At 31.4% G+C, this 137,210-nt stretch overlaps 4 protein-coding genes across 22 annotated transcripts; 2 read left to right on the top strand and 2 right to left on the bottom strand.

Annotated features, from left to right (window-relative positions):
* Positions 1 to 10,976: 10,976 nt before the first annotated feature.
* On the bottom strand, positions 10,977 to 16,112 carry LOC134723333 (uncharacterized). The gene is made up of 10 exons (XM_063586953.1): positions 15,978 to 16,112; positions 15,630 to 15,754; positions 15,031 to 15,202; positions 14,501 to 14,606; positions 14,005 to 14,241; positions 13,651 to 13,751; positions 13,116 to 13,218; positions 12,705 to 12,831; positions 12,208 to 12,312; positions 10,977 to 11,334 (listed from the first exon to the last, which is right to left on the bottom strand). The coding sequence occupies exons 1-10, from the start codon at positions 16,031 to 16,033 to the stop codon at positions 11,210 to 11,212; spliced, it is 1,257 nt and encodes a 418-aa protein (XP_063443023.1). The 5' UTR covers positions 16,034 to 16,112; the 3' UTR covers positions 10,977 to 11,209.
* Positions 16,113 to 30,800: 14,688 nt separating this feature from the next.
* Positions 30,801 to 32,475, bottom strand: LOC134721141 (shootin-1-like). Its single transcript, XM_063583937.1, has one exon. It carries the CDS (start codon positions 32,394 to 32,396, stop codon positions 30,945 to 30,947), a length of 1,452 nt encoding a protein of 483 aa, XP_063440007.1. The 5' UTR covers positions 32,397 to 32,475; the 3' UTR covers positions 30,801 to 30,944.
* Positions 32,476 to 42,327: 9,852 nt separating this feature from the next.
* LOC134721140 (early endosome antigen 1-like) lies at positions 42,328 to 122,032 on the top strand. 17 transcript variants are annotated; one of them, XM_063583929.1, is made up of 56 exons: positions 42,328 to 42,839; positions 46,870 to 47,019; positions 57,127 to 57,210; positions 57,728 to 57,772; positions 60,106 to 60,237; positions 60,831 to 60,904; positions 61,280 to 61,412; positions 62,403 to 62,516; positions 63,323 to 63,469; positions 64,035 to 64,118; positions 66,578 to 66,661; positions 67,105 to 67,263; positions 68,310 to 68,372; positions 71,660 to 71,743; positions 73,455 to 73,538; positions 74,564 to 74,638; positions 75,193 to 75,213; positions 76,818 to 76,964; positions 77,352 to 77,435; positions 77,911 to 78,069; positions 78,414 to 78,560; positions 79,036 to 79,194; positions 80,369 to 80,452; positions 81,614 to 81,676; positions 82,260 to 82,427; positions 84,048 to 84,131; positions 84,912 to 85,091; positions 86,495 to 86,578; positions 87,328 to 87,495; positions 88,185 to 88,268; positions 89,040 to 89,144; positions 89,970 to 90,032; positions 92,105 to 92,347; positions 93,149 to 93,610; positions 96,274 to 96,357; positions 97,286 to 97,453; positions 97,758 to 98,000; positions 103,319 to 103,402; positions 104,872 to 104,955; positions 108,606 to 108,941; positions 109,351 to 109,518; positions 110,061 to 110,228; positions 110,745 to 110,828; positions 111,175 to 111,342; positions 112,003 to 112,086; positions 112,746 to 112,913; positions 113,265 to 113,437; positions 114,131 to 114,205; positions 114,418 to 114,511; positions 114,989 to 115,059; positions 115,583 to 115,685; positions 116,216 to 116,398; positions 117,556 to 117,585; positions 118,607 to 118,696; positions 119,095 to 119,118; positions 120,178 to 122,032. In XM_063583929.1, the coding sequence occupies exons 1-55, from the start codon at positions 42,708 to 42,710 to the stop codon at positions 119,116 to 119,118; spliced, it is 6,831 nt and encodes a 2,276-aa protein (XP_063439999.1). In that variant the 5' UTR covers positions 42,328 to 42,707; the 3' UTR covers positions 120,178 to 122,032. The 17 variants fall into 17 exon arrangements, with proteins under 17 accessions (XP_063439999.1, XP_063439990.1, XP_063440001.1 ...); XM_063583920.1 differs by lacking the exon at positions 119,095 to 119,118 and having other exon boundaries at positions 61,283 to 61,412; XM_063583931.1 differs by lacking the exon at positions 117,556 to 117,585 and having other exon boundaries at positions 42,329 to 42,839.
* Positions 122,033 to 126,388: 4,356 nt separating this feature from the next.
* On the top strand, positions 126,389 to 132,725 carry LOC134721139 (tetratricopeptide repeat protein 22-like). Of its 3 annotated transcripts, none has more exons than XM_063583915.1 (2): positions 126,389 to 126,441; positions 128,278 to 132,725. In XM_063583915.1, exon 2 carries the CDS (start codon positions 128,294 to 128,296, stop codon positions 130,712 to 130,714), a length of 2,421 nt encoding a protein of 806 aa, XP_063439985.1. In that variant the 5' UTR covers positions 126,389 to 126,441; positions 128,278 to 128,293; the 3' UTR covers positions 130,715 to 132,725. The 3 variants fall into 3 exon arrangements, with proteins under 3 accessions (XP_063439985.1, XP_063439987.1, XP_063439988.1); XM_063583917.1 differs by lacking the exon at positions 126,389 to 126,441 and adding an exon at positions 126,448 to 126,588; XM_063583918.1 differs by lacking the exon at positions 126,389 to 126,441 and adding an exon at positions 126,878 to 126,921.
* The last annotated feature ends 4,485 nt before the right edge of the window (positions 132,726 to 137,210 follow it).

The following is a 137,210-nucleotide window of genomic DNA, read 5'->3' as shown; positions in this document are numbered from 1 at the left end:
TATAGCCTCCTTAGTTAAATTATTAACTTGGTCAGGTCGTAAATCCAAAGAAGCAAAACATAAACACGAAAAATAAACCAAAACCAATAAACAAACAAAAAAGTCAATACTTCTTATGGTAAATTACAACTGACATCAGTCGCTAATGCAGTTTGTCAAAATATTGACATGATTGATACAGGAAACTTTTGACTACAAGTATATGTATGATGCTCATGTATATACATTCAGAGAAAGAATCATAAATATAATGTTCTTATCTTTTTTATGAAAATTTGTCTGCGGTAACATATTTTTTACAACCTTCCCTTTAACATTATAATTACAATCAGTTTGGACACACAATATATATATATATATATAGGTACGCTTAAATAAGTGACAACTCTACGACAGATCCATTCATAGGGGTGCATTGCCCTAAAAACGTGTGCATAACTGTGCTTTGCTAATTTCAGATTGAATGTTGTCATAGAGTTCCACTTGTTTGATTAAACATCTTATAATTTGACTTGTTTTGTTAACGTCCAGTGGGAAATATTCCATATAATAGGTAAGTTCTGCTAAAGAGAGGCGAAAGATACTAAAGGGAAATTCAAACTCTCTAGTTGAAATCAAACATAAAACGCCATGGCAAAAAAAGCGAAAACATACAAAAGACAAACAACAGTATGCATGCAAAATACAAAAAGAAAACAAAATGCTGAGCAACGCAAACCTCACCGAATGCGAGATTCTCAGGTATACTCTAAAAGGATGAAATAGATCCTGCTCCGGAAAGGTAAATCAGATCCTGTTTCACACCCGGCGCCCGTCGTGTGTCAACTCAAATGATGGGTTACACTGTGAATTCAAAATGGTGGCTAATTGAATAGTGGAAAGAACCCCGTATTCTTACTGTTCTTTTATACAAAAAAGGAAGATGTGGTATGATTGACATACAATGAGACAACTTTTTACTGAAAAACACATGTAAAAGTTATAATTGAACTCTTTTTTTTAATTCTTTTGCCTTTTTAAACATTAGAGTTGTCTCCCTTTTTATCATTAGTTTTTGAATGTTCATTGTAACCAATTCGTATATTCAGCTGTATGTGAAGAAAATTCGGTACCAATGGTGGATCCAGGGGGGGGGGGGGGGTCCGGAGGTTGGAACCCCTCCATATTTTTGGTCGATCAATGCATTTGAATGGGCACATATAGACCGTTGGTTTTCCCGTTTGAATGGTTTTACACTAGTAATTTTGGGGCCCTTTATAGCTTGTTGTTCGGTGTGAGCCAAGGCTCCGTGTTGAAGGCCGTACCTATAATGGTTTACTTTTTAAATTGTTATTTGGATGGAGAGTTGTCTCATTGGCACTCACACCACATTTTCCTATATCTACATATATTTGGACCCCCCCCCCCCCCCTCTTTTGTCCTGGGACCCCCCTTTTTAAAATGGCTGGATCCGCCACTGTCAGTACTCATTAAACACGGTCATCGACAAAGATAATTACATATGAATATAAGATGGAATAATCTCGTATTACAAAACATATATTTTTGGCATCTTTTTGTCTTGTATGCACGATAGAACTAAAGTCGATGTTGTAGTGACTCATTTTTCAATTTCAGTTTTAATGCTGATGAATATTTTGCATAACTATTTTGAGTTGAACATGCATCATCCCCAATAAAAAATGTTATTTCAGAAACATTTGATGCTTCAACTTCGTACTTTATTTGGTCTTTTTAACTTTTTTGGATTCGAGCGTCACTGATGAGTCTTTTGTAGACGAAACGCGCGTATGGCGTATATACTAAATTTCGTCCTGGTATCTATGATGAGTTTATTGACATGTTTCATCCAAATTAAGTACTGCGTGTTCTATGAATATTATAATAAACTATTTTCTTTAAATACTTTTAAAAATAAGATTCCAAGTGTGAAGAAAATTGGACAACCATTCCTAAACTGATTTCATTATAGAAGATGCACAACTACAATGTTATATATATGCTAAATATAGTTTTCAATTGGCTAACTTGTAAAATGTTTTCCTGTTGAACTAGCTGTCGTACTCTTAGATCTGTGGTTAGTGTCTTATTTTGTTGTCGTGAGGAAGTATAATTACACTGCCACTCTATTTTTGTCAGATGTTTTGCTTCTTTGTATCGATCTGATCACTGTCACAGTTAAGAGGTGGGGTTTTGCTACCATAAACTAGCATCAAATTCTGTGTGTGCCTGTCCCAAGTCAGAAGCCTGTTATTTAGTGGTTGTTGTTGCTGTATGTGCCTGTGTCCCAAGTCAGAAGCCTGTTATTTAGACTGTGGTTGTTGTTGCTGTATATCAAAGTCTTTCGTTCATTGTTTTGTACATTTATCATCAGTTTTCTCGTTTGGATTGTTTTGAATTTGTCATTTCGGAGCATTTAATAGCCGACTTTGCGGTAATATTGATAGATAATCTTTATTCCCTCCATATATATGATGATTTTAAAATTTATGTTAGGTAAGAAGAACAGCATTAAATACATAACACACACATATTTACATATTCTAAACAACATCTAAGTATAAATCTTTTCTTACCTTTATATATAAAAAAAGAAGCATATAGTTTTCTCGTTTGAATTGTTTTACATTATCTTATCGGGGCCTTTATAGCTGACTATGCGGTATGTGCTTTGCTCATTGCTGAAGGCCGTACGGTGACCTATAGTTGTTAATGTTTGTGTCATTTTGGTCTTTTGTAGATAGTTGTCTCATTGCAATCATACCACATCTTCGTTTTGTATGCCCCACCTACGATAGTAGAGGGGCATTATGTCTTCTGGTCAGTACCTCCGTTCGTCCGTCCGTCCGTCTGTCTGTCCCGCTAAGTTAGGTTAAAGTTTTTGGTCAAGGTAGTTTTTGATGAAGTTGAAGTCCAATCGACTATAAACTTAGAACACATGTTCCCTATGATATGATCTTTCTAATTTTAATGCCAAATTAGAGTTTTTACCCCAATTTCACGGTCCATTGAACATGGAAAATGATAGTGCAAGTGGGGCATTCGTGTACTGAGGACACATTCTTGTTTATATATATAAACAGTATAAGACAAACAAATCATTTAAAGAATATTGACAGCATTTAAGATTTTACTGCTGGTTAAAAAAAGACATGAGTAACAATATTTCTATTCCCATACATGCCACTCGTCAATTGGGACGGGGGAGTGGTATTGTCAGAAGTCTAAAACACGCATGCACAGACTCTGGCAATCATCCAAAAATTTAAAATCACAAAAATACTTAACTCCGAGGAAAATTCAAAACGAAAAGTCCCTGATCAAATGACAAAATACAATGACAAACGAATGGACAACAACTGACTTGGTACAGGCATTTTCAAATGTAGAAAATGGTGGATGAAACCTGGTTTTATAGCACTAAACCTCTCACTTGTATGACAGTCGCATCAAATTCCAATATATTTACAACGATGCGTGAACAGACATAATAGGTAAACTAGTCCAAATATGGGTACAGCAGTCATCACTGTGTCACAATATCAAAACAAACAAAAATTTAACATGAAAGAACAAAAAGCATCTATCAAATTTAAAAAAGAGTTAAAAAATCAAAAGTTTTGTTAGAAATACCATGATAATCACAGGCTATTTGTTGTCCTCATCTAACCTTGAACTGTAGCTAACACCCTTGGATTTCCAGTACCACTCTTGATTTTCAAAGCATAAGCGTCAATTTTTCGATTATAAGAGATAGGTTTGGAAGAGAATTCTTAACGAGTACAAATTGAAAGAATTCAATTTCATGATTCCTAATTCTTTCGTCATAAAATTAATAAACATGTACGTATACAATTTTTTAACAAAAAAACTCATTTTAGAATATTATTACAAAATGTATATCATTTATAAATAGTTCATTTGTGCAGATTTCTGTACAATAAAGATTTACGTGTTTAATTATTCTCTGAATTAGAACGTTTTTGTAATTATTATATTATAGATGTGTTACGCGAATTTCGAAAAATAAGAAAAAATGTTATTTTATAATCAAAAGCGAAACTGGAAATTGCATGATGATTGACATATTGCTATTAAAGAAATGACATCAGCAAAAACATGTCTTGGTATGATGATAGATAGACGAATTATAACTTTTGTTAAAGAAGTTCACTGACCGGAAGGTTGTGACACTTTTTTGAGAAATTATCAGTAAAATACAATTGTACTATTATCAAGTACTTTAAATAAACTGAACAACAGCGCATAACTTAGCGAAATGAATAATTGAAAACTCAGAATTAGTAGATTAAAAAAATGGGGGGGGGGGGGGAATGTATACAAAGTTGTCGGTCGTGAGGTTAAATGTAACAGAATGTTACAAAATAGACCATTACTTCATTTGCTGATGTAAAATAAGAAAAGAAGTTGTAAGTCATTAAAGGAAAACTTTAAGCATAAAGAAAGAAAGGAGAAAGACAATAATTATTCGACAAAAGCTTTTATTTCAGTAATGCAGAAATCGCCCACCTGCACTCGTGTTTTACAAGCTTTAACGCGTGACACATGTCATGCAGTGCATGCTGACGGACAGTCAGGTAAATACGGAATTTTTCGGAAGAGTCTGATTAACACATTGTTGTGTGTTTGTTTTTTTTCTACACTGGCTAGAGGTATAGGGGAGGGTTGAGATCTCAAAAAACGTGTTTAACCCCCGCCGCATTTTTGCGCCTGTCCCAGTCAGGAACCTCTGGCCTTTGTTAGTCTTGTATGATTTTTAATTCTTGTTTCTTGCGTATATTTCGGAGTTTAGTATGACGCCCATTATCACTTAACTAGTATACATTTTTATCTAGTGTCCAGCTGAAGCACGCCTCCGGGTGCGGGAGTTTCTCGCCGCATTGAAGACCCATTGGTGGCCTTCGGTTGTTGTCTGCTCTTTGGTCGGGTTGTTGTCTATTTAACACATTCCCCATTTCAATTTTCAATTTTACATCCATGCATGGTCACCTATATTCAATAAGTTTCGACCAAGTTATGACTGCCATTTTAGTTTCTTTTTCTTTTTGTCAAATTCTCAAAATGTTGTCTCTGTTCGTAGTTTCCTTTTACAATATTTTAAAGATTTAACGGAAGATGTGCCAATGAGACTTCTCGCAATCAAAGTCACAATTTGTAAAAGTAAACCATAATAAATCACAGTACAGGTTTCTAACTTAGGACAGGTGCAAACAAATGCAGCGGGTTTAATCATTTCAACAGACACCAACCTTCACCCTTTATTTTACTTGGAAAATGTAGATAAGGAGAAGAAGAAATACATAAATTGATAATATTCTATCCAAAAATGGTAAGTGACACAACATGTGTTCAAACTACTTACACTACATTTAGATACTTCCTGCAGCAAATAATTGACACAATTACAAGAAGATATCGAGAATAGATCAAAATAGACCTTAGGACATTACGAAAAATTGCAAAGGCAAAAGTTCTCTTTAGAAAAAAATATAATTGATCAATTTTGTATTGAACAACTTGGATAATTAGTGGCGAGGGCAGCATACCGAATATGCAGGCATAGGTCAACCGGGGATAGCTGTTTTACTTGTACAACTATACGCGATAGTCCTATTTTTTGTCCTTTTTTATACGAATTATAAAAATTACTTCAAAAGGTGAAAAAGCAAAACGTTTCAAAATTTCAAATAAATGATACATAGGGAAACTTACCAGAATGATTTGAGCTGAGTGAATTTATTTGATTTAAAAAAAAAGTTTCAAAGCGGTTAAAAAAGTAACAATCTTCACAACCATGTATTGCTTTCAATCTCATTGATGTTTTTTACTCTATACCATTCTGAAACAAATTCTAAAATATATCTTATTGTCCAATTGTGATCTTTCTTTTTGTATATGGACTAGGATTTTTAGTAAGAAATTTTTCATTTAATTTATCACGTTCACATATCCCAGGGAGATATCAATGTCAAAGTGTACATGCACTAGAGCATCCTTATTTGTCAAACCACATAAGGTTACGTAGTGTCTTGTATTGGAGAAGAAATATAAAAATGACACCGTTTCTTATATTTTCACAACATGTTGTTAATATTATGCAGTACAAAAACATAAAAAAGAAGTTTGAGTCTCATATATTTAATGCTTAATTATTCTATTTTTTGTTAGTATAAAACCTGTTACCTAGTCTATATCATCTTCCTTTAGAGTCGCCATCTTTGGAAACGTTGCTTTCATAGCGTAACTTATATACACAGACAGCCATACGGTGTTTTACAACCATATCCTTTAATTTCTAATAAATTATCAAATTTAGAAATATAATATATAGGGAGAAAGCTTTTTTTTTAATCCTTCTAGAAAATAAAAATAATACGGTATCACAATACTCGTTTCCTGGTTCAAGGGGTACAATCAAAATCACGTGATGAATATACACACACCGGAAGTAACAGTCGAGTAGACCGCTTGAAAGGTAAGTAGTCGTATTAACTTGTTTATTTCAATAAAATTTAATAAATAACGTAGTGCACCGAATGTCGGATACTATGTAGTTTTGAAATACACAAGTATCCTTGTTGGAAAGCGTGCAGTTAATGCTAACACTTCGACACAGTTCCAAAATTTCACCAGATAACTGTGTCGAAGTGTTTGCAATAACTGCACGCTTTCTAGCAAAAACAATTGTATATTTTAAAACTACATACTATCCGACATTCGGTGTGCCAACTTATTAATCAAAATTTAATTGATATAAACAAGAAAATGCAACTACTAACCTTTCAAGCGGCGAGTGCGACGGTAACTTCCGGTGTGTGTATATCCATCACGTGATTTTGATTGTACCCCTTGTGGTTACTTACTGAATAAATTGATCAATTCACATTTCGTTCTCTGCAAAAAAGATATATGAATTATCTCCCCTCCTACATAAAAGCATTTAGATTTAAGAATCAACACAATTTCGTATTTAAACTAAACTTGAAAATAGTTTTGAGTAGATAAAGACAGTCATGCGAATCTTGTTACATATAAATGTTCTGAATAAAAATTTCAAATCAAACACTGTTTTCATGCAACAAAACTTGCCTATTTCAAAATAAACTCTGGAACTAATATTTTCGGTCATTGACGGCCAAGACGGTAGAGTACTCACAAACCACATCAAAAGCACCGCAATATATCTTTATTTTAGCTATTAACATTGTTTCAATGATATACCCTCGACCTGTGTTTGAATTTACATTTTATTGGATGCTTAAGTCCAACACACGGAGTGACTGAGATTGATTTTTTTTTATCTAACAAGATTTCAACCAGGAACCAAAGATGTATAAACATATTTGAGGATTTAGAATCAAAACGTATTATATCCGTTTCTGTCACATAGTGACTAATAAGAGATTTTTGGAACAACTTTCACCCCGTTTCATTTCAAATCTTTTTATCTTGGGTATAGTATTGCAAGCATGATTTAATGCAGTGTTATTCGGTATACTTTATTTTCAGTGTATTTGTGGTCTTCTAATGGACCAAAACAAAAACAAAAAGAACTAGATTTGCTATTGCTAGCAATAGCTGAGGATGGCACCCCGTACTGCACATTGTCACAGTAGCATTAATACTTATGAGTGTACAAAAGTCAAATGACATATCTATTATACATGACAGAATCAGCATTTCTTAACACTTACGATTTTCGTGGAGTTGTTATATTTTTCAAGAAAATGCAGCTTAAATGAATTTTCCCATAGGATCAATGTTAAACTTTTGTCCAGTTTCCATGGCAACGGTAGAGATTTTGCAGAAGCTAAGTACTGTTGGTACCTCAGGGCACCACTGGCAAAATTCACACAAAGTTTCATAAGGCTGGCTCTTATAACAAAAGATTTAAAATTTTGAAATTTTTTCACATTTTTGCAGTTTCCATGGTAACGGCAGCCATTTTTTACCAGTCTTATGTCTCTTGCACATCTTAACATGGCAGGCACATCTTAACATGGCAGTTCATATTATGTTCCGTCGACATGGGTCTGGCCGATTCCGAGAAATAGCATGGACAAAATGTGTGGAAGAATAAAAATAATAATAAAAAGAAAAAAAAGAAACGTAGAATAACAATATGTCACCCCAACTCCGTTGAGGGTGCCATAATTCAGAGAAATGGGATTTTAAGACATACAGAATAGAGAAAAAGTACATTTACGGATCCATTGGGAAAAGGGGAGTGCAGGGATTGGAACCCCTCTTTTGACGATCTGAATGGATGCTTTTGAATGGGTACATATGGTTGGAAATAGAAAGTTAAACAATACAGAAATGAAGACTCCTCCATCAAGATCCAGATAGAATGGAGTTACGTTATCATCCTTCGAGGGTCTTCATCATACATTTTTATGTTTAGTTTTTTCACCCCCGCCCCACAACCCCGCACATTTATCGACATACGACATAACTTGGGAAATAGAAAGGAGACGATAAGTGTTTCAGATAAGATTAACTATGAACTGCTGCTCACTTATTTTATACCCTATTCTGTGGAGATTTCTTTTACGTGCAGTCATTTGAGAAACATACACGAATTTATGATTTGATTTGGAAGTTTGGCTGTTACGACTTACACTTGTAACACAACGTTAATGTATTTCTTATATAACATTAAGATACATCCTGACGCAAAATGTTGATACAATAACAAGAATATACCAAAATAGACATCAGTTTCAGATAAGGGTGAAGATTTGGTACTGATTTACACGTTTAAATCCGCTGCAATTGATTGCACATGTCCTAAATCAGGAATCTGATGTTCAGTAGTTGTCGTTTGTTGATATGGTTTATATGAGTGTTTTCGTTTCTTGTTTTTTATACAGACTAGTACGGGCCGTTGGTTTTCCCCTTTGAAAGGATTTACATTAGTATTCCTTTTTTGGGCCCTTTATTGCTTGCTGTTCTATGTAAGTCAAGACTCCGTGTGGAAGACTGTACTTTGACCTATAATGCTTTACTTTTTTAAATTGTTATACTTGGATGGAAAATTGTATCATTGGCACTCATACCAAATCTTCTTATATCAAAAAGAACAATTGCAATAATTGCAGAGAAATTAATTCTTTTAGAAAAAAAATATTACAAGTTATTGGTCTCAATTTTGTATTGACGGTGCAACTAGAGAATTAGTTGTAAGGGCAGCACACCGAAAATGCAGGAACAGATCAATTGTAGCAGATCAATTGAAGATAGCGATTATTCTTGTACAACTACGTACCAGTTTTATTTTTTCCTTCTTTTATGAAATGAATAACAACGCAATTTAACATATGAAGGTGAAAATCCACATGTTTTAAAGCGGTTAAAAGATAACGCTCTACTCAACCATGTATTGTTTATTTTTCAATGATTCGTTTGGCTTGATGTTATTTTGATAGCTTATTGACCAATAGAGATCTTTTATTTATTTTAAAAGTGCACATATACCGGATTGACACCACTATAAGGTGCGAAAGTACTTATACATCCTTATTTGTCAAACCACATAAGGTAGTAAATACATTATATTGGAGAATAAAGATAGCAATGACACTATTTCTTATATTTTGAAAAAATGTTGTTTATGTTGTGGTATACAAAAACATGAAAAAGTATACTTATGAGTATCAGATTGTTGGCGCAATGTTAATATTTAGTAAGGAGCACGACTGTGTTACCAGAAAGAAAACTAAATAATCGAATTAAGAAATGAAATTTATATACGAAACAAATTATTTACAAATGTCTCTAAGTTCCATACTATAATTCAAGAAAAAGAAACATATACGATGCATAAAATCCTAAATTAAGCATCTTTACTAAACTTATAGAAACAGCTAGATGTAAACAAATGGTATGTCATAAAAATCCGAGACATATCTTCAAAGAAGCAAAAAGTCGTCAAGAACATACTTGTTTGAAAATAACCACAAACCACGAAGTGTCACTCAAATAGATATATATATCTGGCCTTGAAGGCCTTAAACCTTGCTCAGTGCTCTAAGCACAAAAATCATGCTCGAAACATGAAATCCATCAATATGAATGGTTGATTTTCGAGTCTGAGTACAAAAGTCATGCTTGAAAGTTTTATGACCGTAGGCAGTGGATATTCATCCGGCTAGCCGGACAAATAGTAAAAAGGTCTATTCATCCGGCAAGCTGGGCAAATAGCATTTTAACGGGTCTTCTCTATTTGTCCGGCCGAAAATTATTCTCCCTTTTGTTGTTCTGCCTATGAATTTCCTGTAAGATAAATAGTCGGGCCAATGGTTATTGCTTTCATTAGACATATATGATTCCAAAAGATCCTGAATTTATTGTTTCTGTGAAGTTTGGTAAGAGTAAGGTCCTCAAATGATTATGCAAGATTCTTTATTTTAATAGGAAATAAGAGAAAGGGGTAAGCGCGTGTAACCTGTCCCCAAAAGTAGGATGATGTTTTCGATAGATTTTTAGCTTCAGCCTGGTTCCGATATATTAGCATTTATCAAGTGAAAAGATTAGCGAAATATATCAAAGGGACATTCAAACTCGAAAGTAGAAAATAAACTGACAACGCCATGGCTTAAAAGATAGACCAACATACAGACAATATTACACAAAACACAACTTACAAAACTAACGACTGAGCAACACGAACCCGACGGGGATAATCTCAGGTGCCCCGGAAGGGTAAACATATCATGCTTCACATGTGTTGTGCTGCTCATGTGAATACAAACCCAATACACAACATAAATTAGTTTATCACTTTATAGAAAAAAGAAAATTCGGTTCAAATAGAAATACCATGTATTTAGGAATAATGAATAAAACCAATTCATGAAAAATAATTATTTAATGAATAACTTCTTTAAACTCAAATATATTTAACAATGACATACCGCACAGACACTTTCAGACGGTCATGTTCTCCTATCACATACCCACGCAAACACAAACTCTTTCATACGGCTCACTCACACAAACGTACACAAGCAGGTTCTTTCACATACACAGCAACGCAAACTCCCTTCTCTTGCTTCGACACGCATTCTCTCAATCACACAGACCGAAACACATATACTCTCACAACTCAATATTGAAACACAATTAAAAAAAAATTGTAGCTGTAATAACATAAACAGAAAATAATCAATTTCCACTGTGTTTTGGTTTAGTCCATGTTTTCTGTAGATTTGCAGAAGAACCCCCATCTCTTTTGACTCCATGGGGTTGCCTTATACCATCCAAAGGCAACTTCTGACACATCTGTAGCGACCTTCAACTTTACGATCATTCCTGAAAATGAAAAAAAAAACATGGTGACGAGGTTACTTTTTTTACAATCACAAAACTGAGAAAAAATATTATATTGTATAAAACAAAATGCCAAACTCTATACTCTGGACTTTGTTTTACAGGCCAGCTGAAGGACGCCTCTGGATGCAGGAGTTTCTCGCTGCATTGAAGACATGTTGGTGACCTTCTGCTGTTGTCTGTTCCAGGCATGGTCGGGTTGTTGTCTCTTTGACACATTCCCCATTTCCATTTTCAATTTTATTTCCGATTCTTTATAATCAATTTCGTATATAGTTCAATTATGTATAAAACCCTACATATATTATATTGTCATTATTCTTTTGTTTGATTTGTATCGTTGTGTTGCTGTTTCGTTGGCGTAACCCACGCATCAGTTTAAATTTTAATCAAACATATTTGTCAAAAATGTATGAAATAATTTGTCCTCGTCCTCTGACACATCATACTGACACTGCACGTCTTTAGGAACCGTTGACAATAACTTTGACCTCTTGTCTTCAATTAAGGGTCCAAGGAAGGGTGGTGGAACCATACTTTCTAATAATAATGGTTTGAAAGGGGCCAGTAACTTGGTCCCCTCTTTGTCTTGGGACTGGGGTGGGAACTCTCCTTTAATAAATGGCTGGATCCGCCCCTACTATTCAGTATTGGGACCGGTATTAATCACAGCTCCTTTTATTCATATTTCATTTTTTTATTTGACAAAACATGAGACTGGAAAGAAATTAAACTGGCATATTACATTTTATATAAATGTATAATTATAAGACTGTTTTTTCTGATGTCTTTTTTAAAACGTTGAAATAGCATGTAATGTCAATAAACATTAAAGTACTAGTATGATCACTTTACCTTCTTTAATTTTGACAAAGCACTCGTTTGTTTTATCTGCCAAATCCTTTGTCTTCACATAAGTGTTGCTTAGAAAATTGAACTGGTATTCTTGACAACTGATGTCTGCAAAATGAAATGTTAGGAACGTTGTTATTTATTGAAACTATCTAATTGTAAAAACGAAGATAGTGTATTGTATTTGTAAATGACAAGTTGGGGTAATGAAAACCTCTGATTTCTCAAGAATACTGTAGTTATGATGTATTTTGATTGACAGATTTACTCTTGTTCTATGTTGTGTTTTGTCTTCTAATGTTTGTCTATTTGTCTGTTTGTCTTTTTCTATTTTACCAAAGGTATTGTCGATTTATTAGTTTGAATGTCCTTTTTGGTATATTTTGCCTCACTTTTATGTGAATGGCCGTCGCAATATGAAACTGACCAAGTATTTTTGCAAAAAGTTTTGCGTTATTCAATCAAAATAAAAACTTTACAAATTAAAACAACTGACTTACTATTGTTATTGCGTTGTTCTTTTGTCAGCTCAGATGGTTGTTCTTTCGATATCTGCATGTCTGATTTGAAATTAACATATTGTGTATCTGGGAGCTTGACTTTAAATCCGTTTGCAGTTTGAAATTCCTACATAAAAATCCTAAGGTTAATCACATTGTCAACAAGACTAACAAATAATATGTATTGGAAGATATCAATTTTTAAGGGACAGTTCAATATGTTACTTATTCTATGGACAAAATAAGACAACCACTGATTAAATAAGATCATTTTCTAGTTTGTAATCTTTGAAAAGAAAACTCATATTTGTGAAATTGAAAATTGTTTATAGATCTAAACAGGGTCGAAATAATAAGACAAATATGAATGCCCAACACTACAATGGAAACCCATAGTGTTTTAATAGTTACCTGTGGTGAACTGAACTGGTATTTGGAGCTTAGTTTCTTTATAATTGATTCTGCAGCCAATCTGCAGTCAAAGTCATCAATGTGTGGAAGTACTTCATAGAGCCTATAAGACAAAAGAAAAGTCAATAAGTAAACTGTTACTGGGTAATAAATAAATCATTAAAAACTTAGATAAATCGATAAAGCCTAGATAAATCAATCAAATGTAAATCAATAAAACTTAAGATAAATCAATTATTTAAAGTACTAAGATAAATCGATTAAAATCAATAATTATAAAATGTTTACCATGGAAGTATTCCATTGTTTAACATATGCTTACTTGTTTATTATAATTAGTTTTCAAATGTAAAAATTCAAAATACGAGTCGAAAACAGACAAGTCACCATAAAAGGAGACCGAACTTCTACAATTGGCACATAAAGTCTCCTTTTTACGTAACTATATTGTAGGATTGCTGTCTCATTGATACTCACCGTTTTGTTTTCATTTACACTCCATGCATTTGCTTTACCTTAAACGAACTATACTTACTTGTTGGTATGTGCTGCAAAGATATACTTCATAGACAACAATCCACTGTGAATACGATCTGTCAGGTTAAATCGTATATCCTCCAATAGGTCACTTTCAAGCTAGATAAAACATAAAGTAAAAAAATCGTATCAAGACCAAATAATTATAATCCACCTTAGACATAAAAAGGATCACAAACTATGATAATAAACATAAATTATAATTGACTCTGCAAGTTAAAGAACCATATTTGTACACACAAAAAAGCACCACTTTTTATATTACACCTCCCTAACATTGCACCAAGTTGCAACTTAACAAAATACTTTGCAATTGAACTTTAAACATTGACTTTTTTTCTGTTAAACTTACCAATTTCAAAGCATTTCTAGTATTTTTTTCTTTTGTCAGTAAAGTTTGATATCTCCTGTTTGATTCATCTGCTTTCTGTATTTTATAATTCAGTGTCGTCTGCAATTGTGTAATGCTGTTATCTCTAGCTTTCATGTTTTTACTTGATAATTTGTCCGCTAAGTGATTTCTTGACAATTTAGCCGTCTTCAGGCATAACTCATACTTCTGAACTTTACTATCAGCAATCCAACACACCTTTAAATGTATATATAACGATTTAACACATTATCACAAAACAAATTCCCTTTTTTCCAACTCCTAAACTGGTGTGCAAGCACTTACGATAAGGGATTAATAATATTTTTCTCATAAAAACATCGCGTAAAAGACTAAAAGTCAACTGGTTATATGTCCAAGTATTATAATTTCGAAATAAATTACTTGAAACTGATTTAATTGAACTAATAACTTGCAGAAAGGATTGTAACATGTGTGGTGTGTGTAGTAAAATTACCTCTTGTTGTCTTTGAAGATCCTTGTACAAATAAGTGTGAGCTCTTAATAGTTTATTCATTTCATTGACCTGTTTTTGGTATTCTTCCACTTTTATCTGATCAAATCTGAAAATATGCATTAAATTATGAAATTTTACTTTTGTAGTAAAGCACATGGAGTTAAACAATTATGTTCATTCGTAAAGCTTTTTACGTTTGTGTGAAATTTGAATATGTTTGTTTTTCAAGAAAGGATATCTTGGTCCTTTTCTTGTTTAAAAAAATGGTTTCTTAACACTCTGAACTCATCAAGAGACCGTCTCGACTCTATGGAAGACCTCGCTGTGACCCTTTAGATGATTTACAACAATGAACGCATAGTTCCTATTCTTCTTTTTTTCATTTGATTGTAGTGATTTATTTAAGTGTTACGAATTGATAAAATATATTTCTACTAAAAATGAGAAAACACAATATCCCTTTTGTGTAATGGAACCTTTGTTTGAGAAAAAATTAACAACGTGTGTACTATCTAATGGAATTAACTTACGTTGGTATTGGTAGAATGCTGTCAGGTGACGAAACCAGTTTGACGAACTTGCTTTGGATGCTGGAAGCAAAAGATTTCTTCTTACTAATATTGCTAGCTGTCTCGTGTGCTCCAACAACACCCAAAATCATTTCAGACAGTAAATAAAACAATTTGTTTATTTCTGGAAATTCTGGAAAATAAAATTATCCCCATCTCTCAAGTGAATGAACAAGAAAATTATAAATAACATGCATGTTGTACTGTATTTCATTCAGAATTTATTGATATCAAATTTATAGAAAAAGCGAATGGTTAAAGTTCGAATTACAAATAAAAAAAACCAATGGACATACCTAGTGTATAATCTAAATCAATTTTAAATCTTTAATCAGTCAATGAAGGCTAATTTAACCCGAAAGACACTGCTAATCGAGAGAACGATTCGGTTATATTTATATTTATAGCACTGCTTTTATATTGCACTGTGCCATATTTGAAAGCGATTTACTGCATGCCTATGGAGGAATTATCCAAAATTATGTGATCATGTCTTGGTGTCGAAAAACATTCTGCTTTTATCTTTATATTTTACACATCTAAAAATAACATAATCTTACCCATACTCTGTCTGTATGCCATCATCTTGTGCATGACATCTTGAATTTGTTCTCTTGGGAAATTTGCAGTTTCCGAATTGAAGTTTACTTCAAGAGATTCGCTTATTGTAGCGAAAACATCAATTCTGGAGAAGAAAAAAAAATATCGTGCTTGATGCCAAGTATTTTTTTTTTATAAGTTGTGTTTGTGTTCAAACCATTAGGTATAGTTACAATTAGATTCAGTAAATAATAATAATCAAATATATATATTATGGAAAAAATAAAGCAATCCGGTAAAATAAACGAACGGAAGATTCTTAATGAAACTATATAAAATCGCCGGACATTTTCAATATAAAAACTTACGTTCTGTGCGAAACAGATGTAATACTGTAAATATCCGGAAAATATAAACAATCCATTTTCTCTTCTTTGATTTCTTTTAAAAAGACTGCTATTCAAATTCTATAGCTGGGCTTTCCTTCGTAGTGAGGGAAAGATAGCCCGTATAGCGGCGAGAGTGAACGTCATAATCTCGACGTCTTCTAGTTGGACGTTAGAATTAATGTAAAACGTCACAGTTAGAGTTATTTTTAGTTGGTTGCTGGACAAAAATGTAAAACACGGCGAATTTTGTTCGGCAGAATAATTATCTAGTATTTTGGATTTTTTTTAAGAAAACGTTAACTGCATCTAAATAAACTTCAATAGACAAAATCCTTTATGTGAAACAAACCTATAAATGTACAGAATCCAAGTCATTGCGTCGATGTTTTTCTAAATTTTATTTACGATTTCACGAAAACCTTCTTAGAAACTGATCGAAAAGTGACCAGTTGAAGCTACATTTACGACAATAAAATGTTCCGTTTTAATGACATATAATGGGTTCACCGTTTCTCTTTGTTTTGACATAATGTGTATATGGGTTCACAGGTTTTTTTTTATATTTCTTGACAGAATGTTTATATGGGTTCACCGTTTCTACATTTCCTCTGTAATCTCGACTTGATGAATGAAAAAATTGTCAAAAAGGCAAAATAAAAGAAGCGTTAAATGAAAAGGTTTGTCTTCGCTAAGCCAAGAAAGTTGAATAGGATAAAGAAAAATTATAGGGGGGTGTCAATATACGGTTTCTTATAAATCAGGCTATATTGAGGGTTTTCGAAACTTTGATACCCCAAACAGGCAATTTATGTCATAAATTTAAGAACTAATTCATACATTTTTTTTAACTCGAAATTATTAGTCATTATATGTTCTACAAGGATCACCAGTACTTCGCATTTCTTTAGATACTATCATTGCCAAACTACATTCAGTTCTATATAGTTTTATATTAAAACCCAATCGAAGAAACTATTTTGTTTCAAATATATACTTCTCTCCGGTAGGTTGTTTTTTGACTACTAGTATGTTCAATTTGGTGATGTCATATCTTACAGAGTCAGTCTGAATCATTTTGCAAATAATTCCAACCAAAGATGTGTTTACTGTTTACTATATCCACTCGCCTTCACTCTTCAAATATGTTCATACATTTTTTTGACTATATCCACTCTTCTTCATCTTCAAATATATCATACATTGCGTTGACTATGTCCACTCTTCTTCGTCTTGAATATGTACATACGTTTTAGCCAACCTCACTCCTGATATCATAGAAACATGAGAAATATTACCATTGGATTAAAAGCATAAAAAATTAGCAATGTAAATCACAAGTTTAAAAAATGAATTGAAATCCTACATCTAAACTTGTTTATTCTAATAAAAATCGGGCAGATTAGAATCATTTGCGATCATTTTGGCGACACATATGACATAATACCAGATGTGGATAGTTAAAAATTCAAAAGATCTTTAAGAGTACATAAAATCTAACACCCTTTCATCTTGTAATAGTATTACAACATTTGACTTTTCTACATTTTGCACAAGTGTTCAACAGTCCAAACTTAAAGAGAAATTAAAAGAGTTGGTATTGTTTTGTTTAATAAAAAAAGAATGGCCAACGTAGATACAAATGCAAAGGATCACTCTAATGCAAACAAAACAATCTCTGAAACTGACATTGTCAAGATGCTTGATTTCTTGATTGACAATATATTTGTTACTTTCGGAGGACGTGTTTTTCAACAGACTGTCGGCATTCCAATTGGAACAAATTGTGCCCCTCTTCTTGCCGACTTGTTTTTTTTATTCTTACGAGGCTGAATTCATACAGGAAATTCATAGGAAGAAAGATAAGAAGTTAGCAATATTAGTATCCTTTAACTCTACTTTCCGCTATAAAGATGATGTTATTTCACTGAATACTAGTAATTCAAAATTTGGCGACTATGTTGAACGCATGTATCCCATCGAACTAGAGATAATAGATACAACAGATACAGTTAAGTCGGCCTCATATCTGGACTTACAACTTTAAATTGACAATGAGGGTAGACTAAAAACAAAACTTTACGACAAAAGAGATGATTTCAGCTTTCCAATTGTGAACTTTCCATTTCTAAGTAGCAACATTCCAGCAGCACCTGCGTACAAGGTATATATCTCCCGATTGATACGATATTCCCGTGCTTGTATTTGCTATCATGATTTTCTTGATAAAGGGTTGCTGCTCACAAGGAAGCTATTAAACCAAGAGTTCCAAATGGTGAAGTTGAAATCGCCCCTTCGTAAATTTTACAGACGCCATCACGAGTTGGATGACCATTATGGAATAACCGTTTCATAAATAATATCAGGCATATTCCTTACGTCGTAACTACAATCCCTTTCCCTTTCATGAATGTGACCTACCGAATTGGACTATTTACCGTATTTGTTATCACATTAGCAAAATGACGGGTGTCACATGTGGAGCAGGATCTGCTTACCCTTCTGAAGCGCCTGATATCACCCCTTGTTTTTGGTGGGTTTGTGTTTCTTATTCTTTAGTTTTCTATGTTGTGTCATGTGTACTATTATTTGTTTGTTTGTCTTTTTCATTTTTAGCCATGGTGTTGCCAGTTTAATTTCGATTTATGAGTTTGACTTTACCTTTGGTATCTTTCGTCCTTTTTTTTCATCTACCACAAAAGCACTATTTTTCATCTAGTTGAGGCTATTGGCATTGATGTTTTTAGTAAACCCACATCTATGATAGACTATGTAGACATTTTATTAAAAATTCGACTTCTTATCCCTATGTATATAAGTTCCGGACCCTATGAGTATTTAGACCATAAGCGTTTGGTTATGCCCGTATGGGTATACATTCATATGGTCTGACCATACGCGTATTAATATGTAAGAAACAGTAGAACCTCCTCCATCAGATTGATATCCAATTCAGTTTGAAAATTAAGTCAATAACAAACGGATTTATTGAGATTGAACCTCTTATCTTGATAAAATTTCATCATGAGGTTAGTTTGCAAATTCGAATATTATTTAAAAATATTTGAGGATGAAAAATGTAAACGCGTTATATTGATTTCTGTTATACGACACGTGAAGGAACAACTTTCACCAGATTTCATTGTTATAACATAAATAGTATTTTGATCTTGCGGACAGTATTTAAAGTATGATTTCATACGGTGTTATGTCTTACAGTTTTTGTTATGTGTATTTTGTTTTATGGCGGCAAAAATAATATAGAAAAAAATATGGGGGATTACAAGAGTAATGAATAATTTTCAAAAATAGAAGAATAAAGGAAATTGGATAATTAGTTAAAAATACAGAATTGAAGCAAAACACCTTCCAGACCCCTGTATATTGTTTTTTGTGGAATTAAGATTTGATATCCTATGTCTCCCACTTATAGGTATACTATAAAGGGATTCGAAGTAGGTAGAACGGATAGTGATTTGGAAAGATGCAAACATTATATGATATTTGCAACATACAACATAAGGCCCCCCTCGAATAGTTTGCCAATTATCTTTTAATATTGAAAGAATGCAGTTCTCTCGTGCAGTTTCAGAATTAACGTCCTGTTTCATCCTAACATACGCCATTTTCTGCAAAAGGAAATGTCAAGTCAGGGTTTGACATTTGTTTTCGATTCGTTTGAGGTCCTTAAGCTTTTGATATATTCCAATTTATAAAAGATATTCCGTTTTGAAATTTCCTTGGATTTCGGTATTTTTGCTAATTTACTTTTAGGCATCCAGCACTGCATATTTGACGTCTTCGAAGTTTTTATCATGGATTTTCCTTCACGTAATGTTGTCCTTTTACCGGTACTTTTAACATTGCCATACATAAGTTAGAACTTTGGTTAGCAATAACACCAGGTTCAACCCACCATTTTTTTTCTTAAAATGTCCTCTACCAAATCAGGAATATTGCAGTTGTTATCAAATATTTCGTTTCAATGTGTATTTGAGTTATATTGTTGCACTTGGGTGTTTCTGTTGTTCCTTTGTTTTCCACTTATATTTGATGTGTTTTCCTCGGTTTATGTTTATATTCGGGTTTGTGTTTTTGCAATCAATTTATGAGTTTTGAACATCGGTATACTACTGTTGTCTTCATTTATCTATATCTCTGTTGGTGGACTGATCGTGATTAATTGTTTTTACATTTCGATCATTTTTCTGCTGATTAATATTTATAGTAATCAGGTAGTATATATAAAAAAAACGTTTACTTTCCCTTTTGTTCATATATTTCTCCACATGTATTTGATCACTCTTAGACTTTTGATTCGTAACCCATGGTTCTTGGTGAGACACGCAAAACAAACACAACATAATGTGTGTGTGTGTTTTTCTTTTATTTTGACAAAGACAGGTATTCGCTACTCAACGTTCAGACATTGGCTTTGATGTTTAACATATCCAGTTTTAATTGTTTTAATAAAACTAAGGTTTCAACTGCAACCGCGTCAAAGTTTACCTTACATTATTTGGCTATTTCATTTTATGCCAGTTGGTTATATGGCTGCGCATGTATTCAGACTAAATTTTGTCCCCAACTGCCTGGTTGACGTTTAAGATTTGGTCCTACCACTGGAAATACTCGGGAGTCGCCTGGTAAATATTCAGAGTCCCTATAATTTGACTGTCCCTTTGGTATCTTTCGTCCCTCTTTTACAAGGTATTTATATACTTTTTTATATTTATGGTTAATAAATATTGTAAATTATAAATTACAAAGGTATAAGGACACAATCAGTCTTTTAAAATGAACTTTTAATCTTCATGGTTTAGTCTATTCTTATATATAAGGTCCCTTTTGCAATTGTTCATGCATACATAAATTGCTTTAAAAAAACTTTACACAGTTAAAGGGCAACTACTCGAACATTTCTGGAATACAGTTGATCCTTATAATAAAAATTTAAACTATAGACAACTGAGTTTTATTGTGTGTATTTATATTGTCACAAAGAAGATGGGAACTACAGGACAGTCAAAGCTTGTAATGCACAAAAATCACTTGTAGTTAGATCTAGTAGCAGACGTCATAAAAAATATTCTATAGAAGCATCAGCGAAGCATTGAACAAGTTGTTACCATAACATTACGGTAAACATGTTTATGGTAGCAAGATATAAGGTTCTAACGTGATACAAAAATTTCCAGGACATTGTCAGAATTGATTTTCAGAAACATACGAAGGTATATATGAAGAACAAATATGTTGATGTTTGCCATTTTGCAAATTACATTTGAACGGCGTACATAAAATCCGCAGGCGAATTCAAATTTGAAGAAATAGTAGAAACCTATTTGAAAGTTAAGTGACGATGATAGCAGATGGGGTAACTATGATAAAATAGTAAATATATAATACATATGTAACTTTCATTTTCATAAAGTAATAAAAATAAAACCTATATAAAGGCAAATGTAGTATACTGGTGTTCCAAAGTCATTAATTGATTTAGAGAATCCGGGTAACAAACTAAAACCAAGGGAAACACATCAACTACATATGTTGCCTTTGTTTAGGTTTTAATTTTTTAATCAATGGTACAGGACATTTTACAATATTGATAACGGTTGATTCTTTGAAGTTTTAATAAGATTACACTAAAACCAGTATAGGCTTTCTATTTTTTACCAAGAAAGTACGCAAATTTGTTAGAGGCAATAACGATCAGTTCCAATTTGCAATTAAAAGTCAAGATGTTTTCATGTTTGCATCTGTATTCCTGATCAGCAATTTAGTGTTATTGAGGCGAAATACACTAAAGCGGAAGTCACAGTTGATATAGAACTGACAAATAAGAAAAAAAGGACAATCAGACCAATAATAATGTACAAACACAACATAAATTACTAAAGACTGAACAACACAATCCATACCAATACCAGTGGTGACCCAAGGTGCTCCGGAAGGGTAAGCAGATCCGGCCCCACATGTGACAATCGTCGTGTTTCTTATGTAGGTACAGATACAGGGCTGAGTATTCTGAAGGTAACATGCGGGAAGAGAGGACAATTGGAGCATAAACTCATCAAAGATACCATGACTAAAATTTTACATTACGCCAGACACGCGTTTTGTCTACAAAATACTCAACAGTGACGCTTGAATAAAAAAAAATACCAGTCATCTTGGAATCATATTCTGTAACAGTTACGATAACGTAATCTGTGACTATACCAAGTCAGGAAAATGACAGTTATCTAATAGTTCCGTTTCTATGTATGCTGCATTATCGTTTGGGTTTTTGTTGCACTTCAATGTTTCTGTTGTTTCATTGTTTTCCTTTAATAGGTTTTTAATGTGTTTCCCTCGGTTTTAGATTGTTTTCTCTAAATCGATTTATGATCTTTGATCAGCAGTACACTGCTGTTGCCTTTATCTAACCAAACCACGATAACGTCTGAAAATCGGTTTCGAAAGAATAGCTTCATCTTTCATGAAGTCTTCTTCGGATTGCCATTTTTAGTTTGTTGTTATCAAACTGTATTACTGCATCAGCAATTTGTATATACATATCCTTACTGTCATTTTTCCTCTCCTCCCGTTTTTTGTTGTTGAAAACTTTAATCGACTTCATACGAACTCAATTAACAAGCGCAATGCGTTGCAGTACTTAATTTGCTACATATCTCTGATAGTGATTACTATCAGAAGTCCATAACTAGACGTCTAGTTACTATATATTCTTTAAAAAAAACTGATTCGATAATCTAGGTTTCATTTTAGTTTTTATTCTCATATATCAGCATTCTTACCAAATTATTTCTGACTTTCTTTCGGACACTGGAACTGCATTTCAGTCACATTGTCAGTGACTGAGACATAATAGTTTGGATTTTTTTTCAAGCGCCTTCTAGAGCAGTAGCCCTTATACATTCAAGCATTGAATTTTCAAGCCCGTGCGAATTCAGGAATGGAATTGTCTTCAAATTACAGTTCTTTGTATAAAAAAAACTAAATTTACTTATTAATATTATCATTTTTGTAGTTAACAATATGTTTTCCCCTTTGTTATCGAAAAATGTAAATGGTAACCGGTATATGTGTTGATTATCCCGCTTTTATCGGACAAAATATTCGTAATTGACTAGAATTTGGAATATGAAAGTTGTGCAAATAATGGATATGCATCTACAATTTTACTTATATCAGGAGTGCTCAAATACAAAGGTACAAAATGTGTGTATTAATGTACGAGAAGATTTACAAATATATGAAAATATTACAAAGTTGTCTCTGTGTTTGTTAGTTCCACATAAAATTGGCGAAATATATATATATATATATATATACGAGTCTAAATTGAAAACTACGTTCAAACCTATATATATATATATATATATATAAACAACTCGTCTAAACATCAACCCAACAATGTTAGATCTGTAAATTTGCGAAAGGTTCTTCCCTCGCCGGGATTCGAACACATGCTACTGTGATATCGTGACACCAAATCGCCTGCACTGCAGCCGTCCCGCTAGACCACACGACCACCTGGGCTCGGGGAGTGTTATGTTTATATGCTATTATAGACACTTGTGTTATTCATTTTTCAGTGCAAATTGTTCCAATGTTTTCCTATAATTTTAATAAAGTTTTCATCATTTGGTATAAATATTTTGTAATAAGAATAAGTGGGTATTTTTCTTGTCCTGGTATTTCTAAAAAAAATTATGAATAATTTGGAACCATATCGAAGGACTAACGAGTTCTGTCCCCTACTTGCTTTAAGCTTGTAATAGATTCAGATTAAGTATGCTAATAAGATATGTGAGCATAAAAAGTGCGCACAAATCTGAGTGTGTCATTTTAAATTCTAAGTGTGTAATTTCAAATTCTCAGTGTGTGTTTTCAGTTTATTTATTCTCAGTGTGTCTTTTTGAGATCTCAGTGTGTTATTTTCAATTCTCAGTGTGTAATTTTCAATTCTCAGTGTGTGTTTTTCATTTTTGTAATCTCAGTGCGTCTTTATGAAATCTCAGTGTGTGTTTTGAAGTTTTTAAATGTCAGTGTGTTTTTTTTATAATTCTCAGTGTGTAAATTTCTCGAAAAACGGCTTGCCATAGGTTTCCTTCTTTAATGAAAGTGGCCGCATCTGTGGTCATTCTTAACATTGAAATGTAAGTTGTATTTGATGATAATGCATAACATATATAAAGGATGAGGATGAACACGGATGCGGCCACTTTCGTTTTTGACAAAAACCATCTGAAAAGTGACATTTTTTGACATATTGATAGAGTTTTCATATTTAAGCTTAAAATGGAGCTTTTTTATGTGTAAATCAGTTAAAATCTTTCACATAAACCAATTGAATCCACTAAAATAGACACTTTAAAGTGTTAAAAAAGTGTTCAAAATCTGTCGTCAGAAGAACATATAGCTCTTCAACGATTTTCGGTACTTATATATCTCAAATGTTTGGCTTTGAGCGTTCCTGATAAAGGTAAATCCAGAAAAGCGCTTCGGAGGCAAGAAATTATTAAACGTGTTGTTTTTAATTATTTTACTACAGGTCTAAAGGCAGTCTTCAAAGACGAAAAAAAGATGGGAAGAACATAAAGTTGAGATCAAAAATAATAAATCGACGAATAACAAACATGACATTTTAAAAATCTTTGAAAATGACGAATAGACAAACAAAACAGAAATAATACACAGAAATATAAAACTGAACAACACAGAACACGAACCAAATTGAGTGAACTCGTGTGTTCTTGAAGGGTAACCGCTCCTCTCAACATGCAAGGACATATGTAGTTAATTTTTTGGTTGTTGTAAAATATACGTTGATCAGTCATATTTGTAAAAAATGTATCATAAAAAAACGGATTGATGAACGTCTCTTGGTTAACTCCAATGTGTTACATAATTTACAAAGATTAATATCATGTATATTATCAAGTCCTTAAATTTGACCTAATGTGAAAGTTAAGAATGAATACAATATTTTGTTGTTCTGATCTTAGGATAGACACGATTGTTATAAGCAGAAACAACATTATCATTTAAAATAAATTTATCATAAATACCAGTATTGAAATTTTGTATTTTCGAAAAATGATTTGCACGAAATTAAAAGATTTGTCAATGAAAAATTTAGAAAATGTAGTGAACTGTATTACAATTTTTCTATTGTTATGAATTTAAAGATAGGATGACTCCTGAATGACTGAAATTGATATAATTCTTCCTTGTTTAAAAAAATCTTGATCTATTACAATATAGGTCACATATCTATGGTAATCCCTTTAATGTAAAACCCCTGCATGCAATATATTAAACAATATCTTGAAAATGAAAACTTTATTAAAACAGAAAAATTTTCATTGTTAACAGTTGTCTGAAAGGGCATTACATAAAACAAAAGATCTCTAGAGTATAGCATAAGTTGTGATGGGAGATTGAGAGGCTTTTTCTCCATGTTGAAAGCCTCACTGTGACTTTAAGATAAGAAAAAAACGGAATAAAAGCATTGTGTATTATTTGATTTTTGCTTTATGAAGTGCGTGTTTGTTATAAATTTAATAAAGAATATAAACACACAATGTCACATTTTCACATTATGAACGTTGGATGTAAACGCTTCGACGAGTGAAGTGGACAGCACTATTACACATTTCACCATTGCCGAATTGAATTTCTTAAAAAAAAAAAAAAAAAAAAGAATTTAACGAAATTTAAAAATAACTCCTCAAATCAGAACAGATAACACTACAAACCAAATTCAATTTGACTTAATTTTAACTTTTCAGGAAGGAATTGAAATGGTTTGGTTATATAGAAGATGAAAAACAGATTGACAGTGAGTATCCACCAAAAGGACCAGGATGCAAAAGTTGATCGGTCATCGCCCCAAACACTATGGGAAAAAAGACATAGACAATACCAAATGTACAACATTAAATAAATGATTTTTGTTACAAAGTTAATTAGCCATAAGCACTAACGACAACCACTGAATGACAGAATATTAGAATTAAGGCGGACATTTACATGTTTTAAAAAAATTTAAATAACAGCAATACCGAACTCTTGAGTAAAACTCGAATCTGATAGTCCCTAATCAAATGGCGAATTCAAAAGCTCAAACACGTCAAACTAATGGATAACTACTGTCATATTCCAAAATTAGTACAGGCATTTTCTAATGAAGACGATGGTGGATTAAAACATGTATTTATAGCTAGCTAAACCTATAACTGACAATCGCATAAAATTCCATTATTCAACAATGTGTGTGTACGAAACAAACAGACAAAATAGGTAAAATTGTCAAAAATAGTGGTACAAAAGTTGTTATCTTAATCAATACAAAAATAAGCAAATTTGTCAACAAAGAAAAATGAAAAGTCATATAGACAAAGCATATAAGCAAGACAAGAATACAGAATTGCATAATAACATGGGATGTACAAATACCAAGCCATGTAAAATTGATAAAACCAAACATTGTCTTAACCGTAAAAGTAATAATTCACAAAGATAAATACAAGTACACTTATACACGTAATTCAGATAATGAACGACGTCAGTACCTAAAATATATACTTCAAGGCCATCTCCTGTGAATGTGTAATTGACACGAAGTATTTATCAACAAGGTCTTGGCATCTTCCGATTAACGTTTAAGAAAAAAGGACGAAACGTTCTTTTGCATAACACTGGTTCCTGAAATTTTTGCTCAGATACTCGTGACGTTTATAAAGTCTGAGTAGCAGCTGCAAGATGGCGAATACCAAATAAGTTGGGAAATCCAATATGCAGATGAAAGTGCTTTATAACAGTAATACCGAGCTCTGAGGAAATTCAAAAGGAAAATCCCTAATCTAATGTCAAAATTAAAAGCTTAAACATATCAAACGAATGGATAACAACTGTCATATTCATGACTTGGTACAGGCATGCTCTTTTTTATATAATAGTGGTTTAAATCCGGTTTTATGTAACCCCACAACATCAGAACAAAGTACCGGAATAAATCAGTTGGAAACGGTTAGGTCTATCAACGATAACCAGATAGAAGACTCCTATTATAACTTGGGACAGACATATAATGTTTATCTAAATGTTTTTAGAAATCACAATGATTCTCGAAGTCGTGCCGCTGATGCTCTCAGCAACATTTGTGGAAATAATACTGAAAAGTAAGTTCTTATATTACTCGTGCCAAGATGGAGTTTTCTCTATTTTCAAAATGATATGATGTTGTTAAAAAAATAAGTTGATTTGCCAGCGCATTTATGAAGCAGTTTTCGCAACTCTACAAAAAAGTTTCGTGCAAAGTAAGTCATCTAGGACGAAACGCTAACTATATCTATGACTTACTTTATACATTTGAACTGAACCATCTGCTCAATATGTACATGCATATCTGAACGAATACTAGTGTCAAGTTAAAAGTTACAAATGTAAAAATATACCAAGGGAATATCAAAGACCATAACTGCAACAGTAGTTTATCGATGTTCAGACGAATCAAGGCCAAAGAAGTCAACAACTATACGTCGCCGCACGGTCTTCAAAAAGTGATAATAACCAATATCGCAAAGTCAGCTATCAAAGGCCTCGAAATGTGAAATAGTTCAATAAAGTAAACTAACTGCTCGATTTATATACAAAACTATGCAGCAGCAAATGACAACCACTGACAGTTCAACTTATTTGTTGTCGTATCGATGACAGTGGTTCAGTAATTTTTGTTTTTTTTTGTGTAAGAAGAATATATTATATCTGATAGTGGAGTCAGCATAGTATGGACATAAACATAAACGCAATACAACGGAACATAGACCATGTTACTACTGACACATGGGAAGTTGGGAATTGGAAGGTAGAAATAGTCACAATTGTTCAGAAATCGTCAATGTAGTGAAAAACATCAAGATATGAAGCTAACCTTCCATTCTTGGTAGTTTCTGTATTATCATGATAATTCAATGAGATGTATGTAATAAAAGCACTGACTGCATGTGTAATGAGTGACACGACATCTTAAAAATATCTGAAATTGAAAAAAAAGAATGTGAGTCGTTTTGTTTCGCAAAGCAAAATTCCGGCACTAAGATGCATACCATAGTGCCATATCGATACGAAGAAGGGATGCTTGGATTGTGGTTGTGACAAATGTAACTTATTTATGTTCATTTGTGAGTCTGATGTTATAACTATGATGTTGCCCATCAACAGTATTTTCTGAATTTCAAATGTCATTAAACATATTCATTCGTGTTCTAAATAATTTTTTTTTGTATCTTGACGTCCTGAATTCCAACTTAATGTGGTCAAATATAAATAAAAGCAACAGTAGTATGCAAAATCGGGGTAACAAACCAAAACCGAGGGAAACGCATAAATATAAGAGGAGAACAACGACACAACATAAAAATGTAACACACACAGAAACAGACTAAACATTAGACAAAATCCGATGAGAATAACAAATATTATATCAAAACCAAATACACGAATTTGGGATAGAAAAGTACCGTGACACGTCTTATAGTAATGTGAATTCACACTCAAACACAAGAGAAAACAAACGCCACAACGGAAACACAACGTATGTGATACTAGTGTTATAACCATGATGATGTCATTTACAATACACAATGAAGAGAATCATACCCATTAACTGGTCGGTATCCACTATTTTCTACACAAGTAAATGCATGTACCAAGCCAGGCGGTGTTATCCATCCGTTTAATGTGTTTGAGCTTTTAGTTTTGCCATTTAATAAGGGACTTAAAGTTTTGAATTCTCCTTGGAGTTCTATATTTTTGTCTTTTAACTTTTGTTTTATTTCAGTATTTCGAAATCGTATTTTAGTGCACAAGACTGTGTTTAGTCATTTAACGTTCATATTGGCATTCTACCTAATGTTGATTAGAGTATAGAAATATGGTTGAAAGAACTTCAACTGTCTGACAGCGATACTAATGTTGAGAGGCGTTTTTTTTTAATTTTACTGTGTGAAAGATATTACTACTCGATCGTGACGAATAGGAATAGGCATTTCAAAATCTTCAATCCGTGTTGAGTGTGTGCAGAACTTCGTGTACAGTAAAGAACACTTGCATCAACTTTCCGGATAGTCTGCAGGTAGCCTACACATTTATCTCTTTTTCTAATACTCATTTCTTGCAGTTGCAGTTCATATTCCCCGCACTCCATCCAGATCGACCCACTTTAACGAGCCTATGTACTACTATTTTTTCTCGTTGACCGTTCGACATCAAGCAAACAATAATCCAACAAAAAGGCCATATTGCATTGCAATCAATTTTGTTTGTATGATTGCCCATGCAATAGTGTGCTTTGCCTTGCACATTTTCATTGAAAGTACATGTATACGTATAAGGATACGCAAAAAATACCATTTTCTTATTCACTTTAGTCCTATAATAACATTAAAGTTAAACATTTTATTGCACCAGATTCTCATTTTTACAAGTTTATATGACACAACACCATCATGGTTTATAACAACATGCTCACATCTTCAGTGATGCTGGAGGCCAATATAGTTAAATGACTAAAAAAATATATCAACTATGCATGAAGAGTTAACAAAACTAAACAAAAATGGACCACAAGTTAATCCCAAACCGGACAAGGAATAAGAGCTATGCATTGGGGAATAATAGGATTTCAAAATTATATCACAAAAAGTTGAATACAACAATGACTTCTTTTTTCATAACATTACTGAGAAGTGCTGTGTCATTTAATCTATGTTGTGCCATGTGTACTATTGTTTGTCTGTTTGTCCTTTTCATTTTTAGCCATGCCGTTGTCAGTTTATTTTTCGATTAATGAGTTTGAATGTCCTCCTGTTATCTTTCGTTCCTCTTTTAACGTTGCATGAATATTGTTAATTTTCTGTATGATTTTGTTTTGTATTTCTTAAGTTAATGAGATATTGGTAGGTTAATTGTTGAATAAATGGTTCAAATGTCCTAATTGATATCTTGAAAGGTTGTTGTTTTAACAGATTTCACATTTAAATACAATTTCGCTTTCATTACGATAAAAGAGGGACGAAAGATACCAGAGGGACAGTCAAACTCATACATCGAAAATAAACTGACAACGCCATGGTAAAAAATGAAAACAAACAGACAAACAATAGAACACATGACATAACATAGAAAACTAAAGAATAAGCAACACGAACCACATCAAAATCTAGGGGTGATCTCATGTGCTCCGGAAGGGTAAGCAGATCCTGCTCCATATGTGGCACCCGTCGTGTTGATTCTGTGATAACAAATCCGGTAAATATTATAATTCAGTAGGTCACATTCATGAAAGGAGGGCATTGTAGTTGCGAAGTAAGGAACACATTCGATATCGTTCGAGAGATTATGCAACATAGTCAAAAGACGTGAATAGGACGATACTTTTGATGTTCGATGAACTATGTATTCATTATTTGTGAAAAAAATACATCTGTGTCTTATGAAAGGCATATGCATTTTTCAGTTTTTGTTATATCCAAGTTCAACTAATTCTTTGGACGTTAGAAGTAACAAAGCTACAAAAGTGTGATACTATGTTATAATACCAGGTTTAATCCATCATCTTCTACAGAAGAAAATACCTGTACCAAATCAGAAATATGACAGTTGTTTTCCAATCCTTTGATATGTTTGAGCCTTTGAATTTGCCATTTGTTTATGGACTTTCAGTTTAGAATTTTCATCGGAGTTCAATTTTTTTATGATTTTACTATAAACTGAAAACAAAAACATTGAAATTTAAATATGAGGAGTTTTAATACCAAATAAATGCAATGAGTTAAAGGTTGGTATTTCAATAACAATATAAAATCTGACATAAAAGCGTGTTAAAGCTTGATACATGGTCAAACAGGCTGTACAAAGTTGAACTAATGAATGTTATTTAGTAAACACGTCGTCTGTACTTGCTTTCTTTACTCTTTTGAAGACTTTAGATAGTTCTGAATTTGGATCTATTGAGCTTTTCGACTCTTCAGGAGCACCATCACTTTCATCGTGAGGTTTCTTGTAACGATTTAGTACGCTGTGTAACTCTTTCATAGCTCCGGACGGTTCAGTTTTTGACGGCTTCGGTCTCGTAGCTCGGGATGATTTTGACAGGGCATTCCCTGAATTTATTCTTTTCATCATTTCGTCCATGGCTTGTCCATAGCTCTGTTGATCAAAATCAGCTGCATTTGCTTGGTTAGGCATGTTTGCTCTCTTCTTTTTACTAGCCATTTTCGACAAAAATCCTTTTGATTGTGTCGTCGGTGGCGGAGGAGGAAGAGGAGGCGGTGGAGGTGGAGGTGGCCTCAGGGCCTGTTCTAGTTTTTCTTCAAGTTCTTTATATTGTTTTTCAAGATTTGAGTACAGGTTTTCATAATTTGTTACCTTTTTAGTCAAATCATCGACTTGAATTGAGAGATTAGATTTCTCGGTTTCCAATTCTTCTATCGATTTGACATCAGATGAACTCTCCAATTCTTTCTGAAGGTTATTCACTTGTTGTTCCAAATTTGATTTGTCCGTCTTGAGCTCTTCTACTTCACACAAAGCTTTGGTCAATTGTTGGTCATTAGCTACATTGGAAAGCAAGATGGTACTTTGGGTTTTCATTGCTTCATTCTGTGTTTTAATCTTAAGCATGACCTTCTCTGTTTCACTCCTCTTATTCGCTTCGATTTCACATTTGTTCTTTAATTCTTCATACTCCTCATAAGCAGATTCTGACATAGATGTCAGTTCTAACATTGCATTTTGATATTGAAGCAAGGTATCTTTAGTCTGGCTTAGATTTTTGTTCAAGTTAAAGTTAACCTTTTTCAACCTGATGTTATCCTCGCGTTCTGTACTCAATTCTTCTCTGCTTCCAGCAAGTGCTGTGGCATAGTACGATACCTTTTCCTCTAGATCTTGAATTGTAGTGTTAAGCGTGTCAGTATATTCTTTGTAAGAATCATTTTCTACCTCTGGTTCCTCTAAAATTTCTGCTGGAATTTGAGTGATATCAATTTTCCCTATGTGATCAAGTAAGGCCTGTGATTGACGTTTCAGTGCGTTGTTTTGAAATGTCATTTTTCTAGCAACATTTTCAGCCTCGTTTCTACAGCTAATTTCAATATCGTACTTCATCATAAGTCTTTCGTGCTCGGACATAGCCGGTTCAATCAATTTCTTCATATCTTCCAACATACCTTCTCGTTCTTTGAGTCTTTTGACAATCTCATTATATTGATCCTCATTTTCTTTATACTTATGCAGCAGCTCGTCATACTTTTTCAGAACTTGCCTGGATAGAGCCTTTATTTGCTTCAACTGAGCACAGTTTGTACAGTCGTTTGGGTCCATTTTTAAGGAAGCTTTTGTGCTAACCAGGAAGTTTTCAATGCTGATGATTTGGATTGAAATCGCCGGATATACTTACCTGTGTATGTATTGCTACCTGTATAGTATTATGATTCACTGACTCATGTGTTATTTAAATGTATAGACTGTACATGTATCTATTTATATATATTCAAATACAAAAATAGATTAAAAATTACAGCTATTTTCCTAATGCATGTAGTTTAAAGGTTACGTTCGTTTTCTTGTAAAACTGTTTTCTCAAGCATTGTAGTAAAGGTTTACAATTGCAATCAATGGATAGGTTGGACTTCAGATTGTATAAATTTATTTGATGCTTGCGCAAACATTTGAACAAACAAAGCAAGCAAGCCAACCAAACCTTTAAATTACATGCATTTGAAAAATAGCTGTAAGGTATGATAGATTGTCGTTTTTCAGTATAAGCTTATTTCAGACATTCCCCATTCTTGATCCCATCTGACATTACTACTGACATATATATAACTGTTGATAACTATGAAAGCTGAATACCTTAATAACATCATATATGAGAACAGTATAACTTATAATACATATATGTTCTTGATCATATATTAAGTATTTTCCTGTGTCTTTTCATGTGATTCTTAGAACTGGTTAAAAGGATGCGGTTTAAAGTATGATGAATTAAAAGTTAAACTTTTAAAACTTGTTTTTGATAATATCAAATGTTAAATATAGAAATTGATCCTGACAACTTTAAAAGTTTCTATTAGGGTCACAATGTGGGTTTTGAAGTAAAGATTCTATAGATGAGTTATATAGGTACTGACTTGTTAATCATCTTAATCAAATGCATGTTATTTGATTTGTCTGAGTAAAGTATTACTTTAAATGCATGTTTATTCTATTTTTGGCAATATTCAATGACGTGGCTCGGTACTTGTACATCCCGTCATTGTATTAGTGTTCTATTGTATTTGTTTGCATTTTCGTCTTTCGTATTTGCTAATGTGCTTTGTCTTTATGCTTTTTCCTTTTTTACATATTTATTTGTTTTATCATGATTAAGATTTTAACTCAATGTTGACTGTGGTACCAACATTTTTACTTTTATACCTAATATTAGATAGAAGAAAATGTGATATGAGTGCCAATGGGACGACTCTCCATGTCTGTTTGTTTTGACATCATTGTCAATATAATGGATGTTTTATGCAACTGTCATACAAGTGAGAGGTTGAGCTAGCTGTAAAAGCAGGTTCAATCCACCATTCCTTTACATATAAAAAGTCTGTACCCAGTCGAAGAATATGACAGTTGTTTGATGCGCTAGAGCTTTTGATTTTGCCATTTGATTAGGTACTGTCCGTTTTGAATTTTCCTCGGAGTTCGTTTTTTTTTGTTTTTTTTTAACTTTTTTCTCCAAATGCCTCAATGCATACAGACTATAAGCTTGGAATCTCTGAAAAGTTTTTTCTGAAGAGTTTCCAGTTAAAAATTGCTTCCCTTTTGATCTCTGTTAATCGCGACTGTAGTGACATCCCTGCTATCAGTGAAGTTTTGCAAGTTGGAGAATCAGGAACGAACAGTAAAATTTGAATAGCACTAGAAAACAAAAAACGTATTTGGTACAACATCAACGGAACTATTTATACTGCAACATTATTTCGACAATAATTGTCTCTTCAGTGATGTCCAAGGCCAAAATATTTGAAGATATAAGATTTATATATAAAAAAAAATGCTGCCTTGCAGTCCTAATAAAACAAGATTAGAAAAGCACAACAATCATAACCAAAGCCGGGGAAGGAATCGGAGCTATGCGTGGGGGAGATATATTCCTTAATGTAAATTGATTTCCAAAAAATTGTAACATGCAGCAATTCCAAATTTCAATAACACAATATCCGTATTTTTCATGATAATGAATACAAATCAGTGCGTTTCGACTAGGGTGAGAGAAAAAAAGATGGTTGGTGAACGTCTAACAAACCATTAAACACTCTGGGAATTTGTTAAATGTATTCAATCTTTTATAACTGCATAAGCAACTACGCATATGCATACACATACGTAGGTTTCAGATATGCAGGTTCTTGCAAAATTAATAATAACTTATAGTTAACGTTGTTGTGGGAGCGTCCTGTTTTACAGCTGATTAGAATAAAATGAGGCTTCTTAAAGAGAATTTATACGCCATTAGTTCTGCATATAATTTTGCATTTAAATTTTCTTGTCAAATTTTCCATCTCAGTAATAGTTTTAGCAATTTTGGAAGATTGTTCCAGGCATTAGCCTGAAGTATTGTACGGAATTTAACGAAAGTATGGCAGCACAACGTTGATCCTTTTCGCTAGAATCTGATTTTATTGACTTTTGATGGATTAGTTTTGTTACTCTTAGTAACGTTGCTAAACATTCTCTTACTTGCAAATGGATGGAAACCAATCAACATTTTTTTTAATGATAAATGATAAAATTTAATCAATGTCTATTGGTAGTATTGTCCCTTTAGGATTTCGGAGTTTTGTATTGCTTTATTTTGTCAATGTATAAAAAATTAGAATGGAAATGAGGAATGGGTCAATCCGACCAATGGGTCTTCAACACAACGAGAAAATTTTGCACCCAGAGGTGTGCTTCAGCATGCCCCTAAACTTAAATGTGTACTATTTCAGTGATAATGGTCGTCATACTAAACTCCAAAATATATAAATGAACTGAAATTAAAATTCAAACAGTGATGCATAAATTAACAAAGGACTACAAGCAGTTACTTACATGCCAGCTCCAAACCCCAATTAAACTGATTGTAAGATTATGACTTCATCATATAAATATCAATCACATTTGTGTGCTTTGTGAAGAATATTACTATAAAAGAGTGGATGTGAAATACCTGAAAGTATAGGATAAATTAAATTGAGAATGGAAATTGGGAATGTGTCAAAGAGACAACAACCCGACCATATAGCAGACAACAGCAGAAGGTCACCAACAGGTCTTCAATGCAGCGAGAAATTCCCGCACCCGGAGGCGTCCTGCAGCTGACCCCTACACAAATATATACTAGTTCAGTGATAATGAACGCCATACTAAACTCCAAATTGTACACAAGAAACTAAAAGTTAAAATAAAACAAGACTAACAAAGGCCAGAGGCTCCTGACTTGGGACAGGCGCAAAAATGCGGTGGGGTTAAACGTGTTTGTGAGATCTCCCCCCTCCTCCTATACCTCTAGCCAATGCAGAAAAGTAAACGCATAACAATACGCACATTAGAATTCAGTTCAAGAGAAATCCGAGTCTGATTTCAGAAGATGCAACCAAAGAAAATAAACAAAATGACAATAATACATAAATAACATCAGACTACTAGCAGTTAACTGACATGCCAGCTCCAGACTACAATTAAACTGATTGAAAAATTATGCCTTCATCATATGAATATCAGGCACAATCCTCCCCGTGAGGGGTTTAGTATCATACCATCAAAACATATATGAGAAGAACATATCTCGTGTCATGCCAACAACTGGTTTTAAATAAATGTGTTTAGTTCCGATGCAAAGACCCTATAAGTGAATCAATATTAACGCCAAAATATGCAATCTTTAATGACCTGACAACAGTATCGTAACTATATTCCTTCTTAATAAGTCTATTTAAAGGTTTTGTTAGCTTCTGAGGTGAATACTGACATTTTTGTGCTTTATAAAGAATATTTCCATAAAATATTGGATGTGAAATACCTGAACGTATAAGAAGTCTACATGTTGAGCTATATTTACGAATGATGTCCTTATACCGATGATAAAATTTAGTAAATATTTTGACCAGTTTGTGATATCGAAAACCCTGGTGTATTAATTTTTCAGTAATACATTAATTTCTCTCGTTAAAATCTAAAACATTGTTACATACACGAGCGAATCGTACAAGTTGAGATATTTAAACACCGGAAGGTGGTGACAAGGGAACGTCACCATCTAAAAATGGATAACTAACGATAGGAAATGAGAAATTATCTCTCTTATCATAAATTTTAGTATTTAGCTTTCCCTTAAGTTAATGATATAGATATCAAGATCGGGGAAAGGAAAGGACAGTGGTCATTGTTAGTATTAGCTTTATTCAAAGTAAGTTCAACAGGATAAATTTCTTTAGTATACATACTGAAGTCGTAATTTTTCATTTTTTTAAATAAATAAGGCCGTTAGTTTTCTCGATTGAATTGTTTTACATTGTCTTATCGGGGCCTTTTAAAGCTGACTATGCGGAATGGGCTTTGCTCATTGTTGAAGGCCGTACGGTGACCTACAGTTGTTAATGTTTGTGTCATTTTGGTCTTTTGTGGATAGTTGTCTCATTGGCAATCATACCACATCTTCTTTTTTATATTTTTGAAAGCCAAAATACCATCCAAATATCTAAAAGTATAATTAAATTTGTGTATCAGATGTTGTTTCGATGGGTCGTTGCTGATTGTTGTCATAAATTGTAACTCATAGCAATACAAAAACAGGTCCGCAATAAGTGGTGCAGTTAGTTTCCATTGGAATTCCGATAACCTGACGATATACGGAATTTCCAAAGCATACAAAAATGTTATCTAGAAAAAATTCTATGGCAGATATAGTATCAAAAAGTAAAATCACAAAAATACTGAACTCAGAGGAAAATCAATACGGAATGTCCACAATCACATGGCAAAATCAAAACAAAATCAAAATAACAAAACGATTGTCAAAATATGGGTACATCAGTCATCATCGCATAACAATTTTAAAAGGGACAATTTAACAGAACACAAAAACATCTATCTACGAACACATGGATTGACTTGAGTGTATGACGTCATAAAATTTGTATACGTCACATAAATTTGTCGTTCAATGTGCATACAAACAGTTTTAAAATGTACATAGGCAATGTAAGCATACAGAGTTAAAAAATCAAAAGTATGTAAGAACAAATTACAGAAATAGACCGAGATTTAAACTAGTCCAAAAGTTATAGGTAGAATTTATGAGAATCCAAAAATAGTTAATTCCACTACGCGATTGAATGATTTTGACGTTTGTGGTTCAACGTATATAGTAATTCATAATAGAAATATATCATAATGACATATAATACACCAAAATAATACTGACGGGATTTTTTTTTTAAAGTACAGAGTCACGTAATAAGAACAAAAGAATTACAAAGAGTCGCATATACAAAACAAACCACAAAAAATGAAAGTCAATACACACACATTGACGAGATGTATAAGTACCGAGCCACGTCAAACGAATATCACATAAAACCATTCAACAGTAAAAGTAATATTAATAATAGAACAAAGACAAATGAAAGAACAGTAAAACATGTTGTTAAGATGATAAACAACATCAGTACGCAGAATCTATACATCAAGACCATCGTGTATTATTTGAGAAGTTGATACGGAATATTTATCAACAAGGTCTTGGTACCTTCCGATGAACTTTTTTAGAAAAAGGACGAGACGTTCTTTGACATACCCCTGGTTCATCAACTTTCTACTCAGACACTGATGACGTTTTACAAAGTCTGAGTAGGAGCTGCAAGCTTTTGAATATCGAATAAGTTGGGAAATATATATCCCATATGCATGTGAAGTTGGTATGTTGCTACTAAGGTGGGGGAAATTTATAATTTCAAAATTAAAATCGTCTTGTTTGTCATAGATTCTGGTACTGAGATGACTGTGTAAGTCAAATTCGAGATATAAGTCTAAAAATGAGGCGGAGGAAGCGGTGTCTGTTGTTTCTTTAATCTCTAGTTCTGGGGGATATAGCATGTCAAATTGACATATTTTTGTTTTGTTTATTGGTACTAAAAAATTGCCAAAAAGAGTTTAAACATATATATTCACATTCTGACTTTTTAAATGCCCATTTAATTGGGTGTGTGATTTTTTTCTTAATGAGAATGTGAGGCAATGTGGTATATAGGGTAGAAAAATCAAAACTTTGAACAGATTCAAAATCACCAATATATATAAGCATGCAATTTATCAAGTACTTCCAACGAGTTTTTGACACTCCAAAAGTAATTAATTCCACTATTTTCGAAGGCCTTATTTGAACAATTTATTATCAGGTTTTGTATTGTACCAAGTGTACTGGTAAGAAGAATAGATAATTTAGTAGTGGAATAATGGCTTGAAGACGAAATAAATCGTTATTTGTAAGGAGTTTTGTGTAGCTTCGGAAGCAAATACATAGTTGGGACTTTCATTGTTTTTTGGTTCTGCTTGTAAAGCGGTAGCTAAAAGTTTATGTTTGTTACAGATTTCGTTTTCTGAAAATGGAGTCAGTTGGAATGTTGGTGAATTAGTGATTTCTTTTTGTAGAACCTCAATGTAAAATTTACCTCAAACAATAATAATATTATTAGCAGCTTTATCGGCCGGGACAAAAACAAATTCCTTGGCTAGTTCTTTTAATTTATGTTTGATACGAGAAATAGGTTTATTGTGGTTATTGTTAAGAGTAAATGTTCTTTGAAATGTTGAATATGTATATCAACTATGTTCATTACTGAATTAAATAAAGAGTCCCAAGATTGTTTGTCAGCTTTTTCCCGTTTAATCCAAACACAAAGTACGGAATGAGTCGTGGATGATATTACGACACTCATTCCAATTAATGATTGACGGCGGACGATATTTAGGTCCTCTACTGAGGAATGATTTTAACTCTCGGTCTTGGACGATGTTAAGATCTCCTGTTATACAGGAAATGGGTCTCCATAGATGTCTGCATATTGATTTATATGTATGAATGATTTGCTTGTACCGTACGATGATAAAATTTAGTAAAAGTTTTGACTAGGTTTACTTTTTGATATCGAAAACCCTGGTGTAATAATTTTTTAATAATTCATATATTTTTTTTCGTTAAAATTTAATATATATATATACGTTGTTAATCGTTGTTAAATCATGTACATACACGAGTGAAACGATCAAATTTAGCTAATAAACACCATAAGACAGTGATAAAGAAACGTCACCATCAAAAATGGAAAATTAATAATAGGAAATGAAAAATCATCTCAGACTTTTATCATAAATTTGAGTATTAAGCTTCTCGTTTATGGCATGATATAGATATCAAGATACAGGAAAAGGCAGTGTCCATTGTTAGTATTAGCTTTATTGAAAGTCAGTCAGTTCAACAGGATAAATCTGTTTAGTGTACACACTGAAGTCGTCATTATTGAGAGGCTCTGAGTCAATATCATCCAAATATCTAAAAGTACATGTATTATTAAATGTTTGTAACAGATGTTGATAGGTCTTAGCTGAGTTTAGTCATAAATAGTAACTCATACAGAAACAGGCACATATGTAGTTTTGAAGCGACAAGTAATCATGATAAACTGGAAGAATCCAAAACAATATAATCAAATAAAATACAACAGAGTCAAAAGAAAACCGAAGACAAAGAACGTCAAGAAAATGTATGCTGGCGTAAGACAAAATCCTTACACGGTGGCGGTGATCACGAATTCAAGTGCTGTGGAATTGTAAGCAGGATATGATCCACGTGTAACTTACTCCAACAAAACTCATTAAAGATTTCGACTAAAGTTCGTTAATTTTGTATTCAAATATAGAAAATAAGGAGAAACTGATAGGGTAGGATTGTCAATGAGACAACTATGCACCAGTGTTCAAACGAATTGGATGTTTTAAAAATCATACGCAAACGTGCAGATTTCAATATTGAGCGGAAAACCCGATTCCGTATATCATCACGGTATACGTCGTATAAATATAGTCAGAACATATAAAAAAGAAGCTGTGGTATGATTGCCAATGAGACAACTGTTCACAAGAGACCAAAATGACACAGACATTAACAACTATAGGTCACCGTACGGTCTTCAACAACGAGCAAAGCCCATACCACATAATCAGCTACACGGGCGGATCAAGTCATTTTAAAAAGTGGGGTTTCAAGTATATATATATGCTCCCATTCAAGAAATTGATCGTTAAAAAAAAAAGAGGGTCCCCCTCCCCCGGATCCATCAATGAGCTATAAAGGCATTTACAGAACCTACGTGGTGACATCCCATTAGTCCGATAACCGGCATTATTCCGACAGCCCATTACTCCGACAGCACACTATTCCGACAACCCATTACTTCGCCACAGCCCATTATTCCGACAATGCATTTTTCTTATGTGTATAGACAAATTTTTCTCTAAAAAGACCAACTCCGTTCTCTGTAATATTTGTGGTTGTCCGTTTTGGTCCCAATTATTCTTTCCAGGCGGGATATAAGTCTCAGTATATTGGAGTTGATACACATGCTTATTGCAACTGCCCAGTCCTTACCCTGGTCCCTCTTTCGTTTCCCGTGTCTGGGTATTTTATTTTTCTTTACATTTCGTCGTTTTTGTGTCGTACACTGTCAGTCTGTGCTGTTCTAGTTTGCTGTGTTTTTTTGTGTGTGTCTTGCTTTAAAAATTACCTTCTGTCATTAGATCGTCGGTTATCCCCTTTCGCGTATCAGGGGAGTGAGGTTTCATGCCGTCAGTCAAATTGAGAAAAACACAGAGACAAATACATACCCAGATCCTTAAAAATAAGATGACAAATAGGACGAAATATGTGCTCAGTTGTTTTTTTTTTCTATTTTGTTTTGGCTCCGATTCTGACTGAGGCTTACGGTGTTATAAATATAAATTATATCATATTACTATGATATTAGTATTGTAAAGTCTTAATGTTGACCCAATCATTATACCGCCGCTTCGCAAAAGTGGGAACATACGGTTTTACCTCTGTCTATCCGTCCATTCAACCGTCCACTCGTCAGTTCGTCCGTCCGTCCCATGAAAATTTCGTTGCATCTTTTTCAGGAACGACATTACAAGGATTTCTGAAAGGTTTATTGAAGTCGGCTACATCGTGTGATACGTTTTCAGATTCATTACTCAACAAATTCCTGTTCACCGAACACTATCCACAGCCAAGTTGAAAATTTTCGTCACATATTTCGCAGGAACTACTGTACAATAAAATGATTTCTGAAATTTGGTTTTAAGGTTTATTTAAGTCATCTATATAAACGGTGTGAAGCTTTTTCAGATAATAGTTTCTGTTCTTTTCTATATACAGATTTCGAACCGTGAGTGTATAGAAAGTATTCCAACTACCTCAGCCTTATGTTATATATATATTTGTACGGAGTTATTTCTTAAAATATATTATTACATATCTAAACGTAATAATACAGACAGACAAGTTTTATTTTACCCTGATACACTAATACTTGACTTTATAAGTGTCGGACTTATGGGTTGTCGGAGTATTGGGCTGTCGGAGCAATAGGTCGTCGGACTATTGGGGTGTCGGACTAATGGGTTGTCGGATCAATGGGCTGTCGGACTAATGGGCTGTCGGAATAATAGCGTGTGACCATTTACGTAACTGAAACAAATATGTCAGTGAACGTTTGGAATTGATAGTAAATGCCAAGTCACGAGTTTAAAATTAATTGAAATTAATAGGGGATAACGGATTTAATAGCTATTTACCAAAAATGTTAAATCCATATTATTGTAACCTAAGGGTTATTACCGTTATATGCATTTTTATTTTATTTACCATTTATTACATGTCAAACCGCATCGCAAATATACATTATCATCATAAAATAGGGACAAATATAGACCAACATAAACATATCCCGATGACGTGTAATGTACAAGACCGTCAGATTGAAGATAGTAGAATCTAAATAAATGTGTATTGCTTTGTTGACTTATTATAAAGAGTGTTAAAATGTGAATAGGATCTCATCAAATTATCGACCGTCTTTGTATACAAACATGTCACAAGTCAAAACTTGTTTCCCGGTCGGATAAACACTTGTCATTTTAACAATATTTATATAAACAACTTATTAGATATAAAGACAGAGTGGATTTAATGATCGAAATGTCTAAATAATTCGTAAGAGAAGTTTAGAAACTCAAATTTTGTGCAGTTTGACATATTAGACAGATAAAACATGTGCCTGCTAAATAAAAACATAAACAGTGAAAGTACGACGTTTTTGATTGGACCAAATAAGAAAGTGTTTTCATTAGGAACCAATGAAATTGTATGTTTCGGCTCAAGCTAGAGCAAGATTACCAGGGAACCTCTTCCGCTGCAACAGTTCGACAAAATTTAAATGTTTCTTTATTAGATGGTGTTAAAGATAAAGGACACATGAATTGAGACATTTAATTAGTACCAGGTATCGATTTCCATCTGTTTAAATCGAGGGAAGCCTTACAATGTCTGAATCTTTCAGTTCCAAAAAGAGGAATGGTGGCATGCAAAATTTGCTTGGAGAATTCAAAGGGCTCTACGAAACAAGGCTTCGCAGGCTAGATGAAGCTGACCATTCAGGAGAAGACACAGCAAAGGTATAGTATATCAAAATGAGTTGCAAATATTAAGAGTCCCCATATTAAATCGAATATTGGAGGAATCAACCTGCGACACCGACCCCTCAGATGCTCTGACAGCCCTGGCATGAGTAACTAAATTACAAGTATATTGTGAGGTGCATGTACATGATTTCTAACTGGTTGAGGTAAGGACAGTCATCTTTTGCTCATACCATTAGAACCCAGTTTTAAGCTCCAAAGAGTGGGGGTCAAATCCCGCTGGTACATGTATCCATGCCCGCTGCGAATTTTAGCACCTGTCTTAAGTCAGGAATCTTATGTACATTAATAGTTTGTTTATGTAGTTCATACCGCTTTGTCGTTTTTATATTGATTAGAACATTGGTTTTCCGATTTGAATGGTTTTACATTAACAATTTTTGGGGCCCTTTATAGCTTGCTCTTTGGTGTGAGTCAAGACTCCTTGTTGAAGGCTGTACCTAGACCTACAAATGTATAATGGTTTACTTATATAAATTGTCATTTGGATGGAGAGTTGTCTCATTATCACTTAAACCACAGCTTCCTATATTTATGTAGCTTAGCACATGCAACTAGAAATTAACTACATTTAAAGTACAAGTGGCTTAAAGTTTGTCATTTTTTTTAGTTTGATGTACATGTCATATGCATGATGTATATGTATCATAGTATGACCAATGGGTTGTTAGGGATGATCTTGACATGCAGTGAACTAAATAGAAGATTTCCTAATGAAACTGAAATTCTTCAAACATTCATTTGTTATAAATGGGTCTTATTCCAAAGAATTTAGCAATTCAATAGTCATATTTTACCTTTCTGGTAAATTTTTGTACACAAAGTTAGCTGAATAGTCTCTTATTGACCATTCTATGAAAACCCTCTGATATCAAATAATTAAAATTGTGATGCCATATATATGGGAAAAAGTAAACTTGTCGTTTAGAGGAGTTAGACATACAATGTAGGCTATTTTATGATTGTTATAAAATTGTTATCATATGTTTATATCCACTATAATTTCTTTGACATGTTATAAGATGAGGACAGATCTACTATTTATAAGAGTTATGTCTTTTTGAAATATAATTTATATTAAAATATAACCTTATAATTCATAATTGTCATGATTGTAAGCACAAAACTACATACTGAATTATCTTGTAAAATGAACATTTGCATATATAAAGTTTTAATCAATGGCTGATATCAGTAAGGTGTTGGAAGAATGCCCAGACCATTGTGACAGGAGTTTATGCCAAATTAGAAATAGAAATATAAGGAAAATAACATTGTATGTGTCATCAATTTGCAATCTCATGCCTACATTTATAGTAAAACACTGATTTAAAAATTGTTTTAAAGAACTTTTTTTTAGGTTAGTGCCCCACAGCAGATACATTAATATAAAATATGTGCAACACTGGAGATGTTGGAACCATGGTACATTTTCAATTGAATCTGTATTTTATTTAAAAAATAATTAATTAAAACAGAAACACTGCAAATTGTTAAAACATATGACCATGTACATTTGTAGATAACTAATACTTGACAAAGTAGATAACATACATTTGTAAGAGGGGTGGAGTTATCTCAAATCTGGGAAAAAATAATGAATAATAATTGATTTGGAAATAACTATTTTTTATTGGATGTGGTCTATTGTCAATTCCACAGGCAGTTCAGTTCGATCACTGAAAGTTTTGTCTAAACTTTTTTTCAGCAGTTTTTTTTAGGGATGTCATTTTTTGGATTAAATGGTGACTACTAACTGCTGTAAATATACAAAAGATTTGATAAAATTCACTAACCAAAAAACAGGACTAAATGTTCTATAAACAATGATAAATATTGAAGAGAAATTTGTCACAAAGAATTTAGTTTGAATGACAGTTTTTTGTTTGCAACTGAATAATTTACAATGATCAATTATGATGTGAAGCAATGCACAGTAGCAGTATTACCTTGGTTAAAAAAACATCACAACTAGACACTATAAACTTCTCTGTCTATTACGGGGTCATTTACAATTTTTTCCTAATGAAAGCCGAAAGGTCTTTTGTCACAATCTTTCTTGTCTTAACTCTATTGATCAACAGTTAATGTAGGTTGTCTTTGCTTAAGTTATAAGTCATGAAAGTATTATTTGAAAGTTCTGTCAGAAATGGAGCATACAATTAGGCAGTGATAGCATTACACATAGTGGCAACTGAGGGTGATACAAACAACATTTTTTTCTCAGGGTCAAAAACAAATTATTTTTTTCTCCAAAAACTGGAACAATTGTTTCTCAAAAAAATCCATAGCCCCCATATATTTGAGCTTGTGCAATTGCTAGTGAATATATATACCGTACATGTATACATTGTACATGTGCATTTAAAAGATAGTCCATTGGACATCCATTCTCAATTTTATGTGTCATGTGAATCATATATATTGAATACTACTTTGTTATGAAAAGTCTGCCAGTTTACATACAATCAAAATTGATTTATCAAAAAACACATCTTTCATACATTCAATTTCAATAAAGGATATAATTCTCTCAATAACCCTTGTAATCAATGTTTTGCAGTAGATAAAGGGTATTGAAATGGATGGAAAAGTATACAAAGAATCATACAATTATTTACATTTTTTCACCTGAATAGTATTATCAAATACTATAGAATAGTACATTTTTGGAAAGGTAGTGAACTTGCATTAATGATCCATAGTTGTATTTATTTAAAATAAGATTTTTTTTTTCTTTAGAAATTTAGGTCATGGGATTTTTTTATATTGAGTTAATACAATGTTTCAGCAATAAGAAAAGAATCCTACAAAATGAACATTTATAACCTGCTATGTGAAAGACATAGAAGAAGATGAAACTTTTTAACTTTTTAATTGGGACAGGACATTAGTCAAATTGAATCAAAATGTACTACTAAATGTCAAGCTAATGCTGCAAAATCTTTTCTGGAAAGTTCAATATTGCTTTGAAACCATTTTTCATGACTTGCTTGTGTCATTAGACTTCCCCAGTAGATGAGTAGGTCCTGAAAAGTGCTGTCAGACATCAGAGCAATCATTGACGATTCTGGAAGGATGATTAATTTCAGACTTTATTTTTCTGTCTGTGTTTTGGTGATTGGTCTCAGGATCTTCACATTTGTATACTTTGTCCAATCAGAACTTCAGAAAAAAGTCTTTCCCACGAGGCAACAAAATTTCTAATTTAAAATGGTCAGAAAAAAAACAACAACATGTGTTTCTGCTAACCCTACCTACCTTTATTTTAAGTGCCTACCAGGTACCTCACCACTTTTTATGTCATTTTGGAAAAAAGCACTGTAATGCCTCATTCACACATACATTTTATTCGAATGGAATTTGCTAATCACGTTCACCATGTTCACACACTCTTCTTTTTTAATTTGAATTGATTCGAATTAGCTTATTTGAATTATCCAATTGGCATTAAAAACTAACTTTTGTTAATACGAATTAGAAGTTTATGTCGTTTGGACAGTAAAGAGCATTAGAGTGAGACTTGATTCCTTAGTTGTACAGCGCAAAAAAATGTCTGTAAAATAAAATGACATTGCATACCTACATTTTGTACCTAGTAACTACTGTATTTATACCCCCTCTTTCAAAAAAGGGGGGTATACTGTTTTACCTCTGTCTGTCAGTCCGTCAGTCAGTCAGTCCGTCCCATGAAACTTTCGTCACATTTTTCTCAGGAACTACAATACAAGGATTTCTGAAATTTGGTTTCAGGGTTTATCTAAGTCAGCTATACCGTGTGATGCGTTTTCAGATTCATCACTCAACAACTTCCTGTTTACCGAACACTTGCATATTTTTACACTATTAATATTATCCACTTGCACATCAGTGAGCAGTAGCTCGCAGTTTCACTTGTTTGTTTCAGCACGCTTGTGGAAGCACATGTATTATTTTTAAGCCTAACTACATTCATTGATATTTTAATTTGTTATTTCTTGTTAATCCATCAGTACTTTTTTTACAGACAAGAGTGAGAATTATGCAAGCTTACGTAAATGATTTGACAGAACAGAATGAAGTGTTAGTCCAAACAGTAGAGGAATTAGAAAGAGAAGCCAATGAAAGGGTCAACATCCTGGAGTCCAAACTAAAACAGGTTTCTGGGTCAACTAAGGTAATATATACTGGATGTGTGAAGTAGCCATTCTAGATGTACATGTAGATGTTGGTAAATTTGGCGAGATTAATGCGAAATTACTTACATGTAAGAGATCTTCCTGTTTCTTAGCTACCGTATGGCTTTTCAGTTTTTAGTAGCCATGGTACTGATCTAAACCACTCTTAATTCGTTATAAATTTTGGGGTAACCATTTTAGTTGATTCCATCGGTAATGTTAGACCATGAATTTAAATGTTCAACAAACATGTCAAAGTACATATATAGTTCCCATAAGCTTGTATGCAGAATTTGTCAAAATCATTAATTAAAGTATTCAGGATTTTTTTTTATCCATCCTTGAATATTTGTACCAAAGAAAAATATGGGTATATTTAACCTGTCATGAATTCGAAAACGTATGAAAAGCCACACCAACCTTTTCAACACCATAACTAATATTGACTATAATTGCCAATGTGATTAAGCAACAGTGTTTATGGTATAGCATTTGCCAATATAAAGTGTAACCTGCCAAATCTGACACCTGAGTATTCCAACATCCTGCATTAATATGCAGTCACATATGTCTGGTCCCAAAATATGCCCCTTGCAGAAAAAACCTTAGTACTAGTAGTCCGACACACTGCTTAATCTGGCATTTTTTTCTTGTCCCCCAGTGTGTCAGATAACGCATGCTTCCACTGTATACATATTTGCAACAGTAGGGAAGAGGTAGACACTTTTGTATATCAGTTCAACAGTATGTCGAAAGAGATAGTGGTTATTTCCCTTTAATTTTCAAGCCGGCCCACTATGAGAATTTTTCATTAATATACTTTAAATATTGAGTTTATATTTATTTGAATTTTATCGAGATTATACAAAACTGTATTGTTAATTTATATTTAATACTTTTGTTTGTCTGGAGTCTAGCAGGAGTGTATTAGGTGTAAATTACATGTATGTTTCCTCATTATAAATAGTTTTTGTGACAGGTCATATTATTATATACTCCTGTTTTGAAATTGATACCTGAATAGTTTCCTTGTTATAATTTAATTGGTTTCAATCTGTGCACTTTATAATGTAAAATATTTAAATATTGTTCTCTCTACGAGCAAATACAGATTAAAGTAGAGAACCCTAATTACCCAAACTAGTGAATGCACAGCAGAAAATTTCAAGACTCAATTTTACTCAAAATTAAAAAAAAATCAATACTAGATATGGATTTGGTATTAGATTCAGCTACTATTTTACATTGAAATGGCAAATTTAATGTACTGCATCTTGTTCCTGGTGTACATGTATTTTTTTTAAGCAGATGTCCAATAGCAATTGTTAAAAAAACTTAAGGCTCCTACAAGACTTTATGAAGTAAACATCATTATCCAAGTTTTATTCTGTCTGCACCAAAAACTTTTTCAACTACTAGTCCAAAGACCAATATTCTGACAATTGTTCTTATCAATGGGCCAAACTAAGTTTTGCAAAATCTTACTAGTCCAAATGAAATTTAACTAGTCTGGCCATGGGGCATCGGACTAGTGGCTAACCGTGGAGACTGTTATTTGTTAGTTAGCACACAATTGTTTTGTTAAGCGGGATCCATTGCAGGGGACATAGATTTTTATAACACTTGTACTAAAGGTGACTGTTGATATTAGCAATATCTCAGACATGTTTTATAGTGGTGGTTGATCGTCTTCTTTTAAAGAGTTATGACCCTTGAAAATATCAAATATGTGCAATGTGGGGGACATTAAAACTTTGTTCTTTTATTATTATTTTGATTTTCTAAAGTACATGTAATTATTAGGGTGTAAGATCAATTGGCTACATTGTTTGAAACATTAACAAATGTTACATAATCTCTACTGCTTTGTAAAAATTTGGCCCAAATATGATAATGTTATGTAAGCAGATGTACGTCTGGTGATGGATGTTTATAAATAAAAATTATTCGGAAAGAAATAAGTTTTAAGATCTATCCTTAAATAAATTATTAAATATTAAAGAAATGGATTGAATATAAATGGATAAATAGATTACATTTGTGACAAGAGTCTGAAAAATAAACACTTAAATTCTTTAAAATGTTTTTATTTGAAAATGCAATATACATTCCGCTTAAAAAAATTAGCCAACCTGCTGGTTCCTTTCGTATTCATAATAATACAATCAATTTAGGAACATAATGGTATCTTTTACATGGATCATTGATTATTCAAGATAAATTCAAAGCAATCGTCTCTTACAACTTTAAACCTATTTTCATTGAAAATTTAGATATTGATCGGTTTAAAGACAAAAAGATGTGAAAATGATAAGTTTACAGAAACACTAGAGTTATTAGCAAACAATAGGCAAAGTCCTAACGAGATTGAATATTTTAGTCACTCAGGTAAAACTCAGGTATAATGTCTGATGGTAGGTAAAGGGCATGTGAGAGCATGTTGTATACTACACGTTCAGACTTCCCGCCGCCTCGCTTGATATGCTAAAGATAAATGTGTGGATAATTTCTAATATATATTTATCAACAAACTTTCTATGGCCTGTACTTATCCTATTGTTATTTGTACAAAGGATGTAAAAAAAATCTTCGGAAAGAAGTTGGAGGGGTTCATGTATTGGATTAGATCGTAGACAGGGGGATATATATGTCAATATTTTAAAACACTGCCTGTAATTAGTTAAATAGTTCGGTAGCTAATGAAGCTAAGAATAGAAAATGCATGAAGTTTAATGAAATATGAAATAAACTGGAAGTAAATATATATTGGATTATTAATTTATTGGTATGCAATAATTTGAAGTGGAATTTTGTGAGTTAGTTTGTGTGAAGCATTGTGAAGTGAAATCTTTCAAAAAATGGAGAGGCGAGGGGAATATTTATCTCGTAGTCCAATTAGTCCTCGTAGCCCGCTGTCGAGTAAAAAAGTCACATGGAAGGAACCAGTTGAGGGAGCAAACTCAGTAAGTTTACCCAAGGTTAAGTGCTCTAAAAGAAAAAAATATGTACTATTTTACTTTGTTTATAAAAACCATATGCACTTACTGTCAAACACAAATGTAGAAACATTTACGCTTTATACATATGTAAAATTTTCGTTTTTTGATTGACGGTTCATAAATATCCATACAGAAATATTCCATTTAGAACTTTGAATTATAAAAGAAAAAACTGCTTTAGATAAGATATGTATAAAGCCGACACATTCAAATATATAATGATAAGCAGTTTAGACAAAGGAGGTAGTCCTCTTGTAACTAAACTTATAAAAGACATGAAGTACTAAGAAGAAACAGTTGATGTACTCAAACATATTTTTCTCAAGTCTTGGGTACTCTTTAAAGTCGACTCTTGAAAGGGTATATCAACAAGCTTATGTTTTGTCTCTAAAGTCCTTTTGAATTTTTCTTTACAGTCCCCCATCTAATTTTCACAAATTGTGGACTAGTATACTGAGGGCCTAGACCTGGCCTGCACTGACTCTATAGACCTCTTTTTAAAATGATTAGAGCCACTACATATCAATATTTTTTACACCTTAAGATTTTGTGTATTTAGTTGTTTGTTCAGGAACATTTACACTGTTGACATAACAGTGAAGTGTTGATTTTGTATTTTTAACTCAATTCAAATATTTATGCAGTGGTCAGTTCTTAAAGCTATTTTAGTAAATATGATGTGATTTACAAGTAACCCACAAATAAAGTAAATTCAGTTTTTGTTTCAATACATATATAGAGATGGATTTACTGATAAATTAGACTTCATAATTCAGTTTTAACAGCATTACTTGTATGGGTAATTTATTAATACATCACATTTATAGTTTTTGCCTTGATCCATTGATCTTTATTGAATTTAAGCTTTCATATGTTATTTAGGACAAGGAATATGCATGACTCCTGTGTTGGAATCGCTGTGAAACCATAATTCTTATCGTCCTTTATATGATATTTTTGGACAATTTACAGATATGGTCTCCAAATTGTAAAAAAAATATTTCAAAGAGCCAGAAAAGCAGCTAAATTTCCACTGTGAACTTTTGATAGATCAAACTTTGCGTACTTAATTAAGGGAAAGTTGAGAAGTGAAACCAGGATTGGGCAGAAAAGTAGAAAGATCAATGCAAAGTATCATAATTAAGACCAATTAACAGAAAACTTTAAATCTAAATCATGATTGGGTAAAACAGACTGGTGCAAATGTATGAAAAAGGCAGACAATGATTCATAGATAAAAACATTTTTATCAGTTTCACATATATATCCTTAAAAAATTCTTAAAAGTAAGATGTGCATGTACATGTATAAATTTCCCTCTTTGAAACCGAGCTACAACTAATGACCCAACGAACAACTACTTAACATTTATTTGCAATAAGTTAAGACAGCATAGACATGCATTTAAATATTTAATCCTCTTTTGATAACAATTTACGATTAAATTCTTTGTATTTTTAAATGGGCCAATTCAGTTGAATTAATCCAGAAAATATTTTTATTTCCCTTTTAAGCAAAACTGTTATAAACTTGAATTAAATACAAATGTATGTTTTATTTGTCAAAATTTACAATGAGTCTTAGTGGTTTGAAAACAAAACCTAGTATTAGGGGTATATTTTGGGTATTTTGACATTGTGTTCTACTGTATACTACATGAGCATGACCTGGTGTACATGTAGTCCAAATAATTATGATGAAGGCTATTTTTTTTTCTTTCAAAAAAGTAAAATAGCCTTGCCAGATGTCATAATTATTTGGACTAGACCTGAGCGGGTGAGGTGTGCTCTCTTGCACACTACGAACAACTCTAGTAGGGGTCCTTAATATGCCCCTATCCCATACACCGATTTTTTTTGCAGGGGCAGTCCACATTCTGTACCTTTGATACATTGTTAATTTTGTTGAATTTGGCATTCAAATATACTACTTCACATTCTGAGGATTGATTTATTTTTCGTGGATATCAGTTTTCGTTGATTGAAGGAAACCTGTAGTTTCATGGATGTTACAACTGGTGTTTTTGTCCAAGTTTGCATACAAACCTGTAGATAATGTGTACTTTGTTGAATATTTAAATTCATAGTTTACCTTATACCCACTTAATCGGTGAAACCAGAATTTTCAATCAGTAAAAAGTCAGGGGCGGATCCAGCCATTTTAAAAAGGGGGTTCCCAACCACAGGTCCCCATTCAAATGCAATGATCGTCTAAAAAAAAGAGGGTTTTGACCCCCCGAACCCCTCGTGGATCTGCCCTTGTAAAAGTCTCAATCAGTATATTATTCAGGGGCTATACTAGTGGTAACCACATTAGGCGAGGTGAGGGACTATACCTCCATAGGACTCCCAACATTGCTCTTGATAGAGAAACTTCAAAGTGTTTTTTTTTCAAAAATTTTTGTTCCACTGGTTATTACCATCCCTGAAATTATAAATTTTAGAAATTATCTAGGGGAAGAATAAGAATAAAAACAATTATAGTGTTTATCGTAGATAAATCTAAAAAAAAAGATGTTCAGTTAATCTGTAAAAAAGCAGGAAATCTTAAAGCAATACATTAAAAATTCATGAACAGCCTATTTATAAATGGTGCGGAAATCATTTCTTGAATAATTGTTTCATGCCATAGTAGAGAAAATGATATTTTATTCATAATCCTTATTTTAAGTAATTGATTTCAGCATGCAAATTCATAATTTATAACCTAGGCTTGTCAGTTTCATTTCATAACTCCACATACCAGTTGATTATGGATAGTTCGTACTAGATTCAATATTTATTTCAACTTTATTACTATCATGAAATCATTATTAAAGTTTTATTAGATGGTCAGTTTGTCTTTTTCATCAATATTACCAGTCTGACAAAAGAAAACATGGCTGGTATTTGTTGGACCTATTCAAACTTTTATTCTCCATGGTATAAAACTGCAATAAAGTAATGTACCACTATATTTTGGACAATAAAAGTGAGGATAAAATCTTTAATATTATGACAAGAACATAAGCTTACATTAAATTTCCATAAAATTACACTTGTTCACTGAGTTATCTATGGATATTATTAGGGTAATTTGTTGTTGGGGGGAAATTTAAATGAAAATTTTATATGGTTTTATTGGCCATAAACATTTTGCTTGCATACACTTGTCTGTTGATATTGATATAGAGGGCTTGTTGACCTGAAGATTTTTTTAGGTTTTATGTTGTTAGCCAGTGAGGTTGCTGCCTAATCAACAACTACCACTTATTGTCTTTATTCCTGTAAGTTGTGGCCTGTACCTCAAAGAGTTCAAGACATTAACAAGACAAGTTCTTGTATTGCAGCTAAAATTAAATTGGTTATAAATTTGGCAGTGCCTATGGCAAAATTAAATGAAAGGAAACCAAATATGGTGCAATTTTGTGAGATTTCTATAATACATGTAGTACACTGTATGAATGGGTTGTAATTTTATGCTTTTTGAAATCTCATTGTGCTTTATAAAGTACTGGCTTATATAAAAACTAAGGAGATGTTCCCAATGAGACAACTGTCCACCTAATTTCAAATGAAGGGGATGTAAACAATTATAGGCAAATGTACGGACTTCAACAATATTGTATGGTCGGCAATATGAAAGGTCCAGATATGAATTTTTTTTAACAATTCAATTGAGAAAACTAACGGCCTAATTTATAACAGAACAATTTTCGTAATTTTTTTGTTGACAAAATGCATTTTGGTCCATGCTGCATCAATACTTGGAAAAATTTAGATTGATCCACGGTTCTGTACTTTGGATTTCTATTATTTTTTTTCAGGGTTACTGCACCAATATCTTTACTTTATAGTTTTGACAAAAATATTTAAACCTAATAATTTTAGATTTAAGTGCTTTAAAAAGTAAACATTGCCTTCATGTCAGAACAGGCCTAACATTGATTAAGGCTTACTTAGTTTAAGTTACTCAACAATGCACATTATATAGTAGATTAGGTTGTATCAAGTTTGAATGAAAAAATACCTATTGTGAAAACTAGAAATTTAATTGCAATTTAACGTCAATATCTAATTATTAAAATCAGATTGGTTTCGTTGACCCTTTAGATTGTTACAATTCAAGGTCATGAAGGTGTAATTAGAATATTTTAAAATTGGCTTTCTTTCTCCTAGGTCTTTATACTTAAATAAAGAAACTTAAATAATTCTTTATTTGCAAAAAACCGACAAAAACCAATTTTGGTTATGGCAAATACATTGACAAAACAAACATGATCAAACAATGAAAACTCGACAATATTATAAGAAATATGATAAAAAAGGAGTTGAGTACTGTATTTTCTGATATATTTGGGTGCATTTATTTTTGCCATTGTTGAACTAAGCCTAACATATAAGATTTATTTTTATCATTCAAGTACAAGTATATATGTAAGGCCACATTTAAAAATATTTTGGTTTGCCCAAACCCTACCCAAAGGTTGAGACAGTGGGTAGGTAGGTAGGCATTTTTTATTTTTTTTTCAAAAAAAGAAATTGAAGTATCAGATGTTTATTAGTCTTCATGCCTATTTGATTAAAAAACTTCTTCAAATCAGGTCAATAAAAGAATTTGAGTAGGCAGCTATTTTCTGGATAGGTAGTGTTTGGGCAAACAAACCTATTATTTATTATTGCCCAAGATTTTTCGTTGTACTCAAATGAAGGTACATATATTATTTGCTATATACATTCCAACTCCTAAATCTATATACTTTCTAAAGAGTACAACAAAGTATTGTGATTTGTGATCAATGTCCTAGCTATAGACTCGCCTCATCTAGCCTTGATAAAGTGAATTGACTAACTTTGTCACATTGTTTCATTTGGTGTCTGGGTAAAGAAATTACCTAAGAATGTGAATTCTATGACACAAGTAGTAAGGTTATGAGCCTATTCAAATTTGCAAATATAGTTTAGCCTTAACAAATCCCTTAATTCAGAATATACATGTATTTGTGAACAAATTCCAACCTGTTAAATTGCACCTTAGTCATTTCTTTATACAATTAAATCCTTATTTCAACATTTTAACCCTGTAAAGAATTTTGATAAACTTGAATTGCTATTGAAAGACATGATGATAAGAAATTATTATCTATATATATTTAATGTATACTAATATGGTATTGATGTAAAGAAATATTTGACCAATATTTATAAAACATTAATCTATATTCAATGAAATTGATTGATAATGTACAGCAGAGTACATTTTAAATGGCACCCATTTCAGATATTGTCCTTTTAAAAGAATTTCTCTTATAACTATATCTTATGCTGAATGTAAGAAAATATTTCTGTGACACAAATAAAAAATTACTTCAGTATAGTTAAAATTGAGAATGAAAATGTGGTATAGAAGTGTAAAACAGAATTTCTTCCTTATAATTGAGAATATCTTTGTATGCTGAGCCTGACCACTTTAATACTATATAACAAACCATATCACTTCAATAATACACCATCTTCATGTGCATGATGTATATTTCTACATAGCCTACATTAAGCAGTGAGATTTTACTATATTCTTTACCAAGTCTTGGATATACTTTCATGTTATTCAGAAAAGTAAAAAAATAGAAATGAAGACAGCTTTGTCATTAATAGCAGAAGTTCCTCTCCTAAAATTGTTAAAAGCTTAGATTTTAGCTGACTATATTATATTTATGGATTATCTTTTTCTAAGAATTGATTTAGCAGTAAATAATGAGACCAATTCTTTACTAAGTCTTGGAAATGCTTTCATGTTATTGAGAAAAGTACAAAAATAGAAATGAGGATAGCAATGTGATTAAAAGCAGCAGTTCCTCTCATCAAAAACATTTGTTAAAAGCTTGAATAAATTTTAGTTGACTATATTATATTTATGGATTATCTTTTTCTAAGAATTAATTTAGCAGAAAATAATGAGACTAATTTTACTGTGAGATAGTCAGATACCTGCTCTGATGCCTCATTAGGAATCTTCCTGGTCTGTGATGACAAAAGACATTTGTTACTAATAAAGCACTACATTATTATGGAGTAATGATTGAAACTTGGGGTTTGACTTAATAGAGAATAATCAATATTGGGCTTATATTATAGTTAAATTGCTAACAAAAATATAAAATAGATAAATATAAGCTAAAAAATACAGAAATAGAGAAAATGGACAAAAATAAAAGATATAGAATCTCTGTTCTGTATCTAATGCATTCTGGGTAATATTTTTAAAAGTTTACATTGTGATTGGTTAATGACATCCTGAACAGCTGAAATTCAGTGGAAATTCATGACTTTATTTTCTTCATAGGGTATAAACAATAAAATTACCCATAAGGCATAGTCCTTTAGTTACTTAAAAGGCCAATTGCAGGACTACCATCCATACCCTCTTTAATTGATTGTATCTGAAGGGGTTAACTTGTATGATGAATGGAAGTTCTAAGATGATTTGTCTGAAAAACTAATCTGTATGCTGCTAAAGGGTCTATTTTCAAAAATTATGATATTTGATAATATTATAGTGTTATTGATATTTAACAGTGTTCATACATAATTGATAATTTGGATATTAGCTTTGTGAAATCTGAGATGTATTGCTTTGATACAGAAACATGCATAGGTGTCTGGTGAAGAATACCGTATAGCGGGTTATTTTCGCGGATAGAACAAAATCGCCAAAATAAATTCCGCCAATTTAAAAGTGTACATGCAAAGGTAATGTTAAAAATGTTGAATCCGCCAAAATAATAACCGCCAAAATATTTCGTATACCTTATTCAATGAAAATCGCGAAAATTTTACACCGGCGAAAATAACCTGCTATACGGTATATTGAACCTCTGTCTAGGTTTTTTTTAGGTGTTGCTTTCTTTACTCAAAATGGCCATCATTTGATAATTTATTTTTGCCACAAACTGCAACAAAAGATTTTGATATGATCTTTTTATTTCAGAAAGTGCCTTATAACTTTTTTGGTCAGTTTATTTTCCCTTTTTATTGATCAACTATATATAAATGAAAACATACAGTGAAATTATAAACAGAAGACTAATGTAACATAGATGTAATCTAAACTCCATAATTTTATTTTCAGGAATATGTGAACAAAGCAAGGGATTTAGAACGAGAGTTGAGAGCTCTAACTATAGAGAAAACAAGAGCAGAAGCAATGATAGAGGTGAGTGGAGTAAGAATAAGAATATTTATTATTCGAATCAAGGGCCTTTGGTAGGCAGCATGACATGCATACTCACAAAACAGTAAAAAAAATCACATTGAAATGAAATATTAAAAGTTCAGTTAGATTTTGCAACTTAACCATATTTACATTAATTCTTTAAGTGTAAATGTTTTCACAAGTGGATAAATTGAACTAAACCAAAAATATACAAAGACAATATCACAAAATAAAAAAAAGAAGAAGAAAAAAAAAGGTGAAACCCCTGAAATGAGTTGCTGGTATTTTAAAACTTTTGTTTGCAAATTTGGAATCTGAATTCTAGAAAGAAATCCGCACTTGGTGAAAAAGACTGACCTTCAATTATTTGAATAAAATTTTCTGAAGTTGCTTGGAGATCCATTTTAGACTCGTGTGCAGTCTTATTTAGAAACATATCAACTTCAAGCATCAATGTTCTTGAATGTAGAATGAGTAGTTGTATTTATTGAGTGTCAGATTTATTTTGTTACCATAGGAACGAAGGACTCTTAGGATAGAAACTCAGTGGTCTCCTTACAAGGTGAAATATTTTCCTCAGTGCATGATGATCGATTTTACAGATTGGCTGAAACATTGGCATGCAACTGTAAAGTCAATGTAACTACATGACTATTTACAACTAAAACAGAAAAGATTTGAACATCAAAATTAATACACCACCATTGCTTTATAAATGTGCTATCAAATGAAAAACTTTGCCTGTCTACTATAATAGTGCATATTTCAGTGAATTGTGATAAACTAAGTTTGTGCATGCATTGCTTACTAAAGAAAAGTTTAAAGAAAACTTGCGAGTGTGTACTATAATAGTGCATATTTCAGTGAATTGTGATAAAAAAATGTTTGTGCATGCATTGCTTACGAAAGAAAAGTTAAAAAAACTAATATGGCCACAAATGAAATGTCCACATATAAGCATGCTCAACAGCACTACAACTTTTCTTAAGAGTAGTTAAGCCCATTTCACAATGCAGTTGATAGGAAATCACTTAATAACATGAAGTTGACCTTGGCTGTCATTTTGCTTTTTTTTTTAAATGGAAAAGGAGGGATGTTAACTTATGCTATTTATATGTCTTTTGTAAACTTACATTTTGTTTAATATTTTTGCTAAGGTTTTGTCTTCTGACATTTTATTTGTATCATATGGCAATTTTACTGCATAATAGAATTAAACAAGATTAAATCTCCTGACTTTTTATCTTTGATCCCAATTTTATGGTATACCAGTAATAGAATTAAACAGGATTAAACTTGAGTATAATTAATTTTCAGATATGGCTATATTATCATTAAAATACGATGAAAAATTGATTTTGTTTGATTTTGAAACAAACACAAACACATTAAATGCTGATGTTTATATAAGTCAAAAGTTAGCTGTCTGTTAATAGAATGATAACACAACTTTATAGGATTGAAACACATTCAGAATAGAAATCTCTTATGTCACGGGAAAGTTATTCCATTCATTTAAATTGCAAATTGTATTGGTAAAAATAGTTTAACAATGAAAAGGCTGATAACATCATTTTCTTTTGTATGTAAAAAAGTTTAAGCTTTGCAATGCATTGTGAGAATTGTTAAAAATATATTGTGTAAACTAAATATATGCAGAATAGTAGAACACTGAAATTTTAATATGTCTGGACAGATTTTAGAATATTGAAATAAATATTTCATTAAAAAGGTATTAAAACAAAATGTTCCTACTCTGGAAATATATTTAAAATATATATTCAATATCATTGCATTGATCTTTGAATATTGACTCAGGGAAGATTAGTTATATAGCTAACTGTGTAACCCTCTTAAAATAAAGTATTGTTGTTGTTGTTGTTGTTGTTGCTACACTAAGAACTTTTAATACTAAAAAAACATGTGTTAAAAAAACAGACTGTATGCTATGTAATAAGCAATGATAAATGTGTGAGCAGAACCAGATTGGAATTTTTGGACAATTATTTGTTTGCTGCTCTATACACAACATTTCATTTTTATGCCCCAACTACGATAGTAGAGGGGCATTTTGTTTTCTGGTCTGTGGCTCCGTTTGTCCGTCCGTTCGTCTGTGCGTCCGTTCAGGTTAAAGTTTTTGGTCAAGGTAGTTTTTGATGAAGCTGAAGTTCAACCAACTTGAAACTCAGTTCACTTGTTGCTTATGATATGATCTTTCTAATTTTAATGTCAAATTAAATTATTACCCAATTTCACGGTCCATGGAACATGAAAAAGGATAGTGCGAGTGGGGCATCAGTGTACTTTGGACACATTCTTGTTTTGCATGTACTTGTTCATGCATATTGTAAGCATCATTACATGTATTTATCATATATTAACACTTATGAAAATATGAGAGATCCACTCAAAACTAATATAAGAGTTAAGATTATGTCAGAAGGAAAAGTTATTATAATAGTATGGTATTTTATCTTTTCTCCAATACCAGTGTTAGTTCTTAAATTATTTTATAGTGGTGAAAAATAGTGATTTAAAAGAAAATGTACTTACTCTCATTCATTGTATACATATAGCTATGTGAAAGCAGGCAAGTGTCTCTTCAACCTATTCATTATAGATAAAAGATATTGATTGCCAATGAGACAACTCGCTACAAGAGACTAAATGTCACCAATTAACAGATATTGGTCACAGTATTGCCAATAACAATGAGCAAATCCCATACAGCATAGTCAGCTATGAAAAATGTTCTTGACAACCTTGATCATCATTCATCATAAATACTTTAAAGTTTGGAATTTGTTTGTACCATCTTCGGTGAAAATGGTTAATTATAAATGTTTGTTATATAATAACAATGGTAGTTGAATGATTACTATTTACATTGAACAGGAAATGCAGGATCGATTAGGGAGACAGGATGAAAACTTAAGTCGTTTACGAGACGAGAATTCTAACCTAAACCATGACATTAACCAGTTAATATCTGTCATCAGTACTGCTAGAACCACAGGACGATGGGAGGTAAGTTATTATTGAGAATGGAAATGGGGAATGTGTCAAAGTGCAGAAAACAGCTCAGGGCCACCAATGGGGCTTTATTCAGCATGAAAATCATGCACTCTTTTGCTGGCTTCAGCTGGGCTAAGAACAAAAAGAGTACTAGTTCAGTGAAAATGGATGCCACACTTAACTCTGAAAGATATAAATGAAAAAAAAATTTGAAAAAATATACAAGACTAGTAAAGGCTAGACGCTCCTGATTCAAGACATCCCGAACAAGTGCAAAGAAGGGTACAGGGTTAAACATGTTTAGTGATATCTCAACTCTCAAACAAACAGCTATACGCACAGTAAAACTCAGTTTTAAATAAAAAAAAATAAAAAAAATTAAGGTTTAGATTTTTGTGGCAGGAAGGTATCTGAAGCAGAAGAATTTGAATTATTTAACTAGTTACCAATGAAATCTGTTATTCCTGCATAACTTAAAACAGATTTCATGTAGCACCATCTATAAGGCAGCATTTTAATAGAAGATAGATCATGAAATAAAATCTCACATCCATAGAATTTTTTTGTCAAAACGTATTAAACTTCATTGCTTCTATTTATTTCAGACAATAAATTGTAATTTTCGTGAGCTGTCTATGGACCAGGTTTTTGGTTCCCTCCATGAACAGTTAACTGGAATGTAAGTTTTACTTAGAAAGAAAAAAAATTAAAAAGAGAGAAAACCACATACCGGTAAGCACAAAAGTGGTGAAAGGTTGGATTTCTGAAAATTTAATTGATAGTTTTGTTCTACATTTTGCCTTTAGATGAAAAGGACTAATACATTCTAATAAAATGCTCAGTGTGATTAAAGATATGTTCAACTGGCCCCTAACCTTACTCATATGTTTTCTAGACTTTTCTATAGAAGATTAACAAAAAATTGTTAAAATAATGACTTGCATATTCTGTTCAATTGATATTTGAAAATTCTTTTTTGTTTAAAAAAGAAAAGTTGTCCTTCAGATTATTTCTATGCATAATGAACTCAAATTTCATATTGTTTGTGTTTTAGTAGGAATTCTGAAGGTGCCTTTGAAGAAAGAATTCGAGAACTGAATGAAAAATTACGGCGAAAAGATGAGCAGATAGATTCCTTACAAAGATCTCAACCACAAAATACTTCAGTCAGGGCTTCCCAAGATGAGGTATTAAAATTTATAGATATTATAGTCAGGGGTGGGGGGGGGGGGGGGGGTCGGCAGGGTCCTGATTTTAAAATCCCGGGGTTAAAAACATGAAATCCATAGGTCACTAATTTAAAAAAAATTAAATCCCTACATTCAAAAATTCAAAAAAAGAAATCCTGGATCCCAAAATCCCCAGCTTAAAAACACCCTATCCAGACGTCCCGAAAAAGTTCCTGCCCACCCTCTAGTCACTATAAATATTATATAACACAAAAATTGTTTTGCAAATTTGTTGGACCACGCATTAACAATATAGAAGCGTTATGCATGTTATAAATATGCTATTTCTTCTACATATAAAAAAAGAAGATGTGGTATGATTGCAAATGAAACAACTATCCACAAGAGACCAAAATAACACAAAAATTAACAATTCAACAATGAGTAAAGCCCCATAGTCAGCTATAAAAGGCCCTGAAATGACAATGTAATACAATTCAAACAAGAAAACTAATGGCTTCATTTATGTACAAAAATGAACGAAAAACAAATATGTTTCACATAAAGTTTGCTTAGTATAAACATATTTATTGGTCATATTTAGAAATATATCATTATAAAAAAATCTGGTTCCTGGATATTCCAACTCCAAAAACAGAGGAAAACATTCATAATTTTAATATAATGAAAAAACAACCAAAGAAGATAGAGAATAAAACACTATTAAAGATACTACACAAATATCTACATAAAATGCACCTTAGTCAAAATAACTATAATTCTTTCACTTTATTAAGAATATTTGTTCTTTTCAAAACTATCCATGTTCTGGTCTAAAGTTAGAACTGCTTGTGATTATGAGACAAATAAGTAAGTTAGAAGCAGAAGAATATGAAGATTAGGTAGAGGTGGATAGTTTATGATTCTTAGCTTCCTAAAGGATCATCATCAGCAAGATGACTAAGATTTGAGATTTATAGATTGATATCTGTGTAAATTGTTTTACAGAAGACAGGAGAAAAAGATCCATTTAGACAAATAGCTGAACGTGACTTTACCATCATGCAGATGAAGAACGATTTACGTAGAGCAGAACAAAAATCAGAAGATCTGACAGCTGATGTAAGATTTTATCATTATTGACCACCAAATTGATGATTTGAATTGGCATTTGAAAAGGAAAAGATGTCTTAAATTATTGTTAAAAAAGAATTTATTTATAGAGACCTGTTTAATCAGATTTAAGTCTAGGAACATATTTTTGGTGTGGATCAGGGGTACTGAAGGGGGACACTAAATAAGTTGAAGGTGATATGTTGTCAACTTTCATCCTAAATTATCAAAGAGTATCTTTTCCTTTAACCTTAAGCTGATGTAAATCGTTATGCATTATAGCTGTTGTTAAAACAATATACTAATATTTTTGTAAGTCTACACTCAATAATTTACTTAAAATTCAGTACAAGTTTACATTTAACTAGTATGTAATAAGTACCATTTCATGCTTATCCTCATGTTTTTTTTTTAAATTTTATTAAATTATTTGCTATACAATTTCAAAGAGGAATGGGGAATTTCAGTTATTATTATATATAGAACAAATGGTGTTGGATAATGTTTATAATCAGGAAAAATGCTGACATCACTACTGCTTTATTTGTTTGCTTTTCAAAAGCCAGTTTACTGCATACTGCTCATAGTTGCTTCAATACTTTTGCTCATATAACCATAGTCTTTCTGACTATCCAAATAGTTTTAAAGCCATTTTGGCAGAAAGTGCTGTTTTTGTACACATTTACAAACCTGTAAGAATTAAGTATTTTTAAGAATTGATAAGACATATGTGTCTGTATGCAGTAAAGAATGGCTAGTCATGTGGTGTCTGTTCATTCTTATACTCTCATGCTTCATCTCTCTCTGGCAATCAGGTATCAAATCGGGAACGCAAGATTTCATCCCTCCAAGCACAACTTAGTGACCTCCATAATCAGGTCTCTAGAAGGGAGGCAGAAATAGGAGCAGGACAGCAGACCATTAAATCACTACAGGATAAACATCGTTTTTCTGCAGGGGAGGTAATAAACAATTGACAAATATGAATCTGTTAGACCGGCAGCTAGATTTTGTCTGACTTTTAGCTTGATACAGTTTGATACAGTGGCGAACATGTTAAATATTTGATTGGGAAGCTGAATTTAAAAAAAATAATATTTGTATCAATTTACAAAAGCTTTGCCGTTAGAGAATCAGAAAGACAACAATTAGTTTTTTATATTATTTTTTTCTTGTCATAAATGTAGTTTATGGTGTTATTTGCTTTTAGTTACTATGAAAATGTTTAATTTATCAATCAAAACCAAAGGAAGATATAAAGTAGACTCTAATGCTTTTAGATAGGTGTGGATTTTGTGCTTAAAGTTTGGATCTGTGGTCTTAAAACTGTTATAATTTAAGTAGAATATAGAAGTTATTGCTGCAAGAATACGAGAAGTATACCTAAATATTGGTGGAGGGCAAAAAAAATAGTTTTAATAAAAGATTTGCATAGAAAAAATGAATATGTTCTATGAAGCATGTTCGAAAAAGGGGAAAAGTATGGAAAACAAGTAATTACTCCAGTATCTTGTTGTATGATTTCAGCTGGCAAAATCTGAAGAGACAATGAGACAACTTAAGTTGGATGTACAACAATACAAAGATAGATACAGTCAAACTAGCCAAGAGGTAATGACATGTTTATTGTACATGACAGCAGGTGCTTGGTCAATTTTACTGTCATAAAGTGTTTTGAGTTGTTGTGGCAAAATCTTGACGAACCTCAATTTTTTTCTTCCAGGGAATTTCTACCATAATTTAAATTAAACACATATACATAGGAACAAAGGGGCAATTTTTATGACCCCAAAATACCCATAACTTAAAGATTATCTATGTATCATAATTTTAGGAGTTATATATTGTTCCCATCAATATTTAATTGATTTGATTGTGTTAGATCCTTCCCATCTTAAGAATTATTGCTTTCATGCTTATTGCTGAGATTTTTTTATTCCCCATTTATGGACATTATATTTCTGGTCTGTGTGTCCTTTCCCCCGTCTGTCTCTTCTTTCGTCTGTCTGTCCATCTGTCTTCCCGTCTGTCTATCCAACTGTCTGTCCCGCTTCAGGTTAAAGTTTTTGGTCAAGTTATTTTTTAATGAAGTTAAAGTCCAATCAACTTGAAACTTAGTAACGTGTTCCCTATGATATGATCTTTTAAATTTTAATGCAAAACTAGAGATTTTATCCCATTTTCACGGTCCACTGAATATAGAAAATGATAGTGCGGATGGGGCATCCATGTTCTTAATTCTTGTTTTAATATCTAAAACCTTCAATCTATAAAAATTATTAATTACATTAATTTTTGATAATTTTAGATATCCTTAAGTTCCCTGTTCTCAATCTAATAACTTGATAACAACTAGCTGTGATTGTGGATAAAGAATTGTTCATAGACAGTTAAATGCCACATCTAACAAATAGCTAATCCTACAACAATGTCCTATTAGCAGTAGTCTGAAAAATTGAATAATTGGTCAGTTAAATATATAAAGTCAAGCAAATATTAATTTAATATTTAATATTGAATTTGTTGAACCATTTCATAATGTTCTATTCATAAACAATTCATTGTGTCTTTTAGTTTATTGGAATTTTAAAGCTGTAAAAATATCATTGTTGATAAATTTATTTTATTGATCAAATAGTCCATAATATGATCAGAGTTTTAAATCATTAATGCCATTGGGTTAAATTTCATATCGTGTTATCTCTGTCAACGGTAAAGCTAACCTTATAATTTCATTAAATTTTCCCTTTGTGAGTACTTTGCCTGTAACGGTTTTCTGATTTATAATCTGCAATAATTGAAGTTGTTAGATTTAAATGGGGAAGATGACAGAGAAAAGATTTATATTTTATGGGTTAAAAAAACTCCAATTATTACCAGGAATTGTTTTGAAAAATCCCTCTTTGCACCTCTTTAAAATCCAATCTGATTTTGTCACCTAATTTTAAATTCCAACATGCAGCATTTTTTTTTTAAATACTCCAATATAACTTCAAATATATCAATAGTAATAAACTAGTTATACAGTTATACCATTCAAGTAAACTTGAGAATGGGTTAAGTTACTGAAATTCAACCACTATTTACTTAAAATGATTATTTGATCATTATAATGGGGAAAATATACATGATGTGATTAAAACATGCAACATGATGAATAGACTATGTTAAAGACAAACTTAAAATGGCAGTGTAGATATTATTAAGGTGGTTTGAAGGACGTGTTTTGGGACTTGACAATGGAATTGCTTGTATAGTATGAGTGAAAGGGATTATCTGCATCAAGATCAATCTCTTTTCTGGGTAAGGCTGAGATTTTTTTCTAGTTACACCTAAAACTCCAGTTTCTTGAATGAAACAGATGGATTTTATTCTATAACTTCTCACCTGCAGGATATTTTTTTTCGTTTTTGTTGAAAGCATATTTTATACCAAGATTTATTGTATACTTTTTATCTATGGCATGGAAATCTTTCAAATTGACTGCCCAAAATATTTTCATGATGTGCAGAAAATGCAGAATTTAGGTTTGTTTAATTCGTCGCTGGGCTTCTAAAATTTCGTATATGACTTTTTTGGCTAAAAATACTTTTTGACACCAATGGTATGGACGGGAGGAAATCTTTTGTATTACAAAATAGAATACAGTTAGACCAATCAAAGCGTGTGAAATAAGACATATTACAAAATTGCCAATGTCAGTTGTTGGTAAAATTTGCTTCCAAAATGTTGTATGAAAACTTGAAAATCGTTGTAGAATGGCCTTGGGGAAAAAAATTGTACATTTCTTCATTTCGGTGAAAATAATTTAAGTTCTTGGATAATCCAGAAATGTCAAAGTTTTTATTTCACTGCTATTTACAAAAATGTTCAATTTCACATACAACATTTTGGAAACATGCATTTTGCTTAAATTTTCAAAGCCTGTTTGTGAGATATTTTTTTCTTGAAAAATTTGTAATTTACAACATTTTAGAAGCCCAGCGACGTTATGCTTGTTAAGCTTATTGTGGCTGTAATTTGAACCCTAAAGAAACACCATTTAAAAATTGTTAATTTTATTGTTTTAGATCCCCCATTATGAAAGAAGGTTACGATCACTGGAAGCTGATCTTCAAGAATCCAAAGAACATAGGAGAAAAGCCATGGAAGAGGTAATCATACTAATAACATTTATTTTAATTTAAATTTCTTTTTACTGCAACGAAGCCATGCAGATTATACCTATCTGTCAGTATAGGTGTGATAAATTTCATTTTTATGCTGGTCAGACTAAACATTAATGAACAGAGCCTTGGTGTAGTGGTCAGTGCATCTGACTGCTATCATAAAGGTTCCGGATTCAATCACCTCTCTGGGGAGTTGAATTTTGGGCTCTACCTTGACATCATTTGCGAGTATGGTCATCAGAAACAATGATAGTCTTTCTGAAGGGGACAATAAATTGCTGAGATAATGAAAGATCCAAGTTTTGAATTTTTGAGACAATTTATATTTGAGTTATTTTTTCTACTCTTGAAAAGAGCAAAAATAAGTTGGTTGATAGTAACAGAACTCAACCATTGGAAGTTCGTTGTATCTTCATTTATCATTTCAGATTGGAGTTTTGCAAGATAGAGTAAGGGATTCTCAATCTTCTAAGAAAGACCACCATGACATTTTGAAATCTGAATTGGCAAGAAGAGACGAGACTATCCAGAAATTAAGACGGGATGTCCTTGCATTGCAAGAGAAAAGAGATGCTGCAGTTTCAGAGGTATAATTTTACGAATTTTTAGAATCCAATTATATAATACATAATATACATTTTTGCAGTTTGCTTTGAAATGTAATTTTAGTGTAGAAAAGTTGAGTGATGTATACAATATATAAATTCATGTTTCTGTGACAACCCATCAACATGAAATTTTTCGTAATTATTAAAAATCAGAAAATCCTTGTATGGTGAAGAACAAAATTATTTTTCTTTTTTTAATGTTAGAAAACATCAGTATTTTATAATTTTAACTTAAAGTTTAAATCCAAGCAGATACCAGTATGTCTCTAAGTGGATCTTCCACCTGTTAAAGAAATTATGTTAAGAATGCAATGCCAAATACAAACTACACTTCTGTAAGGTCTGAAAATTATTTTCTTGAATATGTAAATATTGCCCCAAAAATTGTAATAGAAAATCGTTTTATAGGATTTTGGTTTTTTTTTACACATGAAGTTAATTTAAGTCAATAAATGCAATTTGTATTCAATACAGATTCATGAAAAATCAATAATGATTAATTCAAAAATTTTAAGTTTGCTATACATATAAAAAGTATATACTTTGGTTTCATTATTGGTGGAATGCAAATTTTCATGTATTTTGTGGGTATAGCTGAACACAAAGTTAAATTTTAAATGAAAACTAAGTTAAATTTTAAATGAAAACTAAGTTAAATTTTAAATGAAAACTAAGTTAAATTTTAAATGAAAACTAAGTTAAATTTTAAATGAAAATTAAGTTTCCATAGGCTTTTACTTGACTTGGCAAAACCATGAAAACAAATGAAAACAAAAATAAAAAATTGCCTAAATCCATGAAAATTGGTTCCGTTGAAAATAAATGAATCAACAATAAGTAAAAGTGTAAATAACCATTCATATGTGTTCTTTTTTATACCTGCAAAGTAATCATGCTTTGTCTTGAAACACGACATGTTTTTTTTTATGATATAAGAAGTACTATACACATATACAATTGCTTATGTATTGTTTTGAATGTTTTGTGGTAAGCTTTGCTAGACATTTATTGCCTAATTATTATAGCTGGATTCAAAAATACACTCCCTCAACCAGACTGAGGACCAGAAAAAGCTTAAAGAGGAAGAGGTAAACCAAACATTTATAACCAGAAAAACATTGCTTTTCCTGCACTTAACACATGGCTGGGAGACTGGCTTACTTATCTCCCCTGTTCTAGGATGCATGTAGTTTTCAATCTCTGAAACAGTTATAAGTCGCACTTTTTATACCGCACTTGATCATGTCTTTCTGTCTGTTTGTCCATTTGTTTGTGTTTTATTTGTTTTTTTTTTAATTTTCTAATTTTGAAGCAAAAGTCTTGATCGTTTTAAAGTGGATATTTGGTCCAGTTTCAATTTCTCCCTGTGAATTTTTTTTTTATCAGTAGAGGGATTTATGTCAAGTTTCATAATCAGGCTGCTTGATATTGAGAAATTGAAGGAAATTCTTAAAAGTTTTGTGCTATGATCTTTGTGTTATCAAATAAATTTGATTTGTTTTACATTCAACAGTTATTATCAGAGGTAATGAAAATATTAAGTTATAATATAATAATGTATGTTCACCACTAAATATAAAATGCAATGCATGCATCAGCACATGTAAATTTTTAACCGTATTAAAACAATATAGTTTAAATTTAACAAAAATCGTTTGTTCTAAATTTATGATTTCTGAAGTTCTTAAAATATTAATTGGAAATTGTCGCACAGGTCAAGCACCATATAAAATATATATATATCGCCTTGCATTTTTTCTGATGATGACTCAAAAAATACATTAGTGTGGAGTGGTGATCATAAGAAGAATATATTTAATGTTAAAACTAGTTTTCACCACCCACCCAAATTCTAGTTCTTCAATTTATCTATTTTGTAGAAATTTTGCAAGTCAGAGTTGTTTCCAACTGTAATGAAATTATCTTCCCTTCCTACCTAAGCAAGGTTGTATTGAATGAAAAATTTATTGGCATGCCTTGACATTAGGAATCAGTAGCAGATCCAGGAGGGGGGGGGGGGGTTCCGGGGTTGGAACACCCCTTTTTTTAGACGATCAATGCATTTGAATGGGGACTTGTGATTGGAATCCCCCCTTTATCCTATGTTAGGAAACCCCCTTTTAAAATAGCTGGATCTGCCCCTTTGGTATTCAATGGCTTCCTATGAGAACAGGCTCTCCATATAAGCATTAAAGGTGCAGAGATAGTATGATATGTTCAGAGATTGAATTCAATTTGATTTTGTTAAACATTTAATTTTGTTATGTTTTTATTTATGTACACTAACCACATAGTTATTTACACACCACTGACAGTGACTGGTTTAATTGCACAGCAGCTTTCCCATTTATACAATCTTTAATTTTTATTGCACTGCACCTTACTTCTTAAACTTGATTCTCTGTGTCTTATTTTAGTCTCATATTAGAAACCAAAGATTCGTTATTATATGTTGGATATTATTTTTTGTGGATTTGGTAGTAAAGATAAACCTTCAATTAAATGTTTAAAAAGTATGCATTAAGCAGCAGTTGGCATATCATGTGCGAAATCAAATGCCCATTGAGAAATGAAAATTTCTATCCACGAAAATAAATGAATCCACCGTACCTTTCCTTATTCAGTGCAGAAAATGCAGATTTCATATCTTGTGAAGAAACTTAATGTGTTTTAGATCAAGAAAAATCACATTCAGGACAAATGTCTGTGAACTTTGGTCCCATTTCAGTAGACAGAATTATAAATTGAATAATTATCATGTATGAGCATCTAGTTGGGAAATGTTTCTCACAAAGGTCTGAATGGAGTATACTTTTTGTGATAGGTCAATAGCTTTAATAAAGGCTCTTGCCATTAAAAGATAGATTGAACCCTGAACTTTTGTGTAATTTGTGTTAAACAAAATAAGTATTAATAAAAAGATAAGAGGTAAAATGTTCCAAAGTGAGTTTTCACATGTCTTTGTATTTGAGATTTTAATTTGCATTTACCTTAAAATAAAATAAAATGTTTTAATAGATACTGATTTGCTAATTTCGAAAAATTATGTTAATTTTACAAAATGTCCTTTTTGTGAGAGTCGAGTGAATACTATTAAAAAAATATTTTCAAAATATATCATTCTATTTATTATAAAAAAAAATATATCTAAAGGTTGATACATGTATCAAGTTATTCTAAATGAAATCAGTAATTTTCAGAGAGTTTTTAATCTAGAGCATATTTGTACAGGAATAAAAAATGCTGCCAACAGATAAATATGTGTTAATCAGTACATTAAATAATTAAATGGAAATAACCTATAAGTATAAACTTGTCAGATTCATTTTAATAGCTTTGTTTAATTATGGAGTCTTAATTAAATTACCTGTTGTGATACTTTAACTTTTGACCCAATTATAGATAGCATTAATTGACTGGGCCATTTAATTAATGAATTGTAAAGTGGGGGTATAAGATAAAATATCTTAACAACGTTGTCAACCAGAAGCATAAAAAACAAGATGGAGGACAGAAGGGATAAGGTCCCTTTTACAATTCACCAAAAGGTAGATTTTGTTTCTGTTGTTTATTTGTCAATTTCGCTTTTGAAATGAATTACATGTTAATTTTGTAGGTTAACCAGATGTATAGGTGTCTTTGTATAATGTTATTTAGATCTTTATCAACAATGCATTTATATGAATTGGATCTAAACAAGTTCATACAAATATCTGGCTTGGGTATGCAGATATGAATTGTTTACAATTTGCCCTTGAATTCTTTAAAAATATGCACAACTGAATATTTTATCACATGGGAAATTTGGTATTTTTAATGAGAAATTCTTTACCTAGCATTTCGAATTCTTGCCTTTTGATTTCATGTTAGAAATATATTTATTTCATATTGTTTACTGTTTATAATTTTACCAAATTAATTTTAAGATGAACTAAAATTACAGGAAGGCACAAGTTTTAAAGTTTTACATTGCATTTGACATCATAAGATCAAAATAGCTTTTGTCTCTGCTTGTAAAACACATGCTATACAAATTGAAAGCATTCTATAAGTTCATGTTTGAAAAGATTTAGTTTAAATATTATTTCAAGTTTTGTTTACACATCATTTATAATTTATTTCTAAAATGTGTGCTGATTACAGAACAAAAACAAAATATGTATGTTCATAAAATGCTGTCCCTCAGTGATATTTGGGTTCTAATTTCAAACATTGCCTAGTTTAAAACAAACATGGTATTTATAGATTATTTAAAATATTCTGTTAAAGAAGTGTATTATTTTTTAGTAAACATGTACAATTTTTATGTTTCATTACTATTAAAGTGAATCATAAGAAAGTTTGCTGATTTTGATTGATTTTGTTCTATTTATAGATGCACAGATTAGAAGCAAGGTGCAAGGTGGCAGAAGAAGAAATTGAGTCGCTGAGAAGAATGAACGAAAACTATAAATCTGATGTAAGCAACCACACAATATCACATTTATAGATCAACTTAAAATCACTGACCATCAGATGACCATAATAACATGTTAAAGCCGTTTACTCAAGTCAGAATACAATATCACAACATTTTTGTTTGTAAATATTACTGTGTGTTGCAACCCCAATGGAAACCAAAGTGTAGAATTTCACTATTATACCACCACTTTTTAAACAGCAAAACGTTGGCTTAAGCTTTGAAATGGTCAGGGGTGAATCTATTTAGAAATTATCCCTGTACAGCCTTATCAAACAAGTGATACTGGTGTTGTTTATGAAGGCGCTGCTCTAAAAAAGGGGTGTACCTTTTCTTCAGCTATTTAGGCTTTAGAAACAACTTATATTTCTTGTTTTTGAATATGCCTTTAAAATTTTAAAAATTCTTTAAAAAGTATGCTGTATTCTGACTTTTCAATAATAAATCCACAGTCTTTAGTAGAAAGTTCTTTTTACATAATAAATATATGCTTAAATAAGTTTTCCTTAGAGATGTGTTACTTTAGAAGTAGCTATTTTCACTTTGCTAGTCATTCTGTTATAGAAGACTTTTGATTCAACAAAAAATGACCAACAATGTTTCGCTTAATGAATAATAACTGTTATCATAGAAAAAAACCTTTTGAATTGTTCTTTGCAAAATAGCGTATTATGTTTATATTATATGCATTTACTGGGAATTCATAGCTTTAAGTGAGTGCTAATTATCGTGAATAATAAATTGGGAATAACAGAGTTTTGATTACACAATTACTTAAGTAAAGAAGCATTTGCATAAAATTGTGTTTTGCCATATGAATTCCCAGTTTTAAGGGCCTGCATGGTTTTGTTTGTTTAACAACTTTTGGTTCCTGTTGATTCCCTTGAGAGGTCTAATTAGTCTGTGTTGATAATTTTAACAATTGATTTTAAAACTCCAATGGCTCAGTATTAGTATGAGCTTAAAAAAAGAGTTTCTAAACACTGCATGGATGTGTATGAGTGTTGTAATTTTTTTTATAAATTGTTTAGATGCATTACTTACCGTAGGCATATAAATTAGTGTACAGATAACTAAACATTCTTTCCCCTAGAATCGATGTAAGAGTGGAGCTTACTAAAGCAAAACTTTTAAGTTTATTTTAGGAAACCAGACCAATTAATGTAGGCATTTATTAGAATGTTTTGGGAATATTTCTTTTTATTCCTTTCTCGGAAGTTTTTCACAAAACTTGTGTTATTTGGAAACCAGTTTATTAAGTGAGCAAGCAAATGATTTTGGAAATTCTGCATAATTATGTTCTATTTTTATTGGGAATGATTTTTTTGTCAGTTGCTTGAAAAATCCATGGGCATTCAAAGGGCCTGGGTAACTTTTCTTGATAAAATTTACATTGAAGCCCAAGAAAATTAAACAATTAAATTATTCTATTGTAAATTTTAGGGGATTTGAAATCGTTAAATTGAAATCTTAGAAATAGTTTAGATAACCTCCTAGACTGTCAACATGTAGATAAATAATATTCTTTTCCAACTATTGCTTATAATAATTTCCCTTGTATCTGCCCTGAATTATTAATTAATATTTATATTATATATTATGTAATCTAGTAGTAAAAACATCACAAACCTAGGATGAAAATCTGTGTAAAATTTGTTTTTTTGGTTTAAAAACAAAATGATATTATAATTAGTGAGAATTTGTTACATAGGCCAGTGCAAACGTAACCAAGGTAACTCGAGCAGAGGCGGAGCAACAAACGTTGAAAGCCCAACATGCCGAATCTTTGGCACAGGTAGAAAAATATGTAGAGTGTGTCACACAGCTTCAGTGTAGTTAGCTTATAGCTTTTTTATGTTGTGGGTGCATGATTCAATTATTGATGTGGTTTTTGATTGTACAAGTTTTTAATTTTAATATTTAATTTGGCAACAGTAGTCTTTTTACTCTTGCAAAAGAATAAAGTTTTTAGGCAAAGTGGAAATTTATTTATTTGTTTTAGTAAAAAAGTAGAATGAAAAACATGAATATTGAAAAAGAGAAAATATTAAGCTACAAGTTTCAAAGTCAAATCTAAACTAAAAATAACTTTTGATTTATTAAAAAAGCTCGAAATTCAAAATACAGATTCCTAAATTATATTGTGATAAAATTAGCTTTCATGCTTGTCACCTTTATGCCAGATGAGCATAGATTGAGCACATGTGCACGTTTAATTTATTTTGATATACTAATGCATGTTTTATAGTCTTAACTATCACCCTGTTAACTGTCATGGGTGTAGTGTTCACATGTTATTATTTAATATTATCTCTTAGTTTTAGAGAAATCACTGAAAGGGAGATAATTTTAGAGAAATCACTAATTTTGTTATGTAACAAGGGAGATAATTCACCCATCTAATTGCATGCAAAACTATTCATAATGGAAAATTTAATATTTTACTTAACTTTATTGACAATAATGATTATAATTACCTTTTATATATTTTTGATTCCTTCAAACCTTTTAACACCAGCTTGCATGCTGCCGACATATTTTTTCAGCTGTATCTCTTATGAAATCATTCCCTTGCCATGCATGTTACCTGGCAATTCCTGCTATATTTAGACCTTGAAAAACTGGCAATCCTGATTCTGCATTTTCGTAAAAGTGTTTAAATATAAAAGAATAGAAACTGTTTAACATATTTAAGAAAGAGCTTTGGCAAAAATTTCAAAGAATAATTTAGTTGAATTCAAATTTATTACATTTCACATGTCAAATAATCTTGATCTGACATCATTGCAAACGTTAATATCCTGTGTTTTGTGTTTTCAGGTCCAGAAACTGACAACCTCTTTGAATAAACTACAGAGTTCTTCAAAAGATACAAGAGATGCTCTGACTGCTGAGGTAAACATAATTCAAGATTCTCCCCGTCTGTACAGATGTAAACATTTTGGACCCCTCAAAAGTTTAACACAGAATACATTCATATGTTGCATGCAGAGCAATCTTCCTTGCAAATTGTCAGCTTAGTTTTATTTTAGAGTATTAAAAAATGGATTGATTTTACCTTAAAATTGATTGAATATTGGTTTCATTAACAATATATTTAAACTGAATAACTCTGATTTCAATTTAAAAATTTTAGTTTGCAAGGAAGTTTGTTAACATGACTGATTGCTGGTGTATTTTTACTACAGATGTGCAGCTCCTTGTTATTGCTATGTGTCTAGTTTAACTGCTTTTAATGTCAAATATAACCAGATATGGTGTAGTGAACTTTTTAAGTTTAACTTGAATTTTGATGCATTTTAATTCAAAAAAAATAATAAGTAAGATTAATATAGTTCAGTTTTTTAAAATGTTTTATTTTTAAGTTTTATAATTCTTTATCAAATAGATTGCTTGTAATATATTTTAGTAGAAAAAATATTTTAACGAAATTGACAATTTTTTCGTAGTATGGTTCTCATCAGTATGGTGTAAGTGGTCACTTCTTTTCTTTCGCTTGGCTTACAGTTTCTTCTATTGAACAAATAATATGCCATAACTTTGCTTTCTTACATACCATCTGATCTGAAATAGCAAATTGACAGTGTTTTAGAAATTGGCTACTATACTTTATGCACATATTCAATTTTACACTTTAATAACAATTGGATTAAAGAATGAAAAAGATAACCATGAAAGGCATTGGAATTTGGGGTAACGAAAGCAATTTAAAGAAATGGGGAAAATATCATTTGTCAACAAATCTAATCCTCATTTGAATGTCACAAATATCTAAATTTACATATATTTTTTTCACATGGAAAAACTCAATTTAATGATGATTTAAATGTTTACATCTAAGATCATTAAGGATTAAAGCCGTTTCAGATGAGATTTTTATTTCATAAGATTCTAAGAATATATATTAAATATATAAAGGAATATAGCATTGTGTATAATGCTGTAGTTATTTTTAGGAATTGGCTTTCAGGGATTCCGGTTTCTATTAATAGACAGAAGTTCCTATTTTTAAACTAGAATTAGAAGTAATACAATATCCTGACAATTAGAAGGGAGTAGTTTTCTCCTTGATGGCTGTTTATACTTTTACATGCTAAACTATTTGGAATTATTTAGCTGCAATTTGATATATTTATGGAAGTTGGTTAAAAACACATAAAACAGGAATATATTGAAATGTGTTTAAAAAATCAAGAAGAATTGAATTTTGATAAAAATATCTAATGTAAAAATGAGTATCTGGTGTTTTTTTGTTATATTTTGCTTACATATACTATTATTTTTTTTACTATAGATGTATAAACAGTCATTTAAACATACATACCAGTACCTTATGTATATATAGTACGCTTTCTCCCTTATATATAATAACCCCTTGTCAGCATATAGTAACAACCTATAGTGTGTTATTACAAATCTGCTTCAAATTTGAAAGATGAATGAAAATAAACAGGTCAAGATGTCTTTTATTATGTACACCCAACATTTTTTGATCCAAAATAATCCTGAAGTTTGTAATGTTAACCATACAAATTTTGTTCTAAACTTTAGGTTATATTCCAATATTCATGAAGTATTTTATAAGGTCTAATTTTGAACCAATGATTTGACATATAAAGTTTACATTTGTTATGTATAATAATATCCTGTCTGTATACATGTATATGCAAACTCTATTAATTAATTGCAAAACATTTACAGTTTTAAAATTTTAATTATTCAAATGTATCAATTCAAATTTGTCTGCCTGAAAAGTTGTAAAAATTAACACTTTCGATGTGAAGAGCACTCATATTATTTTATGCACAGATTAAATTAAACGTCGATGCTCTGAAAACCTAAAATATCTTATTGATAGGTCCTCTACTTTCACTTTGTTTTCAGCAATGACAGTTTAAATCTAGATGTGTTACTCACCTTCGTATCATTTTATTTTTATTTTGTAAATTGTTCTTTTGAATAGTCATAGTCTTTCACTTGGTCATTTCAATCACATTTGCATGCATCCATCAGCTGTTGCATTAAAAATGATTTAATAAAAAGTTTTTGTACTTTTCTGTATCTACATTAACAGGTTGCTGATAGACACGACAGCCTTGTTAAGATGAGGAATGAGAATCGTGATCTGGAAGAGAAGTTACGAGAGGCTCTCGGATCTGCACACCACAGGGGGGATGTAGTCAAACAGATGAGAGATGAAGTCAAACAGTATCAAGTCAGAGTAAGTTTAGTTGAGGAAAGGGGGAGGAGGACCTTTTTAGGGATGTCAGGATTGGGTTCTTTTCTTTGCTCTGGATCAGGGAATTCTTTTTTGGAATTTCGGGATTTTGAGATTTATATTTCTTAAAATTTGGGATCACTGGATTTCATTTTTAAATGCGAGATTTCGGAATCAGGACCCTTCCTACCCCTCTTCTTAGTTAGATGTTTTGCTACTTTTATTTAAAAATATTAATTGATGAACTGTTAAGCTGATGATAAAAGTAATATAAACTACAAAAACATATGCAATTAGGTGCAAATAAAAAAGCAATAAAAAAAGCATTTTTATTATGATTGATACTAGTATATAATTTAACATCATATACAATGTTTTAATATTTTACAGTTACAAGAAAGCCAGAGGAAAATGGAGTCTATGAATCAAGACCTTCAGCAATCTCAGAGTCGATACACTGCACAGGCTAGAGAGGTATACACAGAGATTATTAACTTCTTATGTTAAAGCAAGAATGATAATCAATAATCATGGCTTATACACTTCTCAATTTAGAGCCTGAAAAGATAACTAAAGTTAATACAGTACTAAGTCATATGTTGAATGGGCAAAGAGAGTTAAAACACTGCTCAAGCTAGATAAAAATGTTTTTAGCTTAATTTTCCATTGCAAATATGACATGCATATTTACACAATGTCAACTGCTGCAAAGGTATTGTAAGTTTAGTGGAGTACTGGAAATATAGATTCTACTACAGCAACAAGTGTGATATTTCTCTACTTGAAAGAATAAAATTTTAATATTCAAAGCACAATGCTTTCCAAGTTGTTTCGCTAGTGAGATCATTTTTTTCTCTTTTAGTCAGGTAATGTGAAAATAGTAAAGAATATAGAAAAGTAACTGTTCAATGATTAACAAAAAACTTTGATAATTGTATTTCTATTACAGATTGATCGTCTCCAAACAGAGACACAAGAGAAAGACCTGACCAAAAGCCAAGGTGAAACTGTATTGAAGTCTGAGATTGCTGATAGAGAGGAAGATATCCATAGACTAAAGGCTGAAATATGTGTACTCCATGAAAAGTTATCTCAGAGTTCTGGTCAGGTTTGTGATGTACTTTGAGCCTGTAGATATCTAAAAAAAAAAAAAGGCTAAATACGATGCCATTCTATATTCCAAGTCTTATATAGACAAAATTATTGAAGTAAATTCAAGATTAAGAATATAAAAAAATCAATTAAAATGAGCAAGTGCAGTGTAAAATACCCAAAATTATACCAGTGTGACTATGAAAAACACAAAGGAAATGTTTTGCTGAATAATTAAACAAATCTGCACATGCCATGAAGGGACTGTAGCCAACTTCTATTTGCAAAATATCTCATCCATATTTTTACCCATGTATTCTTAAATGACTGTTTAGCTAAATCTATATTTTGTATTTCCAGCTGATGTCTAGGGAAGAACAGATTCAACGACTTAGTCTGAACAGGGAGGATATACATAGGGAACTTGAACACAAAGATGCCCTCATTCAGAGGCTGGAGTCAGACTTCTCTATTGCAAAAGAGGAAAGAAGAAAATCTGAGGATATAGTAAGTCAAAATAAAAGATGATGTAGTAAGATTTGAAAGAGTCTATGATAAAAATTTAGAATTTAATTTATTTGACTGTTGGTTATTTTTTGTATTCTGATTACCCATATGCAGCATAGGAATTCTAATATAAGTGAAAATAAAATTTTAAAAATATTTTTCATTTGTAGGCAGTTAATTTTTCCAACTTCCACCAGTACAAAATAATACAAATATAAATCATCTGGCACAAACTTTATCAAACTTCCCTATATATGTATTATAAATACAACTAGAAATTTTGAAAATGTTTAGACAAAAATTTGGCAAAGTCAAAAGTGCTAAACAGGAAAAAGATTTATCAGCAAAAATGATTTGCTTACTATAATGAACACCTGGGGAAAAATAGTGTCTAGCAAGGTATCTGTTATTTTCTGGCATCACTTAAGTGAAAGGGAGATAACTGAATTATTATATTTTTATTATATTTTTCCAGCTATCAAGAAGGGAGATAACTATCCAGCAGCAAGAACATGATTTGGAAACAGTCAAACAACAGTACAGGGAAGCAGTAGAAGAGAATGGCAGATTGGAGGCCAGGATTCAGGCATTTGCTATAAATGCACAGAGTGAACAAGATGTTCTTAGCTCTGAGGTAAATAGAAATTTGTTTTTATGTCCCATTTATAGGCATGATGTTTACTGGTCTGTGCGTCTCTTCGTTCGTCCATTCTTTCATTCATCCATCTGTCTGTCCTGCTTCAGGTTAAAGTTTTTGGTCTCGGTAGTTTTTGATGAAATTGAAGTCTAATAAACTTGAAAGTTAGTAAACTTGTTCCCTATGATATGATCTTTTCATTTTAATGCCAAATTAGAGATTTTACCCCATTTAAACGGTCCACTGAACATAGCAGATGATAGTGTGGATGGAGCATCCGTGTACTTTGGACACATTCTTGTTTGTTCTTTTATTTGCCACTAGAGTAGTTTGACTACCTATGAGGATATTGTATTGGTGGTCTTTTGTTTATAAAATAAATGTTCATTCTGAAAGTTATCAATATAGTTTAGCCATTTCAACAGTTTATTTCTGACTAGTTTTAAAAGTACTCAACAAAGAGCATTTAAGGTGGTACCCAACACTTGCACCAAAATTAATTTGGCTTGTTTAATTTTCATAAAATTTTGTCAAAGTACTTACTTTGACCCTTTAACAAAAATATAAAAATTTAAAAAATTTTGAACCAACCGTTTTGTCAGAAAAATTTCACTGGTTATATAGCAGTTTGACAAACACCAATTTTGATCATTGAGAAGCTTAATATTCCCTTATGAACACAACGTCATTAAAACGTTCTGACGATTTTACAGAGTTATCTCCCTGTAGTGTTAGGTACCACCTTAATTGGTGCTGATGTAAGAAATTTTTACTGCACAAGAAAATTTATCCATACAAAAAAGTAAGAAAAGATATGGATGACCATGATAATGTATTATGTTTTATATATTCAAAAAAGGGTTCCTGTTACTTTGTTAAATTATCAGACTTTTATTACGCTCAAATATGAAGGAATAGTTATCAAAGGTACCATGATTATACTTTAGTACGCCAGACACACGTTTCGTCTACATAAGACTCATCAGTAATGCTCATATCAAAATATTTATACAGCCAAACAAGTACAAAGTTGAAGAGCATTCAGGATCCAAAATTCCAACAAGTTGTGCCAAATATGGCTGAGGTAATCTATACCTGGGATAAGAAAAGCCTTAGTTTTTTTTAGAAAGATACAAAGCCGGCAGTAATAATGATTTATACTCTATTGTAGGTAAAGAGAAGAGAGGATGCAATCAAAAGGTTAAAGATGGAGCATGTTTCACTACAAGAGTCAAACAGCAAATTTGCTGAGAAGGTAATTCAAAATTTGAAAAAATATTCAGTATTTAATAGCATATATTGATGTTGATGAAAAAAACTCAATGACAAGCATGAAATCAACCCATAGCAAGTTATATTGTTAGACTAGGGTTGTATCAAAATTTAATATTTTTTTAATCAAAACACTACTTAAAGATATTGACATCAAGGAACAGATATAGATTTTGGTTGGTAAACTTCTATGAAACCAATCAGTGAAGTATAAATGAAGATTTGTGCTTCTTTTCTACATTACTTTTGATTTTAAATTTTGAGGACACTTAGCTTAATTATTTCCCTTCATAAAATAAAACGATTTTCACTTATTAAGGTAGCACAATACAAAGATTTCATAACTCCAACTCCCAAGTTTTAAAATGCTGTAACTTTTTTAATAATGCTTGAAAATGTATATAAGTGGTAGTTTTGGATAGCTAACAGATTACTCTTTCAAATTAATGCAATGTTAATATTATGGAACAATTACGTAGGTTAACCATGTCTAAAATATTTTTCACCAAATTTCCACTTTCAAATGAAATTAGCTTCTGCATAGGTATCCCTAGAGGGTTGATTTTATTATATATTGTTCCTATGGCCATTATCTACAAAAGGGTGTCTCAGATTTCAGATAGAATGTATAGAACAAATTTTACACCTAATTAAACATTATCTTCTTTTATATGGTTAGGTTGTTTACACTAATTAGAGATTTATGAGAGAATGAAATACCATAGAGACAATCTGAGACACCCTTTTGAAGCCCATGATGTGTTGATTAAGATTTCGTTAAAATTTTCTGTATAGTTAAAGAGATAAGAGCTAAATTCATTCAAGTGACCTTACCCAGATTTTGCCACTAATTGCATAATAATTGATTACATAATGATTGCATGATAAAAATATTGCATTCATTTAAAAGATTAATCTTTTATCTATCTATATATACCTCTTTTATTATTTTCTATGCATTCATAAGAAAGTTACAGCATTTCAAAGGTTAGTGATTGCAAGTAAAATATCTTTGTATTGTGCTACCTTAACTCAGGAAAAAGGTTAACTAGTTGACACATAACATTCCAGATGAGAAAAACATTTCTTTATATAATACACAAGTATAAATTTGTTGATATTTTTCATATTGAAATTTTGTTAGGTTAACCAGTTAGAAAGAGAATTGGACCAGCTCAAACAAAGATTCAGAACAACACAGGCTGAGGTAAGATTAACTAGTGTTTTTGCCTGGCAAATATAAATAGGAAGATGTGGTATGAGTGCCAATGAGACCTCTCTCTCTATTCAAGTCACAATGTGTTAAAAGTAAACAATTATAAGTCACAGTACAGCCTGCAACACAGAGCTTTGGCTCACAGCAAATAGCCAGCTATAAATGGTCCCAAAATGACTAGTGAAAAAAAATTCAAGCAAGAAAACCAACTGTCTAATATATTTGAAAAACAAGAAACACTTACTTATAAACATCATCAACTAACAACAACTATGGAAAAACAGATTCCTGACTTAGGAAAGTTGCACAAAAAAAAAGCAGCGGATTTAAATGATTAAATCACCAACCTTCACCATAACCTAGAAATAAGAGTGTAACATCACAACATTCATGTATTTTTCAGCTAATTGAATTCAAAAATAAAACTTTCATTGTGGTTTTTTGATTTGAGAAAAGTTAATTCAGTTCAAATGCTTACTTTGGAAATACTAATACTTGTTGCAAATATTCATAGTTCTGACAAGTTCACTTTTATATTATTATATTATATTAAAAATGTTATTTGATGTTGTAGGTTGACACCAAATCAGGCATGATCAGTAATTTGGAACGTCAGCTGGACGAGTCTAAGAAAAGAACTTCTCATCAGTTCGATGAAATCCAGAAACTTGAAGATCAAGTACGGGAACTCAATGTAGAGCTTGCCTCTGTTCAGTCTCAGGCTGACAAACTACACCAGAATGTAAGTTATACTTTAATATATATGTGAGAATAAATGTATTGTTTAAATTTGTAAATATGTTACTGACCTTAATTAAATCTGAAAAGTCATTTTAAAATTTTATGCAGTAAAGAGTGAATATTTGATAAAAGATCATGGGGAATTTGCTAATATTATCTTTTATGGATTGTGAATTGGCCATTTCAGAAACTAGAGGACTATGGTTAATCTCATTGTTCGTACCCCAAAATGAAAATGATGTTACGTCATAGGTTTAATTTCAATTGTTTAGAACATTTTTAATCAATCACAACGTTTTGGTGTACGCTTTTGAATATATTACCCAGAATGCATTAGATTTGTAAACTGCGAATTGTAAAGCTGCAAAGCTTAGATACTGTTTTTGAGTAAAATGAAATATAGAATTAAAGTTATACACATACAAACAGGTACCTGCCAGAGTAACTGGCTTAGTGATAGAGGTAAGATGTTGAACAAGTTTGTATCTTTTTCTGTACAGAGTTTATAACTGTATCTTGTTATTCTTGTATTCTTCTATTTTTAAATATGATACAATTAGTATTTCTTAATCGACCCTGCACACTTTAATATTAAAATGAATATTATGAAATTACTGAAAGTGAGTACATGGCCATTATTTCTTTTTGAAAAATAATGAAATAAGAAAAAAAATACTTTAGAATATCTGAACTGGTTTCCTGTTAGAAGGTTTGGCTGGATAACATGATCTTCCTGAATATAACAATTCCTTGCTTCATATAAATTAATAATTGCAATCCTCTGATGTACAAAGATGCTTTTTTTTGTAAGTTTTATAAATATATTAAATATTAAATATTATTGTATAGCAATATTTTTGTTTGCTTAAAAGTATATCAAAATTACGCCTGCAGTTTACCTTTATTGTAGTTAACTATAATCTGTTTAAAACATAATCATACAAAAGTCACTTTCATATTTTTAACAGGATTTTTTAAGTAAAAAAAGTTATTGATTTGGGATGTAACGCTGTCAGACAGCTGCCAAATCAGTGTCTGTTCATTGTTTGCTATACAATAATAATTCGTGATATTTGTTAATTCTGTTTCTTAATGAAGGAAAAGTAAAGGATTTTTTAATATCCATAAATGATGCAATTATTTTCAAGACAATTTTTGTTGTTTTTGTTTTTGTTGTTATTAAATGTTATTTTATGAGAATTTGAAATATTTCTTATAGACTTTATATAATGAATGCATACTGTTACATGTTGGTCCATCTTTTCATGTCTGAAATTATGCAAAGATGACAATAAATGGAGAAGAGGACTTTTTAAACAGATATGACTGTATATAAAGTGTTACAGTTCAAAATCTTCGGTAGAGGAATTTCAGAACGGAAAATTCATAAGAGTCTTCCCAAAAAATGAATAAAAAAAAGTAAAAGAAAAAACACTTTGTTTGAACTAGAAGATCTTTGTGCCAGTGAACAATATTTTTATGAGGAATCAAATTCGCAAAGAATTGGTATTGGTCTTGAATAAACCAAGAAAGTTTAAAATTACAACTATATAAGAATTTTAAAGATGGTATGAAGTTTTGTCTACTTTAGATAATACAATTGTATATTTATTCATTTTAGAATACAACAAAAGATGAGTTAATACAGCAACTTAAAGGAGATATTGATGGTCTACAGAAACAGAGGAAGGACATGGGAGGAAAGGTAAGTCTGACAACTCTCAAAGCAATTCATTTTATATTCAAAGCAGTTGAAATTTGAATTCATGGGAAAGTTACGGAAAGGGATAGTTTTTATGCCCAACCTACAATAGTAGAGGGGCATAATGTTTTCAGGTCTGTGCGTCCGTTCGTTCGTCCGTCCATCTGTTCGTTCCTCGGTCCGTCTGTTACCCTTCAGGTTAAAGATTTTGGTCAAGGTAGTTTTTGATGAAGTTGAAGTCCAATCAACTTGAAACTTAGTATACATGTTCCCTTTGATAAGGTCATTCTAATTATAATGCTAAATTAGAGAATTTATTCCAATTTCACGGTCCAGTAAACATAGAAAATGATAGTGCGAGTGGGGCATCCATGTACTGTGGACACATTCTTGTTTTAGTAAAGCCCTTAGAAATAGTAGAAAACCTGTTATTGAGTTTGAATTACACTCATTGCACATGTCTTGACTTCACCTCATTGATTAAACTCAACATCTTCTTATTCTCCTTATATTGTGAAGATTCTTTACAACATTTATAAGCTACATTACTAACCTGCTCTTCAACTTTGTAATTTATTGGGCCTTTTTAACTTTTTTTGGATTTGAGCATCACTGATGAGTCTTTTGTAGACGAAACACCCGTCTGGTATATATACAAAATTTAGTGCTGGTATCTATGATGAGTTTATTATCTAATACAGATTGACCTTAAAAATAAGGTGGTTTCAGAGCATTGTTCCAATTTCTGGACATATTTAAAAGTTTGTTTTTTTTAAATTATAGATGATTGTTAGAGATGAAACCATACAAAAGTTAAATTCTGAAATTGGAAAGTTGAAAGCAAAACATCAAGACAAATTAACAGAAATCCAGAAAACAACTGAAACAGTAAAGAAACTACAAGATGCTTTAACCAGGACTCATGTTGATTTAGATAAGACAAAGAAACAGTCTGATGAAGAAGTAAGTAGAGTTATCTCCCTTGCTTGAACTCCTACTGTGAAAGTACTTTAGTTCATGGGTATTCATTTTCGTGGTTTAAGCAATATTCTTATATGACGTCCTTATTACGCTTTGTAAACAAAACCGTGTTCTAATGAGCATAAAAAAATATGTTTGACACATGGGCATGAATTTACTGTGTATATTAACGTTATTCTCATTGTTATCCTATTAAATATATACATTTAAGCAGCTAAAATAAACTTTTATCATATATTTTTATAAAACAACATATATTTACCCTGCTCGTAGTTTTTAAACTTATCAAATATGATATATTATGCACATACTCCTCTAGGAGGAAACGGGAAAAGCCAAACATTTTTACGATATTTTCGTACGCTTCGACCTATAAATATGATGTATTTGTCCTATTAGAATCGAAATAATTCCTTCATGTCATGCTCTATGCTCATTATAACATGGGTAGGAATTATATTTGACCACATTTTACACCTCGCTAATGCTCAGTGTAAAATATCGACAAATATAATTATTAGGATATAAAATGAACACTTTATCATACTTGCATATCAATACTGGAAATCTGACTTTCATCGAAAAAAACTTTTTTAATGAAAATTAAAATTTCAAAAGTTGTACAGTTTAGGTTATCAAAGATAAATGGGTATAATTCTGCATGCAGTTGTAGTTCTGTGGCTGCTATTAAAGTATTCTCAGATTCGAGGTTATTCAATATATTTCTAGATCATATCAGTAGTCAAAACTTCATGGGGATCTTTCCATGTCTTGATTTGGACAATGGTTGTTTTATTTCGTTGGACACTTAAATTGGTGGATTAAGTCAACCACGAAAATTGGTACCCCACGAATAAAAGTACTTTCACAGTATATGAAGATAAAATTGTAACTATATAGTAAAGTGAATTTTATAAAACTTTTGTTTATCTGTTGTTTTCTTAGTTTTAACAATATTGAATTTTTCAGAAGTGAAAAAATTACACCTATACAATAGAAAAAAACAGGTTTTCAAAAACAAGTAGAACTTATATAAATCGACTATCTTGTTTACTTAAAATACATTCTTATATAGTTCATGGTATACAATATAAGTATACATACAATGACTTTGTATTATTAATTGATTTGTAGACTGCAATTTCAAAGAGAAGTGCATATATATGTGTGCACTCCATTGTATAACTAAAATCAAAAAGCATTAAATAGGATTAAAAGTGTTTAAAGTGTTAATATCAGATTAAAGAAACTTTAATAAATGTATATTACATTTCAATTATCGTAAGATAGATAAAATGATAAGCTTAAGGTATATAAATCACAGTTAACAAGTCTTGATTTTTGACATGGATGAAGGAGACATGATGGATTTTGGTAATTTTCAGGTGAGGAGGAGAGATGGGACTATCAAACAGTTACAAGAAGATTTGATGGAATCCCAGGCTCAATACAGTTCCTGTTACAATGAGGTCAGTATTTTCTTTCTTTCCTAAATGATTAGGCTTTACCCATACACTTATGTAAATAAACTCATCATACATGTAGATACATGACTAAAATTTGACTCTTAAGCCAGAAGATGTCTACAAAATACTCACCAGTGACGCTAGATTCAAAAAATATTTAAAAGGCCAAATAAAGTACAAAGTTGAAGAGCATTGCAACCAAAATTTCTTAAAAGTTTTGTCAATTACAGCTAAGGTAATCTATTCATGGGGTAGAAAAGCCTTAGTATTTCAAAAATTCAAAGTTTTGTTAACAGTTAGTTTTATAATTGTGAACATATCAATGATAACTCAAGTCAACACAGAAGTGCTAACTGCTGGGCTGGTGATACCCTTGTGGAAATAAATCTCCACCAGTAAATTATCAACTTATCAACACTATGTTGTGGCGGTCAGTTATTATTGATGGAGGCTGTCATTGAGCATTTCCCTAGATATATACATATTAGAATAAGGAGATGTGTTATGATTGCAAATGAAACAACTATCACATCAGAGTCAAAAGGAGTGGATGTGTGTTTGTTTATTGAAAATTGAAAATTTTTTTTTACGAAAAATGAACTGTGAGCATAAATGGTGTAGGGGAAAAACTTTTACTATCAGATGTAAAAAAAAAAAGTTTTAAGTACCATAAGCATAATATGGGAATTGGAATGTGTACTATGTTTGTTTCCATACTTTTATTTTAATAGCAAAGTTGTTTACAATTTCAGATGTTGAAGGCAGAAGATGACATACAGAACCTTAAGGCTGAGAATTCTCAGTTGAATAGTAATAATCAACATAGTGGTCAAGAGTGTGGTCATCTGACAGAACAGGTCAATCAGATGGAATTAGAACTTACTATATCACAGGAAAAACACAGGACATGTCAGAAAGAGGTAAAACAAATATTCTGTTATAACACAGTAGATGAATTGTAATTCAGAAAACTGTTAAAAATAAAAGTATGTGCAAGAAGATTAATTAATCAGAAAAAAAGAAAAATCGGTGTTTTTTTTTCAGAACATGTTATTATCATGGTTCTCTTAGCTTTGAAGTTATTGTAAATTTAGAAATTATTGTGAGGTTATTATTATTGCCAAAAATGCGACAGAGTTGAAAACTCAATAATTTAAACTCGCATTTTGAAATATTTTATATGAATTAAACTGGATTTTTCTCAAAATCGTAACAATTAATATAGCATTTAAGTCTTAATTGACAAAATCGCAATAATAAATGCACGCAATAATTTCTGAATTTACAGTAGATTGATCAGATGTAATGAAATGTTACCCTGAAACAACATACATTTTCCAAATTGAAATTCATCGAAATTTCTAGTTCAAAAATTGACTGATTAGCAATGGTTTAACCCTGTAAGCTGAAGCATTTATCTCAATAGATTTGACAGAATTGCAAAATAAACATTAAGTAATGAGTAGGTGATTTTAATTTTTTGGTTTGTTAGATAAATGAATTTTCCAGTCAAAGGTCATAAATCACTTTTTTCCCCTGTATTATTATAGAAAAAATGTTGGTGCTAAGATCCCTAACTAAGGTTAAAAATTTGCTTCATGTATTTCAGGTTGCAAGCAGAGATCAAGTGATTTTGAAATTACAGACAGACTTGGACACATCCCAAGAAAAATATACTGGTTGCATGGAAGAGGTAAGCCATTTATAAAATTTTATCAGAAACAAAATCTTAAATTGTTGCCTTACTGTGGATTCATTTATTTTCATGTGTACCAATTTCCGTTGTATTAGGTAGGAGCACTTGTATATTCGTGGATATTTAAGGTGGTACCTAACACTACAGGGAGATAACTCTGTAAAGTTAGCTAAACGTTTTAATGACGTTGTTTTGTAAAAGAAATATTAAGCTTCTCAATGATAAAAATTGGTGTTTGTCAAACTGCTATATAACCAGTGTAATTTTTCTGACAAAACGGTTGGTTCAAAATTTTCAAAATTTTTATGTTTTTGTTAAAGGGTCAAAGTAAGTACTTTGACAAAATTTTATGAAAAATAAACGAGCCAAATTTATTTTAGTGCAAGTGTTGGGTACCACCCTCATTTCATGGTTATGGCAAAATATGCATACATTCCTATAGAAAATTTGTAATTTGTTGAACATTTTGATTCATTGTTCTGCTGTACCAATGAAATCCACCAAAAATTGATATTCAACGATTGTTAATGAATCCACAGTAAATGAAATAAGAAATTAAGATAGATTGGTCAAGCACTTTTTGTTTGAAAAGGTAAACATCCGATTAACATTTTAAGAGTGAAATAGGTAAAAACTTATTAGATTTCAAGTTAATGATGACGTGAAAGTTGTAAATTGTTTGCTTAGACATTAAATTTAAATATAATATGATAATTGTTTTATTTTTTCAAAAAGTAGGAGTTTTAAACTTGTTGTTTTTCTCTGCAGTTAAACATAAGAGAAGATGAAGTAATCAGATTGAATAACAAGATAAAAGAATACCAACAAGAAATGAGGAATCTTAATGCCAGGATCGATGAAGATGAACAGAGGGTAATGATTTTCAGTTGAATAATTTAATTTAGGATGTTACACGTCTTCTGATTGGCTGACGTTGTTATGTTTATCAGCCCATACACATAACTTAGTCATGTGACTGTGACGTCATCAACGTTTTTTTCATGGTTTGCTCCCCCTAGAATGGAATTTAGAATTAAATTATAAGAAATAACTGTAATATTTTATCTGTCTTTTCGAAAAGATATAAAAAATGTGGTGCACACTTTAAATTAACCTGCTACACACTTTATTCATTGAGCACCACATTTTTGATGTTATTTCTTCATAGACAGAAAAAATATTACATTCATTCCTTAAATAAATTGTAAAAGTAAAATTTTTGCTGTTTCAAAACAGTTGTTGTTGGTGTTTTCAAGAAATGATTTTAATTTTAAATGCATACTTTGTGGAAAAATTCTATATGGTCTTTTTTGGACTTTGTGGAACCATTAACAAAGTCACTCTAGTAATTTTTTTGACTTTTAACAAAAAAAATGAAATGCAAGACTGTATGTATGATTGAACACATATGTCAACAGAATGTGCATTCCTGGATTACTGAAAATGTACTGAGGGCTGTTCCACAAATAAATGTTTTTGGAGGAATGAAGGCACTTTTTATTGACCCCACCACAGATACATTTTTCAAATTGAATATTTTATTGAAATGTTCAAGCAAGCTTTCTTAAATAACCACCAACCATCAAATTTTGATAAAAATGCCTTCTTTCCCGCCCCTCCCCCTCTCCCTCCCCCATACAATTTATTCTGGAAAAGCCCTGAAAAACTAATAACAAGAGTATTAATGATTTATTTTAGCTTTCAAGTGATGGGAAGACAATCCAAAATCTACAACATGATCAAGAAATCCAGCTCTCTGAGGTAGGAATTATCTTCAGTAAATAATGTCAGCTCATATATATATATATATATATATAGTTAACATTGAATAATCTATAAGTAATCAAGAATAAATACTCATCTAAACATTTGCAAGGGTAAAGGACAATATAACAACTAAAAATATCCTGATTTTATTATTTGAATTAATAAAAAAGAAAAGATTGGCTTTGTTTATTAATAAAAATACTTTATTGATTTATTAATCATTTTAGCTTCAGCAGGTGATTAAACATGTTCCCTTGTTAATAATTTGTTCTCATTGAGTTAATTTTGCCAGAAATTTGATTGTTTTGACATTTTCTTTTTTCCTCCATTGTTTTATTTACAAGAAAAAATCACAGCAAATTATGACCACATGGCCATGCTTTTATCTGAGTCTTAAGAAAGTTTTTGGTCTTTTTCTTTCTTAGAATAGTGAAACAAGCATATAAATGACAAAGACTGAACAGATTTTTCTGTTTGATGTAGGGACCATTTCAAAAGACACAAAGGACCAGAACTTATCTCAGTCACCTTGTCATCTTTCCCTATACCAAAGATGATAGCTTTTGTTAAACTATTTATACGCCTTATTATTAGTTGTGGGACTTATTTATATATTTTATATTCATGTTATGTTTGCAATAAAAAGATATTGGAAGATATTTATATTTTTATCATTGAATTTACCTGATAATGTTTCAAGAAAAATCGTAAATTATACATCCAGCCCTACTTTTGAGACCTAACTCTGATTCAAAATGGATATTTTAATATTTCAGATTGATTAATTGTTGTTTTGCTAATGTTATTGTCAAATAATTCATGCATATTAAGGAAGAAAACATATTTAACCATAGATTTGTTAGGTTAGTTCTGTAAAGTGAGGTCTCAGTGATATTAGCGCAGTCCTTTTCCATGAACAGAATGCCACACAATCCAAACAATTTAAACTCCTTTATAACTGGACGTTATGGAAGGCTGTACGGTGACCTATAGTTGTTGGTTTCTGTGTAATTTTGGTCTCTTGTGGAGAGTTGTCTCATTGGCAATCATACCACATCTTCTTTTTTATAAGCATGAAAAACACATCTTTAAAAAGATCTGCATATAATTAAGTGAAAATGATCTAATATGGGAAACATTTATCAATCAGCATAGCTGTAATAAAAAACCATAGTTGTTCAAAAGTCGTGTGAAATTCAAATTGACTGCGATACTTTCTGGTACTTTGTGAAATTGACATACAGGTAACTCTTTAACAGCTCTCTTATCTGCATGAGGCAGGGAATGAGAATGTTAGCTTAGAGTTGTCTCCCCTGGTAACCATGGTAATACACCAAGGCTTTTATAATTTCTGTTTTGCATGACAGTTTCTGTTTATTTTTGTTTGGTTTGGTGACATTTTGATTTGTTTTTAGGAATTTTGCAGAATGTCTGATTCAATATTTTAAATAGGGAATATAATATAATGAAAGCATGAAAAGCGGTTAATTTTGGAGTTCAAAAGCATGGAATTCTTATTTCATAGTATAATATAACTTGCTCAATTCAGTTTTTACTAATTTCAGTTTAGAATGATTGAGTTTTTGCATTTTTGAGGGGGTAATAATTTCATTGAATTTAGAACCGTTCATTTGCAATATAAATAATCATGATTGCTTATTATTCAGAAATAAATAAATGTTTAGTTCCAATTTCTGTAATGGTTTTTCAATGAATTTAAAAGTCCTCAAGCTTTTGGTGTCCAATGTATTTGCTTTTCCTCAGTTTTTTCTTCATGTACATTGTAAAATATACTTGATAGACAGTCATAGATATACATAAAATTTCTCTCAATTTTCTTAACTTTTATATTAAATATTAACACTGAGATTGTCTTTGATTATCAAAATGTTGCCACTTTTATTTAGGTCACTCATAAATGTTGTCAAAATTTGATGTTATTGAGAAATCATGATTTTGAAAAAAAAGTATTTTCTTATTTAAATGTTTAACTACTAAAAAGGTTGATAAATTATTTAGGTAGAAAAATATGCCAAAATGTTAATCAACAATTTGAATTTCTTCAGGTTAAAAATTATATGAGAACTATTGAGCAACTGAAAACAGACTTGCAAATGGCAAGAAACAGTCATGGTCAAGATGTGAATAGAATGCAACAAGATTTGGACATGTCTCGAGATGAGGTCAACATCACAAAGAGCGAGTTAAAGGAAACACAAGTCCAGGTTCTGGAACAGAAGGCCAGTATTGCAGCTCTCAATGACGAGCTAGAGAGACTACAAAGGATACAGTCAGATACTGCTCAGGAGGTGGGTACCAGTAGATTAAAGCTGTGATGACTTGGGATAAATTCAAATTCACCTATTTTATAGGAAAGGTTTTGTTTAAAGTTCTTCAATGAGAAAAGATTTAATTTTTATTGGAATTAGAAAGACTGAATCTACTCTCAGTTAAAAGAAAGGAAGTAAGATTTGAAATACTAACAAATTCTGTATTGCTGAGTATGAACAAATAAATGAATGACAGCTGTGAGGGGTTCCAGAAAACATTTAAGAATTGAATGCTTCTTTTTGTAAATTTATTGGGTGGTAAAAGCGTTGACCGAAGTACATTTTGTATGAAGCGCGGAAGCGCTTCATTCTAAAAATGTACGCTCGGTCAACGCTTTTACAACCCTATAAAGTTTCAAAAAGAAGTATTCAATACTTATAATTACATTTTTTTTGGCTAAAATCATGAAAACACGATTTTATCCAGTTTTATTTAATTCACCTGTGCACTTTTTTGTGGGACCTCGTGTCATCGTGCATGATAAATGTTATTGTCTGATGCAATTGTTTACGGAATAACATGTTAGCCAATCAGAATAACGTATTACAATAAAACTTATATCTTATGTAATTATTGTAGAATATAGATGATTAAAAATGCATTTAAAAACACATTTAGACTAATATAAGGTAAAAAATAATAATGTTAGTTAAGACATGAAAATAAGACACGAAGAAACATTTGATTTAGATATAAAAACTTTATATCAAGGTAAAGAGAAGTTATTATGGATAACATTTGACGAAATTAAAAATATTCATACCATTTTTTTCCCGCAGGTTGACCGCCAGGCAGCTACAATTCAGGAATTGGACACATCATTATCTGATGCTAAACAGCATGTAATTGTCTTAGAGGACCAAGTCGATTCTTCTAAGAACGAAAACGAAAAATTAGATTTGAATTTAAACAGTTTGAAACAAAAATACAATCAGAGCATGAATGAACTTGCCCACTTAGATAATACAGTAAAAACATTACAAGAAAAGCTAGCGGAAAGTCGTAACAAGGAACTGGATAAGGACCAGAGAATCGACAGTTTAAAAACAGACATGGAGAATTTAGATAGGATGTACACAGATACTAAACACGAGGTTAAGAAATGTGAGGACGTGATTGAACAATTAACACAGGAATTCAGTACATCACAAGAGGATTTGTCTGTCGCTCAGGCTAGGATGAGGGAGAATGAAGACAATATTAGGAATCTCAAAGATAGAGTTCAGGATCTTACTGCAGAGGTAGGGATTTATTTAGGCATTAATATAGGGATAAGGAGATGTTGTATGATTGCCAGCGAGTCAGCTAGACTCCAGCATGAATATAGGGATAAGGAGATGTTGTATGATTGCCAGTGAGTTAGCTAGACTCCAGCATGAATATAGGGATAAGGAGATGTTGTATGATTGCCAGTGAGTCAGCTAGACTCCAGCATGAATATAGGGATAAGGAGATGTTGTATGATTGCCAGTGAGTCAGCTAGACTCCAGCATGAATATAGGGATAAGGAGATGTTGTATGATTGCCAGTGAGTCAGCTAGACTCCAGCATGAATATAGGGATAAGGAGATGTTGTATGATTGCCAGTGAGTCAGCTAGACTCCAGCATGAATATAGGGATAAGGAGATGTTGTATGATTGCCAGTGAGTCAGCTAGACTCCAGCATGAATATAGGGATAAGGAGATGTTGAATGATTGCCAGTGAGTCAGCTAGACTCCAGCATGAATATAGGGATAAGGAGATGTTGTATGATTGCCAGCGAGTCAGCTAGACTCCAGCATGAATATAGGGATAAGGAGATGTTGTATGATTGCCAGTGAGTCAGCTAGACTCCAGCATGAATATAGGGATAAGGAGATGTTGTATGATTGCCAGTGAGTCAGCTAGACTCCAGAGACCAAATGTCAGGCATTTTTATGGGCGCACTACGTTTGCGCGCATTTTGGGATTAAAATGTTTTATGTTTGCGCGCAGCTTTTGATTACATTTGCGCGCATTCATTTTACATGTAATCTCAGGTAAAAATATTAATAAAAATTGATTTAAATAATAAATGACTATATTTTTTTTGGTATTTTCATAACTGCTATGACTATAAATTATTAATTTAAAAAAAACCTTGTTAATTCAAATTATATATTGTTCATAATGAATTCTAAAACCAAATATAAACTCCGTTATAGCTTTAGATCAAGTTACAATAGATGGGTTATGTCAAAGATTGTCTTAAAACTTTGCATACACCTTTGACTTGTTGAATTGTAAAGTTACTCACAGAAGAGGTACTGATACTTGTAAATAATTGAACAAATTAATAAATAAATAAGTACTATAACCTGTATTTTACCTGAGTTTACCTGTCAAAAAAATGCGCGCAAATGTAATCAAAAGCTGCGTGCAAATGTAATGATTTTTGCGCGCAAATGTAATGGTAATGCGCGCAAACGTAATGCACCGATTTCTATAACAAGTATAGATCCCATTACAGCCTTTAAAATGAGCAAACTCTGTATTTCATTGTAACGTATAAAATACCCAGACATGACAAAAGTAAAAAATTCAATATAGAAAAGTCATCAGCCTTATTTATGATAAACCAGAAATAAAATGATATATAGCAACATCAATTAGTGTTACTGTTAGATCATTTTGAATATTTACATTATTTCTGCATAAAATTTGAAACATGTTAACATGATAAAAAAAAATTGAAAAGCTAATAAAGTTGATCAATGTATTAACACATTTAGCAAAGGGATGATTAAAGTGAATTTGTACATGAAATGACACATTTTCCCAAGTTAACAGAACATAATAAAGATGGTCTTTTAAGTATAAAAGATTATTGAAGTCCATTATTAAATACATATTTATATTTACCGGTAGTGGTAGAGTGGGGTGCTCATTTTCGCCACATCTTTTCATGTTTTCTACAGTTTATGTTCAAGTCTAAATGTTTTTGAAGTATACTGATATTTCTATATGAAGACAACTTCAAATGCAAAATATTCTTAAGCTTGAAAACGTGTTTGTTTGAATATAATCATCTGAAAAGTTAGGTTAAAGGGTGTTTGAAATTTCCTGATTTTTTGTCAATTGGGGACACATATTCGCCTTTTTTACACATCTATTTAAAACAAAATAACCGCAGCTTTAAACAACATTGATCAAATCATCGCATTCTAGATGAATAGCAGACATTTCAAAGGTGTTAAGAACTTAAATTTAGCGCATTCAGTCAAAGAATTACTTAGAAATACTTCTTTGAATTCGTGTTTTTTTTCGGGAAATTGGCCGAAAATCGTTGTCCGTTTTTCAGTCCTTTTCAGTAGGTGCCGCAATTTTGTTTCAGTTTAAAAAAATAATCATATTTGTTATATAATATCATTTACCAGTATATTTCTTCCATTTCAGCCATTCTTTGGAGTTTTTACACCTCCAAATCATAAAATGGCGAAATTGTGTCCCCGGCGAATATGGGCGCCCCACTCTATATCATATTCAGAAACAAGATTGATCATTTGACTGAATTGTTTTTATTTAACAGGCATTGAAGTAGTGGTATATCATATTCAGAAACAAGATTGATCATTTGACTGAATTGTTTTTATTTAACAGGCATTGAAGTAGTGGTATATCATATTCAGAAACAAGATTGATCATTTGACTGAATTGTTTTTATTTAGAAGGCATTGAAGTAGTGGTATATCATATTCAGAAACAAGAATGATCATTTGACTGAATTGTTTTTATTTAACAGGCATTGAAGTAGTGGTATATCATATTCAGAAACAAGATTGATCATTTGACTGAATTGTTTTTATTTAGAAGGCATTGAAGTAGTGGTATATCATATTCAGAAACAAGAATGATCATTTGACTGAATTGTTTTTATTTAACAGGCATTAAAGAATGAAGAAAGAGCTAAGAAGTTAGAGAATGAACTGTTCACATACCAAGGAGAACATAGTCATACAGATACTGAGGTACACTATCAGATCTATACATTTTACAGTCCTTATTACTGTAACTTGCAATATTTATTATGAATATATGATAAAGAAAGAAGAAATTCTTATGTGCATATTCATTTAATTTGTAGGAAATTGGTTTTAAGATTGTCATTAGAAATATTTCTTCAATATTAAGGTCAGTTATAAGTGTAATCAATCAGGCATCAAATAAGGCGTTAAGTCAAGTATGCGATCTATATAAGTATCTTTTATTCTTCAAAATTAAATTTAATTTTGGCTTCTTATACTATATATCATATCAACCGATTCTCTACAATAAAATACAAATACACTTAAACATACATCGTAAGTAAAAATAAAACACTAAAATCATAATACTAAACAAACAATAGTAAACACTTTCTTTCCCGCTTCATGAATAACTTTGTTAAGTTAAAAAGTTAATTAAAATTAATATTACTTTATAAATACTTTTGCAATTCTTAATAGTTCTTCTTTAAATAAATATTGTTCTTAAAAATGTACATAGATTATCTCTTACCGATTATGATCTCTCTATAAAAATAATGATGTGTCTTCGAATATCAAATAACTTGCAATGAATAAAAACTAGACAACGTAACGTACGTAAAAGGCTAAATGTCATAAAACTTTAAAAACGGGAAATATAACAATTCATAAGAGCGCAACGTTACATGTATGCGCAAATACCCAAAAATCGTATCTACAAGGATTACAAATAAAATAAATTAATTCAGTAATAATAAATGAAGTAACCCAACAATTTAGAATTACATTTCAAATCTAACAATAAGCTTTAATGCACGATATCCATTATAAGTCCAATGTTATTCATCCAAAAAGAAAAAGGAATAAAGGTACAAAATGAGACCCGACCTTTTTATCTATGAAATTGACAATTTATTCTCATATATTTCAGTATCTAGAGAAGGAAGACAGAATAGCCCATTTGGAATTAGAACTTGAAGAAACCAGATCTGAACTCGGTGCCAAGCTCCGTCAAATTTCGGATCATCAAGATCAAATCAATGACCTTAGGGTGGAGCTTGCTTCAGTCAGAGAGCAGAAAAACAGTGCCATGAAAGAGGTAGGCTATGCAGTAGATTTCTTTAAATTCCAGTTTCTCTGTCTGTATATGTCAATTGTTTTTCTGTTATTTGGTCTTGTCTGTCAGTTAGATTTTATATTTCTAACCATTTATATTCATATCAGTGAGTTAACATTTTGATATTCCTGTTTGTCAATTATGGTGTCAAGAGCTTGTAATGTCTTCAAATTATATATTCAAATGTCAAAAATATTATATAGGCCTTATACTTTTTAAATATGTCCAATTCAAACCTTTTCCAGTTTATGTTTAATTGTAGCTAACAAAATATCTTTATTTTCAGATTGACAGATTAGAACAGAGTATTCAGCAACTTCAGTTAAATCTTGCCAGCTCTCATCAACGTCATAAACATGATACTAATAACATGTCAGAACAGTTGTCTACCCTTGAATCTGCCCTTCACCAAACCCAGGCTAGAGGTCAAGCCTTAGAACAGGAACTTAACCGACGTGAAGATCAACTGAAGCAGAACGAGGCCGACATTAAATCTTGTAGAGATGATATCGTTAACAAGATGGAGGAGGTAAGCAGACTTTATGGAAAAGTTTTGCTCATTATTGAAGGCCATACAATGTTCTATAGTTGTGAATTCTGTGTCATTTGGTCTCTTGTGGAAAGTTGTCTCATTGGCAATCATACCATATCTTTTATATATTGTTAGACTTTTCAGGTCTTATTCTTTGTTCTTGATGCTAAAAAAAAGGTTACAGGTTAAATTTTCACTCATGTGATTGTTATGAAGTGACACATTTTATATGATTGGGGGGGGGGGGGGGGGGGGGGGGCTTTTGTCCAGTTATTTCAACTCTTGCCCTAGAGTAGCCTCAGATAGATGAGGACATTATGTATTTCACTGTGAAAATGTTGGTAAGGTACTATGTTGCCACATCAAGTTGAAAACAGATTTATTGACAAGGATGTGTAGGATACCTGTGGTAATAATTTTAAAATTTCAATAATGTATATTGATGTTTTAATTGTTTATTGCCTAGAGTTTGATTGCTAAAAGTTGGTTTTAAAAGAATTTGTTGATCAATGTTTGTTCATTAGTTTATAGTTGTGTATCTATTTTCAAATACTTTATTCATTATATAACATTGGTTTACTGTTTATTAAAGCTGTTCCAGAAAATACTATGTTCCCCCCCCCCCCCCCCCCCCCCCCCCCCCCCCCCCCCCCCCCCCCCCCCCCGTGGCTGGCACTTTTTTTAAACCCCCACCACCCACAGAAATAAAATTTAATTAGAACAGCACTCCCTTTGCATTTTGGTATTTCAAATACAACCACCCACATAATATTTAAAAAATTGCCTTCCCTGGGGGGGACATAGTATTTTTTGGAACAGCCCTTAAGCAAATCAGAGTAATTGACCAAAAGTTGCAGTGAGATTTTAAGTCTAAGATGTATTATCAACTTTGAATCACAGAATACTTTCTAAATATGCCTTTATACTGTTGCAAAATAAGATAGCTTAATTTCTGTCCCTATCAAATATACCCTCATTCCCCAATGGCGTTCCAAATATTCTCCCGATCATCCTGATTATACCAATATTGCAGGACCTACCTTTTGTATTAATTGTTACTTTCTTCTTGTCCTTAACATGCCTGCCAATTTTCCTCTAGACATGAAATAATTAACAATCAATGAAAGAAAAGATCAATGATATATTTGAATTTAAATGTGTGGCTGAAAGATAAGATCTGATAACTGGATACATTTTAAATGATTGATTAACGATTGCTTTAGCATCAGCACACTGCTTTATAAATGAAAAAAAGAAGAAAAGATTATTTATTTTCAAAATTCAACATTTGTTTAAACAGAAGGGAGGTAAATCTATTCTGTCTGTGGTGAATAAAGGGAAATAACTCTACTTTATTTTATTATTGATTATAAAGCAAGTATGAACCTGCCCTGAACCATGATCAAAGTTTTCCCTCTTTCTTTTAACTTGTAGTAACATGCTACCCAATTGTCAGCGGCTATTTAAAATGACCTGCTGGTTTACTATAGATAACACGAAATGATAATATTTAAAATCACTGTGTCAAATAGTTCAAGTGAAATTCTATCATTTGTGTATTTAAACTTAGAATATTGAAAATTAAACTAAAATTGAAATTGTTCTTATTTCCATATATTAAAATGAAAATAAACAATATCTTCTATTTTGAAACTAAAATTGATATTGTTTTCAATTTAGATATTACAAGTAAAATAATTAATGTATTTATTATTAGTAGTAGTATATTATAAACAGTTTAAATGTTGAATTAATATTGTTAACTGAAGTTTGTCAGTTCCTCTCTCTCAGTAACTTATATCATGTATATTATAAGGCTGAATTTAATATAAACATTGTGCACATACTCTTCCTGCTACAAAGATTCATCCCAAATATCTAGTATATATGAAGATTAAGTTTTAAGAATATACCTTGCAGTTTGGTACAATTTTTATTCCATTTTCTTAATGTCATATTGAGGTTTATTCTAACCATAAGCTCTACCTACAGATCAGTAGAGTGAATTCCCATGTGGCACGTACCCTTAATGAAAATAGTTAGATGACATACTCGTAGCCTAACCCCCCTTGAAACCAAATAAGCACTTAAAGTCAACGTTTTGTTCAAACTGTGACTGTTAAAGTCGAGTTCATGAGTCCAAATACCCCCCCTCAGGCCCTTAGAAATTCCTGGCTATGGACCTGGATGACATTACCAAAAAGCCTGAGCCTGAAACATAAGAAGGTGACACCTTAAGCTCTCCCTTTGTAGACATTAAAAAAGTAGGCTTTTGCATTGTTGCTGTTTCTAGAATCCAGTCCAACCTCCTTGAAATTAATTTTCATTTTGTTTTTATTTTATTTCACATATTTCATGTATATCATATAGAAATGGCCTTTTTATGCTGCTGGGGTGTAAAGGCCAATTCTCATCTCTAAATCAATCGTTCATTTCATGTCTCAGTGTTAATTTCTACTTGTCTAAAGCAGCTGTTTACACCTTAGACTCGGAAAAAGTTTTACACTTGAAATGAACTGATCATGTTTATATATTGTTTATGGAACCAATTTTTATACTTTTCAATATCCAGTACATGTATTTAGATAAATGACATCATTCTTGAAACTGTTGCTTCCATCCTTTTGACAGCCTGAGAAAACTTCCCCATTTTAAATAAAATAATTAATTAATGGAAAATATTTGACATGTGACACAAAAACAATATGAGATACTGATCAATATAATTAAAAAATAAACAAAATACATGGGAAATCTAATTTTATAATGGTTTAATTATTAGAATTCATAAGTTTATTACACCATAAGTAATGAGATTAGTACAGTACTACAATGTCCCAATAGTCATTACAAATTATTTAATTCGGTACGAGCCAAACTTCCATGTAGGTGTCTAAAATTTAAATGTTACAAGAATTTATTGACTTCCCCTATCAAGGTGTCTGATTTATACGAAATGTTTGCCATCGTTAAAACCTTCAAATCTTCAAACATTGCAGTTATATTGTGTACAGTTAGTATTAAAGTTTAAGTGTTTGATTTTAGCAACTTTGTAGTTGTTTGATCCTTAAGTGGAATTGCATATTTTATAGGTCCTGAAATTTGAATTTTATAAGGCTTAAGTATGATTTATATATTTGTTCAAGTTTAAACCTGGACTGTTTTTCGATAGAATATGACAAACTAAAGATTTTGGCGATAATGTACAACCCCCCTCTGAAAATATAAAATAAAAATAAAAACTTAAATTTATAAGTTTGGAAGATTTTCATATGAATGTTAAAGCAGTCATAAAATATGATATACAGTAAATGTAATAGTATTTTAAAAACTTTAAACTGTATTAGAGTACTTTTTAAAAGACATTTTTAATTCATTATGGACAAGATAACGATACATTTTCATTTAAATGATATATAGCTTTTAGCTTAAGCATAAAAGATTGACTTAATAACTTAGGAAAATGAGTTCTGTTCTCAAAACCATTATCAATTTTGATTTTAAATAACATTAAATTACTGTACCTCTGCTTTTTAGAAATTTAATTGTATGTATCTATTTCACTGAATATAAAAAGTTGACCGTGAGTAATAAGCATTAATAAAGATGATTTGAAATTAATGTAACAGAACGTTAACATTTAAATGGAAATTAAAATTCCAGGTCTTTTCTCACTTACGATAATCTTTGTTTGGACGTGTTTGTTAAACTACAGAACCATCGTTAAGTTTGTGAATAGTTCTTTTTATAGTTGCCGTAAAATTACAACCTTCCTTTTGGAAGGTCGTCAATAAGTTCTATAGAAAATGTTATTCATGTAGTATGATAAGTAAAAATTCATCTGAGGTCTTTAAATATTGTATTAGTGTGTATCAGATTTGCCCTTTACCGCTCTTTTATTCATACGAGTGCTCTGATATGTGACATATAGATCAGATAACATTGATTTTCGTTGTAACAGTTGCATCTTTTGTTACTGGGATTAGTGCGATTGCATCGCTATCTACAATAGATTCTATTTAGTGTTGATTTGTTAAGATCAATTGATAGTCTATGGTTCTCAGGATGTAAGGAAAAAAGAATATTACAGCATCAAGTTTTTTACTTCCTTCGTAGGATTTTATGTTCATTCGTCAGTGAAAATGAATTGCAAATTATCTATATTGATGGAATTTTAAGCGGTAAAGTTTCCAGTGAATCGGCTTGACAAACTATCATTCTTTGGAATTGTAGATTATGAAATTGAAAATGTCAGAATTTAATTTTCTGGATTAAAGTGGAGCTCAAAGTATTCTTGTGATAACCTTTTTGTCATGGATTTTTTTTATATTGATTAATCTGTCCGTGTCTGATGTATGAAGTCAGTACTGGCGGAATCCAGGTTAATTCTACAATAATATTTGCTTGGACAGAGATATGATATTTAAAGCTTTTTGTAAATAGTATGGATAGGTTAAAATCGACATTAAATTCTGGAAAAAAAATCAATTGTTTAAAATCATTTCTGGATACTTGCTGTGAAAGGAAATTAAATGTTCAAATTTGAATTGGAAATGAAACTGTTTTGATAACCTTTTATTGAATGATTAGGATAAACACCCAGTTCCTATAGCTAGCTAGCTGTCTTTTAATTGGTATTTGAGGAATTAATGTAACAGTACCTGTAAATTGAAGTTAAATCACAATTACTTTTAACAGTTTACAATTTGAACACTAAGTACGTGTTGACATTTTTTATTAACAACTATATAGGTGTTAGTTGTTTCCTGACTTGTTCAGGTAAAAAAAAAGAAATTAGATGACAGTTTGTTATGCATCAGTGACTTTGGTCGATTAATATTAGAAGTTCCATACTGTGTGCGATTTAACATTTATTTGTGTGCAGGAATACATGTTTTAATTTCATAATTGGAAAGTGAGAGAAAAAAAAATATGCAAAAGTGTCTATTTATGATTTAGAAAATCTTCTGAACAAATTTTCTAATATGTTGGTTAGAAATGAACAAATTAAAACATTTTGGTACTACAATGTAATTGAAATGGCAGTATGAAAGTTCATAGATGGAATAAGTGATTCAAAATGACGATGTACTAAAATTAAATTTACTTAATAAATATGGCCATTTTAAAGAGTATTTTTGTGTGTTAAATTTTAAAAAATAGACTTAGAAATGGCTTACCCTTATAACACAACAGCTTTAAGTAAAATGGACAGACGGTATGGTATTCTGTCCGATAGTGTCCATCATGATTCTAGTGGATTAAACTTTGGTATGGAAATGACTATAAGAGAATATGAAAATGCACTTTTACAGATTGAGAAACATGAGGCTAACATTAAAGATCTGAGACTAGAGAATAATCATCTACAGTCGTCAAAACAAAGAGCTGAAAATCAGGTAAGACATTTTATATAGATTGTATTTTTGGCATTTTTAAAATGAAAGTATTTTTCCTATTTTTTTCCAAGGGTGAATTTGAAATTAAGATCAGTCTTTAAACCTAAGGTCGACATTATAAGTAAAATCAGAACTCTTTGGAATTACAAGAGTTTTGTTTGGATTTTCTAACCAATTTCTTGCTTGACACCTGCTGTTGTTTGGTAATTTGAACATGCAATAAGGCATGTGTAACTATCCTTTATAATTCTGTCTTAGTTTTATCATCAGACAATTTCGTGAGAGAAATTGCCACTGCCAATTCAGGTTCTAATTGATTTCTCTTTAATGTATTTATACATTGCTGATAATTGTACAATTAATCTTAATTTTACTAGGTTTGATTATGCATACTCTAATCATCATATGAAACATTTTTTTAGCATGAAATTAATAGCGTTATTCAAAAATATAGATTTCAAATTTTCATTTCCTAATTTATTCATATAACAAAGATTCAGTTCCTGGTAATAATTCAATTTCTTGGTCCAGTTTTAGATTTACTCTAACATGTAAATTCCTGGGTCTTTCTTTTGAGTTGCAAAGTAACTGTACATTAAGAAGTACTTCAAAAGTTATAAAGCATAATAAACAACTGAATCGAAAACACAATATCTTTGAATACATAATTTTAATGTGAAGTAAATTTTCTTTCTTTAACATAAACATTGGCCATAAATGCTAAATGTTAAAATTAAAATTTTCTTAAGATATTTCAAGTCAATAGAAAAGCATATCAGTTTGTATTAAGGATTAAAAAAGATAAGAGACATGCTGTAGAAAGGGGTTATAAAGCATGTGTTTTGACAAGTGATCAAAGTCGTTATAATCTTAGTAGATAGTGCCTTTATTATGAGTGATATAATGCTGTACACCAGATTACATAGAATTGACAGCAATGTTTAATAAACTGTGATAAATACACTTTCACCTAGGGACAAATATGTTCATTGTTGTCAAAAATTTATTTCATTTAATTTTAAACATATTTAATTTTAATCAATTTGTTAAACGTTTATGAATAAAATTAATCTTGTTAAATGTTAAGAAACAAATTTAACACAATTGCTGTATTATATATGTATTAGAATCCTATTAAAATAAATGATGTTAAATTTGTGAGTTTTGCCAATTTGGTCTATTTTTTATTGAGAGCATTCACAAATAGATAATTTTAATACTTTGTAATGTTTGGTAAACTGTACTTTAATGTCTGTTTGAAGCTCTAATGATTTGAAGACCAGATAAATTTGAAAAATTGCTCTCTCTATTTTCACATAGCAATAATTTGATTTAGAAAAGGTCTGATGGTTTCATTTTTCAGAAAATTTGAAAGGCTGTATAAGAATACAATTTGAACTAAAACAAAATTATTCTTTTGGAAAAAATACTCCTGCAGGGATACTAATAAAAAAATGTACTATTTGTAGGTATCAGAACTACAACAAGAGGTTGACCATGTAAAGAATGACCTCTCAGAAGCCAGAGCACAGTACAAAGATTGTGCACAAGAGGTAAATACACTGATGGTTCTTATATATATATAAATAGTCCAGTCAATCTAGCATAAATTTGACCCTTACCAGAAAGTAATTGCAACAGAAGATTTTAAAGTTTTAATCTTTAGGATTATACCCCAAATATACACAGAAAAAAGTCCCATAAAATCTTACTTGAGGAAGACTAAAAAAATCACCATTTAAAATTCCTATGGAGATTTGCATTGAAAAGGGAGATAACTCTTGCAAAAAAGGCAGAAATATCATTAAAAATTGATACAAAATTATAACTTTACCACTTCTATTCATCAGAATGTATTTATTCTTGATTTTTTAGCGGTCTTAAGAGTACAGTCGATTCCACTTAATTGCATACCGCTTAATAGCATAATTCGGTTAATTGCATACTTTTCTCCTGCACAAAACCATTTCCCATTAACCTAATGTTAAATTGTCCGGTTATATGCATAGCCTTACAAGTGGCATTTCGGTTTATTGCATAGAAAATAATCGCCAGCTAGATATGCTCAGTTAAAACTGACGAGATTTTTGACCGGAAACGGCAATTTGGTAAGTATATTTTTCTTGAATGCATCATAATTTTCATTATTATTTCACATTTACTTGTGTGTTATTCAAATAAAGTTTTAAAACAGTATCTTTCGTGTTTATATGATTATAGAAAAGGCCTCGATGTGTACACAGGTAAAGTTTCCCATATTCTATTTTAAGCCTCGAGGTCATAAAAATGTCAATCAGCTGATTGTTGTAAAAACACAACCATTCTATGATCTTCTATCTCAAAAGGTGTTAATTATTGATTGGATTTCAAACATTGTTCATAGATTATATTTTGGGTGAATTTTTAAAACATTAACGCCTGCTAATTATCGATCATTATCCAATGTGTAATTTCGTAATTCAGCTTGGGTGATCTACATTTATGTTAAATATTACAGGGCATTTATATATGGTTGAAGAATTTAATACATTTATACATCAATCTTTCCCTTTTAATATTTTTCTAAAAGAAAATTAACTTCTGATTATTATATTTTCTCACTTTCAACACTCGTGTCCAGCAAATAACCCGTGCATGGCCCCATCACCTGTTAACTGCTTTGCATAAACGAAACTAGCGGTGTTAAAGTAACAGTGTCACATCACTGTGTAATTGGTAAATACTGAATATCAAAGGCAGTTCATTACACAATTATTGTTTACAATGATTATAAACTGTGTAGTATTGTTAAACAGTTTGTTTTAAACAAAGCGTAACAATTTAATTTGTACATCCGGGTCATAGAAACAAATCTATTTTTAGAACAATTTTATTATCGTATCTCAGGTAAAGGAAAAGTCGGTACATAAATAAACAAAAACAAAATGTGTTTATAAACTTAATTGAAAGAATACACAATGAAATAAAATGTATGACAGTAGACAAATAACTTTTATTAGAATAAATAAGCATTCATTATGTTGTAAGTGGACTATGGACGTACATCGATCTTTCTTCTTTGCTGATCTGCACTATCGATGGCATTTGACTCCGTAATTTGTCATTTCGGATATAAGCATACTCCGCTTTATTGCATAATTTCGTCTGACAAATAGGCTATGCAAATAACCGGAACTCTAAAGGTGTTTTCATATCTTTTATCAAGCTATAATCTAGATTTCGTAATTCATTAGTTGACCATTTATTGAATTTTTCAACATGTCAAGGAAAAGATTCTCAAATTTAATAAAAATGATTAAGCATGTATTCTTTTTTTTGTGGATTAAAGTTTCTTTAGATAAGTAAGTTGCTGAAAAAATATAATATACAGATACAAAAGATACCAAATTATAAAATAAAAGATCTTATTGTCTGGTTTGAATTATAAGCTATAATTGGAATAAGAGTTTTATTTTACATTTTCTTTTAACTTTTTAATTCTTATGGAAGCAGTTTTTTTCAGACATTTTAATTTGCTATTTAATTCTTTAAAAATAGATAAATTATCCATTTTTTTGGTTGTTTTTTTAAACTTTAACTTTGCAGTTTATATCTCAGTAAAACTATATTTGACACTTTAAGGTGGTATGGGAGTCTAAAATAAAAATGATAGAATTTGTTTATACTTTGCCAAAACGTAGTATCTATTGATATATGTTGAAATATATAATAAAAATGATAGGTCACCACGCATTTTCTCAAGCTACAGGACGCGACAAAATGACACATTTTGTATGGATTATACAGGAAAAAACACCATTTTGTGGTTAGAAACTAAACAAAATGATAGAATTGTTAAATACTTAAGGAAAAGATAGTTTTTAGACAATGCTTTGAGAATTTCAAGAGAAAAGAGAAAAGATAGGGTCACCGTGAGTTTTTTCCGGCTAAAATACAAAATAGGAAAATTCAATGTAGTATCCTTCAGAAAATGCACTATTTTAGAGTTACCTCCACTTAAAATGGCAATTTAAAAAAAATAAAAAACAAACAAAAATAATCAATTTTTGCAAAAATATTAATATTTAAAAGTTATATTCTTATAAATTGGTTCTTTTAATTCACTGTTTTTTACAATCCAAGATGGAGGAAGACACCCATACCACCTTAATCTGGTATTTAATTCTAAAATAGGAAACAAATTTTTGTAAAGTTTAATTGAACAATATGTTTTTTTGTGTGTTTAAAATAGATTAATTAGATATCTGCTTAAAAGATTCAATCTTCAGAAAGATAAAATCACTTTAAAAAGAAATTTGTATCTTGTTATTACATGTTTTATGTTCACAAATTATAGATCAGAGAATGATAGCATACTTTGAAATTGATCAGAAATTGATAGCATCCTTAGAAATTGACAGAAAATTACAGAAATTAAGCGTTATTTGAAAGAGAATTAGAATTGATTATTTTTAATTACAACACATTTAGAACACAGATAGATTTAAAGGGATGTTCAAACAAATTTGTTTCATGAATAATTGATGTAAAAAACGATAATAAGGGCAGACTAGAAAATGAAAACTATCTGTATCACCATGGGTCAAGATAGTTATTATCAATATATATGGAAATAAAAAAGACCCACTCAAAGTGTTAAAATGTAATATCAAAAAGTAGGATGTAAGAAAGTAAGAAATCTCAGTGTAGATAGAAAATATACCAAAGCAGTGAAATTTCATCAGAAAGTATAACAATGCATTGGTAAAATAATTAAACAGGGGTTAAGTATATAAAAGTGGGGTACTTCAACTTAAGTTGAAAGCATTGAAAATCAGTGAAAGTTTAAGCTCAACATTACTATAAAATCGCTCTATTCTTTTGGGTGACCACTCAAAGCTTAGCAAACAAAAGCAGTCTGTATTCAACTAGAATCTTTCAACTACTAAATCTTTATTTTGTAATTTATATTTTAGTTTTTATACTCTCAACTATGTATTTTGACAGGTCCCATGAAATTTTTAATGCATGCATAGGCCATTTATATCTGACTGTTCTTTGTTAGCCAAGGTGTAGTGTAGCAGGCCATATTTTTACCCATAATTGTTTACTCTTTACACATGGTGACTTTGATGGAGAGTTGTCTCACTGGCATTCATACCACATCTTCTTATATTTATTACTATATGACTATTACTGATAAATTCAATATTGCTATATTCAGTTGGCACATCATGAAGAGAAGTTGATGTTGATGGAACAATCTCTACAGACCACTCAAGACCAACTTAGCCAGCGTGTGACCGAGGTCGTCCGTCATGAACAGGTCAACAGGAAGTTACAGATGGAAGTTAAGACGCTACGGGAACGTAGCACAAGTTTCGAAGAAGAAATCATTGAGCAGAAAACCATTATTGATAAGTTACGTAAAGACATGGTGAAGGTCAAAGAAGAGCACCATGCTACTGTCCAAGAGGGAATGGCGTATAAACAACAGGCTCATAAGTTAGAGGTGGAGTTGGAGGGATCTAGGGAACAGGAGAAGATGTTATCAGAACAGGTTTGTTTACTCTAACAAAACTATAGTGTTTACCCTGCTTAAAAAATCAAAATATTTACATCTAGGGAAATGCATTTATGGATTTTAAACATTGCAAATTTGAATTGTAAGAATACACTTATATAAACAAAATTATTCATATACTTTATTTCATATTATGTTTTTCTTTGAGGTATTGGTCTAAAATAGAAGTCAATATTAAAATAGATTAAAAAATTACCCAGGATTCTTATTTTAATATGGAGAGTGATAAAAGGTACCAGGATTATAATTTAATACACCAGACATGTGTCATAAGACTCACCAGTGACGCTCTGATCAAAATAGTAATGAAGCCAAACTAGTACAAAGTTGAAGAGCATAAAATTGACTTAAAATACATGAATTGACTATAATTTATCCTTATTAGGTTGAACAACAAGATCAGATTTTAACTCAGCTACAACAAGAATTGAGAGCTGAACGAGAACGTCACCAAGAAACTGCCAGGCAATATAATCAGGCCAAGAAAATCAATTCTGATCTACAAGAAGACATTGACAACTATAACAAATCCGTCCAGGACCTGACTAACCATGTAAGTCAGACTCCAAAATGTAAAATAGTCCTTTTTGAATTAACCAATCAGTATAGGAAGAATTTTGAAATTATATCAGCACATATCATTCAGATGTAAAAAATAAATTTCCTAAATTGGTCAGTTTTATAAGACTATCAAAAGCGGCATAGAAAACAAAATGATAAAGGAGAAATGCATGTTTGAATCAGTCAAATATGTTAAAGCTAAGGACTATGTCAACACCTGCATTTGTTCAGATAAAATATACCAGTTTCAAGAAAACCTGGTTGAAACTTGAATATGTTATGCTGTAATTTTGGTATATATTGTTTTAGAAAGCACTTGTAGAATCATTGGTTTATACCAAAGTGTATTGACTGTATTCCTATAATTATTATTTGATAGACACTGTCTTAATTAAAAGGTATACAGGGGCAAATTTTATGAAGTAAACTTTTAAATGAAAAAGAAAAGAATACAGTAATATGAAAAGATATGAGCATTTCAGACAACGAAATAACAGACTTCCATTGTTTACCTGATTATTTTATACTTTACAGATTAAAGAAAAAGATGATTTAATCAGCAAGCTTAGAGGGGAAATTGAGTCATTACAGCAGAGACAAAGGGCATTAAAGGAGGAGTTAGCAGAGAGGGAAGGACAGCTGAGGGTCGCTAAGATGAACTTACAGACTGCTCAGAAACAGAGTCATCACCATGCACAAGAGGTAGGGGTCAAAATCTAGAACACAGTGAATTTACAAATTTGTTATTATACTGGATTGATTAATTGATTGGTGCTTATCACCCAGCAGTAGATATGCATATTTAGGACAATAAAATGTTTGGAAAATAGTTCGTAAAAAATTAACAGGAATTTAATTTCATCATAATGGTAGATTAGTTACAAAGAAAAAATCCCTTATCTGTCTGGTTGTAGCTGTTTGAGTGACGTTCTAGTCTTATTGCTTTGCCAAACAATTTCAAGGTATATCAGCAGCAGAATTTAAAATGGTTGATGCTATACTAGTGGAGATATATACACAAAACAATCAAGCAAAAAAAGTATTGAATACTTTTACTTGACATGCTTGATACCCTGCATAGATTTCAGTTGATGGTTGAGTAACAGCAGTATCTGGTTACCTGACTAACTTGGAGTCATACAGATGTATTGCCTTATACATGTCCACTCTAATACTGATTTTTTTGCCCTAAAAGTAATGATTATTTATGAATTACAGATTGAAAGATATGAGGAAACATTGGCACAGATTCAGGCTGAATATGAGAAAACACAAGAACAGTATAGGAGGGCACATGCTGATGTAAGTTATCATCATAGTTACACGTGTAAAAAAAACGCACATGTATGATCCTACTTGAAGGAAATTTTTTGAACAAGTGTATACTATTTTAGTAAATCTTCCATATTATTTAAATTTTGTATGATTATTAATGATTGCTTGGACCAAATTTTATGCTTTGTTATTTTCTTGAGATATAGCAAAATAAAGTAGACTCTTCCACTTTAAAGATTTTCAATCCTTGTTCTAGAGTTATGGAACTTTTTGGAATTAATCATCTAGCAGTAGAAATTATGTAATCTGATACTACACAGTATTAAATGTAGAAATGATTGTCTTCTATTTTCATGTTTTAAATTTTTTACAGTTAATGGACCAGGAACAGAGAACACATGACCTCAAAGTTCAATTAACCACAGTTCAAGGTCATCACAAGGAATCCATGGATCAGTTGTCAGAGAATTCCAGACAGTTGGCAGCACTCAAAACTGATCTCCACAAATCTCAGCAACAAAACATGGCAATCACCGAAGAGGTACTTATGATGACGAGTTTAAAATAATTCTGAGAAAAAAGTTTATTACTTTAAATTCTTTTTTTCTTCGTGGGTACTAATTTTAGTTGTTTGAAGAAAACTCTTTTTTCTTCATTTTCATGGATATTTGATGTTGTCAAAGTTCTGTTCAAATTTTTATAAAAGATTTATTATTTGTTGTACATCGGAATTTGTTGTTCCCAGGTAACCATGTAATCCACAAAAATTGGTATCCAACAAATGATAATGAAATCATAGAATCATTGTCCTAATAAGCTGTAAGCATGCACCGGGTGCAGGAATTTCTCGTTACATTGAAGACCTGTTGGTGACCTTCTGCTGTTGTTTTTTCTATGGTCGGGTTGTTGTCTCTTTGATACATTCCCCATTTCCATTCTTAATTTTATGTCAATTATATTTAAATATATATTGGCTGCCAATGATTTTGTACAGGTATGTAAGGGCTTAAAGTTGTCATCTTTCAAACTGTACATGAAAACAAAATGAAAATCTCGGCATAAAAAGGAAATGAGTTTATTGATTATTGATTCTATAACAGTGAAATCTGTTTCTAAAATCCAAGCTATGATGTAATATAACAGTTATTTCCTGTGCATCAATAGATTTAAATCTTACAATTTATGGACTTTCTTGTTACAGCTCCGTGAATATGAAGAAAAGATGAGATCAATGACAAACGAGCTGAGGAAACTGCAGGAAATAAACCGAGCATCTGAAGATGAGGTAAATTAAATCAATAATTATAGCTTCATTAATTCTTATGTCATAGAATTATAGCTTCATCAATTCTTATGTCACAGAATTATAGCCTCATCAATTCTTATGTCATAGAATTATAGAAATCAGGCATGTTTTCGATAAAGGCATGGTCTAAGTCAAATAATTCAAATATAGGTCAAAGGTCATATGATTTACAACCTGAAGTAGTTTGTAAGGTTAGCTAATTATAAGTCATAGATCTTTTTTAAGATGCAGATAAAGGGAAATATGCTTTATAATTGTTTTTCCGGCAAATTGCAATAGAAATAAAAAAAAAATCTTTTCCTATTTATTTATGCAACTTTATTAACACTATTATGAAGTAAAAAACTGAGAAAAGTGTAGTGATTTCATTGGAACATTATGATATTTGGTGTTGATTACAGGTTGAATCTGGTGGATTGTAATGCTCAGTGTTCATTACAGTTTTAATCTTGTTGATTGAGAACAAATTTGTATTTTTTTTATAATTATTTTATTTCATGGTTTTGCAGAAGTTTTCTTGCGAACTTTAAAAAAATTGTACACTTAATTTCTTGTTTCTTGTATAAACTTAACCCATAAAAAATGTTGTAAAAATTGCACTTTTAATTATATATTGTCAACTTTTATTTCTCTTTTAGCTTCAGAACATGGATATGAAACTTTCGGAAACCCAACAGGAGTTGTTGAACAGTCAGGATAAACATAGACAGAGCCTACAGGAGTTCTCCGCTAAGGAGGAGGAATTAGTGGTGTATAAAGTAGAACTTAGTAACATACAAGAGAAATATAAAGCTAAGTTAGATGAGGTCAGTATTTAATTGTATGAAAAAAATAATTTTTAAAATGTTTAAATGTAAATAAGGTGTTTTGAAATCTAGTATGGTTTTTCTTACACTATCAATTTTTTTCTCTTTACTTTTATAATTTCTTAAGTATTCATTAGCAAATAAGAGTTAAACCATGAGTTGTTTTCCTAATGACTTTTAATTGTTATATGCACAGGCTGTCAATTATTCATTAACACATAGATTGAATGGTCAATTAAAAATGGCATCAGTATTGATACCTACAAATGTTCCTATTTTTTTTTTTTATGTGAAACCCTTTTGTCTGAATAATGCATATTTTTCAAATGCTATATGAATTTTGTTTAACAGAGTGAAAATATGAGGAACCAACTAGAGTTAATGAACCACAACTACAGGAGTGCAAATGATGAAATCCAAGGCCTGAGAGTTGCCCTTGAAGAATCAAGGTCAAATGGAGACAGGCTTCACAAGGAGAGTGAACTAGTTGTTCAGAATGTCAATACCTGGGTTCAGGAACAAAAGTAAGTTTTCCTGTACAATGGGGAAGTATCAATATATTTTGAATTATTTCTGAGAGTTTGTCCTTGTCATATGCTTCTTGACATTTCATTGGTAGAGCAGGAACTGAGTATCCTTCCAGATAACCTGGATTCTCGTGTGAGATTTGTGTTTCTACATTTTTTAGAATTTGATTAATTTTGTGGATGTTTAAAGGTTTTCTTTTTGGGTAATGGTAATGTCTGTCATATTGTGTTTTGATTGCCCCTTGGGAGCTTCATTATTTTAATTTTGCTGTCAGTTTATGTAAACCAACAAACACACAAAAAAGAAATTTATGAGAAATCAAGAGAAATTAAATTTTACACTGGAACAACCATATGAGAGAAAACCAATGATAAACAACATCTAAAAGTATTATGGCATTCTGGCTCTATGCAATGTACATGTATCCAGGCTATTTATAAACTATATACGATTAAGCAATTCAACAGGGTTAAATACACATAGAGTTAATGACTTTATAGAATAATTGATGTTAAAATATGATTGCAAAAACTACTTTTTAGTTTGAAATAGGCTTTTATACTGTACATTAGAATTTAGCATATGTATTTATTATTGAATCGTATGTGAATCTTTGATAGTGTTTAAATCTGCTAACTATAGCTATAGTGGATATTTTTATTTTTATACCTATATTTATCTTTTACTAGACTTGCCAATGAGAAACTTGGAAAGAAGATCCGAGAACAGAGTAAAGCCATTATGACTCTCACTGCTGAAAAAGAGTAAGAATTATATATTTTTTAGTCATTTTTATCCAAATAGTAGAAAAAACAAGAGCATTTCAGTTACATTGTATCATTAATATTCAATATCTCAGTATTTTGATATTTATCCACCAGAATTTGTTAAGTTTTTAATGGTGAGTAGGGAGGGATACAGTAAATAACCTGATATTATTTAGAACTGCCATTTTATAATTTGTTTTGTTTTTCAGGCAACTTTTAGAACAAGTTACCAAATTACAGAAATTCAGCAATAAAGCAAAGATTGAATTAGAAGAAAGGAGAGATGAGTCTGACAAATTTAAGGTAATTAAACATTTATGATGGAAATACTTCCCTTTCATTGCTAAATTATTATCAATTCTGTATAATTCATTGTTTTAGTTATACAGTGGTTGGAGACCAGGATTAATGTGTTAAATGAAATTTGGCTAAACCATGTTTGAAAGAATTGGAGTTCTATAAACATTTATTTATTTTGTCATGTGTAAAAGTAGATTGATCTTCCATATATAATCAGTTCTTAATATCAGTTCCTCAAATACCTCTTTCAATCACCAAATAGATATATATATAATATGCAAAAGTAAACCATTATAGGTCAAAGTACAGCCTTCAACACAGCTCTCACCAAACAGCAAACTATGAAGAGCCTTAAAAATGATCAGTGCAAAACCATTCAAACAGGAAAACAATCGGGTCTTATCTATATAAGACACAAGAAAAGTTCATTTGTCTAAATATAAAAAAACTAATTGATTTGTTTTGTTTATATTTTATCAGGCATTACAGAATCATTCAGCACACCAACAAGTAGTATTAAATCAACTTAGAAATCGTCTTGAAGATAATGCGTAAGTTTCTTCTTCATTCTACTGTACAGTTTTGTGAAACATGATTTAATTTCATTGGAAAAGTTTGAGGAAGTAAAAAGAGAAAAGTTGTTGGTTTATTTTTGTGCATGATATTTGTAAATTCAAAAAGAAAGTAAGAAGCTGAAATGTACAGTGCATAAAAACCAAACAATAGTCAAAGAATTATTAAAGCAACTGCTCACAATCAAATTTCATTATTTACAGTTGAAAAAATAGCTTCAAATATAATATCAAGATATGATAGCATTGTTGGCTATTTTCATTCCAATGATTGTTTTCCCAAGACAAACACAAGTCCTCCATAAGAGAGTGATCTTAAACATCAATTCCTTTATAATGTAATTATATGAGAAAATAAATAAAAGGATATTGAATAAATTAAGTTCACTGAAATGTTTGTGCTAACAATATACATAAAAAAGATTATAGTCTATATATTATAACATTTAAAAAGAATAAAAATTAAAGATATATATTAATTTTTTTTTCTCTTGTTATATAGAAGTGACCAGGACCATGAACTACAAGCTAAAGTAGCAACAATTGAAGATTTACATAGTCGATTGAAGATTAATGTGGACAATATACAACAACTTAACCAACAGGTACTAGAAAGTCAAGAATAAATCGTACCTTTATCATAGGGTTATCAGCTTTTTTTTAAGCAGATATACAGTGTTAAGGGGAAACAACTCCTAATTTCTTTGATCTTGATATGTTATTCACAGGTTTGCATAATTTTTTAGTAAAATTTTCAAAATAAGGATTCAAATTCTTCAGGAATAATTCACTATTGAATTTTCTTTGATGGTCATGAGCATACTTTTTACACAGTGAATTTATTTTACAATGCATGGACATAAGTAAACGTCATATTCAATTTTTCCTTATATATTTCAAAAAATTATTTGAAGTTTTTTTTGTGTTTGGAGTTTTACAAACCAGGGTTTGAAAGATGAAATGTCTGAATTTTGTTTTTAATTTGCAGTAAGTTTTTGACTCCAGTATATAAAGTACTTGTTCTTGTAGTTTTGAAAAGATTCCAACATTATCATGATCAGATATTTTGAAATGTATATCTAAAATATATATTTAATACTGTTTATTAAAGTATTATTTGTTATTTTCATTTCAGATGAGTTCATTACAAAAGGAAAATCAGCGATTAAGGAATGATTTAGACAGAGAAATACACTCTAGACAAACCTTAGAACTTCAAATAGAAAGTAAAGAACAAACAATTAACAGTTTAAAATCTCAGATGGAGGCTCGAAGGCATTTACATATAGAAAACAGTTCACCTTTAAAGGAAAAACCAGTATGTATAAAAAAGATTTTGTAAACTAGATTTTGTTATCATTTTTATTTTGCACTTTTTTTGTTCTCTCTTCTTCTTGAGCCATTTGTATTAAAAGCCATATTTAAAAACAGTTATTACAAATGAAAAAATTTCAGCTAAATTTCAACAGAGGTCAATGGACACAGAAATTATATCAAAGAGTAAACTATAGAAAATGTTGTCATAGCAATAATACCTTTTCTGTGCCAAATTTCTAAAACTTGTATGTATATTATACACAAATAATAGAACCGGCCGGCAAGACTTGGCCATAGGCGGTCACCATCGTGTCCATGTGTTAGTCCAGCAGGTCCTAGAGTCCCATTAGTAAGCTTTGAGTGTCTTAGGGTGAAAGTCAACTAACAGTAATAAAAGGGTTAAGACAAATAATGTACAGGGATTTCTGGTTTCAGATCTTATATAGTTTATATGTTTACATTGGGGTTTCAGTAATTCATACTACATATTATCATTCATTTGTGAAATCATATTTAAAACTTTATTATTCATATTCAAAACTTTTAAGTCCACAAACATTTATTTCCTGCAAATAGAAATTGCTTATTTAACAGATTTGTGAATATTTGTGGACTTGGAATCATTCTTCAGTGTTGATATTCTCTTGTTTTATTTTTTGGTAGAATAATAATTGATTTGCAACGTAACACAAGTCGTTTGCTTCATTTAATATGTTTTAGAGTGCTAGTTATAACTTTAAATCCTTTGTGTGAAACATAGGCTACCTGAACCCCCTCATGGCAGTAGTTTATGGATCTGAATTTTGTTTGCAAAGATCTTTCTTAAGAAGTCTTGAAGCATAGGAAAATTTCTTAAGGTGTATAAATGGTATTCAAAACTAACAAGCTACAATAGGAAAGCAATGGGTTAAATATCATTTCAAAGAAACCTTGGAACAAGTTTATTCCTGTAATTTAATGTCATTTTAGACATGTTGATATCTGGATATTTATTAGTGGGAGCTATGAAAGAGTTTATATGATGTATCTGTATGCTGATGCTAGATTTTAAGTTTTAACTTGATTTGAGGAACAACTTACATAGAATATGAGATGAAGCGTTGTATTATGAAATCATACCATTAAAACTGATATGTTGATAAAAAGTACACTTTTCAGATGGGGTCCACTGATGTAGATATTGATAAGGTAACAAGGGACACAACTCTTGTATTACCCAGACATTACATAGTCTTTAGATTAGTTTCCTTTTACTCATTTACTTTATCACAGAATAGATGCTTTTATTTGTAGCTTTATCTTAAATACAATTATACATATAAATGAGAACTGTTTATACTGTGATATTTAAGCCTTTTCTGAAGAAAAAAATAATGTTTTCATTTCTAACAATGCACTAATCTTTTTCATACACACTTGGATAACTATTTAATATAAGAACATTAACATTTAGTTATTTTAACATTGCTTTGTACAGCTAAGTTTCTAGACTTGTCTTTAATATCTTAATTATCAAAGTCATTTATTCTTCTTCATTCTCTGTTATTGGGAGAGGTGTGTACATATTTGTCAAGTTTTAAATGTTTATAAATATACATGTATTATATATGAGTCTGGGAAATCTATGAGTTTTCTATTGTTTATCAGTTGAATTTTATGAATCTAGAAAGATGTGCAATTCAACTTCTTTTAAATTTTTCAACTTTTGCCATTTTACAAAATAAAATATGGCAATGGTTTTAAAGTTTGCTTACTCAAAATATAAATAATAAATCAGTTATTGTTGTGTTTAAAGTAGAATAAATTACTTTTAAATGGTTTGACCAAGTTGCCAATTTTTTATTGTCAAAATTAAAACAACAATGTAAAATTTGTGGATTTCTCTGACTAACTTCAGAAATATCAGGATAGAATAGTTTTATATCATTCTTTTAGCTTTGTAGAGATACAAGTACCTTGAAATAAAAGTTTTTAGAATATTTTATGAATAACATTTTAAAATTTTCATAACATTTTGTTATTTTGTAGTTTGATTTTTGCATGAAGGACATACAATTGTGTAGATAGATATTACCAAACAATTACTAAACAAAACAAGCCAAATATTTAAAAAAAAAAAAAAAATGAAAACACCAATTCAGAAACAGAAACCCATCTTTTAGATGTTTTTTTTTTATTTCATTTGCTAATTTGTTAAATTTAATTTCAGCAAAAAGCCTACAGTAAAGGTATTGAAGATGCAGGAATATCGGACGCTGCGGCTTTAGATAAAAACTACTGGATACAAAGAGTTGGAGAGGTAATAACATTATATAGCTATGCATGAGTTGAACAATAATTCCACATTCCATGATCAGAGCTTATTAAAGAGCATGGTTTGTGGTTATTTGATTTTATTCAAATTTTATCTCAAATATGATTTTTTTTATGTCAATTATTCATTGTCTTTGACCACTATTTAATTTCTTATTAAACAAAACCCAATAATTATTGAACAAAAATGTAATAGGTAAATTATTTATTTATTTGATTAAACTCAGTAAAACGCAGTTAAAAATAGCAATCATTATTTGAAATTGAAACTTAAAAATCACATTTTAAAACTTTAACAAAAAGTACTGAATCCGTGTTTTGTTAAGAATCAATAAGTAAAGGTTTTAATTTGTTTACTGACAGAAAGTTTCCTTTTTGAAACAGAGATATCCCAGCAGTTTTGAATAGGTTTGTTTCTTTATATCAAGGGAGATAATCGCTTTATTTGCTATCAAGGGAGATAACTTTTAATTTGCTTTTTGTTTGATGAGTTCTGTAACTAATATATGTGCAGCTGCAATGCATGTTGATATTCAGTTTTACAAAAAGGTAGAAAAAGTTGATTTGATGACTTACTAGTTTGATTTTTTATAACATATGTATTTTACGAAATTTAACGACTTTGTTAGATTATAGTCTTAATTAGTCAAAAATATTGGTTTGGTTTTTGTTTTATTAATTCAATTTATATTTGCATTATGTAAGCATGTGAAATATTTAATGAATATTTGTTATAACTTATCTGAAGTTTGTGTTGACTAGATGATTGTAGTGTTAATTCTGCATGTGACTAACTTGACATTAAATTTATTTTGAGATACTAATTCTCGTGGATTTAAGTTGAATGTATTCCACAGATTTGCTTAAATTTCTATGCAAGCCTATGGGAAATATACACTTTGTTGAACATTCAAATTTAACCATTACCTCCACAAAATTTGTATTCAACAAATGATAATGAATTTGGAGAACACTTTTAACATGAAGTGTCAACTCTTGTCAGCTTTGGTTTAAATGATATTTTATCAAAGGAAAGAAGATTATCAAAGCTTCCAACTTTTTTACAGCTTTTCCAATGAAATTTAATAAGGGCAACATTCTAACCTATAGGAAGTCTTGTTTGCTTTCTTTTTATAAAAAAAAACATGAATTGGTAAAATGAATATTTTCCTAATGCTGAATTTTAAAATTGAATTTCAAATGTTTTTTTATGAATGTAAAAAGTAAAATCACAAAAGTACTGAATGTCGAGGAAAACTCTAAACAGAAATTTCCTTAATTGATTGACAAAATCAAAAGCTCGAACACTTCAAACAAATGGAAAACAACTGTCATATTCCTGTCTGGGTACAGGCATTCTCTTATGTAAAAAATGGTGGATAAAATCTTGTTTTATGGATAAAATGTAGTTTTACAGCTAGCTAAACCTCTCACTTGTATTATATTTCTTTGTTTTTATATTTTCAGTTATCTATACAGCTACAACAGAGTAGTGACTATTGGGCAGATAAAGTCCGTGACTTATCTGGACAATTAGAGAAAAGCCGTATCATCTCTAGTCCAATCCGACCACGATAGTCCATCCACTTCATCGTCATTCCGTCCACATTATATTCATGGAACTTTTATTTATTGTTTAAATGGATAAAGTAGTTTTTAGTCAATTTATATATGTTTTATACAACAAAGTGCTGAAAGCCGTCCAAAATTTATTATTATTTTTTTTTAAAGAGAGATTTTAGCATGTATATGTATATCTTAACCATACTGTTGTAATTTAAATATTTTATGGAGAGAAAAAATAATGTACTAGGAACATGTTTGCCTTGTTCTTTAAATATGGTAAATTAGTTAGAATAATAGTTTGTGAATATTATGTTATATTTGTTTCAATCATGACAGTTTATCAAGACAAGGAAGTAGATTATCATGTTAACATAGTTGGGTAAGGGAACAAATCAACACCAGAAATATCGGTATTGTTCTGAAATTAGGGTTTTTCCTTCTACCGATTTGTGTAACATTTATCAATGCTATCATCTATAATTAGGCAGCAAATCTTTAATTTCTCTTATGTCTTGAATTTAAAATTTTAACCTTTTCTTGAATTTGAGGTTCATTTGTTTACTAATGAAGTGAAATTTATTATTATATAGGCTGTCCATTTTATTGTGAAAAAGGGAAAATAGATAAATTGAGTTATTTAAATCAGCATTGTAAGTTAGGATTTCCTTATTCCCTGCATAAACAGTATTCTTAATACTTTACTATTTTTTGGTCACAGAATTCCAGTTTTTTATTTCTCACAATTTTAATTATTTATATTTTATTATTTAAGCTTTTTTTTTTATTTTGCAACTATTTATTATTATATTAATAATTGATAATTTTAAATATCAGTTTTTGATTTATTGATTTGTATTATAGTTACAAGCTATTTTAAGAAACTTATGTTCACATATATTTTTTATTTTATTTAAAAAAAAAAAAAATTGAGAATCAGTGCGAACATTTAAAATCAATTTCATGATTTTTTAGTATATTTAGAATCTGTATAAGAAATTTACACACAAAATAATGTTCACATAAACTTGTGATTTTTTTCAAAAGTGAGAAACAGTAGATAATCATTTGAATGTTGTATTATTTAAGAATAGAAGGTTGTTAGGTGCTACAAATATTATGGATCACCAGTATTTACATCTTTTTTCGTTTGTTTGATATTTTTTTATTGATAGAAAGGTCATATAAGATAGTGTTATGTCTACAGAACTGAAATTAAGGGCAAGATATTGACCTTATGATTAAAAAAAATATTTTTCTTTATTTTCTCAAACAATATCTTACTAATTGATTTGAAATATACAATTTTTATTATCAGAACACGGATCTTTCAGATCTACCATGACTAATTAAAAAAGGAATGTAAAAGTATATTAAAAAAATGAAGTAAAATTTGTCTCCCTTTTCAAAAAAGTTAAGATTATGAAGTAAGATTTGTCTCCCTTCACATTAAAGTTTTGAAATTGAAGTAAGATTTGTCTCCCTTTACTTAAATGTTGAGAAATTGAAGTAAGATTTGTCTCCCTTTAAATAAGTTTTGTAGTCATTCCACTATTTTGTTACAAGACTGAGTATCAAAACCATTAAAGCTATTATCTGTGATTTTGTATGAGGTAGTAGTGTCTACCCATACACGTAAAATAGATTATGTAGATGTCTGGTAGACGTATGAGATTTGTAGTGTGTGACATTGTGTCTCATTATATATTTGTTTTATATTGGTAATTAAATTCTGGCTAGATCCAGCTAATCTTATAAAGTTTTTCTTCTTTATCATCTGATTTGTAAGAATTAGATTTTCTGTCCATCCTTCTATAGGAAGAATGACATGTCTTCCTATGATTTCTTACTTTGTGAACTAGCACTTTCAAAATCTTGCTAAGCTAGTCTTAAAGTTTATAGCTGATTCATATTCATATCACAGTAAGTTGTTGTTGTCTTGGAATTGCATTTAATCTGCCACTGGACCTCCGTCCATCCACCCATCTTTCTATAGTAACCTTTGACTTGTAGATTTCACACCATTTAGTTTTTCAGGGTAAATATTGTTTTATCAATTTTTCAGTTGTCATTAAAATCCAATCCCATTATGTATCATTGGCATAGATTGATAAGTTATGTTCTCTTTGCTACTGTTTTATTTGCATCATGAGTGAAACCAATTCTTGTTTGAAGTGTATTACATTATGTCATGTCTAGCCTTTAATAGGTTGATTCAAGGATAAAGTGGTCAAGGTTTAGATTTCATGGTTAAGTCTGCTTGTTAGAAACTATAAGCAATAGGTCAACTGTATTTAGTATATTGAATGATTGTAAGGTGTTCATGCATTTCTTGTCGGGTTTATATAAATATGACATTGACCACATTTTCTTGGATCATGTTGAGTTTATTTGATAGTAAAGCTTTATATTTCGAACTATCAACATAATATAAATGACTGGTATAGAAGGCGAGATATTTCAGTGTGTGCACTCTTGTTTCTGTAAAGGAAAAAGCCATTTGGACAAGAAACTTAATCATTCTCTGCACCAATGATAAGACACAAATCATCATGCACTTAATATGTTCAAAACCTTCTGACCACATTATTCAGACAGCAAACAATCAACACATCAAAAATAAGTGGTTGTACCATGTCAAGGTCTATAGTTGCAAAGAGCTTAATATTTCAGAGAGAAGAAAAAAGAAACAAAAAAAAAACTGAAGGAGCATTCAAACTCACAAACCGAAAACGAAATGATAACTCTATGGCAAGAAAAGAAAAGATAAACAGATAAACAACAGTTCAAAACATAGAAAACTAAAAACTGAGCAACACATACCCCACCAATTTGTGGGCTATAAGAGAACCTGACGGCTTCTTCTGTTTGTAGACGCCTTTTATTATTGAGTTGCTGTTGTTCATTTGTCTATGGCCCTTGACATCATGTCCATAGTCCAGCACTTGCTTGAAGCATTTCCTTTTTATAAGACCACAAAAAAATATTGTGGTCATATATTGGTACATGTATCACGTTGTCTGCCTTGTCCAAAGACAGTTGGTCTCCGGGGAATAACTTTAGTATAAGTAAATAGAAATCTATGAAATTTAAACACTAGGTCTATAACCACCAAAGGAAGGTTGGGATTGATGTTGGGTGTTATGGTCATAACAGTTTAAGAATTAGGGGCCAAAAAGAGGCCCCAAAAAGGCATTTTTCTAGTTTGCAGACAATAACTTGTATTTGACTAATAGTGTATGGATCTCTCTGAAATTATACCACAAGTTTCCATACCCAAATGGGATGGTTAGGATTGCCTTTTGGGGTTATGGCTCAAAACGTTTAGGAATTAGGTGCAGCAAACTGGAGAAAACGAGGGCTTCTTGGTTAATGAACAATTAAGTCAATAGTGAAGATGTGTAAGGGAGATATTCCAATCACAAAATCATACATTATGTACAATGTTGGATTATCTCCCTTACACTGCCTTAAAAGTTATGTATAAAGAAATTTCCTAATGTCTTGAGATGGTGATTAGCTAACAATTTACTTTCAGAAGTTACTATTAAATGTATGCTGATTAAGGAATATTCGTTTTCTATTTTAAAACTTCAGTGACCATTTTCTTTATTTTTGGGAGATGGAAAAGGGGGGCAATTCGCAACATCATAATGTATTGCACAAAAGCCAAACAAGATGAGTATAAATTCAAATCATATAACCAATTCTAAGTTCTTTGACTTCACTTATTCTGTGTCAGAAACATATTATGTGTCAAATATTTAATTACAATTCAAATTCAGACCTGTATCAACCGCGAATATTGTGTCCATTTTTGCCCACTTCATGTCTAACAGACGTGAAGTCAGACAAGGTACACCTTACCTAGACCACCGTTTTCATGGACCTGTGATAAAGGTTAAAGTTACATGATTACGCCGATTTCTCAGATAATGTAAGCATTAGATCAAGTATGTTTGGGTTAGGGATGATTGTATTGTGTACATACAATTGAGAATGGGAATGGTGAATGTATAAAAGAGACAACAACCCGACCAAAGAGCAGATAACAGCCGAAGGCCACCAATTGGTGTAAAACACATCTGGGAGCAGTACATCGAACAATATAAATGTTTCTGAACACCGTGAGAAAATCCTGTACCATGTGAAATAAGGATTTTCAAGGTCTACTTTATTGAATGTGAAGATTAATTACACCAAACATAAATGTGTACCCGATCAGTTAAAAGTTACGTACGTGTACCCGATCAGTTAAAAGTTACGTACGTCACAATAAACCTTCAAAATTACAAAAAAGTTAAAAAAATAAAAAAAAAATTTTGACAGACGGTTCCATAGTTTCGAAAAAGGGGGTCCGCTACATTTTTTAGTTTGTAAAACGCGATTGGGGGAGGGGTTCAATTTTTGACACAAAATAAAATCCCATTGATCTTTTAAATCATTTGCAGATATTGGCCCGGGGCCCACTTGATCCGCCTCTGGTTAACCATGATCTGAGACTACTAGTAGTCTTTTCCAGATCTGAGACTACTATAACACAGAGATTGTGTTATAGTAGTCTTTTCCAGATATGGTTTCTTTCTATCAGGACACTATTTTACTTATAATTATTGATAGAACAACTTTTTATCCATTTTCAACCACTTCCACGCACAAACAAATCCTGCTTTGTCGTGTAGTTTGGAGTACATATCTAACCTTTCACTCTGCTAGTATGGTCTCGGTTATTATCAGCGTAGCTTACCCTTCGATTCTCAGTACTGCTACAGTGTCGGTCCGTGGAAGCAGATCACCAGAAGTTTTACAAGTATAAAGAAAAATATAATTTCAGCATAGAATTGTCTATTAAAATTTATTTGCCATGCCAAATTTTTAGATTTTGAAAACCATGCACCGGGTCCACCACGGATAGAATAAGCCGGATGATTGAAATGTGCATATTTTACGTCGTTTTTGCATTGGTGTCAATCTGCATTTCACTTGCGCCGATTGCATATATGTTTTACAGGTAATTTTGGAATATGCAGAAATATCAGTGAATTGAGTGTTCTTCAAGCAGTGGTGTAGCATCGCATTTTGATATTAGCAGGAAACTTCTTTGTATCTATTGACATGAGCTCCCTTACAATTTTCATGAATTTCTGATATGTCATTGAGAAGTTATTGAACTTTATTCTTGGTTACGGGCGTATCATGTTGCGTATCAGCTGTTTTTTTTTTATTAATATCATATGAAATGCAAATTTCGCCTTGAAAATTTAAACTACAAGCCATTCGCTGTATTTTTAAAGGCTATCTGCTTCTTCAGAAAATAATTTACGTAGTGATAATGTAAGCAATCCACTTTATCATGTTTAATTTTGCAAGAGACCCAGATGAGGTCCAAACAAGATAAAATAATCAGCAATACTGTATAATACAATTCTAAAAGCAATCATCATTCATAAATGGTAAAGAGTTACACCAAAAAAATAAAACAGTTTCGTGTCCCGATTTTTACGAGGTTTATAAGATATCTCAAATAATTTTCTTTATAAGATATCTCATATATTATATAAGATATCTTATAGACTATATAGAATATCTTATAAACCATATGCATGTATAAGATATCTTTTAAACTATATAAGACATCTTAAAAACTATATGTAATATATCTTATAAACTATATAAGCTAACTTATAAACTTTAGGAAATTTCTTATATAGTTTATAAACTGGTAACTTATAATTTGCTTAAATGCATATGGTTTTCTCTCGGACTATTTATGAGGGGGAGGACAGGGGGTACCCTTCTCCCTTCTCCCACCCCTCTTCTCCTTTCTCCTACCCCTCTTCTCCTTATTTTATTTTTTATAATTTACCGGAAAAAAGAGAGATATTTTATTTTTTCATATTTTATTTTTTTCTCCAACTTTTTTCTCCTTTCTCCAAACCTTCCTCTCCTTTCTCCTACCCCCTTTCTCCTTTCTCCCAACCCCTTTCTCCTTTCTCCTATCCCTTTCTCCCCTGTCTCCCTTACCCCTGTCCTCCCCCTCATTTATTAAGAAATTTAAAGCATATTTTTAATAGTTGATCGATTTTTCAAATTATTCCCCTTGATTGTCAAATAACCCGGAAGAGAACCAACAAGATTATTTATCAACCTTGAAGAGTTCAAAACCAGGTAAATCTACATTTCGACATGCGATGCATTTCTCGTTTGTTATTGCACTTCTCAGAAAATCAATTGATGATCAAGTCATAATATTAAAAATAGACAGACTGACTAAATGCATATACATACACACGATGTGTATAATTAAAATAAAAGGTAAACTATTGTTTTCTAATTATAGAGTAAACTATACTTGACCAAAAGTAACATTGTATATATGGAGACTATCGGTACCCTTCAACTTAACTTCCATTCCACATCACTAAATGTAAATTCACCCATTAGATCATGCACATATCAAGGATTTGTGTAGTATTACTATACAAATCCTCAAGTTGCACCTAACACACGATATTGATTACCTCTCAGTGTAAAATTGGATTTTGGTTTGGACAATTTTAATTGAATTATATATATATATAGATTGACACGTTATGAATTTTTAGTGCAGTGTGAATACAGCCGACCATAGGAAAGGTGTTTAGTCTGGTAAAGTATTACTGTTTATCAATTATAAGCACGGCAGGAGCAGCGGCAATTTAGCCGGACTGGAGGCCCGTGCACCCCTTTTGTGAGAAAAAAAAGCTTGATTATTTACGAATTGCCATGCATGACTGGATCTGACCACTCTTTAGAAGTACACGCCCCCCTCCTTAAGCCTTTTTTTTTTTAATTTTCTGGATTCACCACTGACGGAATCCTTGTTGCCACTGACTTCAAAAGTTACTCCCACTCCTTACTCCGGACGTAAATCTATCTAAAACATTACCAGCAAATCAATAATTTTACACTCCCGGTTCCCCCTTTCCCTGTTCCAACTCCCTCTTCCCGCTCCATCACTGTAATGTTCCCGGCTAACCTCTGTCCACCCCTCATCAATGTAGTAACGAAAGTCTATTGTTTTCAGTTAGTTATACATGTCACCGAACGATGATGTCATGAAAACTTTTCACTGAAACATAGTTACTTGTTTTAGATTTCAAAGCAGATAAAACAAGAGAAGGGAACAGTTGTTTCAACTTTTTAGGGGTATACAGGTTTTTTTCCCATTTGAATCTCAATTTACGTGAAATTTACATGAACATTTCACATGATCGTGGGTTTCTCGAATATGCTTGTTTGGGGTGAATCTCGCGTGAAATGTTTTACTTGACTTTCATGTGAGAGTCATGATCAATCCACGTGAGCAAAATTTGCCCGAGATATTTCTCGCCAGTTATTGTTGACAGTCGTTTATCGTCCGTCGTCTTCATCGTTATTTAAAAAAAAATCTTCTTTTTAAGACAAAGAGCGTTAAACAGCAGAAGGTCACCAAATCTTATATAATAACAACCAATACTCCTGTAAATGGTTTCTGAAAATGATGATTAAAGTAACTTGATTAAAGAAGCCCCATTGTTAGTAGACAGAACGCAATGATGATTAAAGGTGACCCGTTGTTAGTCTACTTAGATAGAGCGTAAATCCATCAAGGAAAGCTAGGTTATGGATAGCTGGTTTGATATATTGATTGGGTCTGAGAGAGTCACGAGACTTAATATAAAAAAAAACGTACGGTCAGTATGATATCCATGTCTATCGACACACAAAAAAAAACGACATTGCTAACACTATGATATAATTATGTTTTGTTTATCTACGCAATAAAGAACATCTCATTCATTATATTTTTTAAAGATAAACACAATTTGATAGAATTGGACATGAAAACATAACCATAAATAAAAATAATTGGATTGCAGATAATATGCGAGGTAAACTTCAATGAGACAAAAAAGTTTAAAGATGAAATTGTGGAACAACTAGACCTCTATTTGGCTAAATCTATTTTTATTTTATTAACAGGTTTTCACGGCTAAAAATGGGAGAGCAAACTGATTTTGGACATTTTTCTCTGTCGCTGAATGCTTCACAAGTTCAGTCAGAAGCCACTTTATCACACACCATTGCTAAAGTAAAGTCTCTTCTAGATGATTACGTTGATGGATTCTCTGCAAACGCTATTCGGAATCTTGTTGGGGTCTTCTACTTTTATAACAAAGCACCAGAGGAGTCACTGAAGTATTTCCAAGACGTGTTAGAAAATGACCCAGAAAATCTTAACGCACTTGCTAATCAGGTATTTGTGTATAAAAGATTGTTTCGAACAAAAAAAGCAGACGACACATACAGAAAATTGGAAGTGGTGCTTAGTTCTAGGAATGGTGTTGCTGTCGCAGTTCAAAAAGCAGAATGTGGCTTTGCATATCTCTTTGATTGCTACATGAACAATGTAAGACCCCGATGGGATAGGTGTACATCGACATTTGAAGAAGCATTGGACGAATTAGAATCTGTTAAAGATATCGAGAAGAGAATACAGTTGGAAATTAAGTTTTGGACCATGCAGAGCTATCAAAAAAGGTATGAATCAGACATTAGGGACCAAATTAAGCACCAAGAAACATTTAATAAAGCCGTGAATATTATCCATCAGATTACAGAGGCGTTAGGAACTGATGAATTGAAAGATTGCAGAAACACAAAGACTGTGATTAACGTTGCCGCAGTTTCACAAGCATATTTAGGAACATTCTTCTTTAAAAAGCCAGACACCAAGTGGAATGAGAAAGGACTAACTGAAGTTGATAAAACTATAATACCACCGGTAGTAGAGGAGACAGGGAGAACAGAAGAATTTAGAGACCCAAGAATCTGTTTTATTAAGGCTTTGAAAGAAAATCCAGACAATCGGGAAGTAAGAATTCGTTATGCTAACTATCTCAGAGATATTCGAATGGAAAAAGAAGAAGCAACCGAAGAAAACCGGAAACGCCTCGACGAAGCACTTGAGCATGTAAATCACTCCCTATCATTAGACGATTCGGAAGCCAATTGGTTTGGTAGGTTTACAAAGGCGAGTATACATTTCAGTAAATATCAACTCTTCAAGAACAAAAATGATTTAGAAAGAGCTATCAACGATTGGGAAATCGCAGATTCATTTCACCATACTTCTAGAATTTTTAACCAGCTAGCCAATGCTTATCGAATGATGGCACTAAAAGACGGAAGTGACGCAGAACTTGACCTTGATAAAGATGAATACATAACTAAAGCATGTGTATATTTTTGGAAGTCGGTGCAAATGTTGGGAACACAAAAATGGCCCGAAATCCATAGGTGTTACGGAAGATTTCTTAGAGATCTTGGAGACAAAAGAGAAGCAATAGAATGTTTTAAGAGAGCTATGGAAATCGACACAGCAAACAAACCTACGAAAAGCTTTGAACATTTATTTGAAACGTTTCTTCAAATGTACCAGGAAGAAGTACGAGATCTTCCGAATGTTAGAACTGGAAGTGATGATAAAAGTGACCATAGAGTAGAATTAAGAGTTGACCGATTGTTGTTCGAAATAGCTTACTGGTTCCGATTCGCTGTGAAAAAGTACAAAGTTTTAGATTTAAAGGAAAAGGACGAACATCCAGAGGCTTCCAAAGTACAAAAGCCAGACCAGAAATTCACAAGAAGTTATAGTGTCCAAACTGATATAGGAACCGTACCGAGTACTCTGGATATTAAAGCAAAGGAAGCTGCAATTCTTTTCGAAAAACATACCCGCAGATTTAGTGATGAATACAAAACAGCCATGGCGCATCTTTGTGCTTATTTTAAATCAGTAACAGAAAGCTATTCGGACAGAATTTCAAAAATGATTCAACAAAGTGCTTCGTTCAAATCAACTGAAGACGTTGAATGGAAGACAATTATGGAGTCTTGGTCCAGACGTAGAAGTAAATTGAGTCAACATAGCGGAATAGCATCATGCCCAGCTTGTGGAAATCTAACAAACAAACTTTCTTATTCAGAACCTCCGGAAAAAGCACGAAACGAAATTTTTAAGTATGATTTCTACGTCGTGTATCCAGAAAACCAAAGAGAATGGGTTTTGTATTCGTTAATTCAAAAACTTGAAGGTGTCTACGGTTTTAAAGGCGCTATAAATGACAGAGACGCAACACCAGGCGATAACATATTTAAAAGCATAAGTCATCTCATTGAAAACTGCCATAGAGTTTTAGTGGTTCTAACTAGAGAATTCTACCAGGACAGATGGTGCATGCACAGCCTAGACTTTGCCGAATCTCACTCTTACACCAATAAACGTGACAATTTCATAATTCCTATTATCTTGGAATCAACTGATGTATCTGCAGACAGATTTAGCACTATTATCTGTTTAGATGGAGTGGAATATTTTGACTGGGACAAACTTGTTCGTTCAATTAACCAAAGATGAATTGTTGACAATGCTTATAACTATGAGTCAGAAGTCTGAATAGGTATGCTCTTATAGTTGACAATGCATTTCGTTATTGTGTGCCAAAAGTCTGAATAGGGAAGCTCTTATAGTTGACAATGCATTTCGTTATGGTGTGCAAGAAGTCTAAATGGGGATGCTCTTATAGTTAAAGATGTTGATTAAAAAAAAAATTGGAAAAAGTATACAATAATGTGACCAATCATAGCACGATGGCGTTTTATCATGCATTGTACCGATCATTCATCATTTGGGGGAGGGGCATGTGGCTTTATTCGGATCCGACAAACGTTTTTTCCCCGACTTCAATATAAAAATAAAAACAAATTAGTTCATTACAGTAACCGTTGACGATTTTTTTTAAACCAAGGATGAGATTAAAGAAAACACTTTCATTTTCTGAAACATTTTTCTCGAGATATATAGGATTTACAGACAAAAGAAAGGAGTAGGTCTGGTAAGACCCCTTTTTGGCCCCAAAAAATAACAGTATTACAAAATTGTTAAAATGTAAACTTTTAGTTATTAATTGAACAGTTGAATGCTTCTGCTTCAAAAATATGGGCTGTTTTTGACAATACAATACAATACTTATATATCGGGTTGTAGCACCATTAAGTCATGCTAAATTACTGAAATCTTCAAAATTCTATCAATGTGGTTAAATTTTAGACGGTTTCCGTGTAAAACGGAAGAGGCCGCATTCGTATTCATCCTTCATAATGAAATGTAAACTGCATTTTATGATAATACATTCCATATATTAAGGTTGTGGATGAACACGGATGCGGCCATTTTCATTTTTGACAAAAACCATCTGTAAAGTGACATTTTTTAGCATATTTGGTAGATTTGTCATATTTGAGCTTGAATCGGATCGTTTTTAATGACTAAATCAGTTAAAATTTTTCACATAAACTAATTGAATCAAGTGAAATAGACACTTTAAAAGTGTTTAAAAAATAGGTCAAAATCTTTCGTCAGATGAAACTGACATATCAGCGACGTCATAATGTTTGAACCGACGTTAATAACTTAATTTGACCCGAACTTATCAAGTCATCTTTTGTGTGCTGGTGAAACAAAGAAAACACTTCTGAAACACGCAAATATAGCCCGATAAATCGATTATCAGATTATCTGCATATTGATATTGTAAAATATCAGTTGCTTGACATAATATGAAGGCTTTATTGTGTACTGTTTTTTTCTGTTTCTTTGATTCTTTTTTTTAGCCTTGGCGTTGTCATTTTCTTTCGGACTTATTAGTTTGAATGTCCCTTTGATATCTGTAACCTCTCTTTAAAGATAACATGGAATCGTTCCAATGGTATGTCAGTAAAATTGAAATGCTTTTTTTTTTTTATTCATCCGAACCAAACATGTTGGTTCATACATGATAGCTTTTTTCATTCATCTCAATTGATAATATTTTAGCACCTTATTTTTCTCTGTTTAATTTTTTGGTCCATTTTTCTCTATTCTTTATATTTTTGCCCATTATTCTCTACTCTGTAACCCCCACACAACCTATAATTAATAGATGGTCAAATAATTCTGGTCACAAACAATACTAAATTATTCTTTTAAAAAAACAAACGTCAGTTCATAGTTTCCTTAACTGCAATATACTAGCATTATATATATATTTCTATTCGTTGTACTAAAACAGCGTATCATAAAAACTTTTTTTTTTTTTTTTTTTGTATAAGGTACATAAAGTTTTTAAGGTCTCTCAGTGACATATCCAGTTAAAAACCCAGAAAAGGACGATTTTCCACCTAGTCGAAAGGACCCATCAATATCATATGGACGGACCCATACGGCATCTCCAATGTTAAGATGAACAACTGACATAGTTCCACTGTTGACGAAATGAGCATCTCCTTGGCAAAAGGTGTCTGCAATTCTTGTACCATCTTTCACAATTTCGATGTAAGTTTCTAGACTATGCGTAAAGCATTCGATATCAATAAAGAAGGCATACAATCCTGGTTGTTGTGTTGTGAATATACCATTATGATGACTGTACGCTGAACCAACATTGGACATCACGAAGTCAAAAATTATAGCATTTCCTTTAGAAACCAATACGGAACTGTGCAAAAAGGCTGTAAATCCCACTTGGGCATCTGTATATAGAAATAGGCATTTGTAAACTAAAGAAATTAATCCCAGGAATAGATTACCTGATCCGTATTTGGAACAAAATTTTGAAATTAAGGGTCCTCAATGCTCTTCAACTTTGTACTTGTTAGCTTTAAATTTTGTTTTGATCTGAGCGTCACTGATGAGTCTGATGAAGACGAAACGCGCGTCTGGCGTATTAAATTATAATCCCGGTACCTTTGATAACTAAGAACGTTTATCTGATTTCATCCTTTATACACGTTATCATTCCACGTGTACATTATGGTAGATATGACTATGTATGTCTTTAGTAATGAACACCATAATAATATACAGGACTTCCCCCCAAAAAAACTCAAAACAAAACAAGTAAAAAAGGTCCTCAGTTTCTGTCGTTGAGGATGAAAAAAAATTATTGCAATTTTGTGAAACTGAGTTTAAAAATGATATTAGAAATACAGGTTGGTTTTTACAATTTGACATCTAATTACTCTCACTGTTCATTATTTACATTTGTCAATGCTGGAATCACATATACTTTATTTGCCATTTTTGGGGGGACTTTTATTCAAAGTGTTGGTTAACTGCCAACAAAAGCACATACAAGAGTCAATTGAGATTACAATAAAAGTCATAGAAAAAACAACAGGATACCATATAAGTCCAATATAAGTGCGAACCTTGATTTTAGGCAAATATTACCTGATATTGAGAGTCGTTTTTGTCTCGCATTTCCTTGTGCATCAAAGTCTTCATTCAACGACTCGTTTTCATTTCTCCCGTAAAAACTCGAATTCCTAAAAAGAACCAGAACTACAATAATGAAAAAAATGAAATTTCTAATACAAAACATCCAAAACTATTGTCAGGCTATTTCAGCAAAATGCATTCGAGTAAATCTCAAACATGACCACAGTTGTCCGCTACATACCGAACAGTTTATTCGTGCGGGGCAAATGCATGGAAATTTAAAACAAACAAATAATATTATTTCCATGTTTCATATTAATTTTGATATTCTTGTAATGGTTAGAAAATACATAAAATAACACATTACAAACTCTATCACAATTTTATATGCTTGCACGTGTCTATAACAAAACAAATCTATTTGTTCTGCGAGAAATACGTTACTTTATGTGGAGTTGATACATTCGTGTGATGCGCAGTTTATACTTCGTTAGTCGTGTCATGGTGTACTGTCGTAAATTAAGGGGATGTCTCCGATGTTATTTTGTGTTTTACATTTTTTATGTACTATCATATTATTTATTTATGCATTTATCTGTCTTGAATGTTCTAGCGTTTTTGTTGCACGGTGTACTCCTGTCACGTAATGTTGTCAGTTTAGCGGTGTTTTATATAAGTGGGAGGTTGGGCTAGCCATAAAACCATGTTCAATCCACATTTTGCTCTTACAATTTCCAGAACTAAGTCAGCAAAATGGCAGTTGTTGTTATTGTGGATTCTTTAATGATCGTTGAATACCATTTTTTGTGGATGTCGTGGGCGGATGGTAACCACGAATTTAAATGTTCAACGAATTACAAATGTTGCATGTTAAGGAATGAATGCAGACTTTGTCAAATCCGTAAAATTGAATATCGACGAATATGCAAGTTTTCAACGAAAATTGGTATCCACGAAAATAAATGAATCCACATTAATAATCTGTTTCTATGTTTGTTGCTGTTCAGTTTTTCTGTTGTTTTGTTGTTTTTCTCTTATAAATAATGTGTTTCCCTCGGTTTAAGTTTATAAAAGTTGTATATTGAGTTATTAAAGTGCATGAACCAACCAGTTTATACAATACTCAAGCCTCGGTCACACCTTACCGGATAGCACGAACGGACGACTAACGGATGAAAATAAAAGTTGTCCGTTGACAAAATTGTTTTCCGTTAGGACTCCGTTGATGTACTGACCGAATAAAACGTACTTGTAACGAATGCATAACGGACACACACTGGATATGTAACGTACGAGAAACGGAAACGTACCTGACAGAACGGATGTTGAACGTACATCAAACGGACGAGTACCGCATATAACAGAAACTAACGGAAGCGTACCGGATAAAACGGATGAACAAGATATACGCAAAACATAAAGGCGACAATAATAATACACGTGAATCGCATAAATATTCAAAATGTTACTGTGTAACTGATTTTATTATGTTCTTCAAAATGCCGCCATGAATGAATAATAGGAATTCATGAACCTTAAGAAATCTGTTAAACCAATAATTGGCATTTCTGACGCGAAATTCAGAGCCGTTCATCATCCGTTTTATCCGTTATATGTCCGGTAAAAGTCCGTTTCTCATTTGTTCAACATCCGTTTTATTTGTTAAACGTCCGGTAGAAGTCCATTGGTGAATTTGTTTTCCAGATCTCCAACGGATGTATTACGGACAATTAAGTAACGGATACAAATCGGAAACGAAACGGACGAGTACCGTACAAAACGGACGCCTACCGGACGTTCAACGGACATTTTAACCGTTGGACGTCCGTTCAAAGTTTTGAACATTCTCAAAAACTTCCACCGAACAGAAAGGACGTCGACGGATAAAACGTATGCTTAAACGGACATGCAACGGATATAGACGGACCTCTAACGGATTAGAACAAACGTCTAACGGATATGAACGGTTTTAAAAAAGTTATCCGTTAGGCATCCGTTCGAGCAATCCGTTAAGGTGTGGCCGAGGCTTCAGGAACAATCTACTTTCAAATTAACATGCTTGGCCTTAGTTTCTTGTAGTTTCTTGTTTGTCCTTTAGTCGATTTTCATTTGACATGGTATTGTCGGTATCTCCTAGACTTATTAGATGGGATTTTCCCTTTGTTACTTACGCCTCTTAATTAATGAAATAACTGCACCACGTATATACATACAGACCTGCATAAATTTGAATGCTACATTGATTATGGATACATATTGCCTTTCAGGCAAGTCAAATAGACATGTGTTTTTTTTTAAACATATTTCAAATTGGATGAGAAAACGAAATATTTTAATTCTGCAATGTATACCAGGAACGACAAGAAAGTTCAAGAAGAGAATGATGATCGTGATGATGATAAAACATATGATAATTTTTTGTTACATACCCGGTAATTATTTAATTATTTGACAATATAAGTCACTCTTTTTCGTTACAGTTGTTGTTATTTTGTTTTAAAAGGTGAACTCAAAGATATTCAAACAAGATATCAAATGTGTCTGTTAGACAAACAAAACTTGATTACGATGCTTTACATACCGATCGAAACCTTTCTCTTTTAATTTCAGGTTGATATCAAAATCCTCATCCATGTTTGTAATGTCCATACCATTGTTTTCCACCAATTTCATCACTATGTTTTCTAGCTTTTCTATTATTTTTCTCTGCGAAGCCAATTCTTTGTTTTGAACGGTCACTTGTTTTCTAAGTAAAGCAATTTCCTGTAAAATCATTTTACCAGGAATAGTCTCGGCATTATCTATAAACTTAGACAATGCCATACCAGACACTAACAAAATAAAAACAAGGATGAAAGTATATGCACCCATGTTACCTAAACAAGTCAGTTTATTTCTTAAACCTTTTATATTGAATTTATCAAACATAATCTGGTAACTACTCGTTTGAAAAATGCAAATATATCTCTTGTTTGTGAGGTAAAAAAAAAGATAACGATTACAAAACAACGACCTTGTTTTGAGATATTTTCTATTTAACTCGTATGAAGGCTTAACTATGTCTCTGAAACAAGTGATTTATAAAACGAATTTTGACACATTTATGAAAACAATTTTTGATTTATGACTTTTAAACAGCAGTATACTACAACTGTCCCCTGTTTTCACAAAATCCAAAGTAAAATAGTAAGGAAATAATTCTGCAAATCGTGATACAAGCATGAAATTTGGTAAAAAGGTGGGTTTAATGATAATTAAAAGAAATCCGCTGCTGGCCATAAAAAAATACCAATTAATTCAAGATGGCACCGATCATTTTGCAAATGGCGTCATATCCACAAATTGGCTTCATTTCGTAAATCCCCTGAAAGCTGTGTTATAGGTAAAATCTAATACATCGTAAATTACAGTTCTTCAAGTACGGTGAAACAATTCATATATGAAGAAAAATGGACTTCCAGTTCCAAAATGATGGCAAAATCATTGAAAATGACCACTTTTATCATTTCCATCAATCAAACAAGTGATATCACTGACTTTGTTCAGTTCAAATGCTTCATTTGGTTAGAATGGTTGCTCATCTTATAATTTTTTGACAGTTGCCAATACACAAAACCGTACAAGGAAACCCAGAACGGTAGCATTTACAGTTACC

The sequence above is a fragment of the Mytilus trossulus genome, chromosome 6 (genome assembly GCF_036588685.1).
Source record: "Mytilus trossulus isolate FHL-02 chromosome 6, PNRI_Mtr1.1.1.hap1, whole genome shotgun sequence".
Lineage (NCBI taxonomy): Eukaryota > Metazoa > Mollusca > Bivalvia > Mytilida > Mytilidae > Mytilus > Mytilus trossulus.
The sequence above is the reverse complement of the archived record's forward strand: the minus strand, read 5'-3'. Positions and strand labels throughout refer to the sequence as shown.

What these genes read in the sequence shown, in the direction of transcription:
- LOC134723333 (XM_063586953.1), bottom strand. Translation starts at nt 16,033, where the DNA reads ATGGATTGTTTATATTTTCCGGATATTTACAGTATTACATCTGTTTCG. An exon ending in ACCAGTTCAGTTCACCACAG is followed by an intron (nt 12,832 to 13,115) that starts GTAACTATTAAA and finishes ATTTTTATGTAG; the next exon opens with GAATTTCAAACTGCAAACGG. An exon ending in AGAACAACGCAATAACAATA is followed by an intron (nt 12,313 to 12,704) that starts GTAAGTCAGTTG and finishes TTCATTTTGCAG; the next exon opens with ACATCAGTTGTCAAGAATAC.
- LOC134721141 (XM_063583937.1), bottom strand. Translation starts at nt 32,396, where the DNA reads ATGGACCCAAACGACTGTACAAACTGTGCTCAGTTGAAGCAAATAAAG.
- LOC134721140 (XM_063583919.1), top strand. Translation starts at nt 42,708, where the DNA reads ATGTCTGAATCTTTCAGTTCCAAAAAGAGGAATGGTGGCATGCAAAAT. An exon ending in ATAGTCATACAGATACTGAG is followed by an intron (nt 96,358 to 97,285) that starts GTACACTATCAG and finishes CATATATTTCAG; the next exon opens with TATCTAGAGAAGGAAGACAG. An exon ending in AAAACAGTGCCATGAAAGAG is followed by an intron (nt 97,454 to 97,757) that starts GTAGGCTATGCA and finishes CTTTATTTTCAG; the next exon opens with ATTGACAGATTAGAACAGAG.
- LOC134721139 (XM_063583915.1), top strand. Translation starts at nt 128,294, where the DNA reads ATGGGAGAGCAAACTGATTTTGGACATTTTTCTCTGTCGCTGAATGCT.